We start from the raw sequence: 144,179 nt of genomic DNA, 5'->3' as shown, positions 1-144,179 counted from the left end.
GTCATTCATTTCTTCTTGAAACTTGACCTAATACTTTTCATATGGGATAAGCACCCATTGATCATTCCAGAATCTTTCTAGACCCTGTTAGTGTCAGTCTTGTTTGCCTGTCACCAGTGATCAAATATGCTTTTACCAAGTCTGTCAAGGGTCTCAAGGTCAAATTTTATCATGTCACTAGGTTTTCATATTAAAATTTGGTCACTCGCTAGTTTGTCTAAGAATGTCTGCATCCTTTTGGAAAAATCACACATGTTGGTCGCCTACCTCACTCAGATGAAGAAATCATAATAAAAAGGATGTTTTCATTATATTAGTCATCACCATTACCATTCCACTCAGTCTCATGTCTTCATTAAGTCATTAGGGTTTCAAGGTCCATCCTCATTCCATGTGTAAATCCAGCATTAAATGAATCATGATAAGCAGCTCTTTGTATAAGTTTGATGAATTTTTATAAGCTCTTCATGGTTGCAATCTCAAGGTTCTAGAAGAAGAAGTCTCATTGTTCAAAAAATATAAAGAGAAACTCAAGTTTCAACTCTCCAAAGTGGCCCAGTTTAAAAGGTGAAAAATCAGGTTTTGGAAAGGTATGTGGGGCCCATTTCTATTCAAAAGGGAATCATATTTGCCTATAAAATCCCAAAATGTCCCAAACTTATTTCATTTTCCTTCTAAACTCCTTTGTTCATCGAGATCTCCCCTCCATTGGCGAAAAAAACATGGGTTCCCAGGAAAATTTGGTCAAAAATTGGTGGTTTGCGCTTCCAGAGATTGCGTCGCACTTATGAGGTCGACGTTGCGCTTCTGAACATTGTGCTGCGCTTTATCGCCGCACTTCTAGAAACTGCATTGCGCTTGTGCAAAAGTAGTCCGAAACTCTTCAAAACTCACCCAAATTCAATTTTGGAGCTTGCAATCTAATTTTTTGCTAACCTAAGCTTGTCCACAAGTAAGTATAACACTTTTCTTACCTTTTTCCTTTGGCAAGATGTATTCAAATGCAAGTTCTCTTCATCTAGGGTTTAGGTGAAATTTTCATGCTACAAGCTAGTGTAACTAATGGTTTGGTTAGTTTTGATATTCTAAACATGTAAATCTTCCACCTCACACCTCTGTACATGTTTAAAATACACTTTGATTCACTAAATAACCTATAAATCATCAAATTTCCTCACCTTTAACTAAACCCTAGCTCATACCTAGGATATTTAGCAGATTTCCTAGCAGCTCTATTTTTCAATTTCTACTAAACATCTCTTTCCCTCATTTCACTCCATTTAAGCTTCATAAGTTGCTTGCAGCCCCTATTCATCTCCTAAAAAATTCCCTACCATCATTTCCATTCCTCAAACCCCTCATTTCATATTTTCACTCATTCCTCACTATTTTTCCATTTTCATGATTCTAGGGTTTCTACCATCACGGGGGGAGATTCTTCACCAAAGAGGAAAAACACCATAAAGGAGGCAAAATCCTCAAATATGAGCCTACCAACTACAATGAAATCAACTCATCACCCTTCGTCAAGCAATGTTTTGAAGATGTAAATTGTCTAGAGTTTTACAAAAGGGTATGTAAAGTAGGTTTTCATGAACAGTTGATAGATTGGAATTCCACTAATCTGAAAGGGGAAAGGGCCATCATAGTAGGGGTTGAGTTTACATTTTCAGTGGTTGCCATTTCACTTGCTATAGGGATACCTGATCATGGAGAATACTGATTTAAAGGTATGAATTTGGACCTTTAACATTACAAGTCTTTCTTGAAAACAACCTACAAGGAGACCCATACACACACCATCCCATTTAGGTACTTGTTGGAGAAGTATGCTCCATTAATGAAGGTTGTTATGAAGTTTTTCACCTATGAGGGAAGGTTTTCAAGATTGTATGCATATCACATTCAATTTCTAATGCACTTCATAGCTAAAAAACCTCTCAACATGTGCAATTATCTATGTAGAAGCCTTGTTAAAATGTCTGAGAAGGTACAAGTGAAAGACAAAGAACACTACCCTCGTCTTTTTCATCATGGCTTGATAAAGACTATAGTTCTCCATCAGCTTGTAGAGAATAACATGACATGGGACTATTTCATAGAAACGACTTTGCAATGGCATGAGACTAATGTTTCAGTTCAACATCGAAATATACCAACACAACAGATGGAGGTAGGATCATCAAGCCAATCAGTGGAGGTTCCTAAGGCACCTAGACCTGAGGTGACTAGAATGTATCAAAGAGGAAAAAGGCTTGTGTTTACTTCTCATGTTGAGAAAGGGGCCAAGCCTTCTACATCAACAAAATAGGGATCACATGTACAGGATGAAGGCTTAATTGAGCATGAATTTGAATTGGTGGACTTAGAAACAACAAATGAGCCTTCAAACATGTAGCAGATCATCAAAGAGAAGGATTCTCATATCAAAGAACTCATGGACAACATGGCAAGAGCAAGGTTTGTTATCTCCTTCCTAGAACAAGACAACAGTGAGCTTAACAATAGACAACTCATCATGGAGAAAGAGCAAACTAAATTGTTGTAGCAAGCAGGCAAAGGAAAAGTAGTGTTGGAGCCTGGTGAACCTGAGGAAACTGTAAAACAAGGGAGGAAAAAGAGGCCAAGGACCAAGGGACTCAAAAAGGCATTGAAGGAGGAGAAAGGACACAGTTTACTAGATGAAGACCTAGACATGGAGGACATAATTGCCTTCGAGATTAATGAGGAGAGAGTATTGGCTAGATAAGGTCAATTACCACTTAGAAAAGCTTCTTGAGAAAGCCAATAGAGATAACCAACTACTAAGGCACATGGCACATCACTATCAAACCAGAAACATGATATGTAACATCAAGCTCAAGCAGTTGGAAAACAAGTTAAAGGAAACCCTAAAGGAACAAAATGAGAGGGATAACTTGGAGATGATTGTTGAAGCATCCATGAGGGCTTGACATACATCATTTTACAATTCATGACCAATTTTGAAGGATTTCTGAGCATTTTTGGTTTTTTGGCTATTTTGGTGCCAAATTCATAAAATTGGCCAGTCACAGAAGCGCAGCACCTTGGAACTACCCTTTTTCCTAAGGCCTCCAAATGACAAATGGTTTGAAGTTTTGGAAATCTCGTGGCCTCCTCTCAAAACCCATTTCATCATATTTCTCAGAGAGAGCCCAAATTTTGAGAAAAAGGAGAAAAAAGGGGTCGAATCAACATTCTCCCCCTCTTTTTGACAGGCGCTGCGCTTTTGGAGACACCTTGGGAGAATGAGTTTTTGAAGGTCTTCCCATGGGTCATTTTCAAAAATTCAAGGTGTTCTGGAAACTAGATAGGAAAATATAGTTGACCGTTCTTTCAGGTCTCAATTTGGACCTCACAAAAGCACCGTAACATGGAATCAAAGTTGGCGCTATGCTTCTGCAACTTTCTATGTTTTTCATTTAAATTTCACTGTGTAATTTCCTAGTTTTCAGTTTGACTTAGTCAAAGTCAAAAATCATGATGTAATTGTAGTTCGAGGTTAGATGATGTAATCATGAATAAATAGACATGGTAGGTCGTTTTTATGGTTTATTAGGCCTCATTAAGGAAGCAAAATCCAAAACAAAGTCTAAAAGAAGTGTTTGTATTTGACTTTCTCACTCTCACCTGTTGGTTGAGAGAATCTTGGAAATAGTTCCACCACCTAGAAATTTGACTCCTGAAGGTGAGGAAGTGGTTCAATTGATTCTATATGTATTATTTCTCATTCAGAGAGAAGGGTTGGGCTCTTTTGGAGAAGTCTTGTATCTTATGCTCTCTTCAGCTAATACAGGAGTAGTTGCAGCTATATTTCGGGATCTCTAGTTCAATGATTCTATGGTGTTGTTTCCTTTTCCTATCAGTTTATAATGGATAAATCATCTCTCTTTACATGCTTTATATTATTCCTATGAATTTCCTTGCAGTTATATAGACAAAAATCTTGAATTTAAGCTCTGTTTATGTGGAAATCATAATTTTGTTTATTTTCTTCTAAAGCTAATGAATTCATGTTTTCACATGCTCATTAGGTTCTCTTAAACTCACAAATCTAAACTACATTGACAAACACTCTAAGTGCACCATAACACATTGATATCTTGGATTCATGCTTTCAAATGCTCATTAGGTTCTCTTAAACTCACAAATCTACACTACATTGACAAACACTCTAAGTGCGCCATAACACATTGATATCTAGCTCCTATTTATACTTGTCACTATAGACTTGAAACCTTGACCTAATTACCTGCTCTAAACCCTATTCCAGTAGACCTAAAACCCTAAATTCACAAATACTCGAGCAAAACTTATATATCTAGCCTAAACCTTTTTCTTTACAGATATTCATTAACAAATCCTTTGATAGATCCCTGTCCAATTCAGTAGGGCTAGCTATTGAGCTAAAAGTGGTTCGAGGTTACCTCTTTTGATCTCCTCCTCAACCTAGGAAATTGTAGAGGATAACATTTTGGCATCGTTGTCGGGGAAACGAGTGTTATATCTTCCCTGGGAAATAACGCCAAAGATGAAATCTGATTGTTGATGGTGAACAGTGATCAGACACAAGAAAGGTTGTGCATCTTTCACTTGGCGACTCCAGTGTCAAAGAATCCAAAGATTCAGAATTTTCATGGCGACTCCACAATTCAAAAACCGTTAGTTTGAACTTCTTGGTGACTTAATTGTTTTCAAGGTGGATTCAACTACTTGAAGGTATGCTCTTATGAATCGAGCTCACATTCATGGTTTTCCGAATCGTTTTCCTTGTATAGATTGGCAAATAGGGCTACCAAAGTTTAAAGGTCAGGATGGAGAAGATGTTAGTTTTCATTTGTTCAAATTTCATTTTCATATTCACAAATTAAAGGCTACATTTCCTGAAGATTGTCTGATGAAGATTTTCATGGCTACCTTGGAGGAAATGGTGAGGAAATGGTATGAGAGTCTACCATCTGCTAGTTTATATTCTCTAAGGGATTTTCATTCAGATTTCTTTCAACATTATCAAAGCTGCAAATTTCCCTTATCAATCATGGATAGATGTTGTGAGATTTATGAAAATTTCATCAAATCTCTTGAAAATTCGTATGGGGATGAAGAATGTATGGAAGAAGGTATATTAGAATCACTTAATGGTTTTTCCTCCCAACAAGAATTAGCAGTTTCCTCCTTGGATGAAATAGACTGGGATCAAAATAGAGAAAGGCCTATTCCTAATATTGAAAATGAAAATCACCAAGCCAATGTTGATTTCTATAAAACTTAGTGTTCTCCTCTATCTGAAGATGAAATAGATCAGCTCTTGAAAAACCATGTTACAACCCAAGTTAAGGTAGGTTTGCAGTGCTCACTCAATCAATAATGTGTAAGAGAAATTTCTTCCATTATTGAAAATGAAAATTTGGGTTTAAATGAGGACAGTCATGAGACCGATGAAACTATACAGGAAGTTGTTGTAAGTAATCCAATTTGTGATGTAGATTTCCTACAAGGAGATCAACTAAAAGGGATTGTTTTATTTCATGAAGAGGATAGGGCTGACATGTTTAATAATCTTGAAGAATGTGTTTTGTTCAAGGATGATTTAGACTATGAATTGGAAGAGTATGAGTCAGAGATAAGTAGTATGCTAGAGATAGAATCAGAGTTTCTCATGCTTCAAGAATTTACAACCAACACTCAGGTAGCAGAAAGTCATACTTCCCTATGCCTTCCTATGGATCAACAACCAAGTATTCTTTCAGATCCAAATGAAAGGAGTACTTTTATTTTTGCTGGATTGCAAGACAAGGTAACATTTCAGATTTTTAAGGATCCTTACACTGATTTGTTGCAGCGATCTGGGAAGATGAATTTTCTTGTATTTATGGATCATGAGCACATGTTCAATGGACACTTGGAGTGGCCTATCTTTTGTTCTTTCTGTCTGCTCAAGGAAAATACGAGAAAAATTCAAATAAGTAGCCATTTGTTGGATTGGTTACATTGGAGGGATCATTACACATGATTGTATATATATCTTCAGCAAGTGGCTAGTTATCATCAAGATTTGAAGCCCGAGGTGAAGACCCTAAGATCCTGATGGTCTGCTACCATAAGGAAGTTCAGTCAGTATGTTTTTTTATATTCAAGTCAATTAGTTAGTCAATAAGTTTTTTGCTTGAGTTTAGTCTTTGCATTCTGACTCCATGCCCAATGAACAATGCTACTTGGTCTACGGTGTTCTTGACACCTCCAAGGAGCTGCCATCCCCAAGTGGAGCCAATGTTAGTGTCAGTCTTGTTTTCCTGTCACCAGTGATCAAATATGCTTTTACCAAGTCTGTCAGGAGTCTCAAGGTCAAATTTTATCATGTCATTAGGTTTTCAGAGTAAATGTATAAATCCAGCATTAAATGAATCATGATAAGAAGCTCTTTATAAGAGTTTGGTGAATTTTTATAAGATCTTCATGGTTGCAATCTCAAGGCTCCAGAAGAAGAAGTCTCACTGTTCAAAAACTATAAAGAGCAACTCAGGTTTCAGCGCTCCAAAGTGGCCCAGTTTACAAGGTGAAAAATCAGATTTTGGAAAGGTATGTGGGGCCCATTTCTATTCAAAAGGGAATCATATTTGCGTATAAAATTCCAAAAGGTCCCAAAGTTATTTCATTTGCCTTCTAAACTCCTTTGTTCATCGAGCTCTCCCATCCATTGGCAAAAAAAACACGGGTTCCTAGGAAAATTTGGTCAAAAATGGTGGCGTTGCACTTCTAGAGACTGCGTTGCACTTTTGGACATTGAGATGCACTTTGGCGCTGTGCTTCTAGACATTGCGTTGTGCTTGTGCCAGAGCAACCCGAAACTCTTCAAAACTCACCAAAATTCAATTTGGAGCTTGAAATATAATTTTTTGCTAACTTAAGCTTTCCCACAAGTAAGTATAACACTTTGCTTACCTTTTTCCTTTGGCAAGATGTATTCAAATGCAAGTTCTCTTCATCTAGGGTTTAGGTGAAATTTTCATGTTGCAATCTAGTGTAACTTATGGTTTGGTTAGTTTTGATATTCTAAACATGTAAATATTCCACTTCACACCTCTGTACATGTTTAAAATACACTTTGATTCACTAAATAATCTATAAATCAACAAAATGCCTCACCTTTAACTAAACCCTAGCTCATACCTAGCATTTTTAGCAGATTTCCTAGCAGCTCTATTTTTCAATTTCTACTAAACATCTCTTTCCCTCATTTCACTCCATTTAAGCTTCATAAGTTGCTTGCAGCCCCTATTCATCTCCTAAAAATTTCCCTACCATCATTTCCATTCCTGAAACCCCTCATTTCATATTTTCACTCATTCCTCACTGTTTTTCCATTTTCCTGATTCTAGGGTTTCTACCATCATGGAGGGAGATTCTTCACTAGAGAGGAAAAAAACACCATAAAGGAGGCAAAATCCTTAGATATGAGCCTACCAACTACAATGAAATCAACTCATCACCCTTCATCAAGCAGTGCTTTGAAGATGTAAATTGTCTAGAGTTTTACAAAAGGGTATGTGAAGTAGGTTTTCATGAACAGTTGACAGATTGGATTGCCACTCATTTGAAAGGGGAAAGGGCCATCATAGTAGGGGTTGAGTTTACATTTTCAGTGGCTACCATTTCACTTGCTACAGGGATACCTGATCATGGAGAATACTGTTTAAAGGTATGAATTTGGACCTTGAACATTACAGGTCTTTCTTGAAAACACCCTACACAGAGACCCATACATGCATCATCCCATTTAGGTACTTGTTGAAGAAGTATGCTCCATTAATGAAGGTTGTTATGAAGGATTTCACCTATGAGGGAAGGTTTTCTAGATTGTATTAATATCACATTCGACTTCTAATGCACTTCACAACTAAAAAACCTCTCAACATGTGCAATTATCTATGTAGAAGCCTTGTTAAAATGTCTGAGAAGGTACAGGTGAAAGACAAAGAACACTACCCTATTATTTTTCATCATAGCTTGATAAAAACTATAGTTATCCATCAGCTTGCAGAGAATAACATGACATGGGATTCTTTCATAGAAACAGCTTTGCAATGGCATGAGACTAATGTATCAGTTCAGCATCAAAACATACCAACACAGCAGATGGAGGTAGGATCATCAAGCCAACCACTGGAGGTTCCTAAGGCACCTAGACTTGAGGTGACTAGAATGTATCAAAGAGGAAAAATTCTCATGTTTACTTCTCATGTTGAGAAAGGGGCCAAGCCTTATACATCAGCAGAACAAGGATCGCATGTACAGGGTGAAGGCTTAATTGAGAATGAATTTGAATTGGTGGACTTAAAAACAACAAATGATCCTTCAAAAATGCAACAAATCATCAAAGAGAAGGATTCTCAGATCAAAGAACTCTTTGACAACATGGCAAGAGCAAGGTTTGTTATATCCTTCCTAGAACAAGAAAACAATTAGCTTAAAGCTAGACAACTCATCATGGAGAAAGAGCAAACTAAATTGTTGCAGCAAGTAGGCAAAGGCAAAGCAGTGTTGGAGCCTAGTGAACTTGAGGAAACTAAGAAACAAGGTAGGAAAAAGAGGCCAAGGACCAAGGGACTCAAAAAGGCATTGGAGGAGAAAGGACACAGTTTTCTAGATGAAGACCTAGACATGGAGGACATAATTGCCTTGGAGATTAATGAGGATAGAGAGTGTTGGCTAGATAAGGTCAATGACCACTTAGAAAATCTTCTTGACAAAGCCAACAGAGGTAACCAACTACTAAGGTGTTGGAAATAATACTGAGAGGGGGGGTGAATCAGTATTATCTAGCAATTTAACAAATCTTCCTTATTTGATCTTTGAATTATTCTTGCATATCAGTACCATAAAATAATGAGCATGAACAAAGAAAACAGATAGTCACACCGAAGAACACAAGATGTAAGGTGGAAACCCAATGTGGGTGAAAACCACCTGCTGTAATATGTCTCTATCTTCTTTCAAATTAGAAACTCCTTTTACAATGATTTTGTACTGGTGCAGTCCTTTACCAGTACGCAGGCTACAACCTGCAGAGAGCTACAACTCTCTACTTCTTTTCATAAAGCATCAAATGATCATCCAGTACATAACAGTTACTGTCTACTACAGTTATCAAATCAGTAATAACAGAATTAACCCAGAACACCTTATCCACAGATAAATACAATCAATAGAACAGAGACGCAGTTTTTCCTTCTGTGGCCTGCGACCAGACGCAGCTAACCTTTTGCTACTCTGCGTCCAGACGCAGATATCCTTCTGCTGCGCTGCGTGCCCACGCACTGTTCCTTCAACTGCTCTGCGTTCTGTTGCTTCAGGGACGCATCCAGAAACACTATCGCGCCGCGTCTTTCTGCTACAGAGACGCACCCAAAAACACTATCGCGCCGCGTCCTTTGCTTCAGAGACGCACCTGAACCTTGATCGCTCTGCGTCCCCACGCAGATCTCCAGTTACTGAACTGCGTCCCAGACGCACCTGAACTTCGTCTGCCCTGCGTCCCCACGCAGGTCTCCAGATTCTGCACTGCGTCCCGGCGCGCTTTCCTTTCACCGTACCTGCGTCCCTCCGGGTATGAATGATTTCAAGACTTTAAGGGTAACCCAAACAGTCAGATCTTCATATCTGATCTTGCGCCAAAGAGATCTCAGTCCTTCAGTAGATTCGCCTTCTTTAGATCTAGATCAGATCTCACCCAAAAGGATATTCAACCAAAGACATCCTTAGCCAATGATCTCCTTGCTTTATATAGGCAAGCTCCTCCTCAAAACATGGAACAATACCACGAGCCAACACGATAGAAACACAAAACCGTCGGCTAGATACCACACAAGAAACCTCCACGTGCTTTTTCTCTGCCTTGAAAAGTGTGCACTGGGTGGACGCACCCCCTGAACGGCTGGACTGCGTCTCTGGACGCGGATCCTGCATGGTGTACCTGCGAGTACGCACCTTCTGAACTGGTTTCCTGCGTCCTTCTTAATTTTCAACAAACTGAGAGCCTTGCCACGGGAGTTGCCATCAAGTACAACATCTGTAACATACAACCATACCAGAAAAACATAATGCCAACAATCTCCCCCTTTGGACTTGATGGCAACCTCACAAACTTCAGCTTCATTCTCCCCCTTTGACATCAAGGGCAAAGGGGTATGCTCCCCCTAAGATCAAGCTCCCCTTGAACCAGATCTGTAACAAAGAACCATAATCCTCCATGAAAGAGATAGAGACATATTGCAGCTATTTCCAAGATCTCCTTCTGACCATCCTCCATAATGCCAACAATGCATTATATGCTCCCCCTGAACCTATACCATCAATCAGAAAAGGTTCAACAACAAGATGATGCATCAACAACCCCCAGCTTTTGCCTGAGGTACTCAAAGGTGTCCCTGGGCAATGGTTTGGTGAGAATATCAGCAACTTGTTCCTTAGAAGGAACATACTCCAACTTGACTTTCTGTTCAAGCACTTGTTCCCGGAGAAAATGATACTTGATTGGTATGTGCTTGGTTTTTGAATGCATAACCGGATTCTTTGAGATGCTGATTGCACTTGTGTTATCACATAAGATGGGGATAGGTGGCGTACAAGTGATTTGAAAATCCTGCAAAGTCTGCATCATCCAAAGAAGTTGGGTGCAACAAGATGCAGCAGCAACATATTCTGCTTCAGCTGTAGACAAGGCAATCGAATTCTGTTTCTTGTTGAACCAAGATACCAGTCTGGAACCCATAAAGAACGCACCACCACTTGTGCTTTTCCTATCATCCACGCTTCCGGCCCAATCTGCATCTGTATAAGCATGAAGAGTAAGATCTGTATCTCTAGGATACCATAAGCCATAATTTTGAGTCCCTTGAAGATATTTGAAAATTCTCTTCACTGCCTGAAGATGAGTCTCCTTCGGATTTGCCTGAAATCTTCCAACTATTCCAACTGCATGCATGATGTCTGGTCGGGTACCTGTCAAATATAGTAAAATTCCAATCATAGATCTGTAGGTTGGTTGATGTACTGCTGCAGATTCATCATTTGCACTGAGACTACATCCTGTGACCATGGGTGTACATACTGGTTTTGCATCTTCCATGCCATATTTCTTCAAAATCTGTTTGAGATACTTGGTTTGAGATAAAAAGATTCCTCCTTCTTTTTGTTGGATTTGCAAACCAAGGAAATATGTCAGTTCTCCTAGCAAGGACATTTCAAATTCTTTCTGCATGACCGAGGCAAAGCTTTGACTCATAGCTTCTTCATTGCTGCCAAAAATAATGTCATCTACATACACAACAAGTATTAGCAATTTGTTATTTTCAACTTTTATATACAGATTGCTATCTGCTGAACCTTTTGAAAAACCTTGTTGATGAAGATATTTGTCCAACCGGTAGTACCAAGCCCTTGGAGCTTGTTTGAGACCATAGAGAGCCTTTTTCAATCTGCATACAAGATTTGGATCATTTCCAAGGATGAACCCATCTGGCTGTTCAATGTACACTTCTTCTTCCAAGTCTCCATTCAGAAAGGTTGATTTCACGTCCATTTGAAATACTTTGAAGTTTTGAAAAGTTGAGAGAGCAAGGAACATTCGGATGGCCTCAAGTCTTGCAACAGGAGCAAAAGTTTCTTCAAAGTCTATTCCTTCTTGCTGCGCATACCCTTTACAAACAAGTCTGGCTTTGTTTCTAATTACTTCTCCATTTTCATTCAATTTATTTTTGAAGACCCATTTTGTTCTGATAACATTCTTATCCTTTGGTCTAGGAACCAGCTCCCAAGTGTTGTTCTTTTCGATTTGCTCAAGTTCTTCATCCATTGCTTTCACCCAGCATTCATCTTTGCATTCTTCTTTCACATTTTGTGGTTCAGTAGAGGAGAGTAATGCCAAATAGCTTGAGGCTTCTGCAACTGTTCTTCTTGTTTGTACACCTGCTTCTTTCTGCCCCACAATCTGAGATTCTGGATGATTCTTCTGAACATATCTGGATGGAGTCTTTTCTTCTATTCTTGTTTGCTCTTCTGGCTCTTCTTGAGGTTCTTCTTGGGGTTCTTCTTCTTCATCATTTTGTCTTTGAGGATAGCCTTCATCTTCTTCGATGTTTTCATGATGGACTTGCCTAGGAATGTATCCCTTCTCATCAACCACTACATCAATGCTGTCAACAATTCTGCCAAGTCTTTTATTGTAGCACTTGTATGCTTTGCTATGTGGAGAGTAACCAAGAAGAATGCCTTCATCTGCCCTAGGTTCAAGTTTGCCAAGCTGCTCATCAGTATTCTTGATATAGCATTTACTCCCAAAGATTTTGAAGTGCTTTACCGAAGCAGTCCTGCCACTCCAAAGCTCATGAGGAGTTTGAGTGCTGTTCACCCGGACATTTGTTTTGTTGAGAATAACAACCGCAGCGTGTGCAGCTTCACCCCAGAAAGTTGCGGGAGTTCCTGATTCATCAAGCATAGCACGAGCCATTTGTTGGATTGTTCTGTTCATTCTTTCAACAACTCCATTTTACTGAGGAGTTCTAGCTGTAGAGAATTCTCTCCTTATCCCATGTTCATCACAGAAATCGAAAAATTCATTTGAAGTAAATTCCCCACCTCTGTCGGATCTGAGGCACTTAATTTTGTGACCTGATTCATTTTCAACCAAGGCTTTGAAGGATTTGAATTTTTCGAATGCTTCATCTTTGTGCTTCATAAGTCCTAACCAGACAAACCTGGAGAAATCGTCAATAAATAATATCAAGTATTCCTCTCCTCTAGGTGTTCTTTTCCTGAATGGACCACATGTATCTGTATGTACTAGCTCAAGAGGCCTGCTAGCTGATCCTTCTTTCTCTGGAAAGTTAGTTCTGGTTTGTTTTCCAAACTGACATGATCTGCATATGGTGTTGTCAGGAATTTTGATATCTGGAAGATCGCGAACTGCCTGATATTTGCATGCTTTCCTTATTTGTGAGAAGCTTAGATGTCCCAACCTTCGATGCCATAACCAGTGCTCTTCATCCTTGCTCAGATAGCATTGTTGTTGTCCTTCTTCAAATATGTACAGATTATTTGGAGTTCTTTTGCCTTTGAGTACTGTTTTACCTGTATCAAGATCACGAACAAGACATCCATTTGATCTGAAAATAACCTCGGTTCTTTGATCACACATCTGGCTGACACTTAGAAGATTATGCTTCAATCCATCAACATACAAAACATTTCCAGCTTTGACCTTTTCTTTTAACTGAGCAATCCCTTTTCCTTTTATAGTTGCAGGAGTATCATTTCCAAAAGAGACTTTCTTTCCCTTTTCTAGAGCAGAATAAGATTCAAGCTTTTCTTTATCACCTGTCATATGCTTCGAACATCCACTGTCAATGTACCATAGATTTTCCTGTCCCTCTGCATAAAATGCTATTCCACATCTTTCTGTTTGAAGTTCCTTTATTCTCCATGTTTTGGTGCTTGAGGCTTGCTCCTTTTTCTGCTGAAACCTGCTCCTGCATTCAGATTCTTCATGACCAAAATTATTGCAAATAGAACATTCGACTTCATTTTCAAGAACCGAAAAGTTGTTATAGGTCCTTTTTGTAATCCCTGTCATACTTCTTTGTTTTTGAGCTTCCCTAGTCATGATTGTTTTATATGCAACACATTGAGCTGCTTTGTGACCAAAGTTATGACAAGAAAAGCATTGTCCATTGAAGAAACTTCTGCGGTTATTGAATCTACCAGCCGACTGATTGTAATTTCTATTTTCATCTATTCTTGGACCAAATTGAGAAGATTTTACCTGTGGTTGGTTCACCCTTAAGATGGATTGCCCTTGATAGTTTCTGTTTGTAATTCGTCCCTTCTTTACCTGATGATCTTCATTGTTCTTTTGCTCATTTCTTCTTGCTGCATCAAGATAACTCTTTGAGGTGGATGCTTGAGAGGTTTCTCCATTGTAGCCCAGACCTGTCTTGTTTAGAGGAGACCGCTGCACATTGATAATCTTATCCAAGGTTTCGGATCCTTTGACAAACTTAAGATTAATAGCTTTTGTTTTCTCAATCTCTTTTCTAAGACCAACAATTTCTCCTTCTAGTTTTTCAAGATGTTTTTCCTTTTCATCAATTTGAAATTGTAGAGTATCAATGATCACATTCTTTTCTTCTATACATCTCTTGAGTCTAGTGATTTCATCATAAAGGTTATCCACATCTATAGCATCCATATAATCATCATCTTCAAATGCCATTAATAACTTATATTCATTACCTCGTTCATCTTCATCACTATTTGATAGACCATCACTATCTTCATGGGTGTAGTAGCTTTTCTTATTTGCACTTTGTTTCTTGTTCCATCTAGCAGGTTCCTTTCCTTTATCCTTATAAGGACATTTTGCAGCATAATGACCTACCCTTCCACAAGCAAAGCATTTGAAAGGTAGCTTACCTCTGAACCTTCCAGAACCCCTTTGAAGATTTCTGACAAAATTGGATTCTTCTTCCTCTTCTTCTGGAACATGGCTTGCTTCATAGTAATCTTCCTTGCCTGATGCCTTAAAAGCAGCTTCCCTTCTGTCTGATGGACCTCCCTTTCTCATTTCATAAGCGGTTAGAATTCCATGTAGCTGAGACATAGTGAGAACTCAGAGATTTTCCTTTTCTTCTATTGCAGATACTTTAGATTCAAACTTGGGGGATAATGATCTTAGAATCTTTTCAACTACTATAGCCTCTTTTATTTCTTCACCCAAATTTTTCATACAATTAACAATCTCATCTACCCGAAGAAAATAATTAGCAACACTTTCATCATTATACATCTTAAGAGTCTCATACTGAATCCTGAGAGTTTGAAGTTTAGCTCGCTTTACCTGTTCATCTCCTTCATAGCTCGTGACCATTTTGTCCCATATCTCTTTTGCTGATTTGAAGTGCATTACCTTCATGAATTCTGTTTGGGATATACTTCCTAATAGAGTACTGACTGCTTTTGCATTTGTTTCATACTTCTTTTTCTCAGCTGGATCTGTAGGAGTAGCTGAAGGAAAAGCATAGCCTGTTTCTACAATGTCCCAAACTTCTATACCAAGAGATTGAAGATATGCAGTAACTCTTACCTTCCAATAATTGAAGTTTGTCCCATCAAAAATCGGTGGCCTGATAGATGCTTCTCTCTCGTAGTTGCTCATGATGAACGATCTACCTTCAAGCGATCAAGCTTCTCTGAAGGACCGGCTCTGATACCAATTGTTGGAAATAATACTGAGAGGGGGGGTGAATCAGTATTATCTAGCAATTTAACAAATCTTCCTTATTTGATCTTTGAATTATTCTTGCATATCAGTACCATAAAATAATGAGCATGAACAAAGAAAACAGATAGTCACACCAAAGAACACAAGATGTAAGGTGGAAACCCAATGTGGGTGAAAACCACCTGCTGCAATATGTCTCTATCTTCTTTCAAATTAGAAACTCCTTTTACAATGATTTTGTACTGGTGCAGTCCTTTACCAGTACGCAGGCTGCAACCTGCAGAGAGCTACAACTCTCTACTTCTTTTCATAAAGCATCAAATGATCATCCAGTACATAACAGTTACTGTCTACTACAGTTATCAGATCAGTAATAACAGAGTTAACCCAGAACACCTTATCCACAGATAAATACAATCAATAGAACAGAGACGCAGTTTTTCCTTCTGTGGCCTGTGACCAGACGCAGCTAACCTTTTGCTACTCTGCGTCTAGACGCAGATATCCTTCTGCTGCGCTGCGTGCCCACGCACTGTTCCTTCAACTGCTCTGCGTTCTGTTGCTTCAGGGACGCATCCAGAAACACTATCGCGTCGCGTCTTTCTGCTACAGAGACGCACCCAAAAACACTATCGCGTCGCGTCCTTTGCTTCAGAGACGCACCTGAACCTTGATCGCTCTGCGTCCCCACGCAGATCTCCAGTTACTGAACTGCGTCCCAGACGCACCTGAACTTCGTCTGCCCTGCGTCCCCACGCAGGTCTCCAGATTCTGCACTGCGTCCCGGCGTGCTTTCCTTTCACCGTACCTGCGTCCCTCCAGGTATGAATGATTTCAAGACTTTAAGGGTAACCCAAACAGTCAGATCTTCAGATCTGATCTTGCACCAAAGAGATCTCAGTCCTTCAGTAGATTCGCCTTCTTTAGATCTAGATCAGATCTCACCCAAAAGGATATTCAACCAAAGACATCCTTAGCCAAATGATCTCCTTGCTTTATATAGGCAAGCTCCTCCTCAAAACATGGAACAATACCACGAGCCGACACGATAGAAACACAAAACCGTCGGCTAGATACCACACAAGAAACCCCCACGTGATTTTTCTCTGCCTTGAAAAGTGTGCACTGGGTGGACGCACCCCCTGAACAGCTGGACTGCGTCTCTGGACGCGGATCCTGCATGGTGTACCTGCGGGTACGCACCTTCTGAACTGGTTTCCTGCGTCCTTCTTAATTTTCAACAAACTGAGAGCCTTGCCACGGGAGTTGCCATCAAGTACAACATCTGTAACATACAACCATACCAGAAAAACATAATGCCAACATAAGGCACATGGCACATCACTATCAAACCAAAAGCATGATATGTAAGATCAAGCTCAAGCAGTTGGAAAACAAGTTAAAGGAAACCATAAAGGACAAAAATGAGAGGGATAACTTGGAGATGCTTACTAAAGCATCCATGATGGCTTGAAATACATCCTTTTATAGCTCATGACCAATTTTGAAGAATTTCTGAGCACTTTTTGTTTTTTGGTTATTTTGGTGCCAAATTCAGAAAATTGGCTAGTCACAGAAGCGCAACGCCTTGGCGCTGTGATTTTTACTTACGCCTCCAAATGACAAATGGTTTGCAGTTTTGGAAATCTCATGGCCTCCTCTCAAAACCCATTTCATCAGATGTCTCAAAGAGCACCCAAATTTTAAGAAAAAAGGATAAAAAGGGGTCAAAAATCAACATTTTGCCCCTCTTTTTGACAGGCGCTGCACTTCTGGAGACACCTTGGGAGAATGAGGTTTTTAAGGCCTTCCCATGGGTCATTTTCAAAAATTCAAGGTGTTCTGGAAACTAGACAGGAAACTATAGTTGATCTTTCTTTCAGGTCACAATTTGGACCTCTAGAAGGCACCGTAACATGGGATCAAAGTTGGCATTGCGCTTCTACAAATTTTTGTGTTTTTCATTTAAATTTCACTGTGTAATTTCCTAGTTTTCAGTTTGACTTAGTCAAAGTCAAAACTCATGATGTAATTGAAGTTAGTTCGAGGTTAGATGATGTAATCATGAATAAATAGACATGATAGGTTGTTTTTATGGTTTATTAGGCCTCATTAAGGAAGAAAAATCCAAAACAAAGTCTAAAAGAAGTGTTTGTATTTGACCTTCTCACTCTCACCTGTTGGTTGAGAGAATCTTGGAAACAGTTCCACCACCTATGAATTCGACACCTAAAGGTGGAGAAGTGGTTCAATTGAGTCTATATGTATCATTTCTCATACAAAGATAAGGGTTGGACTTTTGTGGAGAAGGCTTGTATCTTATGTTCTCTTCACCTAATACAGGAGCAGTTGCAGCTATATTTCAGGAACTCTAGTTCAGTGACTGTATGGTGTTGTTTCCTTTTCCTATCAATTTCTAATGGATAAATCATCTCTCTTTACATGCTTTATCTTCTTCATATGAATTTCCTTGCATCTATATAGACAAAAATCTTGAATTTAAACTTTGTTTATGTGGAAATCATAATTGTGTTTCTTTTCTTCTAAAGCTAATGAATTCATTATTTCACATGCTCATTAGGTTCTCTTAAACTCGCAAATCTACAATACATAGACAAACACTCTAAGTGCACCATAACAGATTGATATCTTGAATTCATGCTTTCACATGCTCTTTAGGTTCTCTTAAACTCTGTCAGGTCCCTATAATACTAGTGATTACCACATTACTATTGTATTTATATCCCTTATTAATATTGTTGTGCCCCTATTGTCCCCATATTGTTATTAATGTGCCCCATAGAATCCCTCTATTGTTATTTTTGTGCCTTTATATTATTATTGTTAGGTCGGCTAGGTTATATTGTGACTCCTTAGACTCCTATATATAGAAAGGAGGTTTTGTCATTTGAATCATCAAAGAATCATTCATTTGTGTAATGTAAAGGAGGTTTCCCCCTTGAAGAGGCTGAATTCTAAGGCGTTGATCTATCTTTTCTATCTTTTTGTGAGCTGGTTTCATAACATTTGGTATCAGAGCTTTGGATTCTAGGTTTTCGCTGCTCCAAATAGGTCATCGTGGCATCTTCGCTATAACTTTTTTCTGCGACGTATCAGACTTTAAAAAAAAAACCCATTTGAGACAAAATCGCACTAAACCTTGAGTCTGAATTTCAGAGCTTTTTGCGCTACATTTGCGGAGATATGATCTGAGGAAGTTGGTCTTTTTGCAGACTCCTGAATTACATTCCAAACAGGTGACCTGGGGAAAATCGTTATAACTTTCTCTCTGAGAATCAAATTGAAGTTTCGTAAGAAGGTACAGAAAGAGGACGGATTGTAGTTTCTCGTATATATTTTTCAGAGCCAAAGGTCAAAACAGGGACACGTGGCATGTCATACAAGTTCACTCTACTGAACTAGTATATAATCAAGTCAATGTGGGAGATTTGGCATAACTCTTCCTTGGAGAATCCAATTTGGATAATATTGGTGGCATTGGAAAGGGGACATAGAGGGCTACTGCAGGTCACAATTTCAAATTAGATGATCCGAAATTACAAAGATACATCAGAGGCAATATCGAGCTCCTACAAAGTGAAAAAAGGTGTGTAGATTATTTTAAATTTTTGCTTAAGCTTGGTTTGAAAAATTATTTTGAAGGAATTCAAAGGGCATAGTAGAGCATTATTATTGGTAACTGATGCCCCGAGGAAAGAAAATGAAAACACCTGGTAAGCAACCTGAAAGCTCTAGCATGACTCATGAAGAAGAGGAAGAAATGTTACATGATATATCAAAATTACAAGACCAAGTGCAACAAATGTCACTCTCACGAAAGCTAACAGAAGCTAAGATAATGGCCTGGAATCTAAGATAAAGGGTTTGGAAGCTAAGATGGATGATTTGAAGATAGATTTGAAGACAGATTTGAAGAGAGACATGGCAGATTGGAAGACAGACATGGTAGATTTGAAGACAGATTTGACAAATTTTCTACAAGAAATACTTACAAATGGTGAAAGGGTAGTAAAGGAAACTCATGATACGAACAAAAGAAATGTTAATCATGATTTCATAGACTCTAATGTTGGATCGAAGACCCACCATATTCCAAAAATTGATATGAGGAAGTTTGATGGCAAGGATCCCGCAACATGGATATTAAAGATGGAGCAATTTTTCGATCTCAATAATGTGTAAAACACACAAAAGGTACGTATTTCAACTTTATATTTGGAACCAAATTAGTTTGTATGGTATCAATGGCTTTTCTCTCATAAACAAATTATCACTTAGGCAATTTTTACAAAAGAATTGACAGCACATTATGAGGATACAAAAGGCAACACTTTTTTTAGCCAATTGATAAGTCTCAAACAAAAGGGTTCAATAATGGAGAACATTGAAGAGTTCCAAAAATTGAACATAAGGGTAAAAAATATTCCAGAAGAGCATAGGATTGATGTGTTCATAGGGACTTTAAAGGATAATATCCAACATGTCGTTCGCCTTTGGGAACCTGATTCATTAGAGAAGGCATTCAGGTTAGCAAGAAAAATGGAAAGCAAAATTATGGCAACCAGGAAGCATACCACTCACAACTATAAAGATGGAAGTGTTGTTGCCCCTAGTCTTCCACAACCTATAAGGTTGACACCACAACAATTGGAAGAAGAAAGAGCAAAAGGGCTTTGTTACAGTTGTGAAAGCAAATACACTAAAGGTCATAAGTGTGCTGAGAAGAAATTATTCTACATATATTGTGAAGAGGAAGAAGAAAAGGAGCAAGAAAGGTCAAAAGAAGAGGATATACTCCAGGAACAAAGCCTAGATAAAGATGAAATGAATCCGACCATATCTTGTAATGCATTGGCGGGAATTACCACTCCTCAAACCATCAAGATAGAAGGACAAATCAAGAAGAAAAAGGTAATAGTGTTGATTGATTCAGGAAGTACCCACAATTTTATTCATTGTAAGGTAGCAAAAGAATCGAATTGCTTCCTATATCCAGCACCAGAGTGTCAAGTGATGGTTGCAAATGGAGGAACAATAAATTGTTGTAGACAAAGCCATAATATCAAGCTATCCATGGGAGAATATGTGTTGACTAGCCCAATGCTTTCCATTCCAATGGGAGGTGTTGATGTTCTACTAGGATTCCAATGGCTACAATCCTTGGGTACAATAGCTTTTAATTTTCAAGAACTTTTCATGAAATTTTCTGCGGAAGGAAAGGAAGTTGAATTAAGGGGTATTGCAGGGAAACCGGGAAAGATAATCAGCTCTAATGGTATGACAAAGCTTCTAAAAAAGGAACAAAGAGGTGTAATTGCACAATTATGTTCGCTAGATGTTTCCACATCGAAATCATCTATTTCTCCAGATCTCCAAAAAGTCTTGGACAATCATTCCAAGGTATTTGAGACTCTGAAAGGTCTCCCACCTATTCGTGATCATGATCATGCTATTCATCTGATTCCAGGAAGTGTTCCTCCAAACATCAGGACGTACAGATATCCCTATGCCCAAAAGAGTGAAATTGAACGTATGGTTGCAGAAATGCTAGAGGCTGGTAAAATTCAACCTAGTCAAAGTTCTTTCTCTGCTCCAATAGTATTGGTGCACAAGAAGGATGGATCATGGCGCATGTGTTCGGATTATAGGGAGCTCAACAAGCTCATTATTAAAGATAAGTTTCCCATTCTTGTCATTGATGAATTACTGGATGAATTGCATGGATCAATTTACTTCAACAAGTTGGATCTTCATTCAGGATATCATCAAATCAGAATGAAGACTGAATACATTCTGAAAACAACATTTAGAACTCATGAGGGTCATTATGAATTTTTGGTCATGCCTTTTGGCCTTACCAATGCACCTTCTACATTTCAAGGTTTGATGAATTCCATTTTCAAACCCTTCCTTAGAAAATTTGTGTTAGTATTTTTTGATGATATACTAATCTACAGCAAGTCTTGGAAGGATCATGTTGAACATGTTGACAGGGTGCTACAACTATTGGAGGAGAAACAATTATATGCAAAAAGATCCAAAAGTTTCTTTGGAGTACAAGAGGTGGAATATCTGGGTCATATTGTATCTCATGAAGGAGTTAAGGTAGACCCTAGCAAAATTAAAGCCATTAAGGAATGGAAAATCCCCACATCCATAAATCATCTGCAAGGATTTCTCAGGCTAACAAGGTATTATCGCAAGTTTGTTAAAAATTATGGGAGAATAGCAGCACCTCTAGCAACATTATTGAAGAAAGATGCATTTTCATGGAATCCAGAAGCAACAAAGGCCTTCGAACATCTTAAAGAGGCAATGTGCCAAGCACCGGCCTTAGCTACACCGGACTTCACAAAAACCTTTATTGTGGAATGTGATGCTTCAGGAAATGGAATTGGTGTTGTTTTAATGCAAGATGAAAGACCCATTGATTTTGAAAGTTGTCCAATCAAGGGAAAGTTTTTACACAAAGCCATTTATGAGAAGGAAATGTTGGCAATACTACATGCACTTAAGAAATGGTGACCCTACCTAATGGGAAGACACTTCAAGGTAAAAAAGTGGGTCACAAAGATGTTGGGTTATGACTTTGAAATCATCTACAAAAAAGTGAAGCAAAATGTGGTGGCAAATGCACTCTCAAGAAAGGATGAGGATGTGGAAGCATTGTTGTGCGCCATTTCTATTATCCAACCAGATTGGATAAACGAAGCAAGGAAGGAATGGAAGAATGATGAAGAAGTGTGGGCACTTATTCAAAAGTTACAACAAGATTCCAGTACATCTGATACATTTAGCTGGCAAAATGATTCGTTATGGTACAAAGATTGCTTATACCTCTGTAAGAATCCCCAACTCAAACAAAAGATTCTTATGGAATTGCACACTTCTCCCTTAAGAGGGCACTCAGGATTTTTAACAACTTACCACAAGGTTAAGAAGGAATTTTTTTGGGATGGCCTTAAATCGGATATTCAAAAGTTTGTGGCAGAATGTTTGGTTTGCCAACAAAATAAAGTTGAAACAGTTAAGACCCTGGGTCTATTACAACCTTTATCCATTCCAAGCCAACGTTGGGAGGAAGTTTCAATGGATTTTATCACAGGTTTACCCAAGTCTGAGGGAAAGAGTGTCATCATGGTGGTAGTTGACAGACTTACCAAGTATGCACACTTTTTTGCATTATCACATCCATTTAAATCCAGTACAGTTTCTACTGCATTTATGGAAACAATTCAAAAGCTACATGGAAGCCTAAATATTATTGTAAGTGACAGAGATTCCATTTTCACTGGAAATTTTTGGACATAATTATTTTCTTGTCTCTGTACTCAGTTATCTCATAGCTCATCTTATCATCCTCAATCTGATGGGCAAACTGAGATAGTAAACAAACATTTGGAAGGATATCTTTGTTTCTTTGTATCTGATAAAAAAACACAATGGGTCAAATGGTTGCCTCTGGCTGAATGGTGGTATAACACTTCCTTCTATATAGCAACAAAAATGACCCCATTTATGGCACTTTATGGATATTAGCCACCATCCATCACATCATATTTAAGAGAAAATTCTAAGGTTCAAGCAGTGGAACATCACATCGAGCATCAACAACAAGTCCTTCAACTCTTAAAGGATAACCTCATGTTGGTGTAGAATAGAATGAAACAACAGGCAAATCAAAATCGCAGCGAAAGAAGTTTTGATGTAGGTGATTGGGTATTCCTACGGCTACAACCATATAAACAAATGTCCCTTAAGCAAGCTAAGAAGGATAATAAATTATCACCAAAGTATTATGGTCCATACAAGGTGTTGCAAAAGATTGGTACTATGGCATACAAATTGGAGCTTCTTGCAGCTTCTCGAGTGCACCCAGTTTTCCATGTTTCATGTTTAAAGAAGGTTATAGGCGACAAGCTCCCAGTTCAAACAATATTGCCAGAACTTGACGAGGAAGGAAAAATTATATTGGAACCGGAAGCAGTCACAGAAACAAGAACTCGACAGCTACGAAATCGATCAATTTCGAAGTATCTCATCAAGTGGAAGAACTTATCCACTGAAGATTCCACATGGGAGGATGAGAATTTTATACAAAAGAATCCAGAACTACTCAAGCGTTCAGTACAACACTTTTTTGAAGGAGAGGGGCATGTTAGGTCCCTATAATACTAGTGATTACCCCATTACCATTGTAGTTATATCCCTTATTAATATTTTTGTGCCCCTATTGTCCCTATATTGTTATTATTGTGCCCCATAGAATCCCTCTATTGTTATGTTTGTGCCCTTATATTATTATTGTTAGGTCGGCTTGGTTATATTGTGACTCCTTAGACTCCTGTATATAGAAAGGAGGTTTTGTCATTTGAATCATCAAAGAATCATTCATTTGTGTAATGTAAAGGAGGTTTCCCTCGAAGAGGCTGAATTCTAAGGCATTGATCTATCTTTTCTATATTTTTGTGAGCTGGTTTCATAACAAACTCTCAAATCTACACTACATTGACAAACACTCTAAGTGCACCACAACACATTGATATCTAGCTCCTATTTATACTTGTCACTACATACTTGAAGCCTTGACCTAATTACCTGCTCTAAACCCTAGTCCAGCAGACCTAAAAACCCTAAATTCACAAATACTCAAGCAAAAATTATATTTCTAGCCTAAAACCTTTTTCTTTATAGATATTCATTGACAAATCCTTTGAGAGATCCCTCTCTAGTTCAGTAGGGCTAGCTAATGAGCTAAAAGTGGTTCGAGGTTACCTCTTTCGATCTCCTCCTCAACCTAGGAAATTGTAGAGGATAACAGTCCCTACACAAAATGATCCTATAAGATATCTTTAAAACCTTATACTCTGCTTAACCTATAATTTTCTTTTCCTATCACTTCCTTTATTAATCCAAATTTCACAATATACTTTTTAGCTTGAAAGAAAAGGTTGGCCCTATCCTTTATTCTTGAAAAAACCAATTTAGATTTTGTCCTTATGTTAAGAAATATTACAACATTTATGGCTATCATAGGTTTGTCTCCTAGATCCTTCTGAAAAATGGAAGCCTCAGTCAAACAAGAATTTTCCAGTTATTTTTCATCTTTAGCCTGTGCAAAATAATCCTTCAATCTTATAATTTCCATAGCAATATGATTCCAAATTAAATAACATATTTAGTATCAATCAAACTAAGCTTCATTGACTTTAATCATGCCTTTAATTCTTTCAGTTTAGCCAGAGCTTCCTCCAAGGAATTTATTTTTTGTTCATTATCTTGCTCTAGTTTAGTCAGCTACTCTTTTAATTTTCTACACTCCATATCTTTAACTTGAAAGTTTCCCAATTCTTTGGAAAATGCAATATCAAGATCAACCCTTGAGATATTTTCAAACTATGATTTTTAAAGTGTTTGAACTTCATCATTTAACTCTTCAATTTGATTTCTTAATACTCCAATGTTTCCTTTAGCATCTTGTAATTTTGTTTCCAAGTCGTCCTTTTCCTAAAGTATTGTAAGAAGCTCTGGAGTTTGAGGATCAACATCATGTGTCATTTTGAGCTTTTTCTTTATGACTTGGACTATTGTATCTTTTGCTTCTCGTAAATTTGAAACTTCAACATTACTTGCATCATCATCATCAAGTTCCATAATATTTCTTTCTAATTCAATTTTTCCCAGTAGAAAAGCTTTATTTTATGCCTTCTTTATCTTCAATTGATTCTCTGATTTACTCACAGTTGACTACAATTTTTCTTTTGTAGTGGACTCATTAACCAAATGCACAAATGAATTGACCTACTTGTATGAAAAAATCAATTTTATCAAGAATATGAAAATGATTCATATTCAATTTGAACTGAGTGGTCTGAACTCCTTCATGATATTTACTTCCTTTAGGAACATTCTTTATCACTGTAATATTTAAATACGGGTCTTTTTTATCTACCAAAGTATGTATATGAGGAGGATCATTGTTTTTAAGCTATTCAACTTTCTCTTGCCTATCCTGGTAACCTTGTTGTTTGATTTCACTGTAATAGGATGTGATAGGCTTTTCAACTTATATAAGTCCACTATCTATTGACTGAAAAACCTTAAATTTTGTTGAATACTACTCATGAATATGAATAACATGATCTCTTACAAAATATTTTTCCTTTGACTTAGTAGTAAGAAGCATCAAATATTTTTCTTGGGAACCTTTTGACCTCTTTCTCCTTTCTTCCTCAGTGACATCTTGTTCATCTATCTACATCATATCCTTAGTAAATGGAGTTTTAGTTCCACTGTCAAGCTTGGTCGGGGTATTTATTTATGTCTATACTTGTCCTTGTTTGAAATTCCTTCTGATTGCTCAAAGTAATTTTCTTGATTTCCCAATTTATTTTGATCAACATTTTCAACAATTGACCATTCCAACTTGTTTGCTAGCCTTTCCATTTCTGAACTACCCTGATGTTTATATTTATCCCTTCTTAGATTCATCTTTTGGCTGAAATTATATGATGAGGATAATAGTGACATGCTTCATCATATTCAATATTGAAACAAGCTAACAATTGATCAATTATATATGAAGTTTCTCTATTCTTAACAGTAAAAGGTCCCACTGTTATTGAAAATTTAAAATAAATTGCTAAATTCTTGCTTGTAAAATGTATAAAATCTTAATCTAATCTATGCCTTAAGATCTCCAAAGCATAAACCCTAGGAGTTAAAAATCAAGGTAGTTTATAGCGTTGAACCTCTACTCCATAAATCCTTATCACTGTATAATCTTGATATAAGAACCAATCTCCTATTTTGAACCTTGAACTCAGTTGGAGACATTTCTTCAACTCTGTGCATACTCTTCGAAATTCTTCTTCGTGAATCAATATATTCACCTTAGATATGAACTTGTTAACGAAATTGAAGAAACCATCTGATTTTTTTCTAAGACATAATGCTCCATGAATCACTAAACTTACTCCAAAAGAAGTAATTCCTTCTAGTTCCAAAACATGTTGAAATTGATCAGTGAATTTATCCAAAATTAAGTAGATGAGATAGGCTTGATATCTGAAGCTCTGAAGGGTGATGAAACTTCTCCATTTTTCATGTATTTCTTCTATTATAAATTTAGGATATTTGAACTTTACTGACAATGACAAAGACCATAGAAAACCTAAGAAAATTTTCAGCGATGGCCTCATCATGATTGAAACCCAATATTTGACTAATCATGGAGAAAATGATCTGCACTAGTTTAACAAACCACTCAGATTTCAGAGGGTATTTTAAAGCTTGTAGAGAAGTCTTATAATTTAGAATACTTTGGACAAATGTATGTTGTACTTGTGGTGTAAATAATCTGAAGGTTTGAACGAGAGTTTCTTCATTTAATTTGACAGTGTTTTCATTCATAAGACTAGAAGATTGTAACCCTGTTATCTTGAGAATTAATTTGATAGTTAAGGAAATGAGGATATTTTAATTTTTGTTTGACATTATTGATCTAACACAAGAAAACTAATTCTTGGAGCACCATATGAAGAATTCAGAGAAATGAAAGACCTGAGGAACTATACACAATGGCAGATGTGACTCCCAAAATTTATACCCCTTACTAATTTCATCATCTTGTTGAAAGAACAATTGAGGGATATGTTCTTGATTAGTACATGAAAAAATTGGTTCATAAATATCCTAGTCTTGGTCCACAGGTTATTCTAATCTGGGTCAAAGAATTTGTGGATGGAGACAATTTTATTAAAGGATTTCATTCTTTCGACTGCTAAAACAATGAGACGGAACAAGAAACCAACCTTGAAAGATGAATTCTTGTTGACTTAGAGGTTTTGACAGTCTCCACTGTTGCCCGTAATAAAGTGCTTTTCACCCGTAAAGAATTGCATAAAACTGTGTTTTTACTAGGTCAAAATAAATATTTATAAATAAAGTTTATAATATCAAATTAGCAGATACCAAATTGTTGTATCCATTGATTTGATATAATTTCTATATCAATGGTGTCAATTGAGTGAAGATATGAGAAAACGAACGATCTTTAACACCATAAGAGAATCTCACATTTAATTTTTTAAGGGACACACGTTTCTTCTCAGTGAGTGTGATATTTGAATGGTGTTTTATACTTCGGGCCAGTTCAAAATCTACAACACATATTCATCGTTGATCTCCAACTTCTCGCAATCTAGACCTTTGAACCATGTAATAGAATATGGTACTTTGGCCTTTGGTGCTTTGAACTATCCCACATGCAATAGAGTAAAATACTTGTCGTTATTTAAATATCCCAACTCTTGGATGCTATCTTGACGCATAGTGCATATATATATATATATATATATATATATATATAGATATATAGATACATACACACACTCTAAAGTTGGGCACCTTGTGTTGGTTTTTATTCATGTCTGACATGTGATGCTTGGTGTGTGTTGGAGTAAAATTGTTTTGACTTGGAGATTGAGTCTAGGAACCCAATATTTTTTATAAAAAGAACTATAACCATGTATATGAACCCAATGTATAACAATAGCCTTCAAAAAATTTGACCCCAATTATAATTTTTTTGCAAAAATTTATAAAAATTTTAATAGGTGATAACAAACCCTTAAACCCTTAAGCCCTAATCCATTAACCCTTAAGCCATAAACCCTTAATCCCTAATCCCTTAACATAAAATCCTTAAATACCCTACAGCCCGTGGGAATTCCTTATAACTATTTTTACTCCTAATTCCCAATCCTAAATCCATAACCATTGTAATTACTAACCCCATGATGTCCAAGCCTTATCACCCCTAAATTTTGTAACACATAAAAAATATAATCCCAAGCCCCTATAACCATTAACTCTTGAAATGTAACCATTATCACTAAAAAATCTCAGTCATAACAACTATACATGTTAACTAGTAACATATATGATCCATAATCTAATCCCATATACAAACATATTCTCTAACTCGTATATGCCCTATATTGGAATGAGGAATGATGAAAATGATACGACATGATGAACGTTGATGCAAACATTGACGATCTCAAATATTATGTGGCGATGTCAGGCATCCTTGAGTCTTGAAACCCTTGCATACCATCAAGGCATGTGCATAGTCTAATCATGTCAAGTTTCGACACATACAAGAACAGTTTGAAGAAATTTCAACGTTGGACACATTCACTACTCACCATGTGACATTGATGGATTACAAATTAGTGATGGGCGTGTTGGAAGACATTCCACGACATTTCAAGAGAGTTTCAACAAATATTCCATAGATGGGAATGGGGAATGATGACAATGAGACTGCATGATGAACATTGATGAAAACTTGGATGGTCTCAAAGATTATGCGACGACGTCACACATCCTTGAGTCTTGAAACCTTCGCATAACATCAAGGAATGTGTCTACTCTAACCATGTCAAATTTTATGAATATAGGAAAAGTTTGAAGAAATTTCAACATTGGCCACATTCACTACTCATTGTGCAACGTCGATGGATGACATTAGTGATGGGAATGTTGGAAGACATTCCATGACATTTCAAGAAAGTTTCGAAAAAAAATTCATAGATGGGAATGAAAAATGATGACAGTGAGCCTGCATGATGAACGTTGATGCAAACATGGATGATCTCAAAGATTATGAGGGGACATCAAATATCCTTGAGTCTTGAAACCCTCGCATATTGTCAAGGCATGTATCTGATCTAACCATGTCAAGTTTTGACACATTCAAGAATAGTTTGAATAAATTTCAATGTTGGCCCCATTCACTGCTCACCGTGCGACATCGATGGATGACATTAGTGATGGGAATGTTGGAATACGTTCCATGACATTTCAAGAGATTTCTGATAAATCCATAAATCCTCTAACCCTCAACCTTGCATTGACCTTTAAATCCTTAAACCCTAATCCCTAAAGTACCCTTAATCCCTCAACCCTATTTAATCACTAATACCTTAACGCAAAAGCATTAAATCTCCTAACCCCTAAATCATCGACCCTTAAACACTTAAGCCCTAATCCCTAATACCTTAATCCATAAACCCCTATGCCCTAAGCAATTAAACATTAATCCCTTAACACATAATCCTTAATCCATTAACCATTAAAATACCTAACCTGTAAGCACAAAATCCCTTAGTTCTTGACCCTTAATCCCTTAAACCCTAACGCCTAATCCCTTAACCATTAATCCTTGTACCCCAAATCCCTAAATCCCATAATCCTCAAAACTCCTATCCAATTAACCCCCTCCCCCCCCGACATCTAAATTAATTGACTATTTAGGCACATCCGACACTAAATATGGCGCTAAAAAGGGAGTTAACCAATGTGCTAATTTAGGTAGTTAAAGGGGAGCTAAATCTGACACTATTACTAGTGCTATTTTTTGGCACAATTTTTGGCGTAATTTCTGGTGTTATTTCTGATGATATTTCTTGAATTATTTTTGGTGTTATTTTTGGCATTAATTCAGGCACTATTTTTATGCTATTAGTGCCTTAATGTTTCTGCCAGTGCAAGCAACACCAAAAATAGCACATCCCGATAAATAACGCTGACCTTTTCAAAAAAATGGAGAAAAATACACTAAAACAATCCTTGGAAGCAAAAAAGGGAGCTAATCATAGGGATTTGTTGTAGTGTTATGAATATTGTTGTCTTGGCTTTATAGCTTGTGAAATCTTAAGTGAGCATGCTTGTGGGCTAGCCTAGTACCAACAACCTCACTCTAGCCCTCGAGCTTAGAGGGAAGCTAATTTCTTTCCTAAAAAAAAGAAAAAGAAATTGTCACCCTAATTATATATATTTTTAATAAAATTACTATATTTTAATAAAGTAACTATCCTAATTACATACCCTAATGGGGTGGAAAATGAGGTGGGGCAGGGGGTTGAGGGGTGAGCCCACCACCCCACCTCCTCTGAATTCATTTAAGCGTAAGGTGGCATGATTAACCCTGCACATGTATAAGTGTATGATGTTTCAAGTGAATAATCAATATGAAGCACAACCTTCTCACTCTCATATTTGATCAACAAAGGGGTCAATTCCTGAAGATAAGGTCTTGTCTTGTATATCCCCTGCTACAAGTGGGATTTTTCAGAGTTGGCAGCATGGGGGGACTTGTGCACGACGAGGATGACATTTCAATGGAAATTCTTCCGTTGACCTAGACAATTTAGAACTTGGCTATTTCCACTTCTGGCTTTGTGGCAGTATGGTTTGTTGGGGTGGTTAATGTGATTCATGACATTGAGGTTTGGGAAATTTGGAATGCTATACTTAGCAGCTTTTTGGTAGAGTGAGGATTTCTCTATGACATCATAGTTTATGTGCACATGTGGCATCCTCTATACAAGACTTTCATTATGGGGCTATATTATGTGGTGCTAACCATTCGATTGCAACTAGAGAGGTTGGTGAGTTCGTCGACCTCAACACCAATAAATAATGTGCTCCTAAATCTACATTCTCATATTGTTGGAGGTTTTACATGGTGTTTAATTTGTACTTGGAATCCTTTGGCACTGGTGATTTCTGGTCAATTTTCATAGACACTATCACCGTGGCTACCTTCACACTTTACCTATTGGTTTCATCTTAGTTTGTTGTCTTCCGGTGGTGGCCATTTTTGTCGGACACAAATGTTTGGGTTGCCCACTCCCTTGGGGTGCATGTGCAACTACTGAGGAGGGGGTGGTCGTGTCCCTTAGGGTCGACCACAGGCTCAGACTCAAACAAAAGAAGTTGCAATAATATATAACGTCTCTACTCCTTCAGAAATTCGATCTGAAATTCGTCATTTAGAATCCTTATATAGCAGATGACCAACAAGCCTTTTATTTATTCTGTTATCATTGATGAGATTTCCCAATGGGTTCTTGACCATGTTAACACCAAGGGATGATGGAAGCAATAACTCAATACTATCACATTGCACTGGCAGTTGAAATCCATCTCGGGTCGAGTGTTGAAAGAAAAACAGGAGGAGCAATACAACATATTCACAGGTATAGAAGATATCAAACTTGCTCAATGCAATCAACACTACTAGCTAGAGTATTTGGATGCTCAATTAGCTCACCTGGAGAGACACCTTTGGTGTCAGGAGAAACACACAACTATACTAGGATCCAGTTCCAAAAATCCTACTCTGGTGACATCATCTAAATGGTAAATTTATTGTGTATTTATGTTTTAGGTTGTTTAGTATCTCTATTTCAAACTAGTTATTTTACTTACGGTGGATGTTTAGTTTTGTTCAGACATTTTCATGAATGGATGATCAATATATCTAATTTTTCTATAGCAAATTAAGATCGCTCATACCAAATTTAGTGTGATAAAAAATACCTATTTTTATTTTTATTTGTATTTTTAAAATAATAAAAAATTAATTCACAAAAAATTATGCCAATTAAATATAATCACTTTCTATAAGCCAAAATAATAATACAAAACAAAACCAATCAAATCAAATCAAATCCCTCTGAGGGACACAATGGCTTCAAAAACGAAGAGAAAGCGCATAATAATTATAAATTTTTGAAAATGGAACCTCCCAACGAATATACCCAATGTTACTTGATATTTTGATATGTAAAAATCCACACCCCTTTTTATGTGACAAATTAAAAACATGCGACGGTGGTGGCTGGATAGTTGTTAGGTTGGGAGCATAGCCATGGCTTTAAGAGCGGCTTACCTTGGGAATTTACATATCTCAAAATATAGTGTAATACTAAAATGCCATTCTTTGAGCACACTAATTGGACACAACAATGAGAGATAATTTTGACCACCAAGAAGGAAAAGTGTATGGGGGTGAATTTAACCAAGCTATCAATTTGATGTTGTAAAGTTTATGGGGGTGAATTTAACCAAGCTATCAATTTGATGTTGTATTGCTTTTATTTTTCCAATATAAATATGTGGGTGATGTTTTGATTCCTATCAAAAATTTGTGTGGATGGAGAATAGACATACATTAATTATTTTTTTCTTTCAAATTATTTAATAATGATTATTATAATTTAAAATTTAAAATTGTTTTTTATATATAAGTATATAAAAAATATTTATTTAAATTAAATATAATAATAAATCAAAAAAATCATAAATCATAAATTCAACACTTAACATGTTAAGTGTATGAATAACATGTTATGTGTATAAATATCTTATAAAATCTTTAGAATAAGAACCTATTATTCATGTAAGAATTTCGTAGGATTAAGAAATTTATAAAAAAAAATATATGTGATAAATAGTTTTTAGATGGATTACCATTTTTTTAATTATTTATGATCTTTTTTGACATGAAGCCAAATTATGAGAGTGATATTATTTTTTCTCAAATAAAGGAATGCTCAATTTGCATCATTTTATCTATTTTCACAATTTGCTTTCAAAAATTTGACATAAACTTTTGAACTAGAAAGACCCTAATGGGAACAAACCCAAGGGGTAAGGACTTAGATCCATCTCACCATATTAAAGTATGGATTCATTATTGCATCCTTTATACTTATCATATCAAATTCTTTTCCTTCCCCAAATTTACTTATGTTGGTTTGGTGCAACTTTTCATGTATTTATTGATTCAATCAAATAGATTTAAAAGAACAAAACATTGTTTTATAAGTTAAATTTAGGGTTTGTTGTTGTAGAGTATGGAAGGCTTCTTGTTTTTTTATCCAAATGAAATTATTGGAGTTGGGTTTCCTATTCTTATTCTTATTCTTTCATGTCATGTTTGAATAATTTTTCAAAAAGTGTAATATACACGTTTTTTCTTCTCTTTTTTCAATCTTTAATTCAAATTTTTGCCTACTCAACTTATTAAAATAAAATTTTATTTTTATTACTTATTATTAACCTATCAATCTTCCCCAAAAAAAAATCAAACAATTATATATCATATGAAAAACTCCAACAACATATAATCATGTCTATATAATGTTGATAGCATTTTATTTTACAAATATAGATAAAATACTTGAAATTGCTTAATTTGAAATTGTTTAGCTTGAAGATAAAATGTTGAGTAACATTCCAAATTTTAAATCTATATGAACAAATTCAAATCAAGTATGTACTCTTTTTTATTTCGGTAATAGCATGTACTTATATGTTTTCTATATAAATATAATTTTCGAAAACTTCATTATTACTTTTGAATGCATTTATTAGGGATGAAAGGTTGTATAATGAAGTTATACCGAGGATCAAAATGAAAAAAATGGTATTCAATGTGTTTTATATTTATCTATTTTTCAAGAGACACTTCATAGATTTATAATATTATAATATGTATAAAAATATATTATGTATATAGAATAATTAAATATTATTTATGGTTAATTAATTATTAATAATTTATTAATTAAATTTTATTATAAAAAATATAAAGTAAATAATATTTTTATTTATAATTATTTATTTATTTAATAGTTTAGTATTTTTTCAATAAAATATATTGGTGTTTTATTGTTAATAAATTATATTGGTATTTTGTTTTTATTAAAGTATATTGAAGTTTCAATGAAGCTTAGGTGCATTGTAGTATATATAGAAAATTTTAAAGAAGAAAATTTAATTTAAATTGTAGAAATTTTAGCGAATCTTATTCTTAATATGTAAATTGTAAAAATTTCAGAGATAATTTTATAAAAAGTGTTCATTTTTCTAATGATTTTATATAGTCTCTATAAAAAATTTGGCGATTTTTAAGATGAAATAATCTTATTCTAACAAATTTGGGTGAATTGTTTTTAGAAAAAAAATGGAATTTAAAAAATCTGTTTTTAGGAAAAAGCACGGGAAATTAGCCCATTTGCTAAATTTAGCCCATAAAATTTTCCTTGGTAGTATAAGATACTGTGACTTGGTGGAAAATGATAATTCAATGCTTTGTGTCTATTTTGGCACATCGATGATTCCTTTCCATTTTTGGCACATTTATACTTCTTATCTTTAGTGCATCAATGTTTCATGTATAATTGGAAGCATCATCTCTTCTTATCCAAGGGTGAAGAGCTATGATGCCATAGTGAACTATATCATTAAGGAGCTCTAATGCTTCAAATCTTGTTCAAAATATCAATTTTTTTCTAGATTGAAACCTTTTCAAGACATTGTCATATCCAATCATGTTGCTCACATACTATTGGTGCATCAACTTACACGTGTTGAAAAAGTGCACTATGATTAAAACTTCCATAAAAACCTTCACTTATTAGATAAAATCTTTTCAAAATCACTCATAAAAGTGTTTACAAAGGTTATAAAAAAAAATTGGAAAATGTCGCCCATAAATGAACACTAAAAACATCTATAAATACCTTAAATAAACATTGCATTTCTTGTAGTGCCATTGACATCATCAATTCTTGCACCTTGTCTAGTTATGCAATATGTTGTGCACCTGGAACACATTAGGCTTCCTTTCTCTTGTAACTACACCTTATCTTATGCCATGCTTTCTCTTGGCATACCTAATTTCATTTGCACACCCTTTGTTGACTCTTTCCTTTCTTTCACTTTCTTGGCACTCCATCATACATTGTCACTTTATGGATGCTCCTACATGATAATAAGTTCTTAATAGAGACTTGTTCAAACATTTAAGGCCAACTAACATGGCCCCTTGTGGAACTCGTGAAAAAAACAAAAGTTTTCATAAGTGAGAATATGCACCCTAATCCAGTAGGTCTTCATTGGAAAGGTTTTTTAAATTAGAGTCTCAACATTTGTACACTATCAATGATCATTGTCAAAGAACCATCTTCAAGAAAAGATAATTGTAGTACCTTGGTGTTAACTCTTGGAATATGTGAGATGAAATTAGTTACATGTTTTAATAACCATGAAGGCACTTAATTAGACTAGATACATTAAAAAATCAAATAATGATTAACCCAACACTCATGGCATGCCCAAAGTTTAAATACTTCACGAAATCTTTAGAATTTGGACCAATTTTCCATGTAAAAATCTTAGATGGAACAAGAAACCTATAAGAATGATTCATATATATGGGATCAATAGTTTATGGATTAACTATGATCTCTTATTTATTAATCATGATCCTTTTTGGAAATTAAGGCAAATTATGAGAGAGCTATTGAGAATGCAACAAGATGATGGAGCTTAGTGGAAAGAAGTCGCCTTCACTAAGTGGGCCTGCAGGCTATTTTTGGCGCAAAGTCTATTTTTAGACTATGTCTATTTTTAGACATATGGATCATGGTCTATGAGTTGCAGGATGTTATTTGTGGATGATTAGTCATGTTGGTAAAAATAGATGGACTTCTATTTTTAGACATATGGACGGGACTGCCAGGCTAAAAACAGAACAGTTGAATATTATTGTCTCATAATAATATTTGGACTATAAACATTATCTTATCCTCTTGGAGCACTTCAGTTTGAGCTACAGATGTGGAACATGTAGCTGTCATAAGGAAATACACTTTTCTTGTGGGCCAGTTGAGCTATTGCATGCAGGACTTCAGTTAGAACTCATGTGGTTGAGTTTCGGTGGAGTTGATGGAGTTGTGTTCAATTTGACTTGGTTGAACTAGTTGTATTTTAGTCTAACTAAAGAATACATTAGTGATGAGTTGTGTGAATTAAATATTAATTAATTCACTAATTATTAACTCATAAAGCAACTGAAGAATACATCAGTTAACTCAGTGCATGTACAGTTCAGTGGAGACAGGTGTTAGAGGTTGAGATTGTTATCAGTTGTGACTATAGTTGTGCATGAGATCTTGCACAATCAGTGGGATTGAGTAATGCCAATGAGGATTGCATGGTTCAGCCAAGGAAATACGAGTTTGCTTCATCCATTCATAATTATTCTCTTGCAGGATTGCACAAAGAAGGCAGGCAAAGCAGTGGAGGAGATTTGAGCTGTGATTGATCAGATCTGAGCTAGTTTTATGTGTAACAGATGGAGATAGTACTGAGTACTTGTGAGGAGTATTGTACTATGTATTGTTACATGTTCTCTATCATTATAATATACAGATAGTGTGGGGTTTTCAGCTGTATGCTTTCCCCGAGTTACATACTGTGTTAATGTGTGCATGCGATTGATGTTTCATTGATTTTAATGTTGCTAAATTGATGATCAACGTAGAGGAGGTTATGTATTGTGCATGTATTCCGCAATAGTGCATAATCGGGATAATCTCTGTGAATAAGTGATTAATTATTCAAAATTTCTACAAGAGCTCTCTTCTTCTTGTACAAAGGAATGCCCAATTTGCACCATATTATCCACTTTCACAATTTACTTCCAATTTGTTTTAGGAAAACCATTAAAGAGACCATTGAAGAACTTTAGACTAGAGAGTCCATTAAGAGAAACAAACCCCATCAAGCAGGACTTGAATACATCTTTTCATACCAAAGCCCATGGATTCATTATTGGATCCTTTGTACTTGTAATAGAAATCTCCTTTCTTTCTCCACATTTACTTGTATTAGTCTAATATCAATCAAATAGATTTAGATGGATTCAAATTTGTTTCATAAGTTAGATTTAAGGTTTGTTATTGTAGGTTTTTTTTGGTCATCTTTACAACATTGTTAGAGTTAGGCCTTCTCTTCTTGCCTTTCCATATCAAGTTTTAAACAATCTTTTAAGGAGTGCAAGTTACAAGTTTATCTCTTCTCTCATTTCTCCAAACTTTAGTTATACTTCTTATTTACTTAACTTAATAAAGTAAAACTCTATTCTTAAAATATTGAGCTCTAATAAAAATATAATATTATATCACATATAAAAAAAATAATCATGTCTATAATAAAATCTTATTGTACAAATATGATGCTTGCAAAGTTTCTTTTACAAGCATATATAGTAGATGCAAATACAACACTATAAATTCAAAGAGAAAACACTTGAATTTGTTTGGTTTGAAAGTGAAAAATATAGTAGCATTCCAATTTCTAAATCAATATTCGAAAAAGTTCGAATCAAATATATTCTCATTTTTATTTCAAAAATATTGTATATTTATTTGTTTTTTTTATAAATATACATTTTAAAACTTCATCATTACTTTTATGATTGTATTTGTGTAATTAAATGTTATTTAATATATATATTCATTTTATGTATTCCGAAGAGAAAAATTATAACAACTTTAGAAACATATTACGTATATTCATTTATATCAAATTGTAATCACCAAACATCATTCAAAATATTAATTAATAATTAATTATCAATAAAAAAATCATAGATTAAATCAATAATTTTTTAACTAAAATTTACTACACAAATCATATAATATATTTACAACTTTTGAGGGGTTCCTAAATCGCTGGGGAATTTTTCGAACCCTCAAGTTGTTTTGTTGTGGGGAGATTCAACCAAATGCTTGGCCAATACGAAGTAAAAATTTAGTCGTAAAGTCAAATAATATTTTGAAGGTAAAAAATAGTAATCTACTTAATAGTTTGGTGCTTATTTTTTCACTAAAATGGATTGGTGCACTACCATCAATAAATCACACAATGCTCTCCTTTCATTAAAGCACATTGATGCTTCAATGGAGATTAGGTGTCTTGTACTATATGAAATATTGGGTGGGTGAAAAAGGGCAACTCAATCCTTCATGTCTGTTTTGACACATTAATGCTTCCCTTTCATTTTGACACAATTATATTTTTATTTTTTTAGTGCATCAATGCTTTATGTACAATTTAGAGTATAGTTTATTCCTATCCAATAAATAGTCATGATGTCCTAATGAGATACAAATTTAATGATTCAAATCTTGTACCAAATATCACTTCTTTATTTTTATATAAATCTAATGATTCAAATCTTGTACCAAGTATCACTTCTTTATTTTTAGATTGAGGCATTGTCAAAGCAGGGACATATCTCATTATGTTGCCCTCTTAATATTGATGCATTGATGTACTTGTTTTTAAAAAGTGCATTACAACGCAAATTTAAAAAAAAAAAAACTTTTGTTTATTGGATGAAAAATTTTGCAAAATCATAGGTAAAAATGTTTGTAGTTGTTTGCATAAATTTTAGCAAAAAAGAATTGGAAAATGTTTCCCATACATGAGAATTAAAAACTTTTATGAATATTTTTAATAAACATTATATTTTTAGCAGTGTTAACTAATAGCATAAACACATAGATTTTATCTAGTCATGTGATATAATGTGCACCCGAATTACATCATGCTTCCTTTTCCTTGACCCTATAGCTTATCTAACGTCATGCTTTCTCTTGGCATGCCTAGTTTCATTTCTATAATCTATTTTGACGTGATTTCCTTTCTTACACTTTCTTACTACATCATCATACGTTGTGAATTCATGGATGCTCCTATGTTTAGACAAACTCTCAGTAGATAACACTTTAGAACTTAGGCTTGAGAAACATAGACCTTTTTGTAATTGGTGAAGAAGTTCTCCAAAGTGAGAATATGCACCCTAATCCGACAAGCCTTCACCGGAAATGTTTTTAGATTGTAGTCTCACTTTTCGTACACTATCAACCAACATTGTCAAAGAACAATCTCCAAGAAGAGACAATTTGAATACTTTAGTGTTAAATTTTGGAATATAGTAGATGAAATTAGTTACATGTTTTACTTGTGTACATATTTATATAGTTGTCTACCTAGAAGGGTTGTGTTGTAAACAACTTAGATCCATCTAACACTGGGTCTATCATGCGCCGAGAGGGATCAAATCCCTCAAGGTGCAATCCTTCTTTTTGGTGTGTAGAACTTGAGGAAAGGATTGCACCTTGAGATATTTGATCCCTCTACGCGCATGATAGATCCAGTGTTAGATGGATCTAAGATGGTTCCAGTTGAGTGCAACAATGTCACATTTTTAGATTATCATTATTATGTATATGTTTGAGATAAAATTCAAAATTCACATTATGTTTTCTTTGGTTGGCTTGCCCATATCATTCTATTATTTATTTTGGTCCGTGTTGCTTTCCTTGAATGGTTTGTACGTCTATGTTTGGATGCTTTGAGTGGTTTGTGTGTTTATGTGTTTGGATTTGGATGGTAATGTTTTTGAATGTTACAGTTGTTGTGTTATATTTTTATATGTGTATGTAATTGTTTATTAGTAATTAGTTGGTGATGAAGAAGGGAGACAATGTTTTCAATAGTTTGCAGGAAGATTGATATTGCACATCTATTTCATTTAATTTTATGTATCACAACTTTTGACAACTAAGTAATTCTAAATAGTGTTCCTCCAAATATTACAAAATATATCTTGAAGAGTAGTTTTAATAATTTACTACGTCAGGATTACTCTTGAAATAATTTGTTTCTTTGTTTATGTTTGAAATAATTTATTTCCTTCAAGAATGTTTTGATGATTTTTTTTAATCTATAGTTTATTTTGCAAAGTCAAGGAATAATGTAGTTTTGAAATTTTTTTCAATGAGTGGCCAGATTTGTAAAATATTTACATTATTTGTTTCTCCAACCAATTATAAAATCTCCTTCGAGAATAGTTTGATTTGTTTTGATGTTTATAAATATACATTTTCCTCTTATAAATATTTTGAATACATTGGTGTATGCAATTACTCTATTAGTAATTTTGAATGTGTAATTGTCTATTAGTAATTAGTTGGCGATGAAGAAGGAAGACGACCTTGTCAAGGATTAATTTGCACTTTTTTTGCACATCTTTTTCATTTTAATTATAGGTATCACAACTTTTGACGGCTAATTATTTGTTAATAATGTACCTCTACCTATAACTAAATATATTGAAAGATATTTTTTAAATAATTTATAGCGTCAAGATTAGAATCTAATGCATCTAATGCTAACAATCAAATAGGAGTAGGAAACAACATATAAACTAAAATCAATGCATCTAATGCAAGTAATCAAATGCGATTAGAAATCAATGCATCTAATGCAAGTAACCAAATGAGATTAGAAATCAATGCATCTAATGCAAGCAAACAAATAAGATTAGAATTCCACATCTACACTGAAATCCATACATCTAGTGCAAGCAATCAAATAGGATTAGAAATCCACATCTACACTAAAATCCATACATCTAGTGCAAGCAATCAAATAGGATTAGAAATCCACATCTACACTAAAATCCATACATCTAGTGCAAGCAATCAAATAGGATTAGGAATCCACATCTACATTGAAATCCATGCATCTAGTGCAAGCAATCAAATAGGATTAGAAATCCACATCTACATTGAAATCAATGCATTTATTTCAAGCAATCATATATAATTAGAAACCAACATCTACACCAAAATCAATGCATCTAGTGCAAGCAATCAAATATAATTAGAAATCAACATCTACACTAAAATAAATGCATCTAGTGCAAGCAATCAAATAAGATTTGAAATCACCATCTATGCTAAAATCAATGCATCTAGAGAAGCAATCAAATAGGATTAGAAATCAACATCTAAACTGAAATCAATGCATCTAGTGCAAGCAATCAAATATAAGTAGAAATCAACATCTGCACTGAAATTAATGCATCTAGTGCAAGCAATAAAATAGGATTAGAAATCATCATCTACACTGAAATTAATGCATATAGTACAAGAAATATTAGTCCCTCTCTCCCCCTCCATCTATATCTATGTATCCCTCCATCTCTCCTTATTTGTCTTACTATCTCATCCCCCGCCCCCCAAACACACACACACTCTCTCTCTCTCTCTCTCTCCATGTCTATATATCTCTCCCTCCATCACTCTATCTCTCTCTTCTTCCCTATATTCAACTCCCATCTATATCTCCATCTCCATCTGCCTCTCCTTTGTCTCTTTATATCACTCCCAAAATATACACACACTTTCTCCATATCTATATATCTCTCCCTCCCTCTTCCTCTCCCTCTCTTCCCCTTCACTCTCTCTCTCTCCCTTATATCTCTCTTCCCTCTTGCTCTCCTCTTATCACTCCCTCTCTCTCTCTCCACCTTTCTCTCTCAATGTATTTCTTCTTACCTCCCTCTCTATTTTCCTTCAAATCCATCTCTCTCTCCCTCCTCTCTCCTCTCTCTCACATTCTCTCTCTCTTCCTTCCTCTTTCTCCCTTTCTCTCTCGCCTCCCTTTGTCTCCCCCTCCCTCTCTCTCTTCCCCTTCACACTCTCTCTCCCTTATATCTTTCTTCCCTCTTGCTCTCCTCTTATCACTCCCTCTCTCTCTCTCCACCTTTCTCTCTCTATGTATTTCTTCTTACCTCCCTCTCTCTTTCCCTCCAAATCCATCTCTCTCTCCCTCCCTCTCTCCTCTCTCTCACATTCTCTCTCTCTTCCTTCCTCTCTCTCCCTTTCTCTCCCACCTCCATTTGTCTCTTCCCCCCCCTCTCTCTCTTCACCATCCAACTTTTTCACTCTCTCCCTCCATCTCTCCTTCTCTCTCTGTCTCTTCCCCCTTCCTTCCATCTCTCCTTATCTGTCTCTCTATCTGACCCCAAACCACACACTCTCTCCATCTATCCCTTGTCACTCTCTCTCTCTCTCTCTCTCTCTCTCGCTATGTATTACTTATTCACTCCCTCTCCCCCCTCCAACTCCATGTCTTTGTCCCTCCCTCTCTATCCTTACCTCTCTCCCCCCTCTCTCAAGTCCTCTCTCTAGTCCTTCCCCTCTCTCCTTTTCTCTCCTACCTCCATCTCTCTCCCCCCATCTCTCTCTCACTCTCTCTCTTCTCTCAAACCTTGTCACTCTCTCCCCCTCTCCACCCCCTCCATATATGTGTCTCCCTCTATCTCTCCACCTCTGTCACTTTATGTCTTTGTTCTTCCCTCCATATATATCTAGAGTTAATATATATCATGATATATTAATATATATTATAATATAACAAATTTATTTTCATATTAAATTTAATATTGTATTAATCCAAAGTTATTAAATTTAATAATATTAATATTAGATCATCTAAATCGAAATCAATGCATCTAATGCAAGTAATCAAATGATATTAGAAATCAACATCTACATTGAAATCAATGCATCTAAAGTAAGAAATCAAATAGGATTAGAAATCCACATCTACACTAAAATCCATGCATCTAGTGCAAGCAATCAAATATGATTAGAAATCCACATCTACACTAAAATCCATACATCTAGTGCAAGCAATCAAATAGGATTAGAAATCCACATCTACACTGAAATCCATGCATCTAGTGCAAACAATCAAATAGGATTAGAAATCCACATCTACATTGAAATCAATGCATCTATTGCAAGCAATCAAATATAATTAGAAATCAACATCTACACTGAAATCAATGCATCTAGTGCAAGCAATCAAATAGGATTAGAAATCATCATCTACACTGAAATCAATGCATCTAGTGCAAGAAATTTTCTTCCCTCTCTCCCCCATCCATCTAATCTTGAAAAATATTTTTAATAATTTACAATCTCAAGATTAACAACATCTAATCCATCTAATGCAAGCAATCAAATAGGATTAGAAAACAACATCTACATTGAAATCAATGCATATAATGCAAGCAATCAAATAAGATTAGAAACCAACATCTACACTGAAATCAATGCATATAGTGCAAGCAATCAAATATAATTAGAAATCAACATCTACACTAAAATCAATGCATCTAGTGCAAACAATCAAATAATATTAGAAATCACCATCTATGTTGAAATCAATGCATATAGAGCAAGCAATCAAATAGGATTAGAAATCAACATCTAAATTGAAATCAATGCATCTAGTGTAAGCAATCAAATATAATTAGAAATCAGCATCTGCACTGAAACCAATGCATCTAGTGCAAGCAATCAAATAGGATTATAAATCATCATCTACACTAAAATTAATGCATATAGTACAAGAAATATTCTTCCCTCTCTCCCCATCCATCTATATCTATATATCCCTCCATGTCTCCTTCTTTGTCTCTGTATCTCACCCCCCGCAAAACACACACATACTCTCTCTCCATATCTATATATCTCTCCTTCCCTCTCTCTATCTCTCTCTTCTTCCCTATCTTCAACTCCCATCTATATATCTATCTCCCTCTACCTCTCCTTTGGCTCTTTATATCACTCCCAAAATATACACACTCTTTCTCCATATCTATATATCTCTCCCTCCCTCTTCCTCTCCCTCTCTCTTCCCCTTCATTCTCTCTTCCTCCCTTATATCTTTCTTCCCTCATCCTCTCCTCTTATCACTCTCTCTCTCTCTCTCTCTCTCTCTCTCTCTCTCTCTCTCTCTCTCTCTCCACCTTTCTCTCTCTATGCATTTCTTCTTACCTCCCTCTCTCTTTTCCTCCAACTCCATACCTCTCTCCATCCCTCTATTCTCTCTCTCTAATTCTCTCTCTCTTCCTTCCTCTCTCTCCCTTTCTCTCTCTTTCTCTCTCACTTCCCTCTGTTTCTCTCCCCCTCTCTCTCTCTTCACCCTCCAACTTTGTCACTATCTCCCTCCATCTCTCCTTCTCTCTCCGTCTCTTCCCCCTTCCTTCCATCTCTACTTATTTGTCTCTCTATCTCACCCTAAAACATACACACTCTCTCCCCATCTCTCCCTTGTCACTCCCTCTCTCTCTCTCGTATGCAAAAAAAAAATTGGCATGTTCTCCCATGTCTTACATTGCTTATGGTCAAAGATTAAGAGTCACATAAGTTTGTAGTAAGCTAGAGTGGTAAAGAGGTTGTGGATATAAGTAGAATCCATGGTTTGATTTTGAAGGAATATTCCCTAATTCAACCTGCATAGACAGACTAGAAAACATGGAAATACAATACTCACTTCACTTAGAGGTTTGTTGAATGAGCAATATATATCAATTCAATTCTAAGTATATCAAAAACTTAAATGTTTAATGTCCACACTAGAGGATTGCATGGGATGTGTTTTGAAAAATTATTTAGAGAATAAATGAGATCATAACATTGCATTGTGTTTAGAGAGGAAGAGATATGTATTGTAATGGAGAATGGGTGAGATACTTGGAAGAGTTTGTTGAGAGGAATCATGGTAGCTCTCTAATCTAATTTTAATTATTTAGTAAGTAATGTGGATTGGGTTAAGGAAGGATTGTAGCTCAATAACCATAATTTTCTCTTCTACTCTCCTAATTTAACTTCGGGGTGGCATCTAAAGTGTATTTCTAATTTCCTACAATTTGGCACTAAATCACTTCTTTATAACTAGTTTCATGGATACATTCGTGAGAAACATAAGTGTTTATTTTTATTGAGCTGAGAAGCTCATTCTACAGCCCAGTATGATTTGTAACGATGTTCATCCATCATCAAAATTGAATTTTTGCTCATGTCGGCCAAAATAAAAAATCTAAAAAATCTAAAAAAAAATAAAAAATAAAAAAAAAACTATATAAAACATTTAAATAATGTAGGCTAATAAAAAAATTTGCACCTGAAGAAATTGGATCCCTCTTGGCTCATCTTAGATCCATATTTAAGATGGATCTATGTTGGTTATTATGCTAAGTATCTATGTTTGGTATCTTTGGGATTTAGTTCTCTTGAATATGCTTCTTAGAAGGCTTTTATTCCAAGAATGGTTCAAATTGATGGAAATGTTGTTAATAAACATGATGGTAAATCTCGATTGGATTTTTATTATGATATTTTTGTATGTAATGCTAATTCAAAGTTTATTTTCTAATTTCATATGAATTTTGTGTTGCATCACTACTAGAAGCCAAATTTTCTCACAACTAGGAAATATAACTAGTTAATGATCGAAGGATTTCAAAACAATGCTTTGATGGCTAAGAAAGGTACATTTGAGAACATTAAAACATTGATAATTGGAAGGAAATGTTGATAATAAGACGGCTTAAAGAAATATTCCATTAAGGAAATGGTATCTAATATTAATAAGAGTGCTCCAAGCAAGAGCCTTCAATGTTTCACAACTAGGATCTAACTAGTTAATCATTGAAGGATTTCAATTAAATGCTCTGATGACCAAGGTAGGTAGATGTATGAACATTAAAATATTAACAATTACAAAAAAATATTGATAATAAAAATGCTTAAAAAAAAATTTCACTAAAAAATAATATCTAATATTAATAAAAGTGCTCCACATGAAAATCTTCAATATTTCAATGTTGAACTACTTAAAGTATTTTTTTCCACTATTAAGATATTAATATATATATACATGAATTAGAAAAAACAATAAAATCATCTTAAACTTTAAAAAAATCCAAATTTTAACTCATTTCCCAAAAATTACATAACCAAAAATGGCAAAACCAAGAGTTGCACTCAATCAATTTCAAAAAGCAATCATGAAAGCAGTAGTCTATAACGCGACTTTTTGAAAGTCTTTCCGGCGGGTTTTTCCAGTCGAAATCCGGTAGGAATTTATTGGAATCGCAAGTTTGATAGCTAGTTTCTGCACAATGAAAGCGTCCCAGGGGTTTTCGAGGGTGCTGAATCGAAATATACAGTTAAAAAACCATTTTAACTGCAACAAATCAAGATTTAATCTCAATTTCTTCCGCCGGATTCCGTCACCAGAATCTTCAAAAAGTCGCATTATAGACAACTCCATCATAAAATTCCATCACTTCCCATGAGGTACTAGCACTCGTTAAAATGCCATAAATCCAATCAAATTATAATAAAAATGGTTCTATTGGGAATGAACATGGCGATATCAACAAATAGTTAGTGTGACTAATACCCCTCCAAGAACACAGGATGTGCATGGGTGTGGATGTACCCTTATCTTATCTTACAAATAAGAAATAAGAAACAAATGTATGTAAATAATGTGTACTATACTTCATGACATAACAAGGCTGAGACATCTCTTGTACGTAGTTATGGAAATAGATTAGACTGAGCTTGTAACCTTATGTGCTAGATTATAAAGTCCACCCACTAATAATTCATGGGAATATGGGTTAAGGACAAAACCTTTATATTTCTAATCCATGTGATTATATGATGTTTTTTAAGTATTATAAGTAATCAAGTTTAATATTAATCACTAGTATATTAATTGTGTCAAGAAGTATTCTTCAACTCAATATGGTAGAGATGTTGTAATGTCATGTTCTATAGTGCAAACATTTTGGCTAAATCAAATTAAATAAAAAATAAAAATAAAAATAACACAAAATGATTAAAATAAAATAAAATAGAAAATAGAATTAATAAATAAATTAAAATAGAGGTAAAATAGTCAATTTATCATTCATGTTTTCATGGTTATAGGTTTTGACAACCCATGGTTTTTCTGCATGAAGATTTCCATAGTCACAAACTTGATGTTGATAAAAGCTTATGGCATAATGTGTGTTATTTTTAGTGGAATGCCTGAAGTCTGGGTGAACACTTCACCCATCTAGGTTTTGAAAACCCATGGTTTTTTTGCATGAAGATTTCCATATTCACTGGTGGCAATACCGAGGAAAGGAAACGTGTCAACAAACTGCTTAACTTCGTAGATCTTCCGAATAAAAAATCAGGGTTTTAGGTGTGAGGGTTTAATGCACTTTTAATTGTTTTGGCCTGCCCCTTTGTACTGGCCTTGGTTTCGCAGATGTAGCTAATTCATATCTACCGAGGAAAAACTAAGGGTCGGCCTCCATCCTTGTATCCGTTATTGGTCTGGTTCAACTATGTGTATGCGTTGTGCCTTTGCTTGTTTCTTGTGGTGGTTTGTTTGCTGGTCCACGGAGGCTTCAAGTCGACTTTCAATCTACAAATTTTCACTTATTCTTTGTTGCATGGCTTATGCTTCGTTTTTTTCTGCTCGTGGTGGTTTCTGATGTTAGTTCTGGTGTTGACCTGGCTCTATGTATCCATAGGTTCTTCCCTTGCTACTTTTGTGGGCGGCTCAGCAAACGTTATTTCAGGTAAATTTTTGTTCTGGTTTCATTTCTACATTTCATTATTTTGTGATTCCAACCCTCTAACCCCTTGGTGAGCAGGTAAACTTACCAATGGCATTATTGCTGGGAGAAACCCTCTGGCTAAGGACTCGGTTCTCGTCCTCTGACTTAGAGACAAGTTTTTTCCAGGGAAACCCTTGTTCTTCCTTTATTTTATCTGCGCTCTGTCACCTTATTTTACTTGCCTTTCCGATTTTTGACTACCCATCTCATTTTCGTGGTGATGTGCAGGTTGTACTTGGAGAATATTGCTCCACGACCTTGTTTTTGGGAGTCTTTGCGGCTTGGGGAAACAGGGTAGGATCCCTCTGTGATTGTCTTATTGTTTTTGCTTGTGTTATCCTTAGTCAGGCATAAACCCTTAGGGTTTCGTTTTCTCAGTTATGTTTTGTATGGTTTTATGGGTTTCAAACCCTCGTTGTCAAACTGGTCTTGGCCTGCAAAATGTTGTTTTCGGCACTTGTGGGTTTCAAAACCCTCTACTGTTTTGGTTTCATAAATGTATATTGAACTGTTAAATTTTGAAATGTAACAAATGCATAGGTGTGCTTGAATATTGAATGTAAATGTACCTAGGTTTCTGAGAAAGAATGTGATATCTTTGTTGGCTTTGCCTTTGTCTGGTTTCTGGTCTAAAATGCCTTCAGTCACGAGATTTCTGTCGATGTCATTCGGCCTCTTTAATGAAATACTTCACTATTTTTCTTAAAAAAATATTTGAAGCACTAATGCACAGGAAAAAAGAAATTGTCTTTCTTTCTTTATGACAAAGATTTTAGATTCATTTGCTTTCACATATACTCGAGAAAAAAAATTGTAATTTCAATTTTTGTATTCTTTCTTCTCTCTAGATGGAAGACCCTCACAATGGGGATCTGTTTTGGCTTTTTATGCGTTACCAGCAGTCCCTTACAGTTGAGAAATTATCCTTCAATTACCTTACAGTTATCTAATAGTTTCTTTAAACATACTCTTAACTAATCCTATTTTACTTGCTTGTTTATTTTTAAAGGACAATGGTTGTATCAGCCTTAATTTAAATAAAACAAAAATAAAACAAAATTCATAATTTTTTCCTTCCTTTCCAGCAGAAAGTAAAAAACCATTTCCAGTTGTTGCCTTTTCAGTCGAATGCTCCTGCATCAAGCTCCCGGGGTAAATTAAACTCATGGCTCCTATCCATGAGCTCTTCAATAGAGTACCCAGCACTTTGAATCTGGCCAGCATCTAACCAAGAACTATCCTCAATAGGATGGTCCTTCCACTTGACCAAGTACCGCAAATATTCTTTTCTTCGAGTCTGCCTAGCCACCTGGGTGTCTAGGATCTGTTCGATCTCTAAAGGCTTTGCTGGAGGCATCTGTTTAATCCACGAGTCGTTCTCATTCTGGGTGTCTCGTGTTCGTCTTTCCGAACTGTCTTCTTCAAGAGCAGCAATGTATGGGTACAGATCTGCCACATTAGAAATGGGCGAGATTCCTATACCTAGAGGTAACTGCAACTCATAAGCGTCCACAGAAAACTTTCAGAGAATCCTGTAAGGACAGATTTTTTTCAGTTTTAACTTGTTGTATTCACCTTTAGGAAACCTCTCCTTGTGTAGGTGTGCTAGTACCAGGTCCCCTACATTGAATTGTACCTCCCGCCTTTTCAAATTTGCTTTCTGTTTGTATTTTTGGCTGCTATCTTATAATTTTAATTTTACCTATTCATGAAGATCGTTGATTGCCTTTGTGAAATCTTCACCATCAACACTCATGCGCTCCAAATGACCCAAATCCCGCAACTCATGTACTCCACGTGGGTGCATTCTGTATAGGATCTGGAAAGGACTACTACCTGTGCTTCTGTTGGGTGAATTATTATAAGAAAATTCCACTTGTGCAAGTACACGATCCCACTGCCGAGAATTTTCACTAACCAAACTTGTTATGAAACCAACTCAAGAAAAGATAGAAAAGAAAGATCAACGACTTAGAATTCAGCCTCTTCGAGGGGGCAACCTCCTTTACATTACATAAATGAACAATTCTTGGATGATACAAATGAAAAGACTTCCTTTCTATATATAGGAGTCTAAGGGGTCATAACATAATTAGAGCCGACATAACAATAATAATGTAAGGGCATAATAATAACAATAGTGGGCTTCTATGGGGTACAATAGTAACAATATGGGCACTACATGGGTACATCAATATAATAAGTGGGTTATACTAATAAAAATAATGGGTTACACTAGTAGTATAGGGGCCTAACATGCCCCTCTCCTTCAAAAAGCGTTGTCCTCAACGCTTGAGTAGTTCTTGATGCTTCTGTATAAAATTCTTGTCCTCCCATGTGGAATATTCAGCGGGTAAGTTCTTCCACTTGATGAGATACTCTGAAATTGATCGATTTCATAGCTGTCGAGTTCTTGTTTCTATGACTGCTCTAGGTTCCAATATGATTTTTCCTTCCTCTTTAATTTCTGGCAATATTGTTTGAATTGGGATCTTTTGCAACTTTTGAATAAGTGGCCATACTTCTTCGTCCTTCTTCCATTCATCCCTTGCTTCGTTTATCCAATCTGGTTGGATAATATAAATAGCACAAAACAATGCTTCCACATCCTCATCCTTGAAGAGTCTTCCGATTCGGTAAGGTCGCCATTTTTTAAGTGCCTGTTGTTTCATTTGATTTTGCACCGAAGTGGCGTTATCCTTTAAACGTTGGAGAAATTGTTGTTGATGCTCGATGTGATCTTTCACTGCTTGAACCTTTTTCTTCTTGATATGTCCTTCTATCTCTAGATTTTGAGGAGTGGTAATTTCTTCCAATCCTTTACAAGATATGGTCGGATTTATTTCTTGATGCTCGATGTTATCTTTCACTTCTTGAACATTTTTCTTCTTTATATGTCCTTCTATCTTGATAGTTTGAAGAGTGGTAATTTCAAACAATGAATTACAAGATATGGTTGGATTCATTTCTTCTTTCTCGATGTGATCTTTCACTTCTTGCACCTTTTTCTTCTTGATATGTCCTTCTATCTTTAGAGTTTTAGGAGTGGTAATTCTTGCCAATGCTTTACAAGATATGGTCTGATTCATTTCTTCTTTCTCTGGGGTGGGGTCCTGGCGTATATCTTCTTCTTTTGTTGTTTGTTGATCCTTTTCTTCCTCCTCTTCATATTCTATGTAAAATAATTTCTTCTCAGCACACTTATGACCTTTAGTGCATTTGCTATCACAATTGTAACAAAGCCCTTTTTCTCTTTTTTCTTCCAATTGTTGTGGTGTAACCCTTGTAGGTTGTGGAAGGCTAGGAGAAATAACACTTCCATCTTTATAATTGTGAGGGGTACACTTCCTGGTTTCCATAATTTTTCTTTCCACTATGTCACAAAGCCCTTTTACTCTTTCCAATTGTTGTGGTGTTGCTCTAAAGAAGGTGTTGCTCTTTGTATCCTCATAATGTGCTATCATTTCCTCCGTGAAAATTGACCACGTAACAAGTTGTTTACGAGAAAAAAGCTCTTTGTACCATAAAAATTGATCTGGTTCTAAATATGAATATGCAATACATACCTTTTGTAACAGTTGTACACCATGTATATCAAAATATTGCTCCATCTGAAGTATCCAATTTACCGGATCCTTGCCATCAAACTTCCTCATCTTGCTTTTTCTTGATTTTAGGAGCTCTACCTTGAAATGACTGTAACTCTGTACTTTCGGATCTTTAAGTTCTGAAATTGTGACCTGTAGTAGCCCTCTGTGTCCTATTTTCAATGCCACCAGTCTGATCCAAATTGGATTCTCCAAGAAAGAGTTATGCACAATCTCCCAAGATGACCTGATTATAGACCTTTCCAGAAGAGCGAAGTTGTATGAAGTGCCATGTGTACAATTTTCGATATTTGGTTTTGGAAAAGATATACAAGAAACTACAGTCCGTCCTCTTTCTGTACCTTCTTACAAAATTTCAATCTGATTCCCAGAGAGAAAGTTATGACAATTTTCCCCAGGTCACCTGTTTTGAATGTAATTCAGGAGTCTGCAAAAATACCAACTTCCTCAGATCATATCTCCGAAAATATCGCGCGAAAAGCTCTGAAATTTGGACCCAAGGTTCAGCGCGATTTCTTCTCAAATGGGTTTTTTTTGCGACTTCTGAAACGTCACAGAAAAAAAGTTATAGCGAAAATTCCACGATGACCTGTTTGGAGCAGCGAAACCCTAGAATCCAAAGCTCTGATACCAAATGTTATGAAACCAGCTCAAGAAAAGATAGAAAAGAAAGATCAACGCCTTAGAATTCAGCCTCTTCGAGGGGGAAACCTCCTTTAAATTACATAAATGAACAATTCTTGGATGATACAAATGAAAAGACCTCCTTTCTATATATAGGAGTCTAAGGGGTCATAACATAATTAGAGCCGACATAACAATAATAATGTAAGGGCATAATAATAACAATAGTGGGCTTCTATGGGGTACAATAGTAACAATATGGGCACTACATGGGTACATCAATATAATAAGTGGGTTATACTAATAAAAATAATGGGTTACACTAGTAGTATAGGGACCTAACAAAACTCCTTAGTAGATTTCCCAGACTTCGGTTCACCATTTCGGTTTGCCCATCAGTCTATGGGTGATAAGCTGAGTTGAAGTTCAGTTTGGTGTCTAAAGTTTTCCATAAGGTTCGCCAAAAATGACCTGTAAACTTTACGTCTCGGTCCGAAATAATAGACTTCGGCAAGCCATGTAATCTAACTATCTCTGTGAAAAACAAGTGTGCTACATGTGTAGCATCACTGGTTTTCCTGCAAGGAATGAAATATGCCATTTTGGTGAAACGATCCACCACCACCATGATGGAATCAAATCCCCGTTGTGTCTTCGGTAGAACTAAGACAAAGTCTAAACTGACTGAGTCCCATGGTCTATTCGAGATAGGTAAGGGTGTATACAACCCTGTGTTCTGGTTGTGTCCCTTTGCAAGTTGACACACTTTGCACCTAGTCACAAACTTTTGTACATCTCTACTCATCTTCGCCCAATAGTAAAAGTGGCTCAACTGATCCAAATTCTTGTCTATGCCAAAATTCCCTGCTAAAGCTCCATTATGATTTTCCTGGATTAAGTTCTCTCTCATAGAACATTCTGGGATACACAACTGCCCTCCTTTGAATAGCAACCCCTCCTGCATATTATAGTCCAACCATGAACTTTATCCCTCAACAGTGGATTTTTGCAAGCTTCATAGGCTTCCTTAAAATCTGTATCTGTTTCATACAAGTCCTTAAGATGTTCAAATCATAATACTTGTGTCGTACTTTCCTGTAGGATCAAATTCCTCCTGCTTAATGCATCTGCCACTTTGTTGGCTTGACCATTGATGTGTTTCAACACAAATGTAAAACTCTGCAAGCACTCCACCCACTTCACATATTCATGGTTCAACTTATGTTGTTGCATAATATACTGTAATGCAGAATTCTCTGAAAATAAGACAAATTCATTGGCCAGTAGATAATGTCTCCAATGCTTTAGTGCTTGGACGACTGCATAAAAGTCTTTGTCATAAGACGTGTACTTCTGCCTACTTTCATTTAATTTCTCATTGAAGTAGGCTATTGGGTTGTCTTCTTGGCTAAGTACTGCACCAATGGCTGTCCCACTGGCATCACAGTGAACTTGAAAAAGTTTGTTAAAGTTTGGTAATCTTAAAATTGGGTTTTCAGTGATCTTCCTTTTCAGCAGCTGAAAACTCTTCTCAGCCGATTCTTTCCAATGAAAAGGCTGATTTGCCTTCTTAATGGTGTCCACCATGGGTGCACAAATTCCACTGAAATTTTTAATAAATTTACGATAAAAACTTGCCAATCCATGAAAACTCTGTACCTCAAACAAACTCTTGGGAGACGACCAGCTAACTATGGCTGCAACCTTCTCTGGATCCATTTTTAGTTCATTCTCGGAAATCACAAATCCCAAATAAATTAATTCTTTCTTGAAAAAAGAACATTTCTTCAAATTTATCAGCAATCTATTTTGCTATAATTTTTCTAATACATACCTGACATGTCGAAAATTCTCTTCCTTTGTTTTGTTGAATATAAGTATATCATCCAGATATACAATCACAAATTTACCAATGAATTCTTTCAACATCTCATTCATCAAACACATGAACGTGTTGGGGGCATTTGCTCATTCCAAATGGCATAACCAACCATTCATATAAGCCTTCATTAGTCTTGAAAGTTGTCTTCCACTCGTCACCTTCTCGAATCCTGATTAGGTGGTAGCCGTTTTTCAAGTCTATCTTTGAAAAGTATGCTGCTCCACTCAAACAATCCATCATATCATCCATCTGAGGTAAAGGAAACTTGTACCTAATAGTGATCTTGTTAATTTCGCGGGAATCAGTGCACATCCGCCACTCACCTCCTTTCTTGGGAGCTAAAACAGTCAGAACGGCACAAGGGCTTAGAATTTCCCGAATCAACTCTTTATCCAACAACTCCTGCACCTGCTTCCTAATTTCCTCATTGTCCTTCGGACTCATCCAGTAAGCCGCTTTGTTTGGCAAATTGGCTCCTGGAATGAAATCAATATGGTGACTAATGCTCCGCTTTGGTGGAAATTTGTCTGGTAGATCATCTACCACAATATCACTAAATTCCTGCAACATGTCCTGTATCTCTACAGGTAAGTTAGTAATCTCAGTATGTATCAATATTGTTTTTGGCCTTCACACAACTGCATATTTTACCTCATTATCCTCAATCTATCATAGAAACTCTTTTCCACCTAACAGTAATGCTTTTGTTCCACTGGTTTCTGCAGCATCCTCTTCCTTCATGGGCACTAGCGTATTATTTATCCCATCTTTAACAAACTTGTAGCATTTTATTTCCCCGTCATGGACGACCTTCCTATCATACTGCCATGGTCTGCCCAGCAGAATATGGCACACGTCCATCGGCATGATATCGCAAGTCACCTTGTCCTTGTACTTGCGAGTATGAAACTTTACTTCGCACTGCTCATCGACCAGCAGTTGGTGCCCTTTTGGCAACCAAGACACCCTATATGGAGTTGGGTGCTTCAAATTATTCAAACCCAATTTCTCCACCATTTCAGTAGCTACCAGATTATTAGTACTTCCACTGTCTATGATTAATTTGCAACATTTCCCATGTGACTTGCACACAGTGCGGAACAATGCTTTCCTCCGTGTCTGATCAGCTACTTCCTTAGTTGGTTTCAATAACACCTTGTTCAACACCAAGGCTTCCCCCGTTTCAGGCATATTTTCCACCTCCTGTAGCGGTTCCTCTGCTTCATCGGACTGAGCAACATATGCTCCCCTCTGTCCAGTTTGTTCATTTTCAGGACATTCAAAGGACTTGTGTCCCCACTTGTGACACTTGTAACACTGACAGGCATTTCCTCTGCCTCTGCCATTACCTCTTCCTCGTTGGTATGACCTTCCTCCTCTAGTGTTACCTTCCCTTTCAATCTGTCCCAAAGTTTTCGAACTACTGCCCTCTTCATTGCTGTTGGCAGTCCTACCTCTGCCAAAGGACTATCCTCTACCTCTGCCAGAACCATATCCCCTTCTGGCATTCTGTTTCCTGGCAATCTTTTCCTCCACCTTCAAAGCACTCTGATAGGCTTCCTCTATGGTCTTATGGGAAAGAATACTAATTTCATCTAGGATCTCCACCCGTAGACCATTTACAACTTTCCTTGTTTTCTCACGGGTATCTTCAACATAGCCAGCTCCCAGGTTTACTTTACAAAATTCTTCAATATATTCCTTTACGGTCATCGTTCTTTGTCTCAGGTTCTGTACTTGTCTGTAAAGGGAAATTTGGTAATCTTTAGGCAGAAATTTGCTCTTCATCTTAGCAATCATCCTGTCCCATTTTTTAATCAATGGTTTGTTCAATCTTCTCCTTTCTACGTGCACACTGTCCCACCACAGCGTTGCATGTCCTTTCAATTTGGTGACAACAAACCTAATCTTCTTGTCTTTGTTGATTTCTTCATATTCAAAATATTTATCTAGTTCACTTATCCAGTTCAACCTGTGGACAAACTGCCATCATAATTAGAAAGCTCCGGTCTTGGCTTACTACTAGCCAACAAAACTGATCTCAACAGTTTAATCTCTGGTCCCTCTTCATCCGACCCATCCATTGTGGCTGCATTTTCTTCCTCACTGTCATCCCCACCTTCCGGATCTCTACGCCTTCCTTCTTCCACTACTGCAAAATGTGCAGTTAAGGTCCTCATCTCTTCTCGTAGCCCTTCATCTGCTACTCTTCTAATGGCTCTACCTCAGCCTCTTCTACCTACCTCCATCTTTACTGAGAAAGGGAACTAACCTGCTCTGATACCAAAAATTGGTGGCAATACCGAGGAAAGGAAACGTGTCAACAAATTGCTTAACTTCGTAGATCTTCCAAATAAAAAATTAGGGTTTTAGGTGTGAGGGTTTAATGCACTTTTAATTGTTTTGGCCTGCCCCTTTGTACTGGCCTTGGTTTCGAAAATGTAGCTAATTCACATCTGCCGAGGGAAAACTAAGAGTCGGCCTCCATTCTTGCATCCGCTATTGGTCTGGTTCGGCTCTGTGTATGCGTTGTGCCTTCACTTGTTTCTTGTGGTGGTTTGTTTGTTGGTCCACGGAGGCTTCAAGTCGACTTTCAATCTGCAAGTTTTCACTTATTCTTTGCTGCCTGGCTTATGCTTCGTTTTGTTCTGCTCGTGGTGGTTTCTGATGTTAGTTCTGGTGTTGACCTGGCTCTGTGTATCCACAGGTTCTTCCCTTGCTACTTCTGTGGGCAGCTCAACAAACGCTATTTCAGGTAAATTTTTGTTCTGGTTTCATTTCTGCATTTCATTTTTTTGTGATTCCAACCCTCTGGCCCCTTGGTGAGCAGGTAAACTTACCAATGGCGTTCTCGCTGGGAGAAACCCTCTGGCTAAGGACTCAGTTCTCGTCCTCTGACTCGGAGACAGGATTTTTCCAGGTAAACCCTTATTCTTCCCTTCTTTTATCTGCTCTCTGTCACCTTATTTTACTTGCCTTTCCAATTTTTGACTACCCATCTCGTTTTCGTGGTGATGTGCAAGTCGTACCTAGAGAATGCTGCTCCACGACCTCGTTCTTTGGAGTCTTTGCGGCTTGGGGAATCTGTGATTGTCTTGTTGTTTTTGCTTGCGTTATCCTTACTCAGGCATAAACCCTTGGGGTTTCGTTTTCTCAGTTATGTTTTGTATGGTTTTATGGGTTTCAAACCCTAGCTGTCAAACTGGTCTTGGCCTGCAAAACGTTGTTTTCGGCACTTGTGGGTTTCAAAACCCTCTACTGTTTTGGTTTCATAAATGTATATTGCACTATTAAATTTTGAAATGTAACAAATGCAGAGACGTGCTTGAATACTGAATGTAAATGTACCTGGGTTTCTGAGAAAGAATGTGATATCTTTGCTAGCTTTGCCTTTGTCTGGTTTCTGGTTTGAAATGCCTTCAGTCACGAGATTTATGTCGATGTCATTCGACCTCTTTAATGAAATACTTCACTATTTTTCTTAAAACAATATTTGAAGCACTAATACACATGAAAAAAGAAATTGTCTTTCCTTCTTTATGACAAAGATTTTAGATTCATTTGCTTTCACATATACCCAAGAAAACAAATTGTAATTTCAATTTTTGTATTCTTTCTTCTCTCTAGATGGCAAACCCTCACAGTGGGGATCTGGTTTGGCTTTTTATGCCTTACCAGCTGTCCCTTACATTTGAGAAACTGTCCTTCAGTTACCTTACAGTTATCTAACAGTTTCTTTGAACATACTCTTAACTAATCCTATTTTACTTGCTTGCTTAGTTTTTAAAGGACAATGGTTGTATTAGCCTTAAATTAAATAAAACAAAATTCATAATTTTTTCCTTCCTTTCCAGTAGAAAGTAAAAAACCATTTCCAGTTGTCGCCTTTTCAGTCGGATGCTCCTGCATCAATCGCGAACTTGATGTTGATAAAAACTTATGACATGCTTTGTGTTATTTTTAGTGGAATGCCCTAAGTCTGGGTGAACACTTCACCCATCTTCAAAGACATAAATCTTGATTAATGAAGATGGGTGAAGTGTTCACCCAAAAGAGACATTAATCAAGCTTTCTATCACTGAAAAATGTGAAGTGTTCAAGTAAGGATAACACACAATGCTAGAAGCTTTTATCAACATCAAACTCATGGTTTTTCCTATGGTAGTCTTATATAAGAATATATATAAAATAAAAAACAAAAAATAATAATTAAAATAAAATAGAGATAAAATAGTTAATTTACGGTTTGTGGTTCTTGGTTATAGGTTTTGACAACCCATGGTTTTTCTCATGGAATAATAAAAAAACATTAAAAAAATAACTTCATGGTATTGACCTATGGTATTCATGTGGAATACAACCTATTAAAAGGAGAAATTAAACCAATATAGATCCATCTTAATTCTTGATTTACGCAGAGAGGAATCAAATCTCTTGAGATACAAACCTCTTTTAGAGTAGAAAAAAGTTTGATCCTTCTCAACACTCAGTAGATTCAAAATTAAAATGTATCTAGATTAATATTAACTATATAAAATATTATTTTCCAATTTTTAAAAACCAAACTCTGATTTCTAATACTAACTACCATTATACTAATATTAACTAAATAAAATATTATTTTCCATTTTTTTTAAATCAAACTTTGGGGTATGATACTAATGTGTAGTATATGTGTTTATGCTCTTTTGAAACAAGAACACTATCCCATTACAATGAAGAAAAATATGGTGTAAAAGTACAATGTAGTCATAGGTGCTCTGCGTATAAGTAAAAGGAACAAGTTAGTGGCTATCAAAATCTGGTAAGATGTATATAATATAATAAGTGGAAAATAATGGCATCATAAAGGGCATCATTTAAATTGAATATCTATTACTATAAAATTGGTTAAAATATTTTATAATATTGAATATCTATTACTATAAAATTGGTTAAAATATTTTATAATATTATTAATAATCAGTAAAATTATTATTTTTTAATTATTGTATAATTAATATAAATTTATATTAATTTTAGAGTTATCAAATTTTTGAAGGTGTAAATTTATTTTTGGGTGTATATTTCAAAAAACAAATAGCATTTTTAAAAATTTGATTCTTACAATTAATAAATCTTATTATCTATATCAATATACAAATTTTCCATCATTATATATATAATTATTTTTATTTTTAATTTAATTAAATTTGTTATAATACATATAGTAGATGACATTTCTCATTAACATTTCTCGTTAACATGTTTTATTAATTTTCTCTTTATTTTTTTAATGTGATATTCATAACATAGATTATATATATAAAGATCAGTGCAAATATAGATTCATTAACTAAAATGAAGTTTTGATATATTATAGTTACGAATATGAATCATATATATATATATATATATATAATCAGAAAGATGCAGTGGAGCTTTAAATCAACAAAACAATAGATGTAAAATTAAATTTAAAAACAAGAATAAAAATAAATAAATATAATCTCTATAATAAGAGATATGTTGTAGTGAAGTGTGAGTGAATCATGCTATATTAAATAATAAAAGATAAAGCATACCCCATTTTTAAAATAATAAAATGTAAAAAGTAATAACAATAATTTAACTTCCTGTTTAAATTTAAATAGAAAATGATGAAATATCATGAATATATATATTATCTTATTAATAATAATGCAAAAAGTAATCATTATGACATTTCAAAACTTTATATCTAAATATAAATATTAAATTTTGAAATACATATTGATGTGATATGTATATTATAATTTTTTAAAAAGAAAATATATATAATTTTATTAATAAAAATAAAACTGTAAAATAACAAATTGAATTGAACAAACTTTATATTTTTATTACTTTTTAAATTGAATAAATATTATATGTCTTTTATGATTTTTTTAAAGATAATGTATATTTGTTAATAAAGATAAAGTTGCAATATGCCCACCGCTTGTAGAATAGAAGAATAGACAATGATGAAGTGTCCAATTAAGGTACTTTGTGATGTGAATGACACTAGATAGAAATTCCATGGGAAAAAACTTATCTATGTTAAGAACTAGCCTAGACGATAAATTTGACAGCTTAGATTGCAATATAACAAATTGAATTGAGCAAATTTATTATTTTTATTATTACATTTTACTTTTTCTTAATTTTTAAATCAAAAAAGATATTATGTTTTTTAATTATCATTAGCTTAGATCCATTTTAATTCTTGATTTACCAAACTCTGGATCTACCAAGCACCAAGAGGGATATCTCTTTTCACTATAAAAGAGCTTTGCACCTCAAGAAATGTGATCTATTTTGGCTTTTGGTAGATCCATAGTTAAAAATGGATCGTGTTGCTTTAATTATTAATTATAATTATAACTACTACTATTACTATTAATTTATCTTATTTTATTTAATTTTTAATTTTTATGCAATACGACCAAGTCAAAATGTTTAACTAGATAGAATAAGACATGATATTACAACATCTCTTATATATTAAGCTAGAGATAGCCTCTTGACGTAGTTATTATTTAATATAACCTTTAATTACAACCTATTTCATGATAACATATTCCTCATATTAAATTGTTAAATACTTCCCCACACAATATATATAAATTAATATCATAAAATACTTCAATTTTATATTTACATTTACAATTTTTGCATTTAAATTAATTAAAGATGATGACTTAACCATTTTACAATTACTCCCACTGAACAACACTCTACCACTTAGAGTGATGTGTGGTGTTTCGTTGGTTCAAATCTCATTGAGTATAGTGTCTTGCTATGATCTTGGCTCAAAGAGTAGACTCGTTGGTTCAAATCTTATTGAGTATAGTGTCTTGCTATGATTCTTGGCTCAAAGAGTAGACTCCCCTTATCTGCGAGTTTTGGCTCTTGTTAAATCATAAAAATTTGGTATATTTGGCTTGGAGGTTGTTGGATATACTCTTGGTGTTATAGTGGGGTAAGCAGTTGAATGTACTCTTGATGTTATAATGGCAACAACAAGAAGTCTCCTTTAGATTAGTTTAAATAGTGACCGATTCACCAGAGGTTTAAGAAAACAACACTCTACCACTTAAAATATAAGTGTTGTACACTAAAAGAGTTGATATAACACTCGAGTGGTCGAGTACATGCCATAAGTTACTTGAAAAGCAATCTAAGTCTTTTTACCCCCACATCATGAAATATGTCATCATATGATTTCATATGCCAAACATCACATCATGAAATATGTCATCATATGATTTCATATGCCAAACATTACGGAGGGCACCGGTGAGTGTAATCACACAAACAAAACCAAAACCTAATTTGCCAAAATCTGGTTAAAAAAACAGCCAAAAATCTGTGGGACTCCAATCCAAGGCTGTCAGTTATATGAATGACCCCCACCAATTTCAAAGGATAAGCTCGTCTGAGGTGTTTTTCTTTATCAAAGCTGACATGAAAGCTCCCATACTGGCTTGAAATGAGCTCTATGGACAGGAATCTTGGACAGTACAACGCCATGAAAAGTCACAACAACTCGTTCAGTGACTGAGAATTATGATTTTGGTCGGTACTCAGTCCCATGTGCCCCTGCGCGTGTTTATTGACATGCCGGCTCCACGTTCTCCTCGCTCGCAGGCTTGCCTCTGGGACCCATGGGACCATCTGCTTAACTCCCACGAGGATGGAAAGCAGAAAACAAAGAAGAGTATTGGAACAAAAATTCAACGTAGATTTTTTTAGGTAGTAGGGAGCTTTCAAACCTAACCCTCCATTATTAATGACGTTGTTAAAGTGCACCAACTTTTAACAATCATTGGTTCTTTATGTTTGTTAACTTATTGATTGGGATTTATGTTTGGCATGGTTTAGCATGATTGGATCACATTGCAAGTAATGGGAAATTTTAACAAATTGATTTATCATAAGAAGAAGACATTCAACAAAAATAAACACACATAAATAAAGGAAAGGAAGTATCTCTCTAAAATATAATGAAAAATTTTAACAAATTGATTTACCCTAAGAAATAGACATTCAACAAAAATAAACACATACATAAATAAAGGAAAGCAAGTATCTTTCAAAAATATATTTTGATTTGTAAATTTTAATAACTCATAGCCATAGTTAGAAAACCTTTAGACTTGGGTATATGACTACTAAGGCTGCTCTTTCTCAGGGCAGCTTGCTCAGGGAATAGTGTTTTGATCCATTTACATGCAAAGGGTTTTATTATTTTAGAGTTTTTTTTGTGAATCATGTATGGGTTATAATTTTTCTTTTTTCTTTTTTATATGGGTTTAATTTCAATATCAATTATAATTTGTTTAGGTGAAATCATATATATCTTAACATATGACTTATGGACTAAATTAAGGAGATTTGGATCTTGGTTCAAATACTTTACATAATATTTCATAACGTAAGTATTGGTAATTGAACTGCCCTCACGGGCCTATAAATAAAAAAACTTGGCGTATGAAGAACATTGGTCTATTTATGAATTTGTAGTTATTTGTTCTTACTCCACACTCAAAATCATGTCAAAGGTTGCAATATCTGTAAGAATTCTTAGTTTCCCTCTTGAATATTAGTATTTTGAGTCTCTTTTAGGTTCATAAAGAAAATGGAGTAAGCTAATCTTCTAGCAAATAACCATCTTTCTAATCGTTCAAATACTTTACATAATATTTCATAACACAATTATTGGTAATTGAACTGCCCCCACGGGCCTATAAATAAAAAAACTTGGTGTATGAAGAACATTGGTCTATTTATGAATTTGTGGTTATTTGGTCTTACTCCACACTCAAAATCATGTCAAAGGTTGCGATATTTGTAAGAATTCTTAGTTTCCCTCTTGAATATTAGTATTTTGAGTCTCTTTTAGGTTCATAAAGAAAATGGAGTAAGCTAATCTTCTAGCAAACAACCATCTTTCTAATCGTTCAAATACTTTACATAATATTTCATAACACAAGTATTGGTAATTGAACTGCCCCCACGAGCCTATAAATAAAAAAACTTGGCGTATGAAGAGCATTGGTCTATTTATGAATTTGTGGTTATTTGGTCTTACTCCACACTCAAAATCATGTCAAAGGTTGCAATATATGTAAGAATTCTTAGTTTCCCTCTCGAATATTAGTATTTTGAGTCTCTTTTAGGTTCATAAAGAAAATGGAGTAAGCTAATCTTCTAGCAAACAACCATATTTCTAACCGTTCAAATACTTTACATAATATTTCATAACACAAGTATTGGTAATTGAATTTCCCCCACGGACCTATAAATAAAAAAAACTTGGCGTATGAAGAACATTGGTCTATTTATGAATTCGCGGTTATTTGGTCTTACTCCACACCCAAAATCATGCCAAAGGTTGCAATATCTATAAGAATTCTTAGTTTCCCTCTTGAATATTAATTTTTTGAGTCTCTTTTAGGCTCAAAAAGAAAATGGAGTAAGCTAATCTTCTAGCAAAAAACCATCTTTCTAACCACAAATTTGATAAGAATTTGTTAGAAATATGAGGGATGAGCATAATACTAGAATTATCCAAGGTTTGTGCATGTAGAACAATTCCCTTAGGGATTTTTCTCAATCATTCATTGGCCCAAATCATGAAAAAATTGATCTATGATTTGTAATTTGTCGTAGATATTCCATTGGATAGTTCACCACAATGGATCTAATGGAAAAATAGACTAAATATGAAGTCTATACTATGAGGGTTAATATTCCTTAGATTTAGTAAGCATGTCTTTCAGATTAATCACATTGGTATTATTTGGTCGATGTTTCGAACCAACTAATGTGGTTCATCCACAGGACGAACATGCTTACTACATTATGGATCACAATTTTCCTTAGATTTATCAATTTAATAATTTACTATTTTCTCTAATTATGCATGCAATTGATAAAAAAGGGAAAATAGAGAACAATGAAAAACAAACACACATTAATCAAAATGAACACCAGATATGACCTAAGAAACCCTTTTGGGAGAAAACCCAGTTGGAAGGTGAGGCTACTTTATTCTCTCTTTCTCTAAATGGAAATGATGCAAATATGAAGGAGTGAGACTTGTGGCCCATGGGTTGTTATAGATCACAAACCCTCTCTCTATCCACTCTCAACTATTATGCTTAACTATGGAACAAGATAAACTCGAATAGAATGTAACCCCTTTTCTTCCTAGTGGCCCAGTAATAACAAAACTCGATGGCCAACTAGTGGTTAAATTTGAACCCTTCAACCCTCAATATGAGTCACAACTCGACCCTTCTAGAGTTTTTTCATAGGACCCATGTGGCTAGACCCTTTTCATTGAGTAAAAATGGTTGATGTGGCATCCTCTTGAACTATGGTGGTCAATCACGATAGGTCAACTTTTGAGAGGCATAATTTTTGCATCTGAACTCCTATTTACGTGATTCTTGCACTATTGAAAAGTTCAAGAGTAGAAGACCGCCAGTGAAAAAGTTTTACCCCAAAGAAAAATCATTTAATTCCTCAAACTCACCTTGGAATATTTCAGATCCCAATTCTCCAAACTAGGCTCCATCCCTAAAACTACTCTAATAAGTTGATTTATTTAATTTTTCCACCCTAAAATCATCAAGATAAATACAATTATAAATTAATAAATAGTTAATTTTTTTATATTTTTAAATATGAAAATTTTCTATATTATTAAATAATATATTAACCTCCACATTTATGAAAAATCCACTTTATTCTAAATATAACATAGTTTTTCTAGACAAAACTATATCAAAAATACGAATTAAAAGATGTTATCATTAAATTATAAACATATATTTTTTTTCAAACATGATTAAATCGCAATTTTCTCATAAAAACAAAAATTTAAAAAAATAACAAAAACCCAATCTATAAATTAAAATCTGAGTGAATCTTCAATAAATAGCACATGAACCCATACCTTTTCCTTTTGGTGAACAATCTCATCACAACCTCTAAAGGGTGTGATTTTGACACATACAATTATGACTAAGAGTAAGGTGTGATTTTGACACATACAATTATGACTAAGAGTAAACTTCTCTCTTGCCAACAACATTGGTACTAGAGTAAAATAATGTGTTGTCATGTCAATCTATATCTTTATAGACTAAAATCAACTTTCCAATTAATAATTTCTTTAATATAATAAATACTTTTTTCAGCACGAAAAAAGGATATATCTATATATATATATATATATATATATATATATATATATATATATGATAGTGGATAATATAAGCATACATGGCTTGGTTGATAAAGCCATTAGCAGGGGCAGATGTGTGGACCATGCCACATCTTGAGATTAAACAAAAACATTTGAAAGATTTCCTGTTCAACTACAAAATGATTGTGTGGAGATAGATACATATGATCAACAGATATAGAAAACAAAATGATTTCCATGACAACAAAATATATATGTGCATACCTTCGCTGGGAGATATGCCAAAGTGTGTGCAAGTATTAAAAAACATACCAAATATTTTCCACTGATAGAGAGTTATATACCCAGAAGACAAAAGTCCTAGATCTGGAAGCTGTTGCTGTCTATTGTGATCTGCATCCTTCAAACGCCTTGGGGAGACGTTAGGCCCATTTTGGATAAAGCATAAGCTTTTTTGTTTTTGTTCCTGTCAATATGTGAAATAGTATAGTCCCTCTTGGTGTTCCATAAAGCAGCAATCCTGTCCAGCCATCCAACAAGATGAATGTTTTTTATGTTGTGTTTTGACAGAACATGATCAGTTATAACCTTCGAGTCTCCATAGATTTGCAAATTCGGAATGTCAAGAAAGATACAAAAAGAAATAGGACCAGTTAATGCCACTGCCTCAGCGCTGTTGTTAGACCCCGGTCCAACGTTCCAATAAATTTCAAAAGCCTGACCATCTGCTATATTGATGAAGACACCACATGCGCACATCCCGTGTTGTGCAGCTCTGTCGAAATAAGCACACGGAGAAGCTGTGGTCACTTATGCCATTTGTCTTAATCCATTCCTATTCCTATCCACTGATGCCATTTGGCTTCTACCATTCTTGTTCCTGTTCTGTCCAGAGAAATCAAGGGCATTGTATAGAGATATGATAGATACAACTACATAAGAGTTTGATTCCACTTTTGAACTGAAGATCATGCCATTTCTCCATTTCCATATGGCCCAAATGGTCAATATTGGGATAATCTTTAGTAATCTTGATCCCATAATAATATTACACAGGAAATTAATCATAATACGCGCAAAAAACATATATACAATTACAAAATAAATTAATCCTATCATATAATAAACATCATCATTAACCCTTTCCAGTACATTTCCATCACAAATAAGACCGGAATTTTGGAATTAATCATGGTATATTGATAAAAGCATGGGAGAATTAAAAGTTTACATCTCCATCATTTTATTATGAAACATGTTTATGATGTTAAGATACATTACAATCACAAATATGACCGTAATTTTGGAATTAATCGTGGTATTTTATAAAAGCACTAGAGAGTTCAATGTTCATATCTACATCAGTTATAATTAAACATGTTTATGATGTCAAGATTCATAAGTCCCTATACATTTTTAAAATAAAAAAAATTAAATTAAATTAAAAAGTCCCCCTACATTATTGAAAAGTAAAATGTTTAAATTTTTTAAAATTAAGACCATGATTGCACATAACATCAAAGTGAAAGAAAAAGTTATAAAAGCATTTTTGTTAAAAAAAGAAGAAGATGCTAGTTGGATATTTATTTAAGATGGTATAGTGTCAATTTTCAAGTCGTCACAACTTTTTGGTGAAAGGTGGTTTTTCATGGTTAGTTTTTTTTGGCAGGGAAGGGCATAGTATAGCAGGGCATAGTATAGCAGTGTTATTTTTAGTATTGAATAGTTTTATTTTATTGTGTCGATATATTCTCTAGTTTAATATGGAAAATATGTTGTATGTTATAAAATGTAAATATTTTGACTAGTTAAATTATATAAAAATAAAAAATATAATTATTAATAATTAAATGAGTCTAGATGCATCTTAACTCTGGATTTATCAAGAGTAGAGAGGGATCAAATCTCTCAAGGTGCAAACTTTTCTTCAAGTTTTGTACTAAAATGGAGTTTTGTGCATTGAAAGATTTGATCCCTCTTGGTGTGAGTTAAGATGAATCTAGATTGTTTCTATTATTTATAATGTACATGTTTAGTTTGAATGATAAAATAATTAATATTGTGTTGTTTAAATAAAACTAAAAAATTAATTTAAAAAAATTAGCATTAAAATTTAGCAATAGTATCCTTTGCATACCATCCACAGACAGGTCGTAGAGGCCTTGTCTGCATACAATCTTGGAGATTGGCTTCTCTTATGACCTCGTCTGCATACAATCTTGGAGATTGGCTTCTCTAGTTGAGCCCACCTTCAAGTGTTATTGTGATTTGAAATTTTGAGTGTTTTAGATGCAAGTTGGATGTGATATCCCTCGACTTGAAGTGTTTGTGTAATTAATTGTGTATATGTGTGTGCTCATTGTTTAAAGTTTTAGTTGAAAAGAAATTGAACATTTTAAATTATCAGTAATTTATTACCGATAATCACTAATTGTAAATTTGAATTTATTATAATTTTCTTTTGGTAAATAAAGAAAAACTGGAAAATTAATTGTTGAGTGCAAACGGATGAAAGAGAAAGAGGCTGCAATTTATTATGGAAGCATTATTACCCATCAATAAGTCCTAGGCGTCTAATCTGGATAATTATCTTTAATTGACGAATTATGATATTACCCAGTTAATTGTTTCCTAGAAGACAAGGAATTGTCTTCAGGAGTGGGAAACAAAGCTCATAAATGAGTAGATAACTACATTCCACCTCTTGGTGAGGTGGAAGCATCTATTCACTGCTAGAAGAGTGGTAGATGGGTGAATATCTATTGTTTTTACTTGCTTTTGTCTCATTATTTTGGGAGCAGAAAGGACTGTAGAGAAGCAAGTAGCAGAAATTAGAAAACAGAGAATTGTGGGCCTCGTTTTGCTTGAAGGGACATTGACTGTGTTGTAGTGTCATGGTCGGGAGGAGCCAAGTACTTTATTATTAATTTGTCATAACAAGGAAAATAAAACTACTATTTTCAAGACGGTGTTTCTAACTATTCCATTATTTATTTATTTAGGAAAAAAATAGTATGATTTACATATAGACTTATCAACAACAAGAAATAAGAAAGAAAAAAAAAATGCATTTTGTTGAGGTTTTTACAATGTTATTTTTGATGTATTATGCATTCTTTACAAGGGATAAATTATGTAGTACGAATGAATGGGATAGTCGAACTAGAAAAAACACACAAAAAACAAATGGAAATATATGCATGAAACGTACTAGTTGTCTTAGTGACATAATAAAATAGAAAAAAAAAACACATTAGAGTTTCACTGCTCTATGATTTAAAGAAATAATGAGTTTAGATTTTGTATAGAAACTTTCTATGAAACTTAGTAGTATTAGCTGTCTCAAAATAAATGAAAACGTATAAGAGAATAAGCCAATTGAGAATAGTATCATTTTACAAAATATTTACAAGGCATATGCCTATTCAATGTTAAATATAAGAAAATATATGAATCATGTTCATCAAATGACAAATATACGTAAGAGAGGTTTCAGGTGTGTGTATATATATATATATATATATATATATATATATATATATATATATATATATATATATATATATATATATATATATATATATGTGGCTTCGAAGGTGCCAGTCAAAATTATATGATAATTAAAATACTTTGGACCCTCTTCTCAAACAACAAACACCCTATCAGTCAGGTCATAAAAAAATATCTAAAAGACTCAACGCTAAGAAACATTCAGATAGATAACAACATCAAAGAGATGTCGATATGACACCTCTGCCCCCAGGGGCTCGAGTTCTTTCAAAATCACTTGTATCGCATCCCAGGCAACGGAAAAAACACGATGTTGGCAAGACAACATAATGGGACAGTTGCCTTCGAGCAAAAATGAAGCAATCAAAGAAATCAGGAACTTCCTCCTGTAGCAAGGAATCCTCACCCTAGCAGATATTTCGACTTGGGACGACTCCGGAAAATGGAGAAATTGGGAAATTCCATGAGTTCTTGAACAACTGCGTAGTCAAAAGACTCTCCTGGAAGAAGCGCTAACGCGCCTGGCACTGGTTCACATGCGTTTGACGAATAAATGGGGATGGGGAAGACTGGAATTTACAAGGTAAGGCATGGATTTGCCTCTCTTCAAGCACAACAAGCTTTGAGCCACACTGCATCGGCGTGGAAATAGATTTGGGATCCTCTTGGGCTTCCCAAAATAAACTTCTTCACCTAGGTTTTAATGCATTGGAAAGTGCTTATTGGTGACAATCTAAGTAAAAGAGGCATTCACGGGCCACATTGGTGTTCTCTTTGCTACAAAGCTCAGGAAACCATGGAGCATGTGTTCGTGGATTGCACATTTGATCAAGAAGTTTGGGACTGCATCCTCCAAGGTCTCAATGTCTCTGCCCCATCGCAAGTCAAAATAGCTAACCTTTTTAGCACTTGGAGAATGTGATATCCTCACAAGACCCAAATAAAGACAACATGGAACAGAAGCCGGATAGCAGTTCCTAAATACGTTTGCTGGAAAATATGGCTCGCTAGAAACGATAAGATCTTCAACAGCTTTTCGAATTCCCCATTGAAGGTGGCAGCAAAAGCAAAAGCACTACTCCTCGACGTTGTGGCCAATCACCCCCTTAAAAATGATAACACGCTTCTCCCTGAAGAAAAGAAATGGATGGGAACATAGATTTTTCGAGACAGGATAAAGAACACCACTTGCCCTAGTAAAACTCTTGTATGGAGATTACAAGAAACAGACTCAAATTTTCAAGATTGGTGGAGGAAACAGGGTAAAACAACAATCTTTTTTTATGGTGCCTCCAAAGGCAATCCAGGGATAACAGGAGCAGGTGGAGTGATCTACTCCTCGGAGGGAATCCGAGAAGATAGCTTCAGTTGGGGCCTTGGATAGAGAACCAACAACCAGGCAGAAATCCTTGGGCTGCTAAAAGCCTGTCAGATAGCACGTGAAAAAGGAAATAAGGAAATACAAGTATTCGGGGACTCATAAATTTTGATAAAGATATTAAACTCGGAGGACCACTTCAGCAATCTGGTGCTCAACAAGACACTTCAAAGGCTGAGATATGTGCTCCAAGATTTCTCCTTCTACATTTTTTTCCATATTCTACGTGGCTGAAATAAGGAAGCAGATGCAAAAGCAAACTAGGCATGCCTCCTACCACAAGGAGCTTTCAGCAAGAATGATGAAGAATCTACATGGACCCTGATCCCGTAATCTAGAGTACATCTACACCTACGTAAGGAAAGGATAGTTGTAACTAAAAGTATTTCTGAATATTGTAATGATGATTGTTTTTTGCCTCGGCCCAGCCGAGTTTAAATAATTAATATAACCGATATATATATATATATATATAAATTAAATTATTGAAGTAACATTTTAGAAGTTGTGTTTTTAATTAGAAAAACATATAGTGAAACTTTTTGCGAAATTCAAAAGATAAGAACTTACAATCAACATTGAGTAATTAGTAATTTCATATTAAAGAGAACAAAATTGAATAATTGAAGGAAATCAATAATAATTGGAAAATGTACAGATGCCTTGGCATATGAACCAAGTATAAACTATGTAAAATAGTTAATGTTTGATTCAAGCAGTCATAGCATAAGTTTTGTAGCATTATATATATATATATATATATATATATATATATATATATATATATATATATATATATATATATATATATATAGGCATTAGCCATGCCTTATCCCTTCCTTATTAGGAATTTAACCCTAAAAAAATGGAGAAACGAACTGTTTGTACAAAGAATAAGAACGTTAAAGGAATTGAGTGACCAGAGAGTATTCCTAAGTCATTGACTAGGAGGAAAAGGTAGCCTAACTTTGGTGTCAACATTAAAGCATTCCAATGTTAGGAAATATAAAAAGAGAAAAATATGCTCTACGAAAGTTAGAATTAAATAACTGAAATAACTATTGGATAGAATGGTTATAATAAACGACCAAAATAAAAAGGAAGATTTCAGAAATAAAGAGTGTAATTACAAAAGAACTAAGATAATGCCTTAATATGGTGTATGGAGTAACAATATCGGCAAGGAAAAAAATGGGGATTCACATTAAATAAAAGCAATAGCTAAACATGAAAAAAGGTAATAATTGTAATGAATGCAATTGGAGATAAAAATCTTACCAGAGGAGGTCTTTCTCTCTTCTTAACGAAAAAAAGAAGTTAACTCACTGTTTGTAAAACTAATATGGTAAATTTAGAAAAAAAAAACAAAAAACAAAAACATGGTTAAAGTAAAAGACAGACAAAGAATCAGCAATCTCTGGATTATGGTTAGAGCCTAGCATGATTATCATTAAACAATGTAATAAAAGGAGAATTGAGAAAACAATGGTACCCAACGATTGTCAGTACCTATATAGAAAATGGGCATACATATAACTACAAAGAAGGGAAGATAAAGTACAAAACACTGATGTGGTGAGTCTTGACTAGGGTAACAAAACTGAGCAACTCTCAATGTTCTAAAGCAGAAACTATAACTACGTCGATAGTTTCAAAACAACTTTTTACAACAAAAATCATTTATTTTGTAAAGGGTTAAAGAGACATAGAGGTGAATGCAAAGCACTATTAAAAACCCTTGAATGGTAGGAGAAATTTATTCTAACCCTAAATTTTTTATGGACACAATAATTACGCTAGTAAACCAAAAGAATACTATCAAATGATATTCAATCCTTTCGTTCATTGAGATTAAATAAACTAAAAAAAATGTCGGTAAAAGAAACCCCTTAGAAAAAAGGATAAACTCGAAAAAAAAACAACACTATACAACTAGTGCTTCTTGAGTGAGAGGGATCATTAATAAAACTAATAAGCATAAATTAGTTGTAGTCCTTATATGCGTGTCATATTACAAAAAATTAGTTCCAATTTAAAAGGAAAAATGTAAATTTCCAAGGAGGGTTTTGTGAGAAGAACCTCACAAGAAATCTTCAACTGAGAGGGAGCCTTCTGCCAACCTGTAACCATAAAATAAAATGAAAGAAGTTAAATTCTAAAAGGTAATATTATATAAGTTGTTAGGTCCATGAAAAATAACTAACACTGTAAAGTAAAAGGTTATAGACAGAGTTTACCATGTCAAAGAAGTCGAAACCTAGAACAAAGTTATCACTCCATTTTTTTCTTTGTGGTTCATAGACACTTTGATCATCGGATGGCCACTATGTCCACGGAAAAATCTAGGTTGATCGACCCGAAGGGAATCAAGCCCCTTGGCCAATAACTAGGCCTAACCCCAAGGGCTTCGGGGAGAATGGACCCTGTGATTTCTCGATCAGTGAGGCACTGATCTGACCAGTTAAACTAACCCTTAAAGCAAAACTATCACTATGAATTTATATCAAGTGCTAGCGTAAAACAATAACATTATAGTACCACATTTATAAACCATGTGTTAGTTGAAGCCATTTAAAATGCAAAGTCCCAATCATCCCTTATAACAAGAGATATCGAAATTGTTGCCTCGAATTATAGTATGGAGACATTAATGAGCCATTATAAATCGCAATGTGGTCCATATTTTGATTAAGATTATATAATTTTGATTAAGATTAAATAAGTTTATGGTAACTTGCAAATGAAGATATTGAGAATTCATGTTAGCTATATTGAATATTCATTAAAATATTTAAATATATATATATAAACGATGTATGTTAAGCACATTTTTTAAGACTAAATAAGTTAATAGTAACTTGCAAATGATATATAAATGATGCATGTTAAGCACAATTTTTTTAGTTAAGTGACGATTTGAGGAAATAGTTGCAAACAGGAAAGGTACACAATTATGATAGAAAATCTTATTGTTGGATGGAGTTTGATAAAATTTATACATACATAAATGACTCCTACACTATCTAGTTTTCATTTTTAGTAAACGGAATGTTACTAGACAAAGAAATATTCTTTGTGAGGATATATTACTACCTGACATATATATACAAAAAAAATTAGTGTGTGTGAGAGTTTTTACAAGTGGTATCAGAACTATAGGTTACAACATTGGACCTTCTATGGGTCATAAATTGAAATACTATTTTTTATGTGACATATAGATAATCAATAATTATAAGAAGTTAAAGAATGGATGAAGAAAATAATGGATAGATTTTTGTAGAGTCACCTAAGGAAGGTGAGGAGCATAATACTGAGATCGGGATGATGGGAAGTGAAACTGATAATACAAGAGTGACGATTAATGACACACTACTACTTTATAGTTAGATAGGAACGAAAATAAGTTTACACAACCACTTTAACAAAAAAAAGATATCTATGTTTGCACCTTGTCTGGTGGCATCATGAACTAGTCCTCAACAAACCCCATCTCATAAAGTTTGGGAAATGCAAATAAATGTTGACAAAAAAAGCCGCGGATATGATCAACACACAATATTAAAAACATGTCACAAGGAAAACCCAAATAAAAAAAGGGGGGGTCACTTATGAGGGTTGGGTTATACCTTAATTCAAAAGAACTAGTTTTAGACATAACTATAGAAATACATTTGAAAACACATTGTACAAGGATGACAAGAAACAAGGGTAAGATAACCAGACGAATCTTATGTACAATTGTAAATATACATGCTTCAAACAATGATATGTAAGTGAGATGTCAAATCTTTGTGCTAACTATTTTAAGAAAGAATTTGGATATGTAAGGAAATATTTAAGAGGCCTCAAGCTCATTCAAGTAAACACATGAAAGAAACATGTTGCATGAGTTATAATGCTAGCCAAGAAATTTAAACCTGGAGACCTCATTAGAGAGGAATGGTAGAGAGACCAAGAGGATTTGAATATTTTTATCAATTTAATCATCATGAAAATTGTCCACAATGCATTATTCCAAAGAGAATCTGAAGTCAAAGTAAGATATGAAGGGCATCTATAATTTTTCCATAAAAATGAATCACATAGCACTATTCTATTATCCAAATGTATCTTATAGCCTCATGCCAAAATTTGGCATTGCTTGCAAAGAACACAACAATAGAAAAAAAAGAAGGAAATATGCTAATGTCCACCAATGACTAAATGTGATTGATAAGGGATTGAAATTTGTGCATTAAAGGAAATATATCATAGGCATTGTATAAGAAATTTCAAACTGCATAATTGTGGAAGTAAGAAAAAGTTGAACATATTTGGGAAGATAGGATCAATAAGGAAAGGTTTTCGTTTCTTATAAACTTGTGTTTCCTTTTTAGCAGACCTACCAAACTGATCAAGTCAGTCACAACCATAGAAATTGCCCATGTGAAGCCCTAAGATAAAAATAAATTTATTCTAGCATCCAAAGCTAGGTTTTCATTTAGAAAAATAAAGTTTTCCCTAAAAGTCTAAAGTTGTAAAAGACATTGAAGGGTGGCGTCATAGAAGAAGAGAGGTATCTCAAATGGTTATGGTTTTGGGTTTATATATGTGTGTGTGTGCAAAATATTTTAGTATACCTTGTAGGTAATATTCAGAAATGATATTTATGTGATGAAAAAGTGCAGCACTTATTTTTTTTAGATGCATGAAAATTTTTGAAGGGTCAAATACTAGGAACCTTAAGTAATGATAGTAGTAATCTACAACTGCAATTTTGCAAGAAATTCAAGAATGGATGAATATATTATGAACCTACAAAGAAAATAAATAGTTATTTTATTAGTTTTGAACAATGAGTACACATTTGTAAAGAAACAACTACTTAGAAGCAGGAGAGAATCATGTTTTTTTAGATACACATAACAAAGAAATGAATGATGATATTATAAAAGAAAATGAAGTCATCAACTCTTAGGATACTTACATGGTTGTTTAGTTTGGTTACAAAGTAGAAAGAAAAATTATGAAGGATGCTAATTAATGATATGAAAGGCACTAATCAATGATGTTCTTACACAAATGAACATGCCCATGCACTATTTTAGGAGTGTACCAAATTTTTTGTGTAAATCATATAGGGATATCAAAGAAATTCCTTAAAAATGGGTAACCTATATTTTAATTTTCTACCTGATGCAAAAATAAATAGGTCATAAACACAAATGTTCATTACATCATTGGAAAAAGGTAGGTGAAAGATGAGATTGATAGTTAGGAATTGTGTATATCAAGTCCATAGAGATCAAGGAAGGGACAATTTTGATTCTTGTGTTCTAAAATAAGAATAAAAAATTGAAATCTACAAATTGATTATAGGGAGTTGGATAAAGTTACAGCTATAGACCCGAGACCATTTTTATACTGCCTGCAGATAGTTCTTGGAGCATATAGCTTGTAAAAAGATTTCCTCTTTAAGAGATGATTTCCACTATTATAATTAGGGTAAATTAATAAAGTTGATCAAAGCAAGATGAGTTTGTGATAAAATGAGGAGAATTTAGCTATAACATCATGTCGTTTAGATGAATTGATGTCTTGTAACTTTCAGTGGAAATGTAACCGATATATTTAGATATTTCATTTTGAAATTCCTGAAAATTAATTTGGATGATTGAGTTTTATATCTAGTATTTGATAATCATATTCAACATTTGAAGTTAAAACATTAACCTAAAAATGTGTTTATGAACCTTTGAGAAAAATCACTTGTTTGCATTATTACCACACCATTGTAGAAGGGTGGATCTAAAGGCAACCTTTGAAATAAAATCCCAACTCAATTTGTCCTAGGCCAAGTGTAGATATATGCAATAAATTGTATTGCTACAAATTCTTTTAAACATTACATAAATAAGCTACCATATAAACTGGCTACTAGACAAATATGTCAATTTTGAATAGAAAGGAGCAGTGTGAACAAGCCTTCACCTTGTTCAAAAAAGAGAATGCAACAATACATATTATTAAAAAATTTCATGTTAGATAAACCCTTTGAAGATAAAAACACGAAAATAATCATCTTCTTCTATTGGAGTAATCTAGAGGGGGCAATATGAAACCTAGGTCACCCAAAATATTTCCTTGTTAAATGTTATCAAAAGATGGAAAATAATGATACAACTATAAAGAAAATTCAAAAGTATGATTTATCAGCTAAAGAAGACAATGAATTTTTCTTTAGAAAATAGTTAAAAATATGTTGATGTACACAAAGAGTTAGCCAGACTTCATTAAAAATGAGTATTTTCGAAGTTGTGTACGACAATAGATATAAAATATCTTTGAGTTGGAACCATCCAGAAGACAAATTTCTATTGGGATCATATGTCTTGAAAGAGATGGAAAAGGTAGTTAAGCAGGTGAAATTGAAATAAACGAGTAGATCAAGATCACCAAAGGAGTTAGATTGATTTGAAAGAGAGATCTTAAGGAATTCAATGTTGATGATCATGTATAATTAAATGTAAAACTAAAGAAAAACATATTTAGACTTGGCAATTGTGCCACACTATCACCCTTTCAAAGTTTTAGCCAAGATTGGACTAGTTACTTATTAGCTCGCTCTTCCAACTAAGCAACTAATATATATATATATATATATTCTTTAGCAAATAGTTAAAAATATGTTGATGTACAAAAATAGTTAGCCAGACTTCATTAAAAATGAGTATTTTTGAAGTTGTGTACAACAATAGATATAAAATATCTTTGAGTTGGAACCATCCTGAAGAGAAATTTTTGTCGGGATCATATGTCTTGAAATAATGGAAAAGGTAGTTAAGCAGGTGAAATAGAAATAAAAGAGTAGCTCAAGATCACCAAAGGAGTTAGACTGATTTGAAAGAGAGATCTTAAGGAATTCAATGTTGATGATCAAGTATAATTAAATGTAAAACTAAAGAAAAACATATTTAGACTTGGCAATTGTGCCACACTATCACCCTTTCAAAGTTTTAGCCAAGATTGGACTAGTTACTTATTAGCTCACTCTTCCAACTAAGCAACTCATATATATATATATATATATATATATATATATATATATATATATAAAGTATCCCATATATTATTGTTAAAGAATTATGCACATGATGCAACTCGCATCGTTGTTTCGAATATGGTATAGGTAGAATGTTGTATGCATTCTAAACCGACGGAAATATATATATATATATAAAGTATCCCATATATTATTGTTAAAGAATTATGCACATGATGCAACTCGCATCACTGTTTGGAATATGGTACAGGTAGAATGTTGTACGCATTCTAAACCGAAAGAAAGTTATGCTCCAAAATAGAATCATCACTTATGTAACAACCAAATAAACATGTAGAGAGAGATGCATATCAAATAGTAGCACCACCTCCCAAAATACAAATGTGCATACCTCTACATCACAATAGACCATTTCATGTTTGACGTCTATTATAAAGCACAGTACATCAGCCCAGGACGCTAACAAGCGATGGATGATAACAGGGTAATGCAGCAATACAACAATCAAGAAAAAAAATCCATGAGACTTTTCATGCATGATTAATTAAATGGTATCTTGCAGATCATTTAACCTATTTTCCAGTTGATTTAATTCCAATTTACCATGCAAAGATAATTTTGTTTTGCCGCGTCATAAAGATCTACTTGTCTCGAAAGTATAACCTCTTTTTGATACTTGTATAACACACTATATACATCAGCAACAATTACGCCCACAAATTCAAAACAAAAAAATAAATTCCAAAATCATAACTGAGCTTACCACAAAAAAAAATTGGAGAGATTCATCCACAACCCTAAATTTTAATTGCCTACCCACAGCTGCTCATCTTTTCAACTTATCTATGGAGAAAGATGTTAGGATATTCCGACACATAGGATATAGTTAAGTTCAACTTGGTCTAGCATAGAGTTAGGTTAGAGTTAGGTAAAGTGTGTTTCTTTACCGTTGTACATTTTGTAACTTACAATCCGACGGTCACGATATGTAGTGATCTGACGGTTCACTCTCACCTCGGTATTACCGACACTTGATCCGTGGCTTGACACCCGATTGGTCCATGAGTTCTATTTAAAGCGCATGGAGGGTCATTGTTCGGGTAATCTGTGCATGAGAGAAGCTTATGTAAATTTTCATTCTTTGATTAATAAATTGCCTGTAGTACCCACGTTGGGACAGGCCGTGGACTGTTTCCCTCCTTGCACTCTGAGGGTTTTAACCACGTCAAAAATACTGGTGTATTGATTTGAGATCTGGTTATGAGCGGTGTCCTTTTGGTATTCTTTCTGTGGAACTTACCCTGTAAATTCCTACATGGTATCAGAGCTATTTGAGGGCCGCGTCCATTGGTGATCCAAATCTGAAGCCGGTAGAACTGCATGCGGCTGTCGTTTCCTAGATCTGTTGTTTCTGACTGCTTTTGGGCCGAGAGGACTGCTCTGTTGCGTTCGGAGCATCTGTTCCAGTGAGGAACCCCTTTCGTTTCATGCGAAAAGGTTTCCGGTAGCCCTAGCTACGTCATTTTTCAGATCGGGAGGTATACAGTGTTTTTTTTGCAGTTTACTGTTAATTTCTCTCTGCTTATTTCGGTCTCAGTTTATTTACCTTTTTTTTAACCGGATCTATACCTTTCATTTCTGCGTATGCTCTTTGCCCTGCGACTCTGTGCGATCTGGGCAAATCAGAAACAGAAAGGAAGGATTTTTCTCATGCGTGTGCTCTTTTCCCTGCACCTTAGTGTGATCTCGGAAAATCAGAAACATTGAGAAAAATATTTAGTTTTTCGGCTAAAGCTAACCTTGAGATTTTTTTTTAAAATTTCTAGTTTTTTGGCTAAAGCTAACTTCGAGCCGCAAGGTTCGTTTTTCTTTGCATATTCGTGTTGGGTTTTGTGTTTTGTGTTTTGTAGAGAAAAAGAGCTTTCTCAAGGCAAGCACGCAAACCGAGCCCCCCCCCCCCCCCCCCCTTCTCTCTCTCTCTCTCTCTCTCTCTCTCAAATTTTTTGTATAGATCAATTGGTTCAAAGCTATTTTTAGAGAGTAGAGGTCTTGGGTTCAAGTCTCCATTTTGTGGGGGCGGATTTTTTCATTCCCGCACATTCGCGCACTTTGCCGGCAACGTCAACAAGTTTTTTATCAAAAAGCCATAACTTCTTCATCCGGAAGCCTTTTTCAGAGAGCCTTTTTCAGAGCCGTTTTTTTTAAAACCGCCTATTTTTTCGAGATCTATCCGTTGGTACACTTACTTTCAGCATCTTCAGCTTCAGTTTTTAAAAAAAAAAATGGAAAGTCCATGCCAAGTCATTCTTGACAGCACTAACTACTTCCAATGGGTAGAATACATGGAAGATTTACTTAGAAGTAAAGGTCTCTTCAGAATAGCCACAAACCAAGAGAAGAAACCAACAGATGAAGACAAGGCGGCAAAATGGGAAAATAGACAAGATCAAGCACGTGGTTTGATAGGGATGTCTATTTCTCCTGATCTTAGATTCCACATTGCAGGACTTGAGACTCCTCATGAAGCATTAGAAAAACTTGCTAAAGTTTTTGGGATTAAAAATGAAATTAGATCCCATCAACTTGAAAATGAGCTGCTTACTTTGGATCCTAATAATTTTTCTTGCATTGAAGATTTCTTGTCCAAATTCAAGACCCTTAGATATCTCTTGGAAGGTGTTAAAGTTAAGAAAGATGATGGTAACCTTATTTATTCCATCCTTACTAAGTTAGGACCAGCCTACTCTGTATTTGTTTCCACTTTCCATTCTACAAGGGAAGCTTTCATTTGTCAAGGACAAGACTACAAGGCCCCTTCCTTTGACTCCTTTTGTGATTCCTTAATAAGAGAACAAGAAAAACTCTTACACCTTGGTCTTCTTAATCTTGGAAACTCTTCCACGAAAGCGTTAGCCGCCCAGCAGCACCCAAATTCAAAGAATCCTAAGAAGTCATATCCTCAAAAGAATGGTCCTAAACCATCTCAGCCTCAAAATGAAAGATCATTTCAGCAAAATGATAAGACCAATAAAAACAAATGGAAGAAGACTGATAGACATTGTAACTTTTGTAATCGAGATGGCCACTTAGAATCTAAATGCTTTAAGAAGATGGAAGCCTTGGAAGCCGCAATGAAGAAACATAACATCCATCTGGAGCCTACTTCAACTTCAACTTCCGGAACGGCACTTTCTGCATGTCATCGTCAATCATCTCAGTCTGGTTATGCATTAAATGTATCTTCTTCTTCTTCTCATTCTCATGAGTGGCTCATTGATTCTGGAGCCTCTTGTCACATGGCCAAAAACCAAGCCATGTTTTCTTCTTTAAATGATTGTAACACCAAAAATATATATATTGGTGATGATAGATCTCTTAATGTTGTAGGGACTGGAACTGTTCATCTAGACAATGGTCAGTTCAATGATGTATTATGTGTTCCAAACTTATCCTGCAACCTTCTATCTGTCTATCAGATAACTCATTCAGGTGAAGGTAAAATTGTTGAATTTTCACCTCATGATGTTGTAATCAAGGATCTAAAAGATCCTAAACAGATTCTAGCTACTGGTCTTGCTGATGATTCCAAAAGGTTGTATAAGTTTCACAACTTTGGGTCATCCCATCTTCCCTCAGTATTTGTTGCTCATAATGATGAAGTGAGCAAACTTTGGCATGAGCGGTTTGGTCACTTAAACTATCGCTCCCTTCAGCATCTATGTAAAGAAAATATGGTGACAGGTCTTCCTATGGTATCTTGCAAAGATGGTGTTTGTTCCGGATGTGTACTCGGAAAACATCATCGGGACAGTTTTGACAAACGTGCCTCTTGGCACGCCTCAGCCCCTTTACAGCTTGTGCACAGTGATTTATGTGGTCCTCTTCCTGTTGCTTCATTCTCTGGCTGCAAGTACTTCTTAACTTTCATTGATGATTTCTCCAGACGCACTTGGGTATACTTCTTAAAACTCAAGAGCGAAGTATTTACCACTTTTTTGGCCTTCAAAGCATTTGTTGAAAAACAATCTGGACATCAAATTCTTAAGCTAAGAACTGATAATGGTGGAGAATATGTTAAAAACACATTCATCAACTTTTGCACCGAAAATGGAATTCAAATGCAACATACTGTTCCATACACTCCACAACAAAATGGTGTAGCTGAAAGGAAAAATCGCACCTTAAAGGAAATGGCTAATTGTATGCTGCAATCTAAAGGACTCAGTCTTAGTTTTTGGGCCGAAGCAATTAATTGTGCAAATTATATAATCAATCGCACTCCTACTAAGGTTCTAGAGAATATCACTCCAGAAGAAGCTTGGAGTTCCATTAAACCAGATGTAAGTCACTTTCGTGTGTTTGGAAGTGAAGCATGGGCCCATATTCCAGATGAAAAGCATAAAGCTTTAGAACCTAAGAGTGAGAAATGTACTTTTGTTGGATATTCTGAAGATGTAAAAGGTTATAGACTTATTCCATTTAAGTCCAAAAATGTTATCATTAGAAGAGATGTAAAATTTGATGAAAATAAATCGGCCTGCGAGCCTAGTCCGGCGGATGTGCCACCTCTTCCTATCTCTTCTATCTTTGAAAACATTTCTTCTTCTGATGATGAAAGCGAGGATGATAATCCTCCCCCACCTTCTCAGGATCCTCAACTTCCAAGATGGGTCCGTGCTACTCGGGATGCAGCAGGTGATCTTGCCGGTGATCCTACAGATCAGCGACGTACACGTTCTCAGTTTGAAAGAGCCTCTTCTTTACTGGCTCAAGCTCCAGTAAATCATGATCCTGACACTTTTGCAGAAGCTTCAGGCCATCCACATTGGGAAGCAGCTATGAATGAAGAATATCATTCATTGATGACAAATGATACATGGGATCTTGTTCCTCTACCAAAGGGACGCAAACTTGTTAGATGCAAATGGGTTTACAGAACCAAGTATGGACCAGATGGGAAAGTTGATAAACATAAAGCTCGTCTAGTTGCTAAGGGCTTTTCACAGGTTGAAGGCATTGACTACACTGAAACCTTCTCTCCAGTTGCCAAAATGAACTCTATCCGCCTTGTTCTTTCCCTTGCTGCCTCTTTAAAATGGGAAGTCCATCAAATGGATGTTAAATCTGCCTTCTTGCATGGGGACTTGCAGGAAGAAATCTATATGGAACAACCCATTGGCTTCATACAAACAGACTCCAGCCTCGTTTGTCGACTTAAGAAATCCCTTTATGGCCTCAAGCAAGCTCCTCGGGCTTGGTATGCCAAAATGGATAGCTTTCTTTTAGAATCTGGCTTTTCTAGGTGTCATTCTGACAATACTGTCTACACCAAGAAAGTGGGCAACTCTCTTATCATCCTTGTTCTTTATGTTGATGATCTTATTCTTACTGGTAGTGATCCCAACCTTATAAACCATGTGAAGTCCAGCCTTAAAAAGAAATTTGAAATGACAGACTTAGGACACTTACACTATTTTCTCGGTCTTCAAGTCTTGCAATCCCAAGAGGGTATTTTCCTTTCCCAGTCCAAGTATGCTTGTGATATTCTTCGTCATTTTCACATGGAAGACTGTAAGCCAGCCCCTTCTCCCTTTCAGTCTGGAGTCAAACTTTCAGTCTCTTGTACTTCTCCTGAAGTTGATGCTACCTTATACCGTCAACTTGTCGGAAAACTCTTGTATTTAACCCATACTCGTCCTGATCTTTCCTTTGTTGTTGGCCTTGTTGCTCGTTTTATGCAAAACCCCCGTGAAAGTCATTGGAAAGCAGCTAAAAGAATACTTCGTTATGTTCGAGGTACAGTACAGTTTGGGATTCATTACAGTGCCAAAGCAGCTCCTCTGTTAGTTGGTTTCACTGATTCTGATTGGGCTGGTGACCTTGATGATCGGAAGTCTACTGCCGGTTATGTCTTCACTCTTGGTTCAGGACCTATTACATGGGCTTGTAAGAAACAGGCTGCCATTTCTCTTTCGTCAGCAGAAGCAGAGTATCGTGGTGCCGTGGAAGCTAGTAAGGAAGCCTTGTGGCTTCGTCAGATCCTATCAGAGTTTGGCTTTGAGCAGCAGCATCCAACCACACTTTGGTGTGATAATCAAAGTGCCATTCAGCTATGCAAAGATCCAGTCCAGCATCAGCGCAGCAAACACATTGAACTACACATGCACTTCATCAGAAAGCTCATTCATGACCATGTTCTTGAAGTGCAATATTGTCCAACAGATGATCAGGTTGCAGACATCTTCACAAAGGCTCTCACAGAGGCGAAGTTCACTAAACTTCGATATATGCTTGGAGTTCAGGAAGTTGTCACTAAGGGGGGATAGGCTCTAGTGCCTCCTTCCTTCTCCTATTGTGTCATATTTGTAAATCCTTCAATCCTATCCCAAGTTGTTCTTAAGGGGGGATGTTAGGATATTCCGACACATAGGATATAGTTAAGTTCAACTTGGTCTAGCATAGAGTTAGGTTAGAGTTAGGTAAAGTGTGTTTCTTTACCGTTGTACATTTTGTAACTTACAATCCGACGGTCACGATATGTAGTGATCCGACGGTTCACTCTCACCTCGGTATTACCGACACTTGATCCGTGGCTTGACACCCGATTGGTCCATGAGTTCTATTTAAAGCGCATGGAGGGTCATTGTTCGGGTAATCCGTGCATGAGAGAAGCTTATGTAAATTTTCATTCTTTGATTAATAAATTGCCTGTAGTACCCACGTTGGGACAGGCCGTGGACTGTTTCCCTCCTTGCACTCTGAGGGTTTTAACCACGTCAAAAATACTGGTGTATTGATTTGAGATCTGGTTGTGAGCGGTGTCCTTTTGGTATTCTTTCTGTGGAACTTACCCTGTAAATTCCTACAAAAGAATCGATGCTATCTTCTCCTTACAAAACCTACATTTCATGCAATCTTGGACCCATAAAACTATTGAAAATTGCTTTTAAGATCACCCACTCCAAATATCATAAGTCTCTTGCCACCAACCACATGTACATCTCCTGAGTAATTATGGAAGGTGTTCTAACTAAGAAAAATTTTAAAGCCCTAAGGTCCTGAAGGGTTGAACTTCCTCTGATACCATATGTAACAGCCAAATAAACATGTAATTAATAAACTAAATTCAAACTATGAATAGTGCTTACCTGTGCTTACCTCTAGTAGAAGTAGGCTTACTGCAACAAGGTTTTGGGATGACTCTCCACCCAACCGTAGGCTCAATCGTGCAAGGATCTGCTACAACTAGCCACCCTCGAGCCCTCAATCAATGTACTACTACCAGTTGGAAACACTACTACCATCATTGTCCATGAAAAATTTAAATGTGAGGTGTTATGTGGAAACAACCTCTTTTAACTTTATGGGAAGTCCTACTCATGAAACAATTAGTTAAGTACAACCTCTATTAATTGACTTTCACTTCTTTTGTCACTATGTACACAATCCTTCTCAAGGTATCCTTATAAAATTTCTAGCAACATTAAGATAGCTACCAAGTATAATCCGCTTATCAATATAATAAAATCTCCCAATCCTTCATCTTGTTATCCATAATTCATTCATCTAGTTAGTCAGCTATGGAAAACTTTACAATGAAACTCTCCCATTGTTATATATGTTGTTATGCACACAACTTATCTTCTCCAATCATTCTATTTTATCATACCTTACAGGTTCCTTAAAATGATGTTCATTATTACCATGATTTTTCAACTTCACTAGTTGACTGCCAATATTTTCTTCTTTATGTGCATCATCCTTAGATAGACCTTATAGTGATACCTTTAGAGTACCAAGTTATGATTATACCAAACTCTTACATTATGTTCTAAAATAGGTTGTCTCTTCTTACTGATTTCTTACCCTTGTTGTGATACTTCTTTTCTACCACCTTAATCATCTGATCCAAGTTGGCCATAATCACATGAACTATCATTAGTTATCATCTTTTTTTTTTTTTAAATTGCAAGTTTCTCCTTTCCATTTCTCCATAGACAACTTTATCCACTATATGCAATTAACCTTGAATTACGAAACCTCATGTAACATTATACTCAACATCTAAACTGAAATCCAAATCTGTACGATTTGCCTCTGAGACTAAAATATACCATCCTGTGGTTTATATATATATATATATACTTCAAACCCAACTGATTCACTCAAGAATGAAGGGTACTTAAATGGTAGCTTGATGATGTTTAATATACAAATGATGAGTAGTAAATGAGCAGATACATGTAATCTGAATGGCAGTTGCAATGCAAAATTAAATTTATTAGAAGATCATATTGAGAGAGTTGTGTTCTTGCAATAATAGACCAGAGAAATGCCAAGCAACTACTATTGCTAGAGGACAATGAGAACAAAAATCCAACCCAAATAATTAGTGAATAGTATGATCAACATTCAAGGAATGTTATCTCTGTGTTTTTAGATTAGATTGAACAATAAAATAATGAACGGATGCAAGTGAACAATGATCATCTAAAGGTAATAATATATCAAAGTTTATCCATTGTGAATTGGAACATATTTCACTATTTTAGAGCATTTTAATTGGTGACAAATTTCAACTTCAATTATCCAAATACTTCAAGTGCTATGTAAATTGTGTTGTAAAATGAACCGGTGGTGAGTAGTTACACCAAAATTAAAGATTTGTTACAAAAACATGCCAGTATCAATAGTGCGATCTTTTAGAGAACTATACATCGTCAATTATAGGTAGATTATCAACATCAAGATTATAAGATTATATACTTTTCCAATGAATCAATGAGTCATAATAAAACTATATCTTTAATTATGTGACTCATTTAGATTTTCGCTTTGTTATATGGTTGTAATGGAGAGAGCTATGCAAGAACAAATAACTCAAGAAAATGAGATAGTGGTTTTACCATGTAATGAGAGCAGAGAACCACAGAGGAAAGGACCGGTATCCAAACCAAATAATCTGTTGTCTATAATGATGCATGAGAAAACTAATGAGGAACTAATGAGTGCACCAAACTTTAACTTACACTTAATTTAATATCAAGTCTTACTTCTATAATTTAATATTAGAGTTTTGTAATGATTCTAAAGAAATAAGCTGGTTGTAGCTAGTTTAACAAGTATATCAGTCTACCAAAGCCATATTAGTTATCAAAATGTGATAAAAAGAAAGTTGGTGAACTGTAAAAGAAAAGAAGGTTGATCTAGAGACCTTGTAAAAAAAACACTATTGTATCTCAAGATTCATCACTGAAGAAGCATAAAATAAGAACCAATATACTCAATAATAATAATAAGGGTTTTGATATGGTGTTGCCTTCGTGGGTGTGCTTGAAGGCAAGCCATCTTATTAATAAAATGATTTTATTTTGTGTTTTGGGGAGGGATAACCTTCCCAGTCATCCGATCTGGTTCTGGGTCAGGTGGCGGTGTCTCTTCTTGTTTATGGTGTGAAATATTTCTTTGGTTGTTTGATTTCTTAAATTCCCTTAGAGTCATTATTTAATAGCCATAAGAATCTCAAAATATATTCAATAAATTTGTTTAACAATTTATTTTGTTAAAAGAAGTCCATTTAATTCTTCTAACATAAGTTATGGTTGCTTAAACAGATACTTAAATATTTCACTCTACAACACAAAATTTCAATTTATCTTAAAAATCATGAATCTGTAGAATTAATAAATTTCCTTTCTAATTTCAAGTACCTTCTTAACACAATAATGCCACTAATATTCTTAAGCTTTAGTCATTCGAATTTGGATTTTTCATTGAGACAATTCTCTAAGTTTTATTCTGACATCATTACTATCTTCTAACTCATGTTTTCCATGGTTTTATACTACAAAATTTGTGATTGTTGATAATTTATGGTTTAATTATTTATGGTTTAAGTATTTATGATAAAAATATATCTTATTAAACTCATAACTCTGATAAAAAGGATAACTTATTAGACTTTGATAATAATTATTATTGAGTATATTGGTTCTTATTTTATGCTTCTTCAGTGATGAATCTTGAGTTACAAAAGTGTTTTTTTTACAATGTCTCTAGATCAACCTTCTTTTCTTTTACAGTTCATCAATTTTCTTTTTATCACATTTTGATAACTGATCTGGCTTTGGTAGACTGATATACTTGTTAAACTAGCTACAACCAGCTTATTTCTTTAGAATCATTACAAAAGTCTGATATTAAATTATAGAAGTAAGACTTGATATTAAATTAAGTGTAAGTTAAAGTTTGGTGCACTCATTAGTTCCTCATTAGTTTTCTCATGCATCATTATAGACAACAGATTATTTGGTATGGATACCGGTCCTTTCCTCTGTGGTTCTCTGCTCTCATTACATGGTAAAACCACTATCTCATTTTCTTGAGTTATTTGTGCTTGCATAGCTCTCTCCATTACAACCATGTAACAAAGCGAAAATCTAAATGAGTCACATAATTAAAGATATAGTTTTATTATGACTCGTTGATTCATTGGAAAAGTATATAATCTTATAATCTTGATGGTGATAATCTACCGATAATTGACGATGTATAATTCTCTAAAAGATCGCACTATTGATACTGACATGTTTTTGTAACAAATCTTTAATGCTGGTGTAACTACTCACCATTGGTTCATTTTACAGCACAATTTACATAGCACTTGATAATTCCATTGTTCCATTTGACAACAATGGGGAGGGATTTATTCCTTCTCTGATTGTTGTGCGTATTTTCTAGGTGTGATTGGAGGCTGTGACAGTGGTATTATGAAATTGTCCATCACCTATATCTGGCCAAGGTGTGCTTGATCCTCTTTCTGTGGACAAAGAGCAACGCCGCCTCATGCTTTAGCGCTTTCAGGACCCCTCTTTCGAAAGGTCTATTGTTCTTCCTAGTTTTCTGGTCTATATCATGTCCATTGAGGTACTATTGTGCTGGTTTATGAGGCGTTTCAAATACTTCATTATTGAACAACATATACCAGGCTACGGAAATTATACAATAGCAATGCTATATAGCAACTGTAACTCACTATAGTATAAGCCCTTTTTGCTTATCCAACATCTCAACAACATATAACTCGTTGTAAAGATATAATTCTTCTGATAATACATGGCAATATATCTTTGCAATAATGTGTATAGGTGATATATAACCATGACCAATATCATAAGAGGGTTACAACAATACCAAGGTCATGACAGTGTACATAAAAATGTATAACAAGATATAAACACCTCCAACCTTCGCTCGTAGCACAATCTTATCAACGTCAACAACAATAACTATTACACTCAGCCATGACAGGACACAATATGTCTTTGACACATTCAATACTCAATCCTTCGATGCTCTTAAGATAGCTGGTCATATATCCCAATATTATAATAGAACAGAGTACCTGAAGTAGTTCATCTTCTACGGGAAGTCCTCTGCTACCATGATCCTCCTGGAACTTGGCCCTTTAAGCTTCAACCTCAATATTTTAAAATTTTCTCCAAATTTCACTTGTTGAAGTCCTTGAACTTGAGGTCAAATGGTGAATGCAAGGTACTATAGGTATTTTATTTTTATTAATTGTCTTAGCAGAGAGATTAAGTTTTGTGTTTGTTTTAGCCACAAGGTAATTTTGTCAAATTTGTTGTATATGAATATGGTGTCTATTCAATTCCAAATAATATTCTACAGTCCCAAATATCAACCCAGAACTGACATTAGTGATATTGCATAACCTCATGATATTCAGGGGACAAGTCTAGTGATTGTAAACATTCTCTCCCATCAACAATAACAACTTCTTTACTGAGCATACTCAGACTGATATATCATGGCACAACACACAAAAATTGCACTGATAAATAAATGTAAAAACAAGTAAATACCTCTGTGACAATGTTGGAAATGACACAAGAACCTGGAGTGTACTCAATCCCTTCAATTCAATGATAAGAATGCAATCTCATTCCCAACTCCCGAACATGAACAACAGTATGAATACAAGGATGGAAAGCACAGAGGCTCAAGGAATAAGCATACAAATCAGCGTAGGATGATAGTTACAACCTTTCCCTTCACCGATGATTCGTGCCTTAGTCCCATGCAAAAATTATCTCTGAGTTTCACAAGTTTTTTTTGGGTTCTATTTATTTTGTCTCTGGTTTGTTTGTGAGACTCGTCTACACATTGTTGAAGATGGTATCTATCATATTTAATACAAAAATGGAAGTACTCCAAGGAAATAACTCCACAAAGCATGAAAGGATGACTGATATTAAACTTCAAAGGGTACATACCACTGATATATGATCCTTAGCACTTGTAGAGGTTAACAAAATAATACAAGAGGCACATATCTATATTGTTGAGTGAGAATAATATAGCTAGTGCTCATAAAACTCGATATATAGAGAGAGAATGGAGACAATAATTGAATATATGGTACATGCTCAACCACCAAGTCAATAATCTCCAGCAATTTGGAATTAGCTCCATAATAATGACATTGTCCTCATGCAACCATTACTTCGAAATAACAAGCTTTCATCACAAAGTTGGATTGTTTGGTTACAAATAGCAGAAATCTGTAACTTGGTTATAGTGGCACTGTAGGTTACGGTGTTTGCATATATATGATGGAAAGATATAAACCGACCAAAGTGCAATAAATTCAACCATACAATAATAGAAACCAGAGAGTTAAATTCACTCAAACATCTGAGACCATACTCTTCATAAATTATAGCTGCATTAATTGCATCTTCTTCCATCTTTCTATTTGCAATGTTATAATTCTAACGTTATAATGAGGATAAGTCGACTAGAAATCTGCCATTACACATAAAACTACAATTTTTGGTAGAATGGAAGACTCTGGATGAGAGAGATATTCCTGTTGTTTCAAGCAGTCTTAGAGAGATTCCTATTATTCCAGACAATTTTGGCAAGACTTCTCAAGTAAAGCAAATGAAGTCATTTTCTAGCTCGAGAACAAAGGCACACAAATCCTTTAGTTCTTTAAGTGATTCTAATGGACAACTAATATTAGTTTTGTGGATACTGATGCTGCTAGCACCACTGAATTTGTTGATCATGTCGATAAAGTGAGACATTTGGCTATTCCTGGTAAAAAAGTTTCAAATAAGGAGTGGATCAAGCAGAAATGGTGGATTACCCCTTTAATACAGGCTTAGGAAGCAAAGAAGATCATGGACAGACAAGACAAGCTGGTAACAGATCTCGGAAAACAAGAATTCATGTCATGCATATAAATATAAAGATCTGAAAATGCAATATTCAAATGGGAACACTTCTTTTCCGGAGAAAAGCAGAGATCTTCAAACCAAAATATTCAAATGGACATGCTAATACTTCAGCTTCACCACTTAAATTTAGTTTTCTAAGCAATGTCTGATTTAAGTGGTGAAGCTGAAGTATTAGCATGTCCATTTGAATATTTTGGTTTGAAGATCTCTGCTTTTCTCTGGAAAAGAAGTGTTCTCATTTGAATATTGCATTTTCAGATCTTTATATTTATATGCATGACATGAATTCTTATTTTCCGAGATCTGTTACCAGCTTGTCTTGTCTGCCCATGATGTTCTTTGCTTCCTAAGCCTGTATTAAAAGGGTAATGCACCATTTCTTCTTGATCCACTCCTTATTTGAAACTTTTTTTTTACTAGGAACAACCAAATGTCTCACTTTATCGGCATGATCAACAGATTCAGTGGTGCTAGTAGCATCAGTATCCACAAAATTAATATTAGTTGTCCATTAGAATCACTTAAAGAACTAAAGGATCTGTGTGCCTTTGTTCTTGAGCTAGAAAACAACTTCATTTGCTTTACTTGAGAAGTCTTGCCAAAATTGTCTAGAATGATAGGAATCTCTCTAAGGCTGCTTGAAACAACAGGAATATCTCTCTCATCCGGAGTTTTCCATTCTACCAGAAATTGTAGTTTTCTGTGTAATGGCAGATTTCTAGTCGACTTATCCTCATTATAACGTTAGAATTATAACATTGCAAATAGAAAGATGGAAGAAGATGCAATTAATGCAGCTATAATTTATGAAGAGTATGGTCTCAGATGTTGAGTGAATTTAACTCTTTGGTTTCTATTATTGTATGGTTGAATTTATTGCACTTTAGTGGGTTTATATCTTTCCATCATATATATGCAAACACCGCAACCTACAGTGCCACTATAATCAAGTTACAGATTTCTGCTATTTGTAACCAAACAATCCAACTTTGTGATGAAAGCTTATTATTTCGAAGTAATGGTTGCATGAGGGCAATGTCATTATTATGGAGCTAATTCCAAATTGCTGGAGATTATTGACTTGGTGGTTGAGCATGTACCACATATTCAATTATTGTCTCCATTCTCTCTCTATAGATTGAGTTTTAGGAGCACTGGCTATATTATTCTCACTCAACAATATAGATATGTGCCTCTTGTATTATTTTGTTAACCTCTACAAGTGCTAAGGATCAAATATCAGTGGTATGTACCCTTTGAAGTTTAATATCAATCATCTTTTCATGCTTTGTGGAGTTATTTCCTTGGAGTACTTCTATTTTTGTATTAAATATGATAGATACCATCTTCAACAGCGTGTAGACGAGTCTCACAAACAAACTAGAGACAAAATAAATAGAACCCAAAAAAAACTTGTGAAACTCAGAGATAATTTTTGCATGGGACTAAGGCACGAAATATTGATGAAGGAAAAGGCTGTAACTATCATCCTATGCTGGTTGGTATGCTTATTCCTTGAGCCTCTATGCTTTCCATCCTTGTATTCGTACTGTTGCTCATGTTCGGGAGTTGGGAATGAGATTGCATTCTTATCATTGAATTGAAGGGACTGAGTACACTCCAGGTTCTTGTGTCATTTCCAACATTGTCACGGAGGTATTTACTTGTTTTTACATTTATTTATCGGTGCAATTTTTGTGTGTTGTGCCATGATATATTAGTCTGAGTATGCTCAGAAAAGAAGTTTTTATTGTTGATGGGAGAGAATGTTTACAATCACTAGACTTGTCCCTAGTTATGGGTTGATATTTGGGACTATAGAATATTATTTGGAATTGAATAGACACCATATTCATATACAATAAATTTGACAAAATTCCCTTATGGCTAAAACAAACAAAAAACTTAATCTCTCTGCTGAGACAAGTAATAAAAATAAAATACCTATAGTACCTTGCATTCACCATTTGACCTCAAGTTCAGGGACTTCAACAAGTGAAACTTGGAGAAAATTTTAAAATATTGAGGCTAAAGCTTAAGGGGTCGAGTTCGAGGAGGATCATGGTAGCAAAGGACTTCTCGTAGAAGATGAACTGCATCAGGTACTCTGTTCTGTTATAATATTGGGATATATGACCAACTATCTTAAGAGCATCGAAGGATTGAGTATTGAATGTGTCAAAGATATATTGTGTCCTGTCATGGCTGAGTGTAATAGTTATTGTTGTTGATGTTGATAAGCTTGTGCTACGAGCGGAGGTTGGAGGTGTTTATATCTTGTTATACCTTTTTATGTACACTGTCATGACCTTGGTATTGTTGTAACCCTCTTATGATATTGGTCATGGTCATATATCACCTATATACATTATTGCAAAGACATATTGCCATGTATTATCAAAAGCATTATATCTTTACAGCGAGTTATATGTTGCTGAGATGTTGGATAAGCAGAAAGGGCTTATACTATAGTGAGTTACAGTTGCTATATAGAATTGATATTGTATAATTTCCATAGCCTGATATATGTTGTTCAATAATGAAGTATTTGAAACGCCTCATAAACCAGCACATTAGTACCTCAATGGACACGATATAGACTAGAAAAATAGGCAAAATAATAGACCTTTTGAAAGAGGGGTCTTGAACGTGCTAAGGTGGTGTTTCTCTTTGTCCACAGAAAGAGGATCAATCTCACCTTGGCCAGATATAGGTGATGGACAATTTCAGAATACTATTGTCACAACCTCCAATCACACCCAGAAAATACGCACAGCAAGCAGAGAAGGAATAAATCCCTCCCCATTGTTGTCGAATGGAACAATGGAATTTTCCGGAACGCGCATAGCCATGGCTGCAAGCTTACAATCTAACCAAATAATGTGAAATGCTGATTAGGGGTTGGGATTCTGTACACATGCAGGCAATTTTATGTCTTATCCAGGAAATCATTATGGCTAAAATGTATTGTAATTTAAGGGTTTTGATATGGTGTTGCCTTCGTGGGTGCGCTTGCAGGCGGGCCATCTTATTAATAAAATGATTTTATTTTGTGTTTTGGGGAGGGATAACCTTCCCAGTCATCCGATCTGGTTCTGGGTCGGGTGGCGGTGTCTCTTCTTGTTTATGGTGTGAAATATTTCTTTGGTTGTTTGATTTCTTAAACTCCCTTAGAGTCATTATTTAATAGACATAAGAATCTCAAGATACATTCAATAAATTTGTTTAACGATTTATTTTGTTAAAAGCAGTGCATTTAATTCTTCTAACATAAGTTATGGTTGCTTAAACATATATTTAAATATTTCACTCTACAGCACAAAATTTCAATTTATCTTAAAAATCATGAATCTATAGAATTAATAAATTTCCTTTCAAAATTAAAGTACCTTCCTAACACAATAATGCCACTAATATTCTTAAGCTTTAGTCATTCAAATTTGGATTTCTCATTGGGACAATTCTCTAAGTTTTATTCTGACATCATTACTATCTTCTAACTCATGTTTTCCATGGTTTATACTACAAAATTTGTGATTGTTGATAATTTATGATTTAAGTATTTATGATAAAAATATATCTTATTAAACTCAGAACTCTGATAATAACAATAACTTATTAGACTTTGAAAATAATTATTATTGAGTATATTGGTTCTTATTTTATGCTTCTTCAGTGATGAATCTTGAGTTATAGTAGGTTTTTTACAAGGTCTCTAGATCAACCTTCTTTTCTTTTACAGTTCATCAACTTTCTTTTTATCACATTTTGATAACTGATTTGGCTTTGGTAGACTGATATACTTGTTAAACTAGCTACAACCAACTTATTTCTTTAGAATCATTACAAAAGTCTGATATTAAATTATAGAAGTAAGACTTGATATTAAATTAAGTGTAAGTTAAAGTTTGGTGCACTCATTAGTTCCTCATTAGTTTTCTCATGCATCATTATAGACAATAGATTATTTGGTATGGATACCAGTCATTTCCTCTATGGTTCTCTGCTCTCATTACATGGCAAAACCACTATCTCATTTTCTTGAGTTATTTGTGCTTGCATAGCTCTCTCCATTACAACCATATAACAAAGCGAAAATCTAAATGAGTCACATAATTAAAGATATAGTTTTATTATGACTCATTGATTCATTGGAAAAGTATATAATCTTATAATATTGATGGTGATAATCTACCCATAATTGACGATGTATAATTCTCTGAAAGATCGTACTAGTGATACTGGCATGTTTTTGTAACAAATCTTTAATGCTGGTGTAACTACTCACCACTGGTTCATTTTACAACACAGTTTACATAGCACTTGAAGGATTTGGATAATTGAATTTGAAATTTGTCACCAATTAAAGTGTTGTAAAATAGTGAAATCTGTTCCAATTCACAATGGATAAACTCTGATATCTTATTACCTTTAGATGATCATTGTTCACTTGCATCTGTTCATTATTTTATTGTTCAATATGATCTAAAAACACAAAGATAACATTCCTTGAATGTTGATCATACTATTCACTAATTATTTGGGTTGGATTGTCGTTCTCATTGTCCTTTAGCAATAGCAGTTGCTTGGCATTTCTCTGGTCTATTATTGCAAGAACACAACTCTCTCAATATGATCTTCTAATAAATTTAATTTTGCATTGCAATTGCCATTTAGATTACATGTATTTTCTTATTTACTACTCATATCATTTGTATATTAAACATCATCAAGCTACCATTGAAGTCCCCTTCATTCTTGAGCGAATCAGTTGGGTTTGCAGTATATATGTATAAACCACAGGATGGTATATTTTAGTCTCAGAGGCAAATCGTACGATTTGGATTTTAGTTCAGATGTTGAGTATAATGTTACATGAGGTTTCGTAATTCAAGGTTAATTGCATATAGTGGGTAAAGTTGTCTATGGAGAAATGGAAAGGAGAAACTTGCAATTTAAAACAAAAAAGAGGATGATAACTAATGATAATTCATGTGATTATGGCCAACTTGGATTAGATGATTAAGGCGGTAGAAAAGAAGTATCACAACAAGGGTAAGAAATCAGTAAGAAGAAACAACCTATTTTAGAACATAATGTAAGAGTTTGGTATACTCACAACTTGGTACTCAAAAGGTATCACTATGAGGTATATCTAAGGATGATGCACATAAAGAAGAAAATATTGGCAGTCAACTAGTGAAGTTGAAAAATCATGGTAATAATGAAGGTCATTTTAAGGAACTTGTAAGGTATGATAAAATAGAATGATTGGAGAAGATAAGTTGTGTGCATAACGACATCTATAACAATGGGAGAGCCGCATTGTAAAGTTTTCCATAGCTAACTAACTAGATGAATGAATTATGGATAACAAGATGAAGGATTAGGAGATTTTATTATATTGATAAGAAGATTATACTTGGTGGCTATCTTAGTGTTGCTATAAATTTTATAAGGATACCTTGAGAAGGATTGTGTACATAGTGACAAATGAAGTGAAAGTCAATTAATAGAGGTTGTACTTGACTAATTGTTTCATGAGTAGGACTTCCCATAAAGATAAAAGAGGTTGCTTCCACATAACACCTCACATTTAAATTTTTCATGGACAATGATGGTAGTAGTGTTTCCAACTATTTCAAAATCTAAAATAATGATACTATTTAATAAGAAAGAGTCTTTTTGATAAAGCAATCAAATGGTATTGAGATATGAACATGAAAAACTCGACGAGATAAGAAAATATTTCTGTGGATGAAGTGCTAATTGTTAAATAAGTTAACATGGATCAACAAAACCTCGTACAAGTAAATTAAGCATGATGAAATAATGGCTATATGCAATTGCATATAGGGGTATTGAAATCAATAAGCCAAAGGGTAAATGAATGTAAATCAAGGAATTTTAATAGATGATATCTTAAACAATGAATTCCACCAGAATTTCCTTGGGGAAGGAAGAATATATAACGAGAGATTAAGACCCAATATGATGAGGCTCATGTGAAATTTAACGATGTACTTAGATGATTATACCGTTGGTGTAAATGATCAACTACCTAGTAGAGAGAAGTGGAAATGATTGTTGAAAAGTAATTGACAACTTGATGAAAACATATTGACGATGTTTCATGATATCATGGTAATAATGCACATATGGTTCTTATAGTGATAATGTATCCTTATGATGATAGTGAGATACATAGGTATTATGATGTTATGACAAGGTATATTGACACATTCATTTACTACATGATGATAGGTATTTAATGTTCAATACTCATGATGGATATGATATGCATAATGTGGCATAGGAATTATGATGCTATAATATGAGGTTTATTGACATGTGGTTCACTTATTATGTGAAGTCAAGATGCAAATACGTTGATGATCTAACTTATGATGGTATTTCATGAGGTGAAGCATGTGATAGTTGCATACAAATTTATGACATGCATGAGCATGCAGTTCGTTATTATTCATAATGTTGCGATTAACATTGATGAATGTTCTCATGATGACATGCAAGACTTGGCATGTGGATTATTTCCTATGATACTATGATGGTATGGTTAATGCATTGGTTGCATGTTGGGTGTGATGATTCACAGGACTCCAAAAATGGGCCAACAGGGCCAGTTTATTTGATGATCTCATGTGAGCCCATACACACGAGGGAGAATAAGTAACACCATATGGGCTGGGGAAAAAACTCAATCAACACCACATATACCAGTGGTTCCTTTGTCTTGTGTATAACTCTTGAAGAGCTATGGGACCATCTTGAGGAGGCCAAGTGCCCGATGTTCTAGGCTAGGTGCCTGTTATTGGATTGGGATACCAAAGTCTGGAAGGGATGTAAAGGACTTCGATGCCTGGGGTTGTGTGCCTTAGTAGTTGTGGAGGGAGTGGGCTAGCCTCGCGAGATGCCCGAGGTCATTGAGTACCGGACCGGATGCCAGCCTTGGGGAAAAAGAGGTCTAAGTCAGGCGTGAGCCTTGGGGGCAGCCTTGGACTAGGATACAGACGGGTCATGCTTATGCCTGGTGCTGAAAGTGGGAAAAAGGACAGAGATTCCTTGAGATTTCCCGGGGTGTTGGGGACTTCTGATGCCTACTGGTTATACTAGTTCAGTAGAGGGTGTTGGCAACATGAAGTAAATAAAATAATAAATAATATAAATAATAAATAATAAATAATAATAAATACTACAAAATAATAAATAATAATATAAATAACAAATAATAATAAATCAATCACTTAATAAAAAATAAAAAATAAAAAATAAAAAATCATAAATGTTAAATAATAAATGATATTAAAAATATATACAAGAAAATAAATAAAAATAATAAAAATAGTAATAACCATACTAAAGCTCTAAATAAGAATAAATAGAAATAAAACAAGAAAACTATAAAGAAAACAAAATAAAACAAGAAGCTAAAAATCAAAAGAAAAGTAAAGAAATAAAACAAGAAAGCTAAAAATCAAAAGAAAGTTGCATGTAGAGACATGAAGTGTGTACATGTAGTTTCCCATCCAATGTTTGTTCTATTTATTAGATGGTGAGGAGGATGGGAGGCATTCCATCATTCTAAGATTCTATCTTTGATTCTCTTGGGAGAATGGTGTTCTAAGACATAGGAGTCACTAGCAGTAGTACATTGATTGAGGGCTCGGGGGTGGCCAGTTGTAGCAGATCCTTGAACGATTGAGCCTATGGTTGGGTGGAGAGTCATCCCCAAAACCTTGTTGCGATAAGCCTACTTCCACCAGAGGTAAGCACAGGTAAGCACTATTCATAGTTTGAATTTAGTTTATTAATTACATGTTTATTTGGTTGTTACAACTTAAGTAAAAAATTCAATGAAACCAAATTCAACATGGTAAAGGTTTTGATGCCAACTAGAAATTGTTTTGATTTATGCTTGAAAAATGCCTAAATGGTACTAAAGTAGCATGCTTGTTAGGTATACATTTTGGCAATGGGTATACCTAGAGGAAGCCTGAATAATATATATATATATATATATATATGATTGTTAAAGAATTATGCACATGATGCAGCTCACATCACTGTTTGGAATATTGTACAGGTAGAATGTTGTACACATTCTAAACCGAAAGAAATTTATGCTCCAAAATAGAATTATCACTTAAGTAAAAAAATCAATAAAACCAAATTCAACAAGATAAAGGTTTTGATGCCAACTAGAAATTATTTTGATTTATGCTTGAACAATGCCTAAATGGTACTAAAGTAGCATGCTTATTGGGTAGGCATTTTGGCAATGGGTATACCTAGAGGAAGCCTGAATAATCTTGTAACAATGTGACAATTAGGTTGGCTAGAACTGACATTAGAACAGTGTCAAATTCAAGCGGGGGAGGGTGTGATATCCCCTGACTTGATTTGTTTGCGTAATTAAAAGTGTATATGTGTGTGTCCCTTGTTTAAGGTATTAGTTGAAAAGCAATTAAATTTTTTAAATTATCATTAATTTATTACTGATAATAGCTAATTATGAATATGAACTTATTATAATCTTTCTTTTGTTGATAAAGAAAAACTGTAAAATTAATTGTTGAGTGAAAATGGACAAAAGAGAAAAAGGATGCAATTTATTATGGAAGTGTTATTACCCATCAATAAGTCCTAGGTATCTAATTTGGATTATTAGATTTAATTTAAAAATTATGATAATGGACAATTAATTGTTTCCTAGAAGACGAGGAGTTGTCTTCAAGAGTGGGAAACAAAGCTCATAAATGGCAAGATAACTACTTTCCACTTGTTGGTGAGGTGGAGGTCATTATTAACCACCAAAAGAGTGGTAGATGGGTGAATATTTGTTGTTTTTACTTGTTTTTGTCTCATTATTCTGGGAGCAGAAAGGAGAGACTAACAAGAAGCAAGTAGCATAAATTAGAAAATAGAGAATTGCAGGTATGGTTTTGTGCAAGGGGACATTGACTATATTGCAGTGTCATGGTTGGGAGGAGACAAGTACTTCACTGTTAATTTTTCAGAACAAGGAAACAAAAACTACTATTTTAAAGTCAGTGTTTCTAATTGCTCATTTATTTATTTATTTAGAAAAAAAAGAGTGATGAGAATTATATATAGACTTATTAGCAATAGGAAATAGGAAAGAAAAAACAAAATGCATTTTGTTGAGGTTTTTAGGATGTTATTTTTCATGTAATTATGCATTCTTTACAAAGGATAAATAATGTAGTACAAATGAATGGGATAGTCGGACTATAAACAACAGATAGAAAACAAATGCAAAAATATGCATGAAACATACTAGTTGTATTTGTCACATAATAGAATAGAAAAAAATCATAGCATAGTTTTACTTCTCTACGAATTAAAGAAGTAATGATTTTAGATTTTGTATTGAAACTTTCTATGAAACTTAGAAGTATTAGCTATCTCAAATTAAATGAAAACATATAAGAGAATAAGCCAATTGAGAATAGTATCATTTTAGACTGAAAACAAAAGATTTACAAGGCACATACCTATTATGTGTTAAATAAAAGAAAATATATGAATCTTGTTCATCGAATGAAAAATATACATAAGAGAGGCTTCAACCTTGTGTGTGTGTTGTGTGTCAGGTATTGTCAAACTTATATGACAATAAAAATAAAAATTATTGAAGTAACATTTCAGAAGTCAAGTCTTGAATTAGAAAAACATATAATGAAACCTCTTTGGGAAATTCAAAACATAAGAATTTATAGTCAACATTTAGTAATTAGTAATTTTAGTCATCAACCTAGAGGAAAAGGCAACCTAACTTTGGTGTCATCGTTAAAGCATTCCAACATTAGGAAATATCAGAAGAGAACAAGATGCTTTGCCGAAAGTTAGAATTCATTACATGAAATTAGTAGAGTCTTTTGACATGAAATTAGTAGAGTCTTTGGATGACGTAGGTGCAAAGCGGCGTCACATGGATCTTATCCTTTAAGTGTAGATGTGACTTAGTGTATGTAAACATCATTCAGGGCCATGGAAAACCAAAAAAGGAATGGAATATAATGTCCTTTATAATATTGTGTAGGTTATATTTATAATTTAAAAATAAAATAAAATTTATCTATAAATATATATAAAGTTTATGAAAGGTGATAAAATTTAGTAATTGTTGTGTTATGAAGTGTTATGTAAACATCATTCAGGGCCATGGAAAACCAAAAAAGGAATGGAATATAATGTCCTTTATAATATTGTTTATGTTATATTTATAATTTAAAAATAAAATAAAATTTATTTATAAATATATATAAAGTTTCTGAAAGGTGATAAAATTTAGTAATTGTTGTGTTATGAAGTATTATGTAAATTATAAAATGTAATGTTTAAATTTTTGTGGGTTAATTATTTTTCTCTATATAGGTGTAGTTTAATTTATAGATGAAACAACTTTTTCAGAATATTTTCTGATTAATTTAATTAAAATTCTCAAGTTTAAGTTGTTTAATCTATACAATTGGAGTGTTTGAAAGGTTTCTTAGGGTGTTGAATCCATTTATGCATTCAAAAATGTATTTTAATCAACTAAAAATCACAAACTTGCTTGAAATTGTATTGTCGAATTCCGGTGAAAAAGGTTATTTTGTGTATAAGTTAGACTTATATATATATATATATATATATATATATATATATATTATTTTGTAAATTGGGATTATCTCATGTGGTTGGAAATAATGGTTGTTATTTCCTCATTTAGGTTGATTCTATGGCATGATAATGAGAAATGTTGATGTAATGGACACACACACACACACATATATATATTAAATTGTTTTTTAACCGTGATGAGAATATTGTATCAAATCAAAATTTGCACCTCGATTGCATCTTGTACAACAAGTGAGTACAATGAAACTCCTTCAATGTGAGTTATATGTGTAACCTCACGATGGTCTTTATTCTTAAGATCTATTAGCCATTTTACTATCCTAAAGGACACAAGGTCTTTGGAGGTGTAGATTTTCTAAAAAACATTTAGATAAAGACAAAATTCATACTGTGTAGTAGACCCATTGTAAAGGAATAGTTGTGAGGGAAAGAATACCATTTCTTATTAGGACTCCTTTGTCTGATTTTACACATTTATTGGCGAGAACATCTGCAACAAAATTGTTCATTCTCAACACATGAAAGAAGCTAATAGTAGAGAAGACTAATTTCAAATTCTTGATTATATCAATAATGCTTCACAGCTTGAAATCCTTAGGTGAAGATCCATCAACAAGGTGATGGATAACTAGTTGTAAATCTCCCAACACCACCAAATCTGTGATGTTTGCTTCTTTGGCTGGAAGGAGCCATTTCAATGATCCATATGCCTCTGCTGCATTATTTTCACAATTTCCTAACCCCCAAGTGTACTCAATTTTATTAATGTTGTTCGAGTAAAATTGGCTCATTCAAGTTACTATTGATTTCTCATTCTAGGCATATGAGCTCCCATGGCTTTCCCCATGGTATTTATTTTTAATGTAGATTATTTAACGACAAAGAAAATCAATGTTAATGTGTCCTAATGGCCACTAGGAACACAACGACGGTGTTTTTAGACATCACTACTTCTCTGGGTGCCTTGTGATCCTAACAATTGGTATCAGAGCTAAAGGTGGATGGAAATATCTAGACACAAAGCCTGGTGAATATGAAATTCAAAGCGATAAATATTAAAGCCGAAGGAGAATGAGTTTATTTGGCTTGGTAGAGGTGAGAGACTAAAGACTTGATCTACAAGAATATGTGGTTGCATAATAGGAAAAAAAAGAAGAAGATAAATGTGGCATGTTGAGGGGTGATATGGATTGGCCTCGACAATTTGAACATGATCAATGAGCGTAAACGGATCAATGTGGCGCCTTCGATGTGATAATATAAGGAGTGGACCTAGGGCATATATTTAATGACCCTTGAATTTTGACAACTATTGAACAAATTATATCAACGTAGGGCCTGAAACGTCTAATAGGTTTCTTATTGAAGGGCCTTTTGAATTCGTTGTGGCTAAGGATCGAACTTCTACAAGAGATTGTGAACAAGAATGAAGTATTTCCTCGTCTTAATATTCTAAGTATTGGGACAACGTTTCATGTGAATTATAGGAAGAAAGAGTAGTGGGCACTGAAGCAATCAATTTGTTCTTGGAAGACATAACTTTATTGTATGAGAATCGTGAGATGGATAAATAGGATTTGTTGGTGTTGGTCAAAGCTACTTGTTTGAGAATTGACACATTATGTAAATTGATAGGAAATGTTGTAATATCATAGTTTCAAGATTAACTATGGGTAAAATATGAGAGAACGACTCTGATTTTCTTCTACACATTGGGTTGGTGCCATTGCTGCAACAAGCTTATCAGTCAGCTTTAATCCAAAAGTATATGAAAAAATCTTAAGTGATGGGGTTGAGGTTTCGAGTTCTCTAAGGTGAAAGGATGGAGCTTAGAGTGGCCAAAGTGTTGGCCACAACTAATGAGGAGGAAATAATAGAAGCCAAGAGAGTGGTTGTATGGATGAGAAAGAATGAAGATGGTATAAAGTGAAGGATCCAATGTCTGATGTGTGAATATCCTAAGGGTTTTAGTCCAAGTTGTGAAATCTTGTCATAGGTAGGTGCATTGCCCTAGGAAGTTGTAAGACCTAATGTTTAGGCATACATGTTGCATAGGGGCAAGCATTGTTGTAAGGTCTGGTTCACGCATACATGTAGTGCAATGGCACATGGAGTATCAAGTTGTAGAATTGACCACTTGGAGAGGTATTAGGGAAGCAGGTTTACTAGTATCTGACTTGAAGGGGGGGAATGTGAGATCTCATGTTCGACATGATTGATGAATGATTGAGACTAGGTCAATCTCCCTAAGTAATTTTTGGATGGGGGCTTGTTAGAGTTGTTCGAGTAAACTTGACTCAGTCAAGTTACTTGTGGTTTCGATCTCTAGGTATATAAGCACTCATGGTTTTGCCCATGTTATTTATGTTTAATGTATCATATTTAAAGGCCAAGAAAATAAATGTTATTTGTCCCAATGGCCATTAGGAACACAACAACAATGTTTTTATACACCACCCCTTCTCTGGGTGCTCTGTGATCCTGAAAAATTTCAAATTTTCCATCGAAATTGAGAATAACCCCTCTTGCTCATGCCACCCCCAACTATATTAAACTGTTTTAAAAAATTACAATTATTAATTTTACTTTATTATTATTGTTATTGCATAAATCTATTCTAGAAGCTACCACAATAATTCATAGGTGTAACTGGCCTACATCCTAACCTAAAAACATGGGCTTTGCTATGGGAGAAATTAAATCTTGAACCTCACTCACATAACTTTACATATCATGGACTTGCCTAATGAAGTATCTACAAAAGTACCTTTTACTCATTAATACACCAGCATAGATCCATCTTAAATACGGATCTAAGATGAGCAGAGAGGGATCAAATTTCTTCACGTGCAAACTTCTTTAGAGTGTAAAATACAATGTGTTAATTTTCATTGTTTAAATTATATTTTTTAATGTTAAATAGAATATATATAGGGCAAAATAAACTTTTTAATAATAAAAACTTAATTTTTTCATAATACATACATAAAAAATTTTAAACGATATATAATATATATGCGATTGATATTAAAATATTTTACATAACATGTACATCTAGACATTTTATCATGCAAATTAAAATGGTTTTTTATTATTAATATATTTTTAAGTATATGTCAATATTAATTCCTATTAAAATATTTTATTGATAGCTCACATTGAATATTTTTTTATATACCACATTAAAATATTTTATCTAACAATTTTTTTATTATGGCCAACATTATTTTTCTATTTAGAACATAATTTCTATTTTTATTTTGAAGGGGGACAGATGGACATACTTACACATCCCCTCATACTAGGTTGTAGAATAAGTCTCTCATCTCAATAAACGTTTATAATCATAAAAGCTTAATTTTTTCATGATACATACATTTTTTTTTTTAAATTATATATAATATATATGCAATTGACATTAAAATATTTTACATAACATGTATTTAAATCTTTTGTTGAAATATTTTTTAAAAGTATAAGATTTAAAAATCTTACTCACACATTTTTTTGACTTCTAATTACTTTACAACATATTCATTTTTTTATTATAGCCAACATTATTTTTCTATTTAAAGAATAATTTTTATTTTAAAGGGGATAGACATACTTACACATCCCCTCGTACTCGGTTGTGGAATGAGTCTCTTGGCTCAATTAAAATACAATAAATATGAATTATCTCCCAAAAATACTTTTTCAATCCAACAAGGATCTTATGTTCAAGAATAATAATTTGTCTTCTTAAAAGATACATTCTCTAATCAAATCATATTGTTTAAAGACTTAAAGAACAAAAGATGAATATATATATATATATATATGAAAATTTTAAATTTCTAGATAAAAATGTTTGATTTTCTTTTTCATTTTCTCGTAGAATATTTATGACCTGGGGGATTATATGTGGTTTTGGAAATTGCCATTCAAAAATACTTGAATTTTCAAAACCATGTAGTAACTTATTCAGGCCACATTAATCTTTAACATGGTTGGATTTTTTTGGACCTCTTCTAAACTATCACTTTACAAAAAAAAAAACTTTAAAATTCAATTACTCTAATCAATTTTGACATTAAAAATAAATAAATTATCTTATAACAAATAAATAAAATGTTAATTTTAATTTAAAAATAGATAAATAAAATAGTTTTCATTATCTTAAAGTATTTTTTTATTATATTAATGTAAAGCTTGAGTTTATAATATTTTTATAAATGAGATAAAAAAAATTAATAGAAAAATAAAATAAATACACATTATCCATTAATCATAATATAATTAGATTTAGTTAATATGTATTTTATTTATATCTATTTAAATCAAAATTAAAATCAACTTGATGTTAAATATTCTAATGCAACAAAGCAAGTTGGGCTTGCTCTTCTTTGGAAAGTAGATAAATGATAAATTGCATGGTTGTTTTCATGTGAACCAAATGTTTATTGACATCTTCGTTCTTTACTCACAACGGGAGCTCCATTCTGATACCCACACAATATTCCTCTCTACCTTCTGCACTTATGAAAATCCAAGCCCAAATTTTTGGAGGAACAATGATGCACAATGAAGAATTCATCAAGGTTCATAATGAATATATATGACTTGAAGAATTGAGGCTTAAGGTTGAAGTTGTCACCATGATTGGGAGAGTGACAAAGCTTGTGCCATTCCTTCTCATTCTGAGTCATGTCTTTTAACTCTCCTGGATCAAATCCTTGAGAAGAAATTACCTCCAATAGCAACTAAGATGCTTTGATTTCTGTGGAAGACGGATTTGGGTGAACACCATTAAAGATAACTTGATTGTGAGCAAGATAAATGGCCTAGCACAAATACTTTGGGAATGCCATCCAACACCTCATTAATACATATTCTGATTTCCTTGGCTAGGGAATTTTGTTCTTCCATTTCTCAAACATTTCTTGCTAATTATTAGGGATATTGGAGATGTCTCTGACCTTTTCAAATTATTTTTTCCATAACTCCATTGACAAAGAAAAGTTTCTAAAAATATGGGGATATCCTCTTCTTCTTGCTCACAAAGGGCGCATCGGGATGGCCTTTGGATGTTCATTTTTTTAAGGTTTTCCATTGTCAGAACCTTCTCGTGAACTAGTTCCCAACATAATATGTTGATTTTTGACAATCCATCCTTGTTCCAACTTTTGCTCCAAAGTTTATCTAGAGGAGGTCATGGAAATCTTTTAGTTAAAACTTCATATCCTGCCTTAACCGTATATACATTTTTTTTTCTTCCCATCCATATTTGTTGATCTAATCTTGTTGTTACAATTGGACTGAATCTCTTTTCAAAATTTATCAACACATTCCAATGAGACTGAATATTGTGAGGGATACCATGACGTTGCCAACCAATCTAGAGACCATCATTGTCCCACTGTGATATGTCAACTAGCTTATTGTAATTATTTCCTTCCATCCATTTTCTTTATTCTTTGACTCCTTCGCTTTCATTCAACAAAAACGTTGAGGGAATATGGTCCTTCCAAAGGTTGATACACACTCCATTCCTTGTTTTCCATGCCATATGATCAATAATGATTGAGGTCGTTGCTTTGCGCAGTTTCCATATTTTGGATCCTTGATCTAGTCAAATTTTGTGTGCGTGTCTTATAAGCCTGCTCTTATGGAAATATTTTCGAACAAATGCCTACTTCCACCATTCTAAAGAGTCTGAAATGAGGCGTCAGACAATATTAGCAGCCAAGGAAAAATTCATGAGCTCGGGGTCTTTAATAGCTAATCCACTTAATTACTTGGGCAGACATGCTATACACCAATTCACTGGGTGAAATATATTTTCATTATTCTTCCCTCATTGCTAGAGAAACTTCCACAATAAACCTCCAATTTGTTGGATTATTCCTTTAGCGGAGAGAAAACCTGAGCCTATATATACTAGAAGTGATGTCAAAAATGACTTAATTAGCACTACTTTTCCTGCCACATTTAACCATTTCACACCCCATGACTGAATTTTTTTCTTGATATTTTGCAAGGCTACTTCCTGTTTAGTCAATTTAACGTCTTAAATTTCTCTACATAAATTATCAATCCGGGTATCGTAAACTGATGAAGTGTGGTGCACTATATGTGCTTAGTTAACCTCTTTCTTACTTCGTTGTTTTATAAAGTTATAATGTTCAACTCTTCCTAACCTTCTGCTTTCAACATATAGTACTATGTTAAGCATGATTAGAAATAAGTCCAAAAAGTAATCAAGCTCTAAGGTGACAAGTAAGAAAAACCACTTTAAAGACCAGTTATAGTGTTCAACTCTTCCTAACTCCCTGCTTCAACATATAGTACTATGTTAAACACGATTAAGAAGTAGTTAGAAATAAGTCTAGAAAGTAATCAAACTTTAAACTTGCAAAGAAAGAGCTTGAAAGGAATAACTTGAAATGAAACTGAAAGCAAAGCATAAAAACCACTTTCTAATGGCACTAGACACCATTCATGCTGCTGCAAATAAAAGAAATAAGAAAATCACTTCAAGGACTGATGATAATGGTTATCTCTTCCTAACTCCCTGCTTCTACCACATAGTACTGTGTAAAACACGATTAGGAAGTAGCTAAAGACAATTCCAAGAAATGATAAAAACTCTAAATGACAAATTATAACACTACTATGCCTTTTCCATCATACTGCTTCCTACATACATGATTATGTGTAACAAGTGGAAAAAGAATTAGTGCTACAAGCCAAGACTACTTCAAAACAAGTTGCAATTCATTAGTATTCGGTTCTCTTAAAGATAAATAATTCATGATAAAGAGACCATAAATTAGTTAGCATACAACTTGTAAAACTAAACTAAAAGTAAGCTAGAAAATCAAAGTAAAGGCAGCAACTTTGAATCTGTCAACTGAAAATACCATCATATATAAAGCAAATACAACAAAGACACACAATCCCGAGAGAAAATAAAATGCAGTAATTCAAACTGTACAAGGCAGGGGCCCCCTTCTACCTATGAAATCAAAGCAAAATTAAACACACTTGCATAAATTAAAATTGCATGAATGAAAATCTAATCTACCTTACATTCTACAAAGCAATATTTACAAAATGAAATCTAATCTACTTACATCCTAATATGCTCCATGACATCTACTTCACATCTCCTTCCATGTTGAGAACATCAAAGCTTTATTCAATTTCTTCAAAAGTGCAAAGTACAACAAAGCTCTCCAAAGCTTTCAAAAGCCATGGGACTAACAAACTAAAAGGACTAAGAAAAGACTAAAGGAAAGACCAAAGAGAGACTAACTAATGAAGGAGAGAGACCTCCTATTTATACAAAAAGATGAGAGCCATCTCATTAATGATAATCCATGAATCTCTCCCTCTACCTCTAGAGTCCTAATCAAAATAGGAACTAATAAGACACATGTCTTTTAGAGTTACAATACAATTAGGAGATGTGACACATATCCTCATGATCCCATGATTCTTTCCAACCAAATTCGAATTTGGCCTTAGAGTGCCACATAAGGGTCTTCTAGAAGTCTCCTTTCAACCAACACATGTCAACAAACTCAACCCATTTGTTAGGTATAAGCATATGCACATTATTTTCTAATGTTTAACCACAAATTCACTTAAAAGGCTTAGAAATAATAAATATTGGTAAAACATAAAGGTAGCCCAATGATAATGAAAGTGGGATGAATGTGGTGACATAGCAGTGAAATGTAGGTGAAATGGAGGTGATATAATGGACATAATAGTGAAAGTGTAATGGAAATGAATGACATTTTCAAGACTCAACACTTCCCAATCGTCAGCATAAGATGATCCCAATGAAATTGGGATTCGTAAAATATTTGAATGATCTCCATTCCAGAACAATAGTGAAATCTAAGATCCTTGATCTCTCATTCAGAGTAACATCTAAAAAATTCTATCTGTATAGTTAACATTTCCTTTTATTGACCATCCCTACAGAAAGACAAGATAGTAATCCAAAATATTTTTGAAGCGGATTGTTATTATTTTAGAGCCCCACACCCCCCCCCCCAAAGAGAAGGGTGTCATCTACAAATTGAGAGTGGTTTACTCACTTAATATTTCTTGTTATACTCAACCCCACAACCCTGCTTCCTACCTTGTTTTTTCTAAATTTTTGCTCAAACGTTTAGCCATAATAATATAAAGGAGCGGTGATAGTGGGCAACCTGTCTTAATCCCATTGATGCAATAAAGAAAGAGGTGGGACAACCATTGTGTTGGGTGTGTGTTATATTCTTTCCACGATTAGCTACACATGCGAAGCTAGAGGTTAGAGGGGGGCGTAAATTCCCCCTTCATTGTACGGGGTGTAGCGAGGGGGTCATAGGGGGACGGTAGCCCCCTTTTATGGGGTTTGAGGTAGTGCCCCAGGAATTTTTTTGGGATCCTATATTAGGTAGGAATACCTACCTATGGTTTTGTGCATGGATTTCGCACATGGTTTTGGGCATGATGGTTTTCTGCCCATGGTATTTTGTAGATTCGGTCAAGGGAACTACAATTATTTTCTAATCTAGGGTTAATGGATGCTTAAGCATGTATATAGATGTATTGTAACATTGAAAAGGAAAATAATGAAAAATCAATCTTGTAGTCCCAGTTTTTGGATCCAGGGGAAAATATCTCTATATATTTGTTTAATGTTTTATGCTCTTGCCATTGTTTCTTTTCTGTTTTTCAAATTCGCATGCAAGTAATTTTTGTACAGGGTTAAAACCTGCATTTGGTATCAGAGATGTTTCAGATTCAAGGGTAATCCTTTGCTGCTGAGGGGTTTTGCTCTGGCTTGTGGTAGTTCCTGTTCAATGGGAGATCTGTAGGATCGATTCTTGCGATGAAAGAAGTTGACAAGCAGTGGAAAGATAGAGATCGATAAATTTAATGGTTAGAGTTTTGAGTTGTGGAAACTCAAGATGGAGGATCTGCTGGTGGATAAAGATCAGTGGATTGCGGTAGATCCAGGTACTAAACCAACGACAATGTAAGATGAAGACTAGGCAAAGTTGGATCAGAAAGCAAAGAGCACAATATGGTTGTGTATCTCAGATTCAGTTTTGTTGAATGTATTAGGGGAAGCTACAACGAAGGATTTCTGGGACAAGTTGGGGACTTTGTACCAATCTAAGTCTCTGGTGAATAAACTGTTCCTACAGAAAAGTTGTATAACCTGCAAATGAAGGATGGAAACTCGATGATAGAGCATCTGAACGCCTTCAAGACTATGGTAAGCCAGTTGTTATCTGTTGATATTAAAATTTCAGATGAAGATAAGTGCATCAGTTTGTTGTGTTCTCTACCAGATTTGTGGGATAGTCTAGTTATTATAATAGGTAGCAATACAACTACCTTGAAGTTTGATGAAATAGTCTCATCCTTGCTATCGGAGGAGATGAGATGGAAAAATATGGAGGGTCATAATGGAGATGCCTTGTCTATACGAGGGTAGTCCCAGAACATAAATAAAAATAATTCCTCGAGTGGGAGATCTAAATCTAAAGGGAGATCTAAGGTGTGTTGGAAATGCAAAAAGGAAGGGCACTTCAAAAAGGAATGTAGATCTAAAGCTCCTGAGAAAGGAAAGGGATCTAATGATTCTCCTTCTGTAGAGGCGAAGACCACCTTAGATGAAGGTGGGGATGTGTACTTGGCTTCTTCGTTAGGTACACATGTAGATCATGAGGCATGGTTTATTGTCTTAGGTGCATCCTTTCACTTCACTCCCCACATGGAGTGGTTCTATGAGTATGAGAAATATGATGGTGGTGATGTCTTCTTAGGGGATGATAAGAAGGCTAGAATCATTGGATGCAGAAAAGTCAAGCTGAAGTTGCAAGGTGGAAGGATTAGAACACTTCTAGGTGTTCTACATATTCCTGCATAAGCCAGAAATCTGATTTCTGTAAGAAATATGGATGATGCAAGTGTAAAATAATGTTCAAGAAAGATACTGGCAAGATGGTTCGAGGAGCACTAGTATTAATGCGAGGAGTTCAGATTGGAACTCTATACAAGCTTCTGGGTAGCATGTTATTGATGGGTGCAACAATTCTGTGGTTCCTGAAAGTGGAGCAGAAAATTTAGTGTTCTCTGGAGAAAAGACCATGCTATGGCATCAAAGTCTTGGACATATTAGAGAGAAGGGCCTTCAAATACTTCGTGGTAATGGTATGGTAGAAGGTATGTCCAATTCCTCTCTAGATTTCAATTTCTGTGAACATTGTGTATATGGGAAGCATAATCGGGTGAGTTTCCCCTTTGGTACTAAGAGGGTGAAAGGGATATTAGAGCTTGTGCACAGTGATGTGTTTGGACCTATGTCAGTTCCATCACTGGGTAAATCTATGTACTATGTCTCATTATAGATAACTTCTCAAGGAATGCATGGATATATTTCCTCAAGAATAAATATGAAGTCTTTGACAAATTTAAAGAATTTAAGGCTTTGGTGGAAAACCATACAGAGAAGAAGATAAAGGTGTTGAGGACAGATAATGGTGGAGAGTTCTGCAAGAAGGAATTTGAAGAGTTTTGTAAGGAGTGTGGTATAGCACCGAAGAAGACTACTCCATACACACCTCAACAAAACATAGTTGTAGAAAAAATGAACTTGACATTGATGGAAAAGGCAAGAAGCATGTCGAATGGTGTCAGGTTAAGATAGGAATTATGGGCAGAGACAGTGGAGATTGCATGTTATGTGGTCAACTGATCACCTTCATTAGTGTTGGAGGATAAGACTCCACATGAGCTATGGACTGGTAAGAAATCCTCTCTTTCACGTATGAGGGTATTTGGTTGTGATGCATATGTACATGTTCCAAAGGAGAAAAGAACCAAGTTGGATAGTAAATATGAAAGGTGCATATTTATTTGGTATAAGGATGATTTAAAAGGTTATAAGCTTTGGGACCTAGAAACAAGGAAGGTTGTTTACATCTGAGATGTGATGTTTATAGAAGTGAAATATGTTATTAAACATGAAGTCCTATCAAATGAACCTGAGAAGATAGAGTTTGAGCTAAAGGAGGAAGAATCAGATTCTACAACATAAGAGGAATCAGAAGATGAAGAGCCACAAACTACAGTTGTGAGAAGATCAGTTCAAGAAAGAAGGCAGCTAGAAAGGTATAGTCCATCTGCTTTTTGTTCAAATTTTGTTTTATCTATTACTGATGGTGATCCCAAAACTGTCAGGGAGGCAGTAGATTCAAAGGATGGAATACTCTGGAAAGAGGCCATGGTTGATGAAATGGCATCTTTGCACAAAAATGAGGCTTGGGATCTGGTGGAGTTGTTAGTTGGAGGCGTATAACCATGGCCGCAAGCTTAAAATCTAACTAAATAATTTGAAATGCTGATTAGGGGTTTGGATTCTGTACACATGCAGGAAATTTTATGTCTTATCCAGGAAATCATTATGGCTAAAATGTATTGTAATTTAAGGGTTTTGATATGGTGTTTCCTTCGTGGGTGCACTTGCAGGAGGGCCATCTTATTAATAAAATGATTTTATTTTGTGTTTTGGGGAGGGATAATCTTCCCAGTCATCCGATCTGGTTCTGGGTTGGGTGGTGGTGTCTCTTCTTGTTTATGGTGTGAAATATTTCTTTGGTTGTTTGATTTCTTAAACTCCCTTAGAGTCATTATTTAATAGCCACAAGAATCTCAAGATACATTCAATAAATTTGTTTAACGATTTATTTTGTTAAAAGAAGTGCATTTAATTCTTCTAACATAAGTTATGGTTTCTTAAACAGATACTTAAATATTTCACTCTACAACACAAAATTTCAATTTATCTTAAAAATCATGAATCCATAGAATTAATAAATTTCCTTTCGAAATTCAAGTACCTTCTTAACACAATAATGCCACTAATATTCTTAAGCTTTAGTCATTCGAATTTGGATTTTTCATTGAGACAATTCTCTAAGTTTTATTCTGACATCATTACTATCTTCTAACTCATGTTTTCCATGGTTTATACTACAAAATTTGTGATTGTTGATAGTTTATGGTTTAAGTATTTATGATAAAAATATATCTTATTAAACTCAGAACTCAGATAATAACGATAACTTATTAGACTTTGATAATAATTATTGTTGAGTATATTGGTTCTTATTTTATGCTTCTTCAGTGATGAATATTGAGTTACAATAGTGTTTTTTTTACAAGGTCTCTAGATCAACCTTCTTTTCTTTTACAGTTCATCAACTTTCTTTTTATCACATTTTGATAACTGATCTGGCTTTGGTAGACTGATATACTTGTTAAACTAGCTACACCCAACTTATTTATTTAGAATCATTACAAAAGTCTGATATTAAATTATAGAAGTAAGACTTGATATTAAATTAAGTGTACGTTAAAGTTTGGTGCACTCATTAGTTCCTCATTAGTTTTCTCATGCATCATTATAGACAGTAGATTATTTGGTATGGATACCGGTCCTTTCCTCTGTGGTTCTCTGCTCTCATTACATGGAAAAACCACTATATCATTTTCTTGAATTATTTGTGCTTGCATAGCTCTCTCCATTATAACCATATAACAAAGCAAAAATCTAAATGAGTCACATAATTAAAGATATAGTTTTATTATGACTCATTGATTCATTGGAAAAGTATATAATCTTATAATATTGATGGTGATAATCTACCCATAATTGATGATGTATAATTCTCTGAAGGATTGCACTATCGATACTAGCATGTTTTTGTAACAAATCTTTAATGCTGGTGTAACTACTCAGCATCGGTTCATTTTACAACACAGTTTACATAGCACTTGAAGTATTTGGATAATTGAAGTTGAAATTTGTCACCAATTAAAGTGCTCTAAAATAGTGAAATCTGTTCCAATTCATAATGGATAAACTCTGATATCCTATTACCTTTAGATGATCATTGTTCACTTGCATCTGTTCATTATTTTATTGTTCAATTTGATCTAAAAACACAAATATAACATTCCTTGAATGTTGATCATACTATTCATTAATTATTTGGGTTGGATTGCTGTTCTCATTGTCCTTTAGCAATAGCAGTTGCTTGGCATTTCTCTGGTCTATTATTGCAAGAACACAACTCTCTCAATGTGATCTTCTAATAAATTTAATTTTGCATTGCAATTGCCATTTAGATTACATATATCCGCTCATTTACTACTCATATCATTTGTATATTAAACATCATCAATGTACCATTGAAGTCCCCTTCATTCTTGAGCGGATTAGTTGGGTTTGCAGTATATATATATATATATAAACCACATGATGGTATATTTTAGTCTCAGAGGCAATTCGCACCGATCGATTTTAGTTCAGATGTTGAGTATAATGTTACATGAGGTTTCGTAATTCAAGGTTAATTGCATATAGTAGATAAAGTTGTCTATGGAGAAATGGAAAGGAGAAACTTGCAATTAAAAAAAAAAGGATGATAACTAATGATAATTCATGTGATTATGGCCTACTTGGATCAGATGATTAAGGTGGTAGAAAAGAAGTATCACAACAAGGGTAAGAAATCAGTAAGAAGAGAAAACCTATTTTAGAACATAATGTAAGAGTTTGGTATAATCATAACTTGGTACTCTAAAGGTATCACTATGAGGTCTATCTAAGGATGATGCACATAAAGAAGAAAATATTGGCAACCAACTAGTGAAGTTGAAAAGTCATGGTAATAATGAAGGTCATTTTAAGGAACCTGTAAGATATGATAAAATAGAATGATTGGAGAAGATAAGTTGTGTGCATAACAACATCTATAACAATGGGAGAGCCGCATTGAAAAGTTTTCCATAGCTAACTAACTAGATGAATGATCTATGGATAACAAGATGAAAGATTGGGAGATTTTATTATATTGATAAGCAGATTATACTTGGTAGCTATGTTAATGTTGCTAGAAATTTTATAAGGATACCTTGAGAAGGATTGTGTACATAGTGACAAATGAAGTGAAAGTCAATTAATAGAGGTTTTACTTGACTAATTGTTTCATGAGTAGGACTTCCCATAAAGATAAAAGAGGTTGCTTCCACATAACACCTCACATTTAAAGTTTTCATGGACAATGATGGTAGTAGTGTTTCCAACTGTTTCAAAATCTAAAATAATGATACTATTTAATAAGAAAGAGTCTTTTTGATAAAGCAATCAAATGGTATTGAGATACGAACTTGACAAACTCGACGAGATAAGAAAATATTTCTGTGGATGAAGTGCTAATTGTTAAATAAGTTAACATGGATCAACAAAACCTCGTACAAGTAAATTAAGCATGATGAAATAATGTTTATATGCAATTGCATATAGCGGTATTGGAATCAGTAAGCCAAAGGGTAAATGAATGTAAATCAAGGAATTTTAATAGATGATATCTTAAACAATGAATTCCACCATAATTTCCTTGGGGAAGGAAGAATATATAACGAGAGATTAAGACCCAAGATGATGAGGCTCATGTGAAATTTAACGATGTACTTAGATGATTATACCGTTGGTGTAAATGATCAACTGCCTAGTAGAAAGAAGTGGAAATGATTGTTGAAAAGTAATTGACAACTTGATGAAAACATATTGACGATGTTTCATGATATCATGGTAATAATGCACATATGGTTCTTATAGTGATAATGTATCCTTATGATGATAGTGAGATACATAGGTATTATGATGTTATGACAAGGTATATTGACACATTCATTTACTACGTGATGATAGGTATTTAATGTTCAATACTCATGATGGATATGATATGCATAGTGTGGCATAGGAATTATGATTGTATAATATGAGGTTTATTGACATGTGGTTCACTTATTATGTGAAGAAAAGATGCAAATACGTTGATGATCTAACTTATGATGGTATTTCATGAGGTGAAGCATGCGATAGTTGCATACAAATTTATGACATGCATGAGCATGCAGTTCGTTATTATTCATAATGTTGCGATTAACATTGATGAATGTTCTCATGATGACATGCAAGACTTGGCATGTGGATTATTTCCTATGATACTATGATGGTATGGTTAATGCATTGGTTGCATGTTGGGGTGTGATGATTCACAGGACTCCACAAATGGGCCGAGAGGGCCGGTTTATTTGATGATCTCATGCGAGCCCATATGCATGAGGGAGAATAAGTAACACCATATGGGCTGGGGACAAAACTCAATCAACACCACATAGGCCAGTGGTTCCTTTGTCTTGTGTATAGCTCTTGAAGAGCTATGGGACCATCTTGAGGAGGCCAAGTGCCCGATGTTCTAAGCTAGGTGCCTGTTATTGGATTGGGATGCTGAAGTCTGGAAGGGATGTAAAGGACTTCGATGCCTGGGGCTGTGTGCCTTAGTAGTTGTGGAGGGAGTGGGCTAGCCTTGCGAGATGTGCGGGGTCATTGAGTACCGGACCGAATGCCTGCCTTGGGGCAAAAGAGGTCTAAGGCAGGCACGAGCCTTGGGGCTAGCCTTGGACTAGGATATAGACCGGGTCATGCTTATGCCTGGTGCTAAAAGTGGGAAAAAGAACAGAGGTTCCTTGAGATTTCCCGAGTGTTGGGGACTTTCGATGCCTACTGGTTATACTAGTTCAGCAGAGGGTGTTGGCAACATGAAGTAAATAAAATAATAAATAATTCAACTTAACTTCGGGACGAAGTTCCTTAAAGTGGGAGATTATGTAATATCCCTCCCCTTAATAATAAATAATAAATAATAAATAATAAAATGATAAATAATAAATAATAATAAATAATAAATAATAAAAAATCATAAATGTTAAATAATAAATGATATTTAAAATATATACAAGAAAATGAATAAAAATAATAAAAATAAAAATAGTAATAACCATATTGAAGCTCTAAATAAGAATAAATAGAAATAAAACAAGAAAACTATCAAAAAAAGAAAATAAAACAAGAAGCTAAAAATCAAAAGAAAAGTAAAGAAATAAAACAAGAAAGCTAAAAATCAAAAGAAAGTTGCATGTAGACACATGGAGTGTGTACATGTGGTTTCCCATCCAATGTTTGTTCTATTTATTAGATGGTGAGGAGGATGGGAGGCATTCCATCATTCTAAGATTCTATCTTTCATTCTCTTGGGAGAATGGTGTTCTAAGACATAGGAGTCACTTGCAGTAGTACATTGATTGAGGGCTCGGGGGTGGCCAGTTGTAGCAGATCCTTGAACGATTGAGCCTATGGTTGGGTGGAGAGTTGTCCCCAAAACCTTGTTGCGATAAGCCTACTTCTACCAGAGGTAAGCACAGGTAAGCACTATTCATAGTTTGAATTTAGTTTATTAATTACATGTTTATTTGGCTGTTACAACTTAAGTAAAAAATTCAATGAAACCAAATTCAACATGGTAAAGGTTTTGATGCCAACTAGAAATTGTTTTGATTTATGCTTGAAAAATGCCTAAATGGTACTAAAGTAGCATGCTTGTTGGGTATACATTTTGTTAATGGGTATACCTAGAGGAAGCCTGAATAATATATATATATATATATATATATATATATATATATATATATATAGATATATATATATATATATATATATATATATATATATATATATGACTGTTAAAGAATTATGCACATGATGCAGCTCACATCATTGTTTGGAATATGGTACAGGTAGAATGTTGTACACATTATAAACCGAAAGAAATTTATGCTCCAAAATAGAATTATCACTTAAGTAAAAAAATCAATAAAACCAAATTCAACAAGGTAAAGGTTTTGATGCCAACTAGAAACTGTTTTGATTATGCTTGAACAATGCCTAAATGGTACTAAAGTAGCATGCTTATTGGGTAGGTATTTTGGCAATGGGTATAACTAGAGGAAGCCTGAATAATTTTGGAACAATGTGACAGTTAGGTTGGCTAGAACTAACATTAGGACAGTGTCAAATTCAAGTGGGGGAGGGTGTGATATCCATTGACTTGATTTGTTTGCGTAATTAAAAGTGCATATGTGTGTGTCCCTTGTTTAAGGTATTAGTTGAAAAGCAATTAAATTTTTTAAATTATCATTAATTTATTACTGATAATAGCTAATTATAAATATGAATTTATTATAATTTTTCTTTTGTTGATAAAGAAGAACTGTAAAATTAATCATTGAGTGAAAATGGACGAAACCGAAAAAGGATGCAATTTATTATGGAATTTTTATTAACCATCAATAAGTCCTAGGTATCTAATTTGGATTATTAGATTTAATTAAAAAAATTATGATAATGGACAATTAATTGTTTCCTAGAAGACGAGGAGTTGTCTTCAAGAGTGGGAAACAAAGCTCATAAATGACAAGATAACTACTTTCCACTTGTTGGTGAGGTGCAGGTCATTATTAACCACCAAAAGAGTGGTAGATGGGTGAATATTTTTTTTTTTTACTTGCTTTTGTCTCATTATTCTGGGAGAAGAAAGGAGAGACTAACAAGAAGCAAGTAGCATAAATTAGAAAATAGAGAATTGCAGGTATGGTTTTGTGCAGGGGGACATTGACTATATTGCAGTTTCATGGTTGGGAGGAGACAAGTACTTCACTGTTAATTTTTCAGAACAAGGAAACAAAAACTATTATTTTAAAGTCAGTGTTTCTAACTGCTCATTTATTTATTTATTTAGAAAAAAAAGATTGATGTAAATTATATATAGACTTATTAGCAATAGGAAATAGGAAAGAAAAAAACAAAATGCATTTTGTTGAGGTTTTTAGGATGTTATTTTTCATATAATTATGCATTCTTTACAAAGGATAAATTATGTAGTACAAATGAATGGGATAGTCGGACTATAAACAACACATAGAAAACAAATGCAAAAATATGCATGAAACATACTAGTTGTATTTGTCACATAATAGAATAGAAAAAAAATCATAGCATAGTTTTACTTCTCTACGAATTAAAGAAGTAATGATTTTAGATTTTGTATCGAAACTTTCTACGAAACTTAGTATTAGCTATCTCAAAATAAATGAAAACATATAAGAGAATAAGCCAATTGAGAATAGTATCATTTTAGACTGAAAACAAAAGATTTACAAGGCACATACCTATTATGTGTTAAATATAAGAAAATATATGAATCTTGTTCATCGAATGAAAAATATATATAAGAGAGGTTTCAACCTTGTGTGTGTGTGTGTGTGTTGTGTGTCAGGTATTGTCAAACTTATATGACAATAAAAATAAAACTTATTGAAGTATCATTTCAGAAGTCAAGTCTTCAATTAGAAAAACATATAATGAAACCTCTTTGGGAAATTCAAAAGATAAGAATTTATAGTCAACATTTAGTAATTAGTAATTTCAGTCATCGACCTAGAGGAAAAGGCAACCTAACTTTGGTGTCATCGTTAAAGAATTCCAACATTAGGAAATATTAGAAGAGAACAAGATGCTTTGCCGAAAGTTAGAATTCATTACTTGAAATAAATATAGAATATAATGGCTATAATAAACAACTAGAATAAAAAGGAAGATTTCAGAAATGAAGAGTGTAGTTACGAAAGAACTAACATAATACCTTAACATGGCGTCTGGAGTAACAGTACTGTAGGAAAAAGAAATGGGGATTTACATTAAGTACAAGTGATAGTTAAACAGGGAAAAAATCCATATTTGTAATGAATGTAATTGGAGATACAAATCCTACAAGAGAAGGTCTTTCTCTATTCTTGGTGAAACAAAAAAAAATTTAAACTCAAACCGTTTGTAAAACTAATATGGTAAATTTAGAAAGAAAGAAGAAAAAACAAAAAAAAAACAAAAAAAAACACCATGGCTAAAGCAAAATCCAAACAAAGAATAAGCAAAATATCTGGGCTATGGTTAGACCCTAGCATAATTATCATTAAACAATGTATTAAAAGGAGAATTGAGAAAAGAGTGGTACCTAATGATTGTCAGTAACTATATAGAAAATGTGTACAACATTTAACTACAAAGAAAGGAAGATAAAGTACAAAATATTGATGTGGTGACTAGCATAACAAAATTAAGCAACTCTCGATGTTCTAAAGAAAAAAATGTAACTGTCGTTGATAGTTTCAAAACAAATTTTTACAACAAAAATCATTTATTTTGTAATTGGTTAAAGAGACAAAGAAGTGAATCCAAAGTACTATTAATAACCCTTGAATGGGTGGAGAATTTTCAATGCTCAATGTTGACTTCATGGTGCATTATAGGATGTGTGGTGCCGTGGGGGTGGGGTCGTGGCCAACAAGGTCGCTCATGGGCCCAATCACAGGTTGAGGAGGTTGCGGCTACACATTACTCAGCTACCCCTTCGAGCACTTGGGGGGATATTCAGAGGCTTGAGATTCATGTGTCCCAGGAGTGACATGCTTACTCAGATTCTGATTTATTGGAGGAGGTTTCTTGTTGGCTTCCTAACCCTGACCACACCAAGGGAAGAAGGAACCAATACATGCATTTTGTAACTCTCCATTGGCAGTTAAAGACCTTGTTAGGAAGGGTCTTAAGATAAAAACATGAGGACATAGATGATATTATTTATTTCAAGATGATATTTAGCGGAATCAATGGAAACAATAGGCATGTCTTGACAAGTTGAAAGCTTGCTTAGTTCACATGGAAAGCGACATCCAATGCAATTTTAAACCCGTAGTTCCACTTGGTTCAAGTGCAACGGATCCAAACCCTGTGACATCATTAGACACCTAAATTGGCTACCATGTTCTGGTTATCTTTTAATGGTTTTCTTTTGACTTCATGTTATTAATGTTGTTCTTTGTTCCTAAAAGATATTTTAAGTTTTCTCAAATCGACCAATAACTCTAGCTTTCTATGTGGCAAAGTAAAGTTGGTTTTTTTTACTATTAATTATGTAATTTGATTTTTGAAGTCATATAATTAACTTAAAAAAAAATATTATGAGTAAATTTATATAAACCTTTCAAAAAATTAAACTGAATAATATAGAACAAAATTTTAATATCAAAATATTTTATAGTTTTACATATATAATAATCATAAAATTATTATTAATAATAATCATTATAATTATTATAATAAATAATTATATAAATTTAATTTTTTTTAACTGAAATAGTTTGGCGAACCATTCATTTCCCCACTTATAAGAATTTAAGTATCAAGAAACATGTTATAAAATTCTTATTTTAATCTAAATAAATAAATAAAATAAAATTATATAAAATTAAAAAATTAAACAACAACATAAATAAAAATTATATCATAATATTTAAAAAAATATAATATAAATAAACATTATATCATTATATATATATATATATATATATATATATATATATATATATATATATATATATATACATTAAAGTATTAAAAAGTCAAAATCATTTTTTATAACTTTGGTATGATGTCAAATATAAATTAGTTTATTAAAAAGATGGAGATATTTTAAAAAAACAAAATATATTAATTAAAAATATTAGAAAGTCAATAAATAAATAAATAAATAAATAAATAAATATATATATATATATATATATATATATATATATATTTTATAAAGTTTATGATATTAAAAGTATGTTTTTATCCTATCATGTTAAAGCATGTTTATGTTTTTTTGGCGGGGGTGGGGGTTAGTGATAATTATGTTTAAGAAAATCCCACGGAAGTATTCAAACTTAAGGAATAATTCTGGTGAGACATGAAATTAGTAGTCTTTTGATGACGTAGATGCAAAGTGGGGTCACATGGATCTTATCCTTTAAGTGTAGATGTGACTTAGTGTATGTAAACATCATTCAGGGCCATGGAAAACCAAAACAGAATGGAATATAATGTCCTTTATAATATTGTCTATGTTATATTTAAAGTTTAAAAATAAAATAAAATTTATTTATAAATATGTATAAAGTTTATGAAAGGTGATAAAATTTAGTAATTGTTGTGTTATGAAGTATTATGTAAATTATAAAATGTAATGTTTAAATTTTTGTGGGTTAATTATTTTTTTGTATATAGGTGTAGTTTAATTTATAGATGAAATAATTTTTTTCCAGAATATTTTTTGGTTAATTTAATTAAAATTCTTGAGTTTAAGTTGTTTAATCTATACAATTGGAGTGTTTGAGTTAGGTGTTGAATCCATTTATGAATTCAAAAATGTATTTTAATCAACTAAAAATCACAAACTTGCTTGAAATTGTATTGTCGAATTCCGGTGAAAAAGGTTATTTCGTGTATAAGTTAGACTAATATATATATATATATATATATATATATATATATATATATATATATATATATATATATATATTATTTTGTAAATTGGGATTATCTCATGTGGTTGGAATAATGGTTGTTATTTCCTCGTTTAGGTTGAATTCTATGCGAGCAGCATGATAATGAGAAATATTGATGTAATGGACACACACACATACACACACATACACACACACACGCACACACACATATTAAATTGTTTTTCAACCGTGATGAGAATATTGTATTAAATCAAAATTTGCACCTCGATTGCATCTTGTACAACAAGTGAGTACAATGAAACTCCTTCAATGTGAGTTATATGTGTGACCTCATGATGGTCTTTATTCTTAAGATCTATTAGCCATTTTACTATATTAAAGGACACACAGTCTTTGGAGGTGTAGATTTTCTAAAAAACATGTAGATAAAGACAAAATTCATACTGTGTAGTAGACCCATTGTAAAGGAATAGTTGTGAGGGAAAGAATACCATTTCTTATTAGGACTCCTTTGTCTGATTTTACACATTTATTGGCGAGAACATCTGCAACAAAATTGTTCATTCTCAACACATGAAAGAAGCTAATAGTGGAGAAGACTAATTTCAAATTCTTGATTATATCAATAATGCTTCGCAGCTTGAAATCCTTAGGTGAAGATCCATCAACAAAGTGATGGATAACTAGTTGTAAATCTCCCAACACCACCAAATCTGTGATGTTTACTACTTTGGCTGGAAGGAGCCATTACAATGATCCATATGCCTCTGTTGCATTATTTGCACAATTTCCTAACCCCCAAGTGTACTCAATTTTATTAATGTTGTTCGAGTAAAATTGACTCATTCAAGTTACTATTGATTTCTCGTTCCAGGCATATGAGCTCCCATGGTTTTCCCCATGGTATTTATTTTCAATGTAGCTTATTTAAAGACAAAGAAAATCAATGTTAATGTGTCTTAATGGCCACTAAGAACACAACAATGGTGTTTTTAGACATCACCACTTCTCTGGGTGCTTTGTGATCATAACAATTGGTATCAGAGCTAAAGGTGGATGGAAATATCTCGACACAAAGCCTGGTGAAAATCAAATTCAAAGCGATAAATATTAAAGCCGAAGGAGAATGAGTTTATTTGGCTTGGTAGAGGTGAGAGACTAAAGACTTGATCTACAAGAATATGTGGTTGCATAATAGGAAACAAAAAAAGAAGATAAATGTGGCATGTTGAGGGGTGATATGGATTGGCCTCGACAATTTGAACATGTTCAGTGAGCGCAAAGGGATCAATGTGGCACTTTCGATGTGATAATCTAAGGAGTGGACCTTGGGCATATATTTAATGGCCCTTGAATTTTGCCAACTATTGAACAAATTATATCAGCGTAGGACCTGAAATCTCTAATAGGTTTGTTATTGAGGGGCCTTTTGAATTCAGGATGGAGCTTCGAAAGGATGGAGCTTAGAGTGGCCAAAGTGTTGGCCACAACTAATGAGGAGAAAATTATAGAAGCCAGGAGAGTGGTTGTATGGATGAGAAAGAATGAAGATGGTATAAAGTGAAGGATCCAATGTCTGATGTGTGAATAACCTAAAGGTCTTAGTCCAAGTTGTGAAATCTTGTCATAGGCAGGTGCATTTCCCTAGGAAGTTGTAAGACCTAATGTTTAGGCATACATGTTGCATAGGGGCAAGCATTGTTGTAAGGTCTGGTTCACGCATACATGTAGTGCAATGGCGCATGGAGTATCAAGTTGTAGAATTGACCACTTGGAGAGGTACTAGGGTAGCAGGTTTACTAGTATCTGACTTGAAGGGGGGGAATGTGAGATCTCATGTTCGACATGGTTGATGAATGATTGAGACCAGGTCAATCTGCCTAAGTAATTTTTGGATGGTGGCTTGTTAGAGTTGTTTGAGTAAACTTGACTCAATCAAGTTACTCGTGGTTTCGATCTCTAGGTATATAAGCACTCATGGTTTTTCCCATGTTATTTATGTTTAATGTATCATATTTAAAGGCCAAGAAAATAAATGTTATTTGTCCCAATGGCCATTAGGAACACAACAACAATGTTTTTATACACCGCCACTTCTCTGGGTGCTCTGTGATCTTGACAAATTTCAAAATTTCTATCGAAATTGAGAATAACCCCTCTTGCTCATGCCACCCCCAACTATATTAAATTGTTTTAAAGAATTACAATTATTAATTTTACTTTATTATTATTTTTATTGCATAAATCTATTCTAGAAGCTACCACAATAATTCATAGGTGTAACTGGCCTACATCCTAACCTAAAAACATGGGCTTTGCTATGGGAGAAATTAAATCTTGAACCTTCCTCACTCACATAACTTTACATATATGGGCTTGCCTAATGAAGTATCTACAAAAGCACCTTTTATTCATTAATACACCAGCATAGATCCATCTTAAATACGGATCTAAGATGAGCAGAGAGGGATCAAATTTCTTCACGTGCAAACTTCTTTAGAGTGTAAAATAGAATGTGTTAATTTTCATTGTTTAAATTATATTTTTTAATGTTAAATAGAATATATATAGGGCAAAATAAACGTTTTAATAATAAAAACTTAATTTTTTCATAATACATACATCAAATTTTTTAAATGATATATAATATATATGCGATTGATATTAAAATATTTTACATAACATGTACATCTAGACATTTTATCAGGCAAATCAAAATGGTTTTTTATTATTAATATATTTTTAAGTATATGTCAATATTAATTCCTATTAAAATATTTTATTGATAGTTCACATTGAATATTTTTTTATATACCACATTAGAATATTTTATCTAACAATTTTTTTTATTATAGCCAACATTATTTTCTATTTAGAACATAATTTCTATTTTTTATTTTAAAGGGGGACCGATGGACATACTTACACATCCCCTCATACTGGGTTGTAGAATAAGTCTCTCATCTCAATAAACGTTTATAACCATAAAAGCTTAATTTTTTCATGATACGTACATAATTTTTTTAAAATTATATATAATATATATGCAATTGACATTAAAATATTTTACCAGACATGTATTTAAATCTTTTGTTGAAATATTTTTTAAAGTATAAGATTTAAAAATCTTACTCACACATTTTTTTTTACTTCTAATTACTTTACAACATATTCATTTTTTATTATAGCCAACATTATTTTTCTATTTAAAGCATAATTTTTATTTTTTATTTTTATTTTAAAGGGGACAAACATACTTACACATCCCCTCGTATTGGGTTGTGGAATGAGTCTCTTGGCTCAATTAAAATACAATAAAATATGAATTATCTCCAAAAAATAAATTTTCAATCCAACAAAGATCTTATGTTCAAGAATAATAATTTGTCTTCTTAAAAGATACATTCTCTAATCAAATCATATTGTTTAAAGACTTAAAGAACAAAAAATGAATATATATATATATATATATATATATATATATGAAAATTTTAAATTTCTAGAGAAAAATGTTTGATTTTCTTTTTCTTTTTCTCCTAGAATATTTATGACCTCGGAGATTGTATGTGGTTTTGGAAATTGCTATTCAAAAATACTTGAATTTTCAAAACCATGTAGTAACTAATTTAGGCCACATTAATCTTTAACATGGTTGGATTTTTTTGGACCTCTTCTAAACTATCACTTTACAAAAAGAACTTTAAAATTCAATTACTCTAATCAATTTTGACATTAAAATTAAATAAATTATCTTATAACAAATAAATAAAATGTTAATTTTAATTTAAAAATAAATAAATAAAATAGTTTTCATTATCTTAAAGTATTTTTTTATTGATGATGATGATGATGGTTAACATCTGCTGAGACCAAATAATGATCTATCGGACCTAAAAATACAAATTATTTATTTTGATTTAAGATTTTATTCCTATGCTCAAAAAGCTTGGAGAGAAGCCTCCCGAGTTCACTATAATTTTGGAATTGTAAAAGGCTAGGAAGGTCAGTATTGTAACAAAGGTTGTGAAATTGAGATCTAATGTGGTTGTATGCAGGGCACTCTAAGAGGAAGTGGTTTTCATCCTCGATGCTCCTATTCTCACAAATATGGCAGATCCTTTCCATCCATGGCGTTTTAGGAACTGCCCAGCGGCCAGTTTCACTATGGAGCTCATGAGAATTCGTTCTTATCTTTGCTATATTAATTTTCTTCTTTGAGCTAGTTAGAATAGAGAGATACTTTTGATCTTCAAGGGTGGGGTTGATGACCTTCTTATAATAACTTAATTTTCTTTTAGACGCTAAATCTTTCTCACACCACAATTTTTCTTTGAACTTAGAAGTAACAATATCTTTAATGTTATTTATGTTTTGCAAAGCATCATTCTCATTGATCTCCCAATAGTTTAGCCAGGCCCTTGTGTCCTTATGCCATCCTCGGTTAAGCCTTGGGTGGTTTTGGCCGGAATTTAAAGCTAGCTTAGGAAGTCTATGATTGTCTATGTTATTGAGCTTGTGCTTGTACAACAGAAACCTGCGCATAGCTAGGCTCTCAATAGGAGAAAGACCTGCTTCTATAAGGAGAATAGGATAGGGTGTATTACTTTTAATTTTGAGGTTATAATTTATAAAACACTTCTGGATTTGCTCAATCTTCCTCCATGATTCTCTGGAGATGCTGCAGCCCCAAACTTCACAGCCATATAAGATAACAGGAGTGACTAAAGTTTCAAAGAGGAACTTCTTTTTATCCCACATTACGAGGTTTGTTGTTTTACAATTATTTTCAAGACCAAAATAAGCTTTCCATCCCCCATTGATCCTTTTCTCAATGCTATGGTTCTAGTTGAGCTTGTGATGGATATCAATTCCTAGGTACTTGTAAGAATACACTTCCTCCAAGTTATTATTGTCATACATAAAATTAGCACAAGTGTCCTTCTTGGATTTGATAATCATAAATTTTTTTTTCTCTGTGTTAACAGTCATACCCATGGTAGAGCAGAAATCCTTAAGAAGCTTGAGTTGCTTATCAAGATCAGAAGGGCACCTTGCCAAAAGAACAATATCGTCAGCATAGAGAAGAAGGATAATAACTATCCCAGCTAAGATTGTGCCACCACATCCTGCTTCTTCTAAATAACCTTCGAGCTTATCGATGTAAATGCCAAATAGAGTAGGGGAGAGGGGGCAACCTTGTTTAACTCCGATGTTACACTTAATATCTTTTGACCACCCCTCATGTAAAGCTTGTAATATTTTTAATGTATATTAATGTAAAGCTTGTGTTTATAATATTTTTATAAATGAGATAAAAAAATTAATAGATAATTATAAATAAATACATATTATCCATTAATCATAATATAATTAGATTTAGTTAATATGTATTTTATTTATATCTATTTAAATCAAAATTATAATCAACTTGATGTTAAATATTCTGATACAACAAAGCAAGTTGGGCTTGCTCTTCTCTGGAAAGTAGATAAATGATAAATTGCATGGTTGTTTCAATGTGAACCAAATGTTGATTGACATCTTCATTCTTTACTCACGACGGGAGCTCCATTCTGATACCCACACAATATTCCTCTCTACCTTCTGCACTTATGAAAATCCAAGCCCAAATTTTTGGAGGAAAAATGATGCGCAATGAAGAATTCATCAAGGTTCATAATGAATATATAGGACTTGAAGAATTGAGGCTTAAGGTTGAAGTTGTCACCATGATTTGGAGAGTGACAAAGCTTGTGCCATTCCTTCTCATTCTGAGTCATGTCTTTTAACTCTCTTGGATCAAATCCCTGAGAATAAATTACCTCCAATAGCATCTAAGATGCTTTGATTTCTGTGGAAGACGGATTTGGGTGAACACCATTAAAGATAACTTGATTGTGAGCAAGCCAAATGGCCTAGCACAAATACTTTGGGAATGCCATCCAACATCTCATTAATACATATTTTGATTTCCTTGGCTAGGGAATTTTGTTCTTTCATTTCTCAAACATTTCTGGCCAATTATTAGGGATATTGGAGATGTCTCTGACCTTTTCAAATTATTTTTTCTAGAACTCAATTGACAAAGAAAAGTGTCTAAAAATATGGGGATATCCTCCTCTTCCTGCTCACAAAAGGCGCATCGGGATGGCCCTTGGATGTTCATTTTTTTAAGGTTTTGCACTATCAGAACCTTCTTGTGAACTAGTTCCCAACATAATATGTTGATTTTTGACAATCCATCCTTGTTCCAAATTTTGCTCCAAAGTTTATCTAGAGGAGGTCATGGAAATCTTCTAGTTAAAACTTCATGTCCTGCCTTAACCGTATATACATATTTTTTTCTTCCCATCCATATTTGTTGATCTAATCTTGTTGTTACAATTGGAATGAATCTCTTTTCAAAATTTATCAATGCATTCCAATGAGACCGAAGATTGTGAGGTATATCATGATGTTGCCAACCAATCTAGAGACCATCATTGTCCCACTGTGATATGTCAACGAGCTTATTGTAATTATTTCCTTCCATCCATTTTCTTTATTCTTTGACTCCTTCGCTTTCATTCAACAAAACCGTTGAGGGAATATGGTCCTTCCAAAGGTTGATGCACACTCCATTCCTTGTTTTCCATGCCATATGATCAATAATGATTGAGGTCGTTGCTTTGTGTAGTTTCCATATTTTGGATCCTCTATCTAGTCAAATTTTGTGTGTGTGTCTTATAAGCCTGCTCTTATGGAAATATTTTCGAACAAATGCCTACTTCCACCATTCTAAAGAGTCTGAAATGAGGCATCAGACAATATTAGCAGCCAAGGCAAAATTCATGATCTCAGGGTCTTTAATAGCTAATCCACTGAATTACTTCGGCAGACATGCTATACACCAATTCACCAGGTGAAATATATTTTCATTATTCTTCCCTCATTACTAGAGAAACTTCCATAATAAACCTCCAATTTGTTGGATTATTCCTTTATGGGAGAGAAGAACTGAGCCTATATATACTAGAAGTGATGTCAAAAATGACTTAACTAGCACTACTTTTCCTACCATATTTAACCATTTCACACCCCATGACTGAATTCTTTTCTTTATCTTTTGCAAGACTACTTCCCAATCGTCAGCATAAGATGATCCCAGTGAAATTGGGATTCCTAAAATATTTGAATGATCTCCATTCCAGAACAACAGGGAAATCTAAGATCCTTGATCTCTCATTCAGAGTAACATCTAAAAAATTCTATCTATATAGTTAACATTGCCTTTTATTGACCATCCCTACAGAAAGACAAGATAGTAGTCCAGAATATTTTTGAAGCAGATTGTTATTATTTTAGAGCCCCCCCCCCAAGAGAAGGGTGTCATCTACAAATTGAGAGTGGTTTACTCACTTAATATTTTTTGTTATACTCAACCCCACAACCCTGCCTTCCTACCTTGTTTTTTTCTAAATTTTTGCTCAAACGTTTAGCCATAATAATATAAAGGAGCGGTGATAATGGGCAACCTATCTTAATCCCATTGATGCAATAAAGAAAGAGGTGCGACAACCATTGTGTTGGGTGTGTGTTATATTCTTTCCACGATTAGCCACACATGCGAAGCTAGAGGTTAGAGGGAGGCGTAAGTTCCCCCTTTGTTGTACGGGGTGCAACGAGGGGGTCATAGGGGGGATGGTAGCCCCCTTTTATGGGGTTTGAGGCAGTGCCCTAGGAATTTTTTTTGGGATCCTATATTAGGTAGGCATACCTACCTATGGTTTTGTGCATGTATTTCACACATGGTTTTGGGCATGATGGTTTTCTGCCCATGGTATTTTGTAGATTCGGTCAAGGGAACTACAATTATTTTCTAATCCAGGGTTAAAGGATGCTTCAGCATGTATATAGATGTATTGTAACATTGAAAAGGAAAATAATGAAAAATTAATCAAGTAGTCCTAGTTTTTGGATCCAGGGGAAAATATATCTATATATTTGTTTTATGTTTTATGCTCTCGCCATTGTTTATTTTCTGTTTTTCGAATTTGCATGCAGGTAATTTCTGTACAGGGTTAAAACCTGCATTTGTTATTAGAGATGTTTCGGAGTCAAGGGGACTCCTTTGCTGCTGAGGGGTTTTGCTCAGGCTTGTGGTAGTTCCTATTCAATGGAAATCTGCAGGATCGATTCTTGTGATGAAAGAAGTTGACAAGTAGTGGAAAGATAGAGATCGATAAATTTAATGATTAGAGTTTTGAGTTGTGGAAACTCAAGATGGAGGATCTGCTAGTGGATAAACATCAGTGGATCGTGGTAGATCCAGGTACTAAACCAACGACAATGTAAGATGAAGACTAGATGAAGTTGGATCGAAAAGCAAAGAGCACAATATGGTTGTGTATCTTAGATTCAGTTTTATTGAATGTATTAGGGGAAGCTACAATGAAGGATTTCTGGGACAAGTTGGGGACTTTGAACCAATCTAAGTCTCTGGTGAATAAACTGTTCCTACAGAAAAATTTGTATAACCTGTGAATGAAGGATGGAAACTCGATGATAGAGCATCTGAACGCCTTCAAGACTGTGGTAAGCCAGTTGTTATCTGTTGATATTAAAATTTCAGATGAAGATAAGTGCATCAGTTTGTTGTGTTCTCTACCAGATTCATGGGATAGTCTAGTTATTATAATAGGTAGCAATACAACTACCTTGAAGTTTGATGAAATAGTCTCATCCTTGCTATCGGAGGAGATGAGACAGAAAAATATGGAGGGTCATAATGGAGATGCCTTGTCTATACGAGGGCAGTCCCAGAACATAAATAAAAATAATTCCTCGAGTGTGAGATCTAAATCTAAAGGGATATCTAAGGTGTGTTGGAAATGCTAAAAGGAAGGGCACTTCAAAAAGGAATGTAGATCTAAAGCTCCTAAGAAAGGAAAGGGATCTAATGATGCTCCTTCTATAGAGGTGAAGACCACCTTAGATGAAGGTGGGGATATGTACTTGGCTTCTTCATCAAGTACACATGTAGATCATGAGGCATGGTTGATTGTCTCAGGTGCATCCTTTCACTTCACTCCCCACAGGGAGTTGTTCTACGAGTATGAGAAATATGCTGGTGGTGATGTCTTCTTAAGGGATGATAGGAAGGCTAGAATCGTTAGATGCAGAAAATTCAAGCTGAAGTTGCAAGGTGGAAGGATTAGAACACTTCTGGGTGTTCTGTATATTCCTGCATTGGCCAGAAATCTGATTTCTGTAAGAAATATGGATGATGCAAGTGTAAAACAATGTTTGAGAAAGATACCTGCAAGATGGTTCGAGGAGCACTAGTATTAATGTGAGGAGTTCAGATTGGAACTCTATACAAGCTTTTGGGTAGCAGTGTTATTGATGGGTGCAACAATTTTGTGGTTCTTGAAAGTGGAGCAGAAAATTTAGTGGTCTCTGGAGAAAAGACCATGCTATGGCATCAAAGTCTTGGACATATTAGAGAGAAGGGCCTTCAAATACTTCGTGGTAACGGTATGGTAGAAGGTATGTCCAATTCCTCTCTAGATTTCAATTTCTGTGAACATTGTGTATATGGGAAGCATAATCAGGTGAGTTTCCCCTTTGGTACTAAGAGGGTGAAAGGGATATTAGAACTTGTGCATAGTGATGTGTTTGGACCTATGTCAGTTCCATCACTGGGTAAATCTATGTACTATGTATCATTTGTAGATAACTTCTCAAGGAATACATGGATATATTTCGTCAGGAATAAATATGAAGTCTTTGACAAGTTTAAAGAATTTAAGGCTTTGGTGGAAAACCATACAGAGAAGAAGATAAAGGTGTTGAGGACAGATAATGGTGGAGAGTTCTGCAAGAAGGAATTTGAAGAGTTTTGTAAGGAGTGTGGTATAGCACGGAAGAAGACTACTCCATACACACCTCAACAAAACATAGTTCTAGAAAAATTGAACTTGACATTGATGGAAAAGGCAATAAGCATGTCGAATGGTGTCAGGTTAGGATATGAATTATGGGTAGAGACAGTCGAGATTGCATGTTACATGGTCAACTGATCACCTTCATTAGTGTTGGAGGGTAAGACTCCACATGAGGTATGGACTGGTAAGAAATCCTCTCTTTCATGTCTGAGGGTATTTGGTTGTGTTGAAGCCCTGAAAATCGGGTTTACAACAAGGGGGATACCCGCCCGGTCCGGACCTTGGTTGGCAGCTCCTTTTCTGTTTGGTATAGCGGGTCCGACTGGGGATATGGGACTAGTTTCCCAATTTATGTGTGTGTGTGAGAAAGATGGATATTTCTGTTTCTAACAGTTTCTAAATGGAATACTTCTACTCTAATTCTAATCTAATAATAAGGAAATTATATTCTAATAAGCAAAAATATCTAAATCTACACTAACCCGGGGTGAGATCTTTCCTTTATGCGATCTAAAATGATTTCAAACAACAACTGGTAATAAAGATCATTCAACTGCTATGAGAAAAGAATTCAATAAAGATGAAACACTTCGTATAAGAAGTTAGACGAAACAATTGTGAAAAACATATCGAATAATAAGCTATTCATACACTAAGCATAAATAAATAGCTATCACCGTACAAAAGTGCCAAATGATAACTCACACATTCATACATTAATATATAAATAACTGAACATGAAAATCACTCTAACACAAGGAAGAAATAGTTAATAGATAGAAATACCATTTATAACTAGTCCTACTCATGAGCTTCAAGTGCTAACGATTTATCTCTTCTTGATCAAATATCCACTAAGAGTGCAAAAGTGCAACATCAGTAGTAGATATCAAATGCAAACATCAATAACTCCTATTCCATTCATTCATCAAAACCTCCTCAGAGGGTACAGAAGTGCATGTTCTGGGGAATTTTTTGATAAATTTTAGGACCATTCTCTAAATGCATGAGAAGGGTTTAAATACTACTAACTAAATCTAAAAATAAATTATCACAAAAATATAGGATGCGGTTTAAATGACCGTCCTCTTTTCAGGAAAATAAAACAAAATAAAACTAAAATTGAATCTAAAATTAAACTACTTCTGTATTTGGTCCTTGAAATCGCATTCATGTAGCATCTGTTTGAGAAGATTCGGCTGGCCGACTTCCGATTTTAGCTGAGCTGAGAAAACAGAATCGACGAGAGTTGGCGCTATCTTTTCAGCCGAATTGATGATGCACTTAAGAGTCATCCACTGGCTGTGTGGCTTTACCAAGTATGCCCAGTAATAATCCTAGTTTAACCTGGTTAATCCTTGGATTTCTTGTGCCTTTTCTTGGGCCTTCTGTTTCCAATCTGCCTGACTCATCGCTTTCCTGCAATTTTCGGAGCTTGTAGGTGACTAGGAAATTAGCAGCTTGCCTTTTCAAAAAAAAATTCTCAGCTAATCACGCATCGGAAATTGCCTCCGTTTCTTGATCCAGATTTCCTTGATGAGCTTTTCGTCTTTTGCGCTTTTTCCTTCCAGCGGATATAAAGTTCAAAATTTGTAAAAATGATAATTCTGTGAACTCTTGACCTTGAGTCTTAAACTGTCTGTTTCTGATATCTGCGCTGTCCAGTATCCACTTCACCATGTCCGTGTATGGGAGAATTTTGGGCCTTGCTGCTATCCGGTGCAAGAATGAGCAAGCTAGCTTTATAAGGGATGCTTCAGAACAACCATTTGAGCCCGCAGTAGCAACAACTTCCATTACTCTGGGAATCTCCTCATCAAGCAGATTATACATGCCTTTCCACGTAGAAATTCCTGCGTCTCTGTTACAGGTCATGTCTGTATATAAGGGTGCCATTTCCTTTTCCTCAGAGCTCGGGGCTTTGCTTTTCTTTCCCATTTTAACCTGCGTATTGCTCTGTATCGTCCTTTGTTCTCCGTTCCTGCAATTCACAAGTGAAGTGAAAATGAATGACAAGGAAGGGTGATAGGAAAGTTTTAAATGCCGCAGACACATAAAGTATACCACCTTATGTGAGATGATTTTTTCGATAAGCACGAACCCATATTCAATTAATAACAGGCAAATAACTCATTTATTAGCATTAAAGCACATAACCAGGTGTCAGCTTAAGGAAAATACTTTTCTTGAGTAACATGCCCAAAAGATCTACGATGGAGTGATTTTGCGATTTGCTTCGCAATATCGCAGATCGCAACATCACGAAATGATAACATCGCAAAATTGTAACATCGCAAAGTTCACTGCTCGTTACATCGCATTATCGCATTGTCGCTGTATCGCAATATCGCAATATCGCAGATCGCAGAAACGTTATATATGATAAACTTTGTTAACTTGTTTTCTGCGAAATGCGATTTGCGATCGGCGTCATTGCATATCGGAAAATTAAATTTTTTCAATGTAAATTGTATTTGCTGCATGCGATGCGATATTATCGCGTATCGCAATCTCGTAATTTTGGAGTTCGGCTTGTAAGGTGTTCTTTTTTGTGATGCGATATTCCTAAGGAAAGATTTGCGTCTTACCTTATCATAAAACTTAGATTTTTATGAATTTTCAAGGGGGCTTCCTAAGCTTATGATGGTAATTTTATTCGAAAAAGGAAATTTAAACACTACTTTGATTTTTTAAATATTTTGCTAAGGGTCCCCACTTATTTAGTATTAGGAATTATACTAAATAAGAAGGGGGGTTGTTTTTGGCCACAGCAATTGGCGATTCACTTGGAAGAACCAGTTTTTTTCTGAAGAAAATAGAGTTCATAATTCTAAGAGAAATAATAGAAATTACATGCTGTTGATGCCGAGGCATATGCTGTAGTGTGGTTGTTTACAACTGTTCAAAGATTTTTACAAAATTACATCCAGTAAGTCCCGCTGAGGATACGGAGGTTCTGTATCCGTCATATATAAGCAGTGTCGCACAAAAATAACCAAAAATAGACAGAGTTTTGAGGTATATGAGCCCTCATGCAGTGAAATAAAGTATAGAGCCGATCAGAACTAGTGCCGTTATATACAAAACATAAACATGTAGAGCAAAAATTTAGGTGGGGAGGATGTCCCCCTGTTGCAGACCATCAATATATGGACGGTGATAGAATCTGTGCATCCCCTCTGGTTTGTATTCTTCAATCAGCCAGTCTCCTAGAGGTCGATCGGCCGCTTCTTTCGAGAGCCGGTCAGCAGTTGCATTTCTTTCCCTGTAGATGTGAGAAACAGTGATCTGGTCAAAATGTGTTTTTAAAAAAACAATTTCTTCCAAGATGTGTTTCAAAGAATATGCATGACAGATAGATTTATTATTTGCCCAATCAATCACAATCTTTGAGTCCCCAAAGATTTGAATTTGTCGACAGTTTTTGGATAGAGTAAAGTAGAGAAGATGTCTCAGTGTAAGAAGCTCAACATGGTTATTGGTACCCGGGCCGAGTCCCATTCTCAGGTGAAAAAAGTGTGATTCTGTTAGATGAAATAATATACCCCCCCCCCCCCCCCCCCCCCACATCCTTGCAATGGTGCTGCCCCATCGAAATATGCCCAAGGCATATCCCTGTTGATATTTTCCGGCAAAATGTTCCTGGGTGTGTTGATTTTATTTTCAAAAGGGATTTCCATGTATGCCGCGCAGATGGATGGCGGAAGTAGTTGCCAATTGACCCTGTAGTCTTCAAAGATTATGGCATTACGCCTATTCCAAATGAACCAGGACACCACAGGCGGTAAGTTCCTGGCCTTTTCAGAAGCCACCGCAGTCCACCAGTGATCCCAGGCTGAGGGTATATCTGCACCATGCCAAACTGTGGTTATGTTGAGGGCCTGTGTGACCTGATACCATAAATCCTTTGTAACCTCGCAGGTGAGGAATAGGTGGGGAGTAGTTTCCTCCTCTTTTCTGCAGAGTACACACCAAGTTGGTCCAGTAAAAGCCCGTTTTCTGAGAATGGCGCCTGTAGGTAACTTGTCTGCAATAATATTCCACATTAGAAGCCTGGCCCTAGGCTGTGCTTGTAGTTGCCAGATATCATTCCACCAGTTTTTTTGTATGTCAGGTTTCTTAGCTTCGATAAGCTTTAAGTAGCCAAGCTTTGGTGCATAAATACCAGATTTGGCAGGCGCCCATATTAGTTCATCTTCCTCCTCATTAAGCTTGATGTGTGATTCGGTAAGTGCCTGAATGTATCCTTTCCAGTGTTCAGTCCATTCATCAGACAGATGCCACTAACGATCCTTGACCCATGCCTGTGTGAAGATAGATGATCATTGTAGATCTCCAATCTGTGCCAGATATTTAATGCCCCTGTTGTTGAGATGTCGGATCAATCCTTCTGGCAATAAGTGTGCATTCCCTGAACCAGGCCAAGGGTCTAAGCCAATACGGACCTGTGCACCATTGCCAATTTTCCATAGCAAGTTATCTCGGATGAGTGGCATAGCTTTTAGTGTGGCCCTCCAGATCGCGGATATGCCCTGGAGGTTCCAAGTGGGTCTGCGAATCCATTCAATGATATTAGAGGGCCAAATATATTTTTGGTGTATTACTTCCGCCCATAGACTGTCCATCTTGAGGAGTGACCAGCCCTGTTTCGCTGTTAACGCTTGTGCAAATTCTGAGAGAGATTTAAGACCCCACCCTCCCCATCTCTTTGGCATGGAAACCAGGGACCATCTTGTCCAAGAAAAAATCTTTCCCTTTTTATTTCCATTCCACAGGAACCTGTTGCAGATTTGTTGAATTTTTTGAAGGATGCCTTTTGGAATCCATGTGAGGGACATCCAGTAGACTGGGGTAGCCTCAAGTACAGATTTGATCAACAGTAGTCTACCAGCTTTTGACAGTAGTCGATGTTGCCAGCAGATGATCCTTTTTTCAATTTTGTTTATGAGCCATGACCAGTATTCAGATTTATATCCATTCGGCCTTAATCTGAAACCAAGGTATTTGATGCCCTCCAGCATGTTACATTCCAAGAAGGGAAAGTGCTGGGTCGCCAGCTGAGTTTCCTGATATGTGCATCTCATCATGGATCTGGTGGATTTCTCCCTGTTGATCTCCATGCCCGTGGCTTTACAAAAGAGTTGTAGAATGTCATTTAGTGCGATGATGTCCCGGACACTTCCATTGAGAAAGATTAAGATATCGTCAACAAACAGTAGATGGGTAAGAGAGTACTGTTCAGTGATTTTGAGACCGCTGAAGTCTCCATTCCTTTTTGCATCAACAATGAGCCTGCTCAGTCCCTCCATAACAATAAGGAAGAGTAGTGGGGAAAGAGGGCAGCCTTGCCTGATACCCCTGTTGATATTAAAGCGAGCAGAGGCTGCACCATTAATAAGGATGGCAAAGGAGACAGTAGATATACAACCCATAATCCAGTTTATGAGCGTATGGGGGAATCCCAAATGGGTAAGAATCATCTTAAGATAGAGCCAATTTACCTTGTCAAAAGCCTTTGCAAGATCGATCTTTAAAGAAATACCTTTGAGGTTCTTCAACTTGATGGAGTGTAAAGCTTCCTGGGCTGTGCCTATGGCCTCTTGGATGTGGCGGTTTTGGAGAAAGGCAAATTGTTCTGCAGATATATGTGTGGACAAAATAGGTTTGATGCGGTTGGCAATGATTTTGGCGATGATTTTATAGAGGCAATTACAGAGAGAGATAGGGCGAAAATCATTGAAGGATGAGGGGTCATCAGATTTGGGGATCAGGGCAATGAAGGTCTGGTTCATAGGCGGATGTATGTGCCCAGTGATCCTGCTCTCCTCAATGACATCCAATAAATCCTCGCCCAGCAGGTCATAAAAAGCCAGGTAGAACTCCACTGGCCAGCCATCTGGCCCCGGACTCTTATCTTTCTTAAACCATTTGAGGGTACTTTCCAGCTCTTGTATAGTAACCGGTTGACTGAGGTCTTCAATGTCCTCCTGTCCAACGAACCGAGGAAACTTTCCTGCAAGACTGATGATGTCTGGTAAATTGACAACATTCGGCGCCGTGAATAGTCGCTTGAAGTGTGTTACCCCCAGGCTAGCAAGTTGCTGGTGAGTGGTAGCCCAACCATCTGGTTCCCTTGGTAGCTTCCAAATGGTATTTGATGCCTTTCTGCCATTGGCTATGTTGTGAAAGTATTTAGTATTACTGTCCCCAGCTTTGAGCCAAATGGCTCTGCTTTTGAGTCTCCATAGCTCCTCCTTTTCTTGTAATATCTTCAATTTTTTCCCAAGCAGCTGACTTAGTAATGTTTTTGAATCGTCAGATTGATAGCCAGCCCCCCTCTCATCAGTCAATAGAGATATCTGTTCTTCAGTATCCTTCAGTATCCTTCAGTATCTGTTCATCTCTGTTCCTCTTAGATCTCACCCAGGTCTCGGTCAGTACTTTGAGCTTCTTTAGTCTACCATAGAAATCCATCGCTTTCCTCTGTTCCCTCAGCTGGGGTTGAGATGCCCAGAAATCCATGACCAGCTTGATGTATTCCGGCTCTTGGAGAAATCCAGCAAAGAATTTAAAGGGGGAGCGCGGCTTTGATTTTTTGTCACTGATCTGAAGTAGAATCGGGTGATGATCTGATAGACCCCCAGTACTGACCCATTGTCTGTATAAGGGGAATAATTGTATCAATTCCTCGTGCATCATATATCTGTCTAATCGCCGCCCCAGAGCAGCCTCTCCTGTGCGCTGATTGTGCCAAGTAGGAAGCTTCTTGTTCATGGGGATATCCACTAGATGATGTGCATCTAGTAACATGTTCATTTGATCTGCAATAGGGTCGCACTGTGCATGTTGACCCCAGGATTCTCCAACCCCCAATGAGAAGTTGAAATCGCCCCCAATCACAGTATTCTGAGTGATATGATTGCCATTTAGGAAGTTTTTCCAAAATAGGAGTCTATTCTGATTAGGCCCGTATATATTAATAATTCTGATGGGGATGCCCAAGTCACCCATGAATATGTCCATGCCGAGGAAGCCACTACCCCCCCAAACTGAGAGTGGCCTGCTTTTTCTGGGGTTTATTCCAATGAGCAGTCCGCCAGATCGACCACACGCATCCAATCCATGTAAAACCCAGCCAGGGAGCATAGCTTGTAGACTTCGCACCGCCACCTCGGATGTGCAAAGTGTTTCCTGAAGAAAAATGATATCGCATCTAGATTCATGCAAGAGTCTTTTCAGAGCCAGTCGTTTTTTGGGGTTGGCTAGTCCCCTGCAATTGTATGAGAGCCAGATCATGGGGAACCGCAGGTCAGGGGCTCAATAGCTCTAAGTGCCCGTTCGATGGTAAACTGTCGCCCCATGGCAACGTCCGCAACAGCATTTAGCTTTGCTGAAGAGATATTAGATGGTCTGCCTCGCTTTTGCTTGCGGTGGCGACCAGGGGATGATCCCAGGCCCAGTATTCTAGAACGTGCTCGGGGCCTCAGATGATAGTGATGAGAACCGGATCCGACCGGAGAGGTGGGGGAATCAGGACAGCCCAATACCAGATTGTGAGAGGGAGGAGTGGTAGAGAAAGTGGGTGGAGGTGGAGCAATGGTGCAAAGGATGGAGGGAAGGGGGGCATTTTCTGAGTGGGAGGTCCGCAAAGGAGAGTATACAAAAGATTTCATATCATCAGAAAAAAAATGAGTACAATTGGGGATGGAAGCATTACCCGGATGAGTAGGTGCAGCCTCCGCAGTCTTGGAGCGGGTACGCGACGACCCAGGTGTAGATGAAACCTTCCTTCGAGCATTCTTTTTGGCACTATCACCCGCTTTCTTGGATGGAGTCTCCTGTTGAGTCTGCTCCCCATCCGTAGGAATATTAGCTCTTGCATTTTGTCCCTCTGTGGCCTGCTGTCGAGGTCCTTTGGTATCCTCGGAAGTCACCCCCAAATTCAGTGGACAATCCTTATAGAGATGGCCAATTTTGTGGCATCTTCGACAGCGGAAGGGAACGCCTTCGTAGTCTAGTAGCTGTTTGCGAGAGACATGGTTGTGGTGCAGAGTGATTTTTTCCTCTAAACCCGGTCTGGTGTCCAAGTGGACTAGTATGCGAGCCATTGTCCTGATGCCCGTTTTTTCATACGATCTGTCGTGCTCCAGGTAAGTACCTAGAGTGTCCCCAATTCTCTTAAAAGCATACGGGGTCCAAAAATACCAGGGCAGACCAGGTAGGCGAACCCATATGGGTCCAGCCCCCAGTTGTTCTCGTTCCGGGTCGAAGAGGAGATCCCACCGCTTGAGCATGACTGGAGCTAACTCAATGTGCCAAAACTGAGAGAGGATCCACTCAGTGTATTCTGGTCTATGGAAATGTAAGGCGAACCAGCCCCTCGTGAGAACCATGATATCTGGAAGTTCTTTGAGTAATGTGCCCCAAATCTCCTCCACCCAAAGCTTGAGTCGTTCCACAGTGTAGGTGCGTCCACGAACCCTACCGACCAGGACCTTGCGAGCAGCATCCATCACATCCGGCAGCGGAGCTTCAGGCCCAAAGTTGATGTTGAAATCCGAATCAATTGCTCGAAGGCATCTGCCTTTTATCACCTTCTCTGAGCGCTTGCCAAAAGGAATCTCCTTAAGAAGTTTACGGCAAGGGTCAGTTGAGCTATGCTGTGCGGAACCAGCGGATCGAACCGGTATCGGCGGGGTAATAAAGCATCCCGAGCGAATCGGAGAGCGGGGAACAAAGCTACTAGTTCCAGGGAGACGGGATAGGGAGGAGCGGTGGGGGGGCTATTAGGCCAGCGGCATAAAGGAATCAGAAGGTGTTTGTGAGTTTGATGGAGGCGGGGGCGGTGGGGGTGGAGGTAATGTAGGTCGGTTATGAATCTGGAGCAAAGCGTCGAGGGAAGGCGAGTTTTGAAAGCATGAGCCCAACAACTGAATCGTCGCGGGGGATAGGGGCGGGCAATCAAGTGGCGAGGAGTCCGCGAGGTTGAAGTCTGTAGATTTTTTCTTCCCAGTGTGCGGCAGGTGCGGCTGCTGAGACGAAGCACTTGTCTCATAGCCCAGTGCAACACTTCGCGGTATCATATGGGGTCACTTTGAATGCGCCCAGATGTCTTGGTGAGGCGTGGGGTCCACCTCATAGTCAACAATGTCTTCATCTCCCATGTTGTCTGTCGGTGCAGTGTATGCCAACAAGAATCGAACAGGGAACCGTCCAGCGGAAAGGTAGGAGGGACCAGTGCGCCAGTGTATCCAGGAGGGGACCGCAGAGTAAAATAATGCACCGAGAAACCCGAAGCCGCTGTCGTTGACTTGGAAGAACCAGTTATCTCTGCTGCTTTTTGAATTTTCAAAACTTCCAAAACAGAAAATTTTCCAGAAAGTTAAACTTTATTATAGAAAGATAAAGTACGTTATATTTTAACCTGTCAATGACATTTTGTTTCAACTATTTTCAACTTTGATTATTTGCTGCCTCAAGCTAGTACTTGTATTTACATCAGTGATTACTTGGCTTGTAAAGATAAAACAAAGTCTTCTCTGTAAACCAGTTTTAAATATGCTCATTTGTCGTAGGTAGAGCCTCTGCTGCCAACAGGCATTTATAGCCTCGACAGGGTTACCTATTACCCAACAATAATCCTGTATCCTACTTAAAGAAACCTACAATTTCCAAAGAAGAATTCACATCCACACTTATTGTATTGATTTTCTTTTATTCTTAAAGAGAAATGTCTTGGTTTGGTAGCCAATTCATGACGCAGTCGTTCACTGATTTATAACTTTGCTGAACAAGCTGGCTCATGATGAGACCCCTTGTCTTTTGATTTTAGCAATCTCGAGTCATTTCCCTGTTGTGGTATGCAGTATTGGCAAAGTCAGCAAGTTATAACATCTATGATCATGATAAGCCGGCTCATGATGAGACCTCTCACTCTTTAAGATCAAATGTATCCTTGGATTGTTCCTCTGAAAGTTGTGATTTCCTTAGTAGGGAGGAAGTCATTGTTTCCTTAAGATAGCTCTGGATGACAATAATAGAGTTTTTGGAAATAGCTGTTCTATAGAGAATCTTTATTTTGTTATTGATACCTTTCATTGCACTGATATAAAACAATTTCTCACTAAAGGTTATTTTCATCAAATTTTATGAAGTTGAAACTAGTATCATATCTAGGCTAGAGTTTTTAATTGTATCTTTCAATAATAAAGATCAATTTTCCAAAAATTTGCTATTTATACAAGCAGAAGATCAAAATTTGAAAGAGAATTGGTCTCTTTTTCGTAAATGCCTATTGTAACCATTCACAACTGGTTATATTATGAAAAGAAAAATAACTACTCTACAAAAATAGAAGAATGTTCTTCTATGGAAAATATTTCTTAAGAATCTGACTATTAACAGGTAGAGAATCTCTTTTCCCTGTTAGATCTTATAACATGAAGGTAGATGGACCTATGACTTCTGTGATCTGGAAAGGACCAAGCCACATCCTTTGAAATTTTGTATGTTTTCCCTTTTCCTCATGAGCTTTGTCCCATTTTAAAACTAGATCTCCCATCTGAAAATCTTTTTTGGATATCATATTGGAATCAAAAGAGGATTCCACTAATGCTTGATGATGAGCGTGAGTTATCTTAGCCTGTTCTCGTTGTTCTTCTAATTTAATCAATTCCAATTGCCTAAGTTGTAAAGAGGAAGTTGATGCTTCATCAATGTATTGAACCAAGGTTAAAGAGGGAATTGCCAGATGTGTTGGAAGAACTACTTCTTTCCCATAAACTAAGTTAAAGGGAGAAGTGCCGATAGAGGCCTTCTGCGTTATTCGATCTGCCCATAAAGCATATATTAAAGACTTATGCCACTTTTTATGATTTTGGTCAATGGTTCGCTTGATGATCTTGATTAGTTTTTTATTTGTAGATTCAACTAACCCATTCCCTTGTGGATAATAATTGGCCGAGTATTTAAGCTTGAAACCCCTTTTGAGTGCAAATTCAGCCATTGCATTTCCAGAAAAGTATGATGCATTATCAAACATTAAAGCGGAAGGCAATCCAAACCTCGTGATTATGAACTAATCTATGAATTCAATGATGTTTTCTGCATTAGCCGTCTTGAGTGGAACTTCCTCTACCCATTTAGTAAAGTAATCTATCGCTGTGAGGATGTATCTATGCTATTTAGAAGAGTGAGGAACGATCTCACCTATTATGTCCAATCCCCACTGATCGAAAGGCTGTTCGATGGTAACTGGTTGCAGTGGCAAGGATGGTTTCTTTTGTCTCCCAACAGCGGTTTGACAAATTTGGCATTTCCTTACGTAGTTGTGTGCGTCTTTGAATAATGTGGGCCAGTAATAGCGTGCGCATAAAATTTTGTGAGCAGTGGTGTTTCCAACGTAGTGTCCACCTGCTGACCCATTGTGTAGTTCCTACAAGACTTTTTCAGCTTCAGATTTCTCAAGACATCTAAGAAGAACAGAACCATAATTTATTCTAAAAAGAACGTCATTACGAGATGATATTGTTTGGCTTTTAATCTCAGGGCTTTTTTCATGGTATGATCGAGGTTTGAAGGAGCGTATCCATTCTTTAGATAATAAATAATATCAGCATATAATGACAAAGCATCGTTTAGGCTTTCCTCGTACACTTGTACCTCTTCAAATGGATTTTCAGGCATTAGCGATGCTCCTGCCAGCAGTTTGCAAAAGCCTTGACCTTTTACAATATTTGCTGGTTTGATTTCTACGTCGTATTCTTGTAAGGCAGTAACCCAATTTGTCCTTTTCTCACCCACATCCCTCTGTACTAGAAGATTTCTTACCGCTAGAAATGGTACTATGATCTTGGTATGTGTTTTGAGTAAAAAAGGTCTGAAATATTTAATTGCTTTGAAAATGGCATAAGCTTGTTTCTCCACATCTGAATAATTCAATTCAGCACCTTGTAAATTAGAGCTGAAAAAAGCAATTGGGGCTTCCGCATTTTCTTGATTTTCTTGTGTGTGTATCGCAACATATGATTTATCTGAGGCAAATGTGTACAAAATAAAAGGATCAGAAAAATTTGGAGTTGCTAAAGATGGAGCATTGATTATTGCTTGTTTGATCAGATTGAATGCCTCATGTTCATCTTGGCCCCATTTAAAGTTTGCGTTCTTTTTAATCATGGCTTGTACAGGAGATATGATTCTTGAAAAGTCTGGCACAAATCTCTTTACAAAGTTAATCTGGCCAAGGAAAGATTGCATGGCTTTTTTGTTGTGACGTAGGGGAACTGCGAAAATTTCCTTGATTCTGTCAGGATCGATGTGAATTCCAGCTTTTGACATAATGAATCCTTGAAGCTTTCCTTCACTCAATGCGAAAAAGGATTTTTTCGGGTTAAGCAAAATTCCATACCTTAAAAAACGTTGGAAAATTTGTTTTAAATCCCTAAGATGGTTGTTTC

At 35.0% G+C, this 144,179-nt stretch overlaps 1 protein-coding gene across 1 annotated transcript; it reads right to left on the bottom strand.

Moving 5' to 3' along the window:
• Positions 1 to 65,034: 65,034 nt before the first annotated feature.
• Positions 65,035 to 138,870, bottom strand: LOC149246664 (uncharacterized). The gene is made up of 4 exons (XM_089442170.1): positions 138,186 to 138,870; positions 136,170 to 137,899; positions 135,293 to 135,959; positions 65,035 to 65,432 (listed from the first exon to the last, which is right to left on the bottom strand). The coding sequence occupies exons 1-4, from the start codon at positions 138,868 to 138,870 to the stop codon at positions 65,035 to 65,037; spliced, it is 3,480 nt and encodes a 1,159-aa protein (XP_089298296.1).
• Between the last annotated feature and the right edge of the window lie 5,309 nt (positions 138,871 to 144,179).

This window comes from Pinus tabuliformis, chromosome 7 (genome assembly GCF_031772625.1).
Source record: "Pinus tabuliformis cultivar Carrire ecotype Pingquan chromosome 7, CPIR1, whole genome shotgun sequence".
In the NCBI taxonomy this organism is placed as follows: Eukaryota; Viridiplantae; Streptophyta; class Pinopsida; order Pinales; family Pinaceae; genus Pinus; species Pinus tabuliformis.
This window is presented reverse-complemented; position numbering and strand designations above follow the sequence as displayed.

Bases quoted from the DNA above. Each gene is read 5' to 3' on its own strand.
- LOC149246664 (XM_089442170.1), bottom strand. From the start codon at position 138,870: ATGCTCCCTGGCTGGGTTTTACATGGATTGGATGCGTGTGGTCGATCT. The intron at 135,960-136,169 runs GTCCGTATTGGC...GGATACATTCAG, and splicing joins AAATTGGCAATGGTGCACAG to GCACTTACCGAATCACACAT. The intron at 65,433-135,292 runs GTGGGGGGGGGG...AAGTGACCACAG, and splicing joins GGCAGCACCATTGCAAGGAT to CTTCTCCGTGTGCTTATTTC.